At 36.2% G+C, this 144,179-nt stretch overlaps 1 protein-coding gene across 1 annotated transcript; it reads left to right on the forward strand.

The window, feature by feature from the left end:
- The first annotated feature begins 53,275 nt into the window (after nucleotides 1–53,275).
- Nucleotides 53,276–110,106, forward strand: ZPLD1 (zona pellucida like domain containing 1). The gene is made up of 11 exons (XM_036018032.1): nucleotides 53,276–53,788; nucleotides 62,881–62,997; nucleotides 82,597–82,817; nucleotides 85,938–86,119; nucleotides 87,715–87,787; nucleotides 92,923–93,020; nucleotides 94,378–94,458; nucleotides 99,306–99,477; nucleotides 100,727–100,835; nucleotides 106,684–106,713; nucleotides 107,352–110,106. The coding sequence occupies exons 1-11, from the start codon at nucleotides 53,713–53,715 to the stop codon at nucleotides 107,525–107,527; spliced, it is 1,335 nt and encodes a 444-aa protein (XP_035873925.1). The 5' UTR covers nucleotides 53,276–53,712; the 3' UTR covers nucleotides 107,528–110,106.
- Nucleotides 110,107–144,179: the final 34,073 nt, after the last annotated feature.

The raw sequence follows: 144,179 nt of genomic DNA on the forward strand, positions 1-144,179 counted from the left end.
TTTGCAGCTTTCCCAGGTTGGTCTGAGAGTGAACAAAGATGTCGTTGTGCAGGAGTCAAGCAGGGGCTCAGAACCAGTTTGTGAATGTTTTGCTTTTCCTGCCTTGTCTTGCTCATGTATTTTTTAGAGTTTGGGGGGGTGTGTGTTTGGGTGTGAGTTTCAGAGAGAGAGGGGAGAGAGAGGGAAAGAGAGAGAGGGAGAGAGAGAGAGAGGGAGAGAGGTGTTGGGAGGTGGAGACAATATGCTTATATCTACTCTAATAATACCAACCAGGTAAAACATCTGTCCTTACTTCTCTGATAGTAATTGCAATTGTGGAAAGAAAAATGGTGTCGTTTTGCAGTGCAGTAGAGACAGAATATGGGCTTTTTAGTAAAAACATCTATGCTTCAATTTCAGCTCTGGATTCACAGAGAATTAGCTTTAATTTCCTTTGCAAGTCCATTAAAACCATCTGAATCTGTTTTTGTATCTGTAAAATAGAAATAATAATACAAACCTCATAGGGTAATTTCAAGTATTATATAAAGTATGGAAATGGTATGAAAAATTATATACTTTCAATAAATGTGTGTTCTCTTCTGCTTCTTAGTATTCTATTGAGGTGGTTTACCATCAAACACAGAAATACACCCTGGCTGGCGTAGCTCAGTGGATTGAGCGCGGGCTGGGAACCAAAGTGTCCCGGGTTTGATTCCCAGCCAGGGTACATTCCTGGGTTGCAGGCCAGAACCCCCAACAACCGCACATTGATGTTTCTCCCTCCCTCTCTCTCTCTCTCTCCCTCCCTCCCTCCCTTCCCTCTCTAAAAATAAATAAATAAAATCTTAAAAAAAACACAGAAATACAATAATATCTGAAGCAGAACTTCATTCAATATTGTTCAGAATATTGTTCTGAATATCTGAACAATATTGTTTATCAAAATATTGTTCATCAAAATATGAACAATAAAAGAAGATATAATAATTAGGCTAAACAAATGGCCTGATGTTTATACTGCAACTAATTGTAGCACTTAGTTCTCAAGTTCTCTTTGTCTTGATGGATAAGGTGACAAGATAAACATAGTAGATGATATATTACCAGTATTTGAGAAAAGAAAATATGACTCACTAGCTTTTTCTGTACTGATGTTTCTAATATTAAATATTAAGTTCTTTTTATCAATTTCATTAAGAGTCTACTTAGAACTTAATTGCAAATCCAATGGAGAAGATGAAGCATTATCAAAGATTGAAATGACTGTTTCTCTGATGCTGGTTTGGCCATTTCTTTCCTCATGAACATGGGGGATGTTGTTAGAGCACTCTTTCCAGGTTGGAACTGGAAGTTCTTCTGTTTTAGAAATTATGGAAAAAAGAAAGCAGACTAAGTGAAGTACTAGGGAGATCAATGGCTGATAAAAATTTTTCCCTGAATTCAGAAGAAGAATTAGTATTTCCTTGCCTCAGTTTCTTCATTAGTGACTGCATCCAGTAGACATTTTCCTTCAGTCTCTCCCCACAACTGTTCACTTGTTTCCTCCTTGGCCCAATGCTAATGCTACCCACCCGCTGACACCACACACACACACTTCTTCACAAAGTCCATTGCTCTCACCAGTCAAAAAGGCTGCACTTTAAAGAAGTGTAAAGACTTGATTTTTGAAGCACTTACCCACAATTGGTACTACAATGATTAGGATAAAGGAAAGGTATAATATTTCCAAATTCACAACAGATACTAATGTTCGGGATTTGCTGATGAGTTTGTAATTCCTGGGGATTTGGGAATTTGAACAGATTATAAATGACCCTTAAAATATTTCCAACATTTTTCATAGTTCTTATGGATATCTAAAAATATTACAAATACAAATGAAAGATTTAAGTTAGTAGTATTTACAAAGAACTGTAACTGATAGTGCATACTCATACTCAAAAATACTTAAACACCAGCAAAGAATACTGGGTTATATGCAAGTAATGGAACATTCCGAATCTTAGCAAAGTTAACATCACTTACTATACAGTATCATGTACCAAAATTGCCAGTATAAGTACTTATTTTGTTTATTAAACTTGGTATTTCTTATGACATTGTTCATAGGATTTGTTTAAATTTATATAATACATGCATATACTTATTAATATTTATTTTATTTGTAAGCATGACTCATTGTTAGTAGCAAAGAAGGTTATAAGCACGTGCTTACATCATGACAATAGCCACACCCTATAGGAAACTTCTCTCTTCCTGCTCCCATTCAGTTTCCAGAACTCTGAGTCTCCCATCACTGTTTCCTGTTCCCACTTCCAGTTGACTAGTTGAATTTTTTGTACAAGTGCTCTCTCTACATTGTTTGGTATGTTTTAATTCTTACAGGAGAATTACACTTTTTTTCTGTTTTTGCTATTTCTCAACTGATTTTTCTCCAGGTTCCAAAGAAACCTATAATCACCCAGAAATGCTTGGAAGAGGTTCTTTGTTGAAACACTTAAAAGTAGCCCCATTTTTTAAGACTTTGATTCTCAACATTGGTGGCACTTTAAATTCACTTGGATGCTATTCTTGAAATAGCCATGCCTGGAAAGTTGACCCTAGGGAGTTGATTTAATGGGGTTAATTTTTTCAAATACAGGCAATTCCACTGTGTAGCCAGGTTTGAGAATTTTTCTCCAGAAACCACCAAAAGGGTTACTCACCACTCCATAATTCTATGAATACACTTTTAAGTATTTTTCATTCTTTCTTTGTGCATGAATTAATTTTTTCTCTGAAATTGTTTATAAAATTCTTGAGGAAAGATATACTTAAGTTGGAAGCTTATTTTTGATCAGCAATTTCAGAAACTAAGATGTTGTTTCCATCTTCCTTGCTATTTTAGAATAAATTGAATAAAACGATTTTAAAAAATAGCATATAGGTCTCATAGCCCCAAAGCTAGGCTTTACAAGTAAACAGGTTTATGAGAAATACATGGAAACCATAATAGTTAAAAGGTTAATATATTAAATATTAAACAGTACATTTGTTGTTACATTTTGGCAGTTGTAAATATTTAATCAAGCTAATGTTTTTTAGTTATCAAAGAAATATATATACTTGTTTAAAAATAAAGTAATACAGAATTATTTATGATAAAAACAAGACTTACCTACCCCATCTTCCTCTCCAGAAGTATACATTTTTAATTCTTTCAGCTGTTTGTCCTGTTTGTCATCTTAGCATTTCTAAATAATATCATTATGCTGTTGTCTCTTGATGAATTACTTTCTGACATCTACTTACTTTCTGCCATGATAACAAGGATTTAGCCATCTACTCTCCCCCAACATTTCCTCCATCCTTCTGTTCATTTACATTATTATTTTTGAATCATCTTTTGGCTATTTTTCTACTTTCAATTTATATACTTACATTATTTTTCTTACAGTTTATCTATGAGATGTATCTTCTGACTCCTCACTTTATATGACAAGAATATTAGCCCCCACACCCTTATCTCCCACCCTCCTGCATCTTCCAATGTCTGTCACTTTTACTTTTGCATTCAAGCTTGGTGAACACATACTCCATTTTATAACATGCATATTTTTCATATCTTGCCTGTAGCTGTTCTAAATGTTGATAGCTAATATACACTTTCACATTAATCTGACTCTATGAAGATAGTGAATTGAAAAGAAAATCAGGCTCTTGGGCATTGAAGAGCCTGCTACCATTTCTAAAGTATTTTGTATCTTGTCCTCATTAAAAAAAAAAAAAAACAGGTATTCTTTCTTCAACCCCTTTCTCTGAGACCACTAGCCTTAATCAGTAGATAGTTTTCTTGCTCTAATGATTGATGCGGGTTCTTGATTAATAGCTATAATCCTGGGATTTCCTTCTAGGTGAAGAATCATATTCTCTCCTATTTTGAAGGCATTATATACCATTTTCTATCATCCGGTATTGATGATGCCTTCTGTTGGTCTTTTCCTTCATTTGTATGTAAGTTTTTCAGCCCCTCCCTGAAGCATTTTGACATTTTTCTCTATCTTTGGCACTCCAAATTTTCACTATACAATGTCTGCATGTGGGTATTTTTCCATTCATTACGTTGAGCACTTATTCTGCTATTTCAATCTTGAGGTCATATTCTTCAGTTCTGAGTAATTCTCCCTCATTTTTCCTTTTATGATTTTTTTATCTTTGTCTACTGTGGTTTGATCACCAGAACTCTGGTTGGTTAGATGAAGCACATTCATGTGCTCACATATCTTTTGTATTTTCTCCCATTTTCTATTTTCTTTTTCTAGAATTTTTGTAATATTTTAAGTGTTTTGTTGCTCAATGATTTTAATTTACTTTTTTAAGCTATCATTTTTTTAATTTAAAGAGGTATTATTGGTTGTCCTCTACCACTGTCTGTTATCTATCATCTATCTATCTATCTCTCATCTATCTTTCTATCATCTATCTATCATCTATCTATCTATCTATCTATCTATCTATCTATCTATCTATCTATAATCTATCATTGATGATCTAGCATCTATCTACCTAACTACATATCATATTTATTTCCATATACACTAATTTATTTTTGAGGATGTTATTTTCATTATTTTCTTGTTGTCTTCTAAGCCCTGCATTATGTCCATTGCCTCTGGAATGCATTTTTTCTCTTTCCCATTAGGTTTTCTGTGTTGTAGGCTTGCCTCAAATATCTCATGCTTGCTGCTAGTTTATATTTAAAAACAAAACAATAACAAAGCACATCAAAGTTTAGTGCACAGTTGGGACTTTTGATAGGTTTACTTTAGAGCATTTGGGCACATATATTACTGTTATAAATGCTTAAAAATTTCAGAATTTGAGAAATTTTTTGGCATTTGGGGAATACTTTAGGAAGGAGACTTTTTAAATTTTTGATCCAAGCAATAGCTAACCTTAGTGTCAGATGATGATAAAGGAGGTGGGAGCTTGTCTTTTACTTAATGTTTCTACTTTTAACCCCAGGTCTTACCTTTGTCTCAGTGTTTAGAAATCCAAACCTCCAATTTTCAAGCTATATTTCCTAGGCAAATGCTTCATCTCCCCACAACATCATTTTCGTTGCACTACCTTCCCTTTTTGATTCTTTCATTGCTGTGGACATGGGCTGCACACTAAAGTGTCCATATGGATCAAGTAGGTTAGTGAAGTAAATGAAGAGGCTCAGTCCTTACAAAGTATGAATAGAGCTGCAATGCCTCGATAGGGGAGAGATTGCTGCTACTCAGTTTCAGTTGTTATGTTTTATTCCTTTACAATTAATTTAGTGAATTTTCCTGTCTCCCTCCACTGCCCTTTCCCTCTGGTAATCACCATACTGTTGTCAGTCTCTGAGGGTTTTTTTTCTTAATCCTTTTGCCTTTTTCACCCAGCCCCTTATGCCTCCTTTCTAACAGTTGTGTCTATTCTGTGTATCTAGGAGTCTGTTTCTACTTCATTAGTTATTTAATTCTTGATGGGGATGTTTAGGTCCTATTACTTTCCACTAGACTCTTCCAAGCTACCTAAATGAAGAAAGATTCTAGGTTGAACCATGTCTTTGTCATGCCCAAGCTACTTCAAGCCACATTAAAAAGGAAACATCGTATTTTCTATTTAACAGATTTCAATGTAGGGAGTTCTTAGTAATCTAAAAGGCATAATTCTAGCTTGACTTTATAGTACCCTGGCAGCACGTTTCATGTTTCTTTCTCATTTGGACTCCAGGTGTAACTTTAGGGCTGAATACTGAGACATAACTCAGGGAAAGTGATTCTGCATGGGTCTAGGTTAATGTGGCCCATTTGTATAGCTTTCTGGTTCTATAACTTGATACAAAGATAGGACCGATTTAATTTATAACCCAAGATTCAGATGGATGGCATATTCTTGGATGGTCACTTTTAATATCTTTTTTTTCCCAGCCAGGCCTTTGGATAGTGCAACAGAAAGTTAACGATTATATTCTTAGAGATCTTGAATGTCATGGTTTTCTGGTGCTGATTGAAAGAAGAATTATTTGCATTATGTGAAAATGGTAAGGTTGATAGCATATTGGATATTGAAAAAATGTAAATGTATTTTGGATTTGAGGAAGGCCTCTGAACAGTCCGTGTAAATGAGGCCTAATGGGACATACCCTCCTTGTTATATTTGCGGGTTTGTCAATTTGCGGAGTTAGTGCTGAAGGATGGCAGAACGTGCCAACTCAACACATGACTGTAGGAGTTCAGGATATGTCATTCCAAAATGTTCCACTTTTTTATATTGTCTTGAGCTGAAGGCAGTTGGAAAACAGCCAATGCAGAGAGTGGTTGTCTCTGAATTCCTCCGTGTCTACTTAAAGAGGGGAGCTCAGTCGGCACTGAACCCTCCAGGGGGACTCATGTTATTTGTGGGGGACTGACTCATTGCAGCGCAGGAGACTAGAAGTTGACAGCACACCCAGACAAACTTTGTCACAAACTACTATACCTCCCATCTATTTTTCCTAAAAATCATTTCCTGTACATTCAGAGACCTACATTACCCTTTGCCTTCCTCTGTTAAGATAGTGTTTGAGCCTGAATTCTAGGCCACCTTGCAGAGTTACTCATTTCCCCCCCAGAACCTCTTATGTATACATGAGTTATGCATGTTAATAAACTTGTTTGTTTTTTCTTTTGTTAATGGGGTTTTGCTATAGGAACCCCAGGGAGGCCTTAGAAGAGTAGTAGGAGAAGTACTTCTTTCCCCACAGTGACAAGGCACGACTTGTTGAAGGAGGGAATTAGGTCCCAGCAGTCTCCTGGAGACTTCTCTAAGCCACCCCAAATATACGATCTATGTCAAACTCATGTGCTTTTCCCACAAAGGTAATTTTAAGCCTGAGCAATAAACAGACAATATAATAACAGTGTGCTTTCTATTCTAAATGGCTTCAAAATGAGTTCTGAACTTCAAACCTCAACCTGATTCTCCTCGAAGTCTCTCCTATTTTTTTAAAAAATTGTTAACACTAGCATTTTATCAAAGGAAATATTATAACAGCATGTAACCACAATTCCTAATCATATCTGTACTAACAATCTGCTGAGAAACGGGGCATATGTGTTATAAAATCCATAAAGACATGTCTTGAAAGTTTTAATTCAGTTAAGTCTGGCGTGCTCAGATATTTGGATCAAACAACAGGTGTTTAAGTTGTGTGCATTACCCAAGCAATTTCTCACGATGCAGATGTCTCCATCAAGGCTGCCTGTCAGCTCCCTCCTTGAGCAGCAGAAAATCAAATCAAAGCTCAACAAACATGTAACACATGGCTTGCTGCTACGGGTCTTTATGATAGATATAGATCTCTACACAAGTGATGTAGTTGTGGTGTTCTGAATTGATTGCTGAGATGGGCAGTGGTGCACACCACAGGTTGTCTTTTCCTTGCCACACGCTGTTTAGCTCGTCACTCATAGCCACGTGTCTAGATCAATATCCCAACCTGTAAGAGCTTATTGGAATGTTGTGAAGTGAAGCAATTTAAAGGCAGGTTTAAGCTGCTAAAATTGAGAAGCATCTCAAACCATGAATCTGTGAGCCCAGTGATATTCTAGATTCTCAAATAAAAGTACTAGAAAGAAACCTCATGTCCTTTTTAAGTTACAGACTAAGTAAATTTTTGTTTCCTTGGGAAAACATCAAGAAAGAGAAATAATCCGTTTAACACATGCTTCTCTTTTGGTTTGCTGAAATTGTGACTTTCTTAACTCATTTATACAAGCTGAAGAGCTGACCTTCTGCTTGTGTGTGTGTGTGTGTGTGTGTGTATGTGTGTGTTTGAAAGAAGTATATGGAGTCTAGTTTCCACACTTAAATTCTGCAAATAAATTCATTAGACTTGCAGAAAGTTTTATAAAGTACTTCAAAGACCTCTAAGACTAGACTATAAGGTATATTTTATTGACTTAACTGTGCTTAAAACTGGCCCGCACTAGAAGCAAGGAGGGGAAATTTGATCAGCAGGTGCCAAGAGAAAAGCATAGCTTTTTGAAAAATTTGCTTGGGTACTATGAGAGTGCACATCTCAAAAAGGGCTACAGTGATATCTCCTATCTCACAGTCTATTCTCTGATGTTCTTCCCATCGAAGTGGGGTGTCTACATTCCATCTTCTGGACTCTGGGTGGACTTGTGACTACAGCAGAGGTGGTGTCGTGAAGCTAGTTGTGAAACATGATATAGCTCTGCTTAGCTCTCTTGGGACACTCAGTCTTAGAACAGTTGAGATGCTGGAGAAAACATAAGCAACTCCACAGAGACTCTCACTGGAAAAGAACCAATCAATTGAACATTCTCACCAGCCCTGAGTGAGCCACTGGGGACACCTATTCTGTCCATCAGTAGACGAGTGGATGAAAAGGCAGTGGTACTTTTACACAATGCGGTACTATTCAGCCATTGAAAAAAATTTACCTTTTATAGCAGCATGGAGGGATCTGGAGATTGCTATGCTAAGTGAAGGTCAAGTACCATGTAATTTTACTTATCTGTGGAATCTAACTAACTAACAAACAAAATAAATTAACAAACAAAAAGAAAACAGAATCGTAGATACAGAGAACAGACTGACAGCTGTCAGAGGATTGGGTGTTTGGAGGGCTGGGTGAAAAATTAAGGGATTAAGAAAAAAAAAGAACAATTTACTGACACAGAAAACAGTTAATTACCAGAAAAATGTTAATTACCAGAAAGAAGGTGGAGTGGGGGGAGGTAAGGAAGTAATAAATGGTAATAGGAGACTTGACTTGGGGTTGTGAACACACAATACAATATACAGATGATGTGTTATAGAATTGTACCCTTAAAAACTATAGTAAAATTATAATTTTATTAACCAATGTTACCTCAATAAATTAAATATATAAAAAATAAAAATTAATATAAAACATAAAAAGATACAATAAACCACAGTTCAAGAGGATAATTTCTATGTGTTGTATACCTCAGAATCATAAATTATTGAGCAGGAAAAACTTGGAAAACATTTGCTTGAGATCTGGGAAGAGACATACTAGCTTCTATTTTCTCTATTTAAACACACACACTTTTGGTGCATATATATTTTCTTATCAGACACTGAAGTAATCATGACTGAGGGGAAACACATTTGTACATATTTGTATTGTTTATTATAATTATAGATTAGAACTAAAGTTTTCTAAAATCAAAATTGGATGAGGACATGTGAACACTTAACACCAAAAATCCCAGTGTTTCTTTCCCAGATGACTAATTGATAAGTTGAGACGCCACAGCAGCCACTGCTGGCCCAGGATGGCCTCAAGCCACTGTGCTGTTCCACGGCCTTAGTGTTCAGGTAAAATCAGAGGGGTGTAGCCAAAAAGTCATTTCTCATAGTTGCTTTTGCATCAAACAGATATTTATATCAAATATCCACAGATCCAACAATTGCTGATATACAAACTGTTCTGAATATTCTACGAGGAATAAAAATATTCTAGTTTAATAGCATTTGGATTGAGACAGAAATTAGAAGTTAAGGGGTTGAATCCTGTTTACTCTTCTGTATTGCGTTGGGGTTTGTGGTGTGGGGAGCTGACTGAGGGCACACAGACACAGCAGAAATCTTCTTTACCTGACTTGTCAGCAGGTAAATTGATAGAAACATTGCTTCTGTCCTATGGAATTTTTCATCTTCTTTTTATAAAGCTACTTATTGTATTTGAAAGCTTGAGTTTTGAGTTTGTAAAGCTTTTAATTAGAAATATCTTTGAAATTTAAACTACTGTCACTTTGCCGTCTGCCACCAAAATGTGTCCATGGAAAATCATGAATATCAAGGGAATGATGTTTATGATTAGCATACCTTTAAGTACTGGCTCATTGACCTTTACCTGGGGTCTTGGCGAATTTTGGAGAGAACAACATAATGTAGCCCTTATAAGGCAACATTTAAAGAGCCTTTGATAGGTTGAAAATTGCTGTGGAGTTTTAATTTTTTCAAATATGTTTTCAATGCAAGGTAAAATCAATGTGATGACATAAAGAAGCATAACAAGTAACAACCTTTCAGAGATTCAACATAATTGTTACAAAGTGAAAAACCTTTTAGAACCCCACACATTTCAGCACGAATTGTGTTGTTTTCCATTATGGTTTTTATAGAGCTTCTATAATGTTGGTACATAAAATGTGTGTCTGCAGAAATTATCTACGGAAGTTGGAGGTAGAAACCTGCTAGGGCATCTATTTCATTTACAAGCCATCAATAACTAATGTAAGACACAACAATAATGCAACATTAAGGTTATACATTTAAACACAAAAGTCAGGAAATGCAAAAATTAAGGATCTCATAATAACATCAAATACCCACAGTGTACTGATAAAATATTTTTGATTGCTAATTATGCTGTTAAGTGTTATACCTTAAAATGAAGCACATGAAATATGAACAAGCTAATGTTCTCTTGAGATACTTAACTTGCATTTCCTGGCTTTTATGTTTAAATTGGAAACTTTAAATGTTTCATTGACATAGATTTTTGTTTTTCATTTCCTTCCTTTATTTTTGAAGAAAGTGATAAAAGTTGTCCATTGACCGCTGATGTTGTTAGAAGAATTAAGAGTAACCCTCAGACTCCACAGAGCTCCTGCAGTGGTTTCAATACAGGATTGGTGACATTAACTAGAACCAGAGCCCAGTCCTCAGGATGTGGTTATCCATGTCTCTGAGCATGAGCCTGGTGTTGTGGTTTGACCCTTTCATTTAAACATGGAGCTGCCTCCCCTAAAGATATTGGCTCCATGTCACATTTGTAGATTTCTAAGTTTTACGAAGTAGAATTTGAAAGGGAATAAGAGATAGTGATGTGTCCATATGTGGTAGATTTTGACTTGGGAAAAGCTTTTTAAGTGGGTAGTGTCTCACTTTCAAAAGACTACTCTTTATTATTATTATTATTATTGATTTTTTTTTTTTTTAGAAAAAGAGAGGCAGGGAGAGGGAGAGAGAGAGAGATATTGACCCATTGTTCCAGCTATCATGCACTCATTGGTTACGTGCTTCATGTGCCCCAACCAGAAATCAAACTCTCAACTTTAATACATGAGGATGGTGCTCCAATCAACTGAGCTACTGGTCAGGGCTTCAGAAGAGTACTTTTTTAAATCCGTGCCTGAGGACATTTTTTCATTGCTTTTTTAGAGAGAGAGAGAGAGAAGCAATGCAATAGAAAAGCAATGACTGGTTGCCTGATTGGGGATCAAACCTATAACCTAGGTATATGCTCTGACTGGGAATTGAACCCACAACCTCTCAGTTTATGGGATGATGCTCCAACCAACTGAGCCACACCTGCAGGGGAAAATACTATTCTTAACAAGGACAATGAAAAGGGAGAGAAGAAGATGAAGAACACAGCAGTAGAAAACATACCCAAGTTGTGAGATTAGAAACAAAATAAATTTAGATCAGAGGTAGATGTACCCAACCTGCAGCCCATGGCCCAATACAAAATCACACATTTACTTAAAACATTATGAAATTTTTTTGTGATTATGTGTTGTAATGTATTTAATGAGTGGCTCAAGACAACTCTTCTTCTTCCAGTGGGTCCCTGAAACACCAAAAAGTTTGGACCCCGCTGGTAGATGATAGCAAAGACTTCAGTGGGGTAAGGGAAAAAAGACTCATAAAGTAGATGGCAACCCTCATCGATGCTCTACCGTTTATGGTCTAAAGTCCAGATCTTTGACATGGTAAGCAAAGGTCTCAACAATTCACCTCCAGATTATCTTTTGCAGTAAGTAGAATCATGGACACCCAGAGATGTCCAGGTCCTAACCCCCAGATTCTGTGACTATTGTTACTTTACATAGCAAAAAAAGTATTTGCAGTTGTGATTAAATCAAGGGTTTTGAGATGGGGAGATTATGCTGGAATATCCAAAAGGGCCCAATGTAATCACATGGGTCCTTACAAGGGACAGAGGGAGGTAGAAAAGTCAGAGAAGGAGACACGATGATGGAAGCAGAGGTCAGACTTATGCTTTAGAAATGGGAAGTGCCCACAGGCCAAAGGATTCGGACAGCCTCTGGAAGCTGGAAAAGCAAGGAATGGATTCTCTCCTTGGGCCTCCAGAGGGACAGCAGCCCTGCTGACACTGAGTTTAGCCCCATAAAACCTATTTTGGACGTCTGACTTCCAGAACTATAAGATAATTAATTTGTGTTGGTTTAAGCCACTAATTTAGTGGTAATTTGTTACAACCACAATAAGGAAGCTAATACACTCCTACACACTAATAATGATAACATCATATTACTTTTTCTTGAAGATGCCATCTATTGTAAGACACAAAATTAATTTTGTAAAAGACTTGTATGTGACTACAAAATGCAAACATTTGTTTTATGAGCCAACAATAGGTTATCTTAATCAATATAAATACATTTTAATCTTTTTTAATACGACAATCAAACTTAAAACTCAAGGTTTCCTTATAGTCAGGATCTAATGATCCTTCTGATTCTCTTTGGGCTATTGAAAACTGTTTGATCTTGATCTGCTGCTTTTCATAACCCATGCTCACAATTTCCTCAAAGATAGACATTGTTATTTTGTGATGGTTTGTTTGCATTTGCTTCTTGTTAATTCATAGTTCCATTGTTTTCTTTAGTTGAATTACATGTTGTTGGAAATTTAATAGCTCCTCTTAGACACCTAGTAGATGCACTTGTCAGCAGGTTAGTGGCCAGTGGTAGTCCTTCATGATGCATGAATCAGCCATGCTATGAAGCCTTATGATTTATTTTGAAACACTGGTGATGCCTTCTGTCTCTAACTGCGCCTGGATGTGACAAGCAGTCTTCTGCATACTTAAGCCGTTTCATAGTCTAACCTTTTTAAAAGGCATTTAAGCAACAATTAGAGGCCCATATTTCAATGAAAATGAAGTTTCATGTGATGCTTCCAATGCCAAGAACTCAAAGGAGTTAATGAAAAAACTCCTTTAGGCAGACGGGTTTTCTCTTCTCAGGACAAAGGCAGCTGGGTAGGATCTTACTCCTCTGACTTTCAGATGAAAAGATTATTTTATATTGATTATATGAAATCTAGATTTTTGGAGACATCAAATATAAAACCTTTCCCTTTGGGATTCAAGAAATATGGTAGTAATATGAATAATCACTTCTATAACACAGAGCAGATAAAGAAACTGAGGCTGGGAGGAGATCCATAACTTCCCTAAGATCACAGTGTTAGCAGAGGTAGCATTCAGATGGAGTAATGATGGCTATCTCTCTAAAGGCTGTTTTTAAAAAAAATAACTTAAAATTTTTATTGTTGATACTATTACAAACATCCTTAACTTCCTTCCCCCCTTTGCTTACCTCCGCCCAGACCCCACCCTCCCCTTTCTCTGGCCCTCACCACACTGTTGTCAGTGTTCATGTGCTATGCATGTATGTTCTTTGGTTAATCTTTTTACCTTCTTTCATTCAGTCCTCCCCTTTTCCTCTCCCCTCTGAAGATCTTGTTCATTAGTTTATTTTGTTCATTAGATTCCACATATAAGTGAGATCATATGCTATTTGTCTTTGTTTGACTGGCTTATTTTGCTTAGTATAATAATCTTTAGGTCTATCCATGCTGTCACAAAAGATAAGATTTCCTCCTTTTTCATGGCCACATAGTATTCCATTGTATATGTACCACAGCTTTTTTTATCTACTCATCTACTGGTGGGCACTTTGGCTGTTTGTAGATCTTGGCTATTGTAAATAATAGGGCTGCTATGAACATAGGGGTGCATATATTGGTGTTGCATAGCCCTACCCCCTTTCCTGTCACCACAATCTATACTAAACTTCTCTGTGATTCATGGATATGCTGTTCTCTTTTCAGGCTCCGTGTGGTGAGCACATGGACTCCACTTCTTTATCTGGTGACTTTTCTAAGCATAGTGGCTAAAGGAGTATGCTCTGGACTCAAGTAACTAGAGTCATCACCCCACCACTGACCAACAAAGCTTCAGTGGCCTCATTTCTAAAACAGATTACTTTGTTCATGTCTCATAGGTTTGTTGTGAGGATTAAGTAAAATAATATAGGTATAATGTTTAGCAACAAAGACAGACACATAAGAAGTTATACTTAATGAGAAGGAGGAGAAAAGGGAGAAAATAAGAATGAAAGATTTCTTACTTCCTTTCCAAACACTTCTACCACTCCTCCCAGTTTTACTTTTCATACCCTTCTATTAAGTTACAGCCAACAAACCTCTTTTGACCATTGACCTTGTGCATGCCCAGTGCTAGTTTTACTCTCATCAGGGGAATTAATGGTGTTACACAAAATGTCAGGAGAGCTCCTGTCTAGAGTCAAAGAAAAACAGAGCCAGACACTAGTTAAAGGTGGTAAAGACAAAGTTTACTTCATATTAGCACAATGGGGGAAAAGAGACTTCAATGAGGAGCTGAATATACACCAAATAGAAGTAGAGATTTACAGTCAAGGAACAGAGTGAGAGAGTCAGTGGGCAGGAAATTACTAAGAGGACATATCAAGGGTAGAGGGATCCTTGCTAAACCAATTTAATAAGATTTTTGCTGATGGCAAGATGATCAAATATCAAAGTGGGAGTGGGAGGTGAAGAGCTTGGTCAGATATAACAGGTAATCAGATACTGAGGGTGCAGAGGTGATGCAGCAGAATTTTTGATAAAACTGGGTTTAGCGGGGATGGACATGGAAGGCCAAAGTCAAGACCTCATTGAGAAAAAGACTGGGAGGAGCCTAACTGAAGTTTGGTTGAAGGGAGAGTCTTTGTCCGTGGGAATCAATGGGAGAACTTAAGTAAGGCCCTTTTTTGTGAGTGACTGTTGTTTGAAGGAGACTTTCTGATCTATGTGTCCATCAGTCTTGCTCTGATACTCAAAAATAGACTAGTCCCTTTGTCAGTCATAACTTGGAAGTGAGGAGGATAATCCTAATAAGGTATTTTAAAGATTATAGTCACAAATTTTAAAAATCAGGGATATTTAGACTTTGTCATATAGGTCCCTTGTATTCTGTCCTGAAAGGTGCATCTCTAGGTCTGGTGCAGTGTAAATGCAGGAAGTTCATGGGAGTTACTACTCCTTACCTGTTCTGGATACTGCCTCGCTCACATTTCCCTTATTCGAATGTGCACTGAAGCTCTATGAAATTATAGTACTATTCTAAAGCATTTAAGTGACTGTGTTTTGTTTCCATAGGATAGCCTGTTCTCCTTGCTAATCACAGTGACCTTTAAATTGTCACATTATTGATCACAATATTTCCTCTTAGGTATTTGAAAAACCTTTACTTGTTCTAAAGGTATGGTAAACTAAAGGTCTCAGGGGAGACCTTGGTAAACTGCAGGCATCAGAGGATTAGAGAATTAGTGTACTTAGAGAAGGAAACGTGATTTTCCAGCCCAGTCTCATTTCTGCCCTTGATTTGCAGTTTGAGTTGAGATAAGTCATTCTCTTGGTTGTCAGTCAATGGTGAAAATGAGCTCTTTTCTTCCCCTTTCTAATATAGATGTTGTGAAGACTGCAGAAATGTAATAACTGGGCTTTCCTCTCTGTATATTACCTTCTAGGACTATCTAGGTAGTGCTACTTTCCTAAAACACTGCTTGGCACCTTACCCCACTTCTCATAAATCCCTAGATCTTTCCCCATGGTATGATATCCAAGGTCCTCCCCATGTTAATACCAAGCAATTGCTGCCCATCTTCAATATGCTAGACCAGGGGTGTCAAACTCATTTTCACCAGGGGCCACATCAGCTTCGAGGTTGCCTTCAAAGGGTCGAATGTAATTTTAGGACTCTATACATGTAACTACTCCTTAATTGTTAAACAAGAGCTTGGCACTGCTGCCAGGTAGAAATGAGGTGCCAACCTGGATAAAACAAGATGGAAGGCCAGATTCAGCCTACAGGCCTTGAGTTTGCCACATGCATGCTAGACATTGTAATGTGCACTTTTAGTATTAGCTCTATATTCATACCACCAAAAGGGTAGCTATTAATGCTCACACCCTGTTAAATATAAAGAAAATGAAATCTTTAAAAGCACAAGTTTGAAGGCAGGTCTATTGGGTTCTTGGCTTTTGCTTCTTCCATATGCATATTCATGCTGCTGCTACTGAGCTCCTGCCTTTATACATACACAGGCACACAGATACATGGACACACACGTTCTTTTACTGAAAACTTTGTATTTATGTTCTGCCTGCTTTCAAAGTTGAGACAATAGAATTCATATGCATAAGAACACCATTATGTTAGAAACCGTTTTAAAAAAATGTATGCGAAGGGAGAGAAAATAAGTATTTTCTCTCTAGAATGTTTCCCCAAACCAATTACTTCACAAACTTGCACTTCCACCACTCCAAGTCTTTTGCACAAACTTCTGCAATGGCCACCTACCTTCCATCCCCACCCCACTGTTAATCCTGCACAATTCAAGTTCCATACAGAAGGTAGAGTGACTATTTTAAAAAGTAAACCATGGCCTCTGCTTAAAATTGTCTTTTACTGCTTCCCATTATAAGGAGAATACAATGCCACTTTCCACCATCACCTTCGGGACTATATGTGATCTGTTTCAACCTCGCATCTCTGTCTTCATCTTCTCCCCTTCCTCATCCATCCCACTTAATTAACCCAACTATCACCTAAGCACCTCATGTAACCTCACATTAGTATTATTATTTTTGGTGTGAATGCTTAAGATATATTCTCTTGGCAAGTTTCAAGTATATAATATGTATTATATTAACTATAGTCACCATGTTGTACGCTACATCCCCAGAACTTATTTACCTTGTGAGCGAAAGTTTGTACCTTTGACTAACATCTCCACATTTCCCCTGCTCTTCAGCCATTGGTAACGACTCTCCTACTCAGAGAGCTTGATTTTAAAGCATAAATCACTGAAGGACATGTTAGAGACTCAGCTAAGTTGTCATGAATTATAGCTTTATAAAGTTCTAACTTGATCCAAGATAGAGCTTAAAAAGCCTTCAGGAGTGGAGGGCTTTAATGATTTTCCTTGATTTGCACTTTTCTCAGCAGGTTTTTAAATAGTAAATTTTTTTTTCTGACTGCAGCCTCCTGCATTTCCTTGAGAACTAAAGGATAAGCCACAGGCTTATGGGTACTGGAATAAAAACAAGACTTGACTTCCTGCTACGCACACTGAAAAGCCTGTGTTTTTGCCTGGGTGGAGGGTCTCAAGTTTCTCTGTGGGGGTGAGACTTTACTGAGTACCCACCCTCTGCCTTCTCCATGCTCAGAAGGGCTAGTGAAAGGGTTAGTCCCTGGAAGAGAGGCTCTTCCAGAAGTTTCCTCTGACTACACCAAAAATTGCAATCTTTCTTTTTTCTTCACTCCTTTCATGCTTGCTGGCTGCACTGTTTGTCCTAAAACTATGCTATAGTTCATCATTTATTATTTATCTCTTTCATAGTCTTCCTTCCCTCACTCAGGTTGTGTGGTGCTCAGGGGTAGAGATGTTGTTGCACCCCTCTTCTTATTTCCAAACCTAGTTCAGCAACTCACACATTCTAATATGAAAGGTAAGAATGATCATGTCACTGACTGTCCACTGTAGCCAATAGGATCTATAACTCTGACCACTCTTCAAACCATTGTCCCTTTGGCCTGTGGCATTCCAGATGATGATATCAGATGTACTTTCTTTCATATGGATTTCTTACCAATATGAGCCTGTGACCTTGACTTCATTAGCTATTTTCTAACCAACCAAACACATGAGTAAACATTTTTTTAGGGCAAAACTTCCATTACAACTCATTGTTAAGCTGACTCCAAGAAGAAAACAAACTATAGCCCTGGAGCAAAAAAGGCATCACAAAGTTGCCAGTGAGGAAATTGGGGTTATACGGTCAGTCTGCATGCCCTGTCAACTTCAGTATGCTTCCTCCATAATGAGAATATATATATACTGCTGAAATCAAATTTCTAGATGGTGTCATCATTGATGTTTGTATGTCCTGGATTAGTAATGTAGTAACATTTGACAGGCTTGCACAATTCTCTGTCTTTGCTACTGCAAAGCTAAGTGTCTTAACAGTCATTTACGAAGTGCATACAATGCAAGGAAGTTTCATTAAGAACTTTTCTGAATGTTTTGCATGTTATGGACACAGTCATTTGATTGACAGGTTGTCTTCACAATATGCTTTAACAGGCTGGGTACTTCTTTCTCCTGTTCATAGAAAAGAGAACATTGACTGTGTCTAGTGCTCTTTGAGATGAGAGACTGGGTACTACATAGGCACTAGGAGTCATAACAGAACCCCCAAACCAGCTGATTTTGCCTAAATTTTAATTTATTAAGGTCGGCCTTTGACACTGATAATTATTGGATTGCTGCACTTTATTACAAAGAGAAAACACTGTGTAGACTGCTCCGTGCAGATTTGGCATCGACCCTTGCTGGTGAGTGGTTAGGGGTATCTGAGCTCTCACGCTGTGGCTGCTAAAATATGTGGTACAGAAGCTATACTAAAGAGGAGGTAAAGAGTGAGGGATGGAGAAGAATAATTATCCAGGCAATGTAGGCTCCACAAAACTTTTTGTCTTATTTTAGGTTCCAAAATTTAGATCTTTTGAAACCAATTTAAATAAAAATCAAACTTAAACTAAGGTTATCCCCATAATAAAATGTGTTGTAGGCAAAAGCAAGCTTTTCCTAGAGATTTGACTACTTCTCTTAGCAGCTCTTAAACCAATATATCTTACTAGAAGTAAAGAACATTATATGCAATATTTTAAAGCCTCAATATATTGTGGCATTTCTTGGCCCACCATATTTCCATAAATGCTGTCTAATGATCTTAATTTTAAAATCTTTTCAAATGCTCTTTTTTATTGCTTAAGTATTTTACTGCTGTTCTTTATTTCTGTCTCTGAAGTTCATTATAAAATACTTTTGTTTATTTAAATGTCTCTTCTACATTGAAATGTGTTCAATATGCATTTATTGAACACTAACCCTTTCTCATTTGATATGAAAACATGCCACTTATAAAGCCATTTTATCTTTGTTCAGACAATTCCAATGTTTGAACATCAAGTAAACATTTTTAGAAAGACTTTTGTATCTACATATTGGTACTTTAAATGTGATACTGTATAATGGTAAAAAAAAACCCTGAGAATTTCTAATCTGAGAATGTTGGAAAGAGTAGAATAAATAAAGGCTAAGTCAACAGTGAAAGAACTTTAATAAATCTAGATGTCCTCAATCTATTTAAGGTATAAAGAAATACATAAAACACGGCAGACCAAGAAAACCCTAACTGTGCAAGGTGGTTCACTTGGTGCTCTTGACTTTCTAGGGCAATAGAATAATATTTGATGATTATGAGCAAGCTTATTTGGTGCCCCATATTTATTCAAGCAAAAAGCCAGAAATTTAAAAATATATTTCCTTCAGGTTGGGTTGAGTGATGGTGGTATCGTCAACCTGCATTATTACATATTAAACATATGGGTGGATTTTAATCATGATTTTCATATTGATATAAGTGTGGTTGTGGGTTGGTAATAAAATGGAAACAATTAGTATTTTTAATCTTTTATTATGGGAAACTTCAAACACATACAAGGTAAACAGAATAGTATAATGAACTCCTATGTGTTATCACCAGCTAAATATTATTAATATTCAGCTATTCTTGTCTTACCTTTGTTTCCACCCACTATGCACCCCTACTGATTATTGTTCATACTTATATATCTTTTTTGAGATAAAATTAAAGACACTGAAATGCACAAATCTTGGCTGTACGATTTTCACATGTTAGTATACTCCTGTAGCTTCATCTATATAACATGATCAGCAGTGGGATTTGTATTTATTATTGTTATGCTATAAATTTTATAGCATTCATATGGAAGAGAGGGAAATTCTCAATCCATCTATTCCTTGATGCTTAGGCTTGGTAGTTGGGTTTTATACAAAGGCTTAAAGGACATTAGATGGATGAGCTTTTGCTTCCAAGCTTTCTAATATTCTTTTAAATTGTTGACTCTGAAGTATTTTCTTTTTTGTTTCTTCAAGGTACAGAGAAGATGAAATAGCTATCATGAACTAGAGAAGGCAGAAGCAGAGGAAGAATCTCCAAGTTCCACATCAATTCTCAGGGTCTTTCTTTGGTTAGAAAATGATCAACAAAATAAACAAGCAAGCAAAATACAAACAGAGACATTGAAATAAAGGACAAACTGACAGTAACCAGAGAGGAGGAGGGAGAGGGATAATTAGAGATAAAGGGGGGGTGGGCATCAAGAAACATGTTTGAAGGACACAGGGACAAAGCCAAAGGGGGTGGGTTCAAGAGTGGGGATGGGTGGGGTGGAGGGCATGGTGGAGTGAAAATGGAAACAACTGTACTTGAACAACAATAAAAAAATAAAAGACTTCCAGCCAAGATGGAGGCATAGATAGATACACTGTACAACCAAAATAACGACAACAACAATTTAGATACAAAAAACAACCAGTATTGACAGAAAAATTGAACTGTATGGAAGTCCAACAACCAAGGAGATAAAGTAGACATATTCATCCAGATTGGTAGGAGGGGCAGAATCAGGTGGCCGGGCATAGAGGGGTCGCAGCAAAGCTGTGGCTGGTGGACCCAGTGAGGCAGCAGATTGTGGAGGGGCACAGTGCACGAGGTAGCTGGCGGATTGGGTAGTCCCACATTCACTTGGAGATAAACCAGGTGAAACTGGGGAGCAAGACAGACAGTGCAACCCAGGGTCCCAGCACAGGGAAATAAAACCTCAAAACACCATTTATAAATGCCTGTGGGGGTTGATGTTCTGGGAGAGACTCCCAGCCTCACAGGAGAGTTCATTGGAGAGACCCACAGGATCCTAGAATGTACACACACACCCACCACAGGAATCAGCATCAGAAGGGCCCAATTTGCTTGGGGGAAGTGACTGAAATCTGGTAGAGAGGGCAGCAAGTGCCATTGTTCCCTCTCATACCTCTGCCCCACATACAGCATCACAGCCCAGCGACATGGGTTGCTCCACCCTGGTGAACACCTAAGGCTCCGCCCCTCACTGTGTAACAGGCACATCAAGACAAAAAAAAATGGCCCAAATGGAAGAACAGATCAAAGCTCCAGAAAAAATACAACTAAGTGATGAAGAGATAGCCAACCTATCAGATGCACAGTTCAAAACACTGGTAATCTGCATGCTCACAGAATTGGTTGAATTTGGTCGCAAATTAGATGAAAAAATGAAGGCTATGCTAAGCGAAATGAAGGAAAATGTACAGGGAACCAATAGTGATGGGAAGGGAACTGGGACTCAAATCAATGGAGTGGACCAGAGGGAAGAAAGAAATATCTGATCAGAAAAGAATGAAGAAATAAGAATTCAAAAAATGAGGAGAGGCTTAGGGACCACCAGGACATCTTTAAACATTCTAACATCTGAGTTATAGGGGTGCCAGAAGGAGAAGAGAAAGAGCAACTAGTGGAAAAGTTATTTGAACAAACAATAAAGGAGAACTTCCCCATTCTGGCAAAGGAAATAGACTTATAGGAAGTCCAGGAAGCTCAGAGAGCCCCAAAGAAGTTGAACCCAAGGAGGAATACACCAAGGCACATCATAATTACATTACCCAAGATGAAAGATAAGAGAGAATCTTAGAAGCAGCAAGAGATAAGGAGATAGTTACCTACAAAGGAGTTCCCATCAGAATGTCAGCTGATTTCTCAAAAGAGACCTTACAGGCAAGAAGAGGCTGGAAAGAAGTATTCCAAGTCCTGAAAGGCAAGGACCTACATCCAAGATTGCTCTATCCAGCAAAGCTTTTATTTAGAATGGAAGGGTATGTGAAGTGCTTCTCAGATAATGTCAACTTAAAGGAATTCATCATCACCACGCTCTTATTTTATGAAGTGTTAAAGGGACTTATCTAAGAAAAAGAAGATAAAAAACATGTATAGTAAAATGACAGCAAACTTCCAATTATTAGCAACCATACCTAAAACAAAAACAAAAACAAACTAAGCAAACAACTAGTACAGGAATAGAACCACATAAATGAAGATTACATGGAGAATTATCAACAGAGCAATGGGAGGAGGATAAAGGGGGAAAAGGTATAGAGGATAAATAGCATAGATGATAGGTAGAAAATAGACAGGGGGAGGGTAAGAATAATATGGAAAATGTAGAAGCCAAAGAACTTATAAGTATGGCACATGGACATGAACTAAAGGTGAGGAGTGTTTGTGGGAAGGGGTATGCAGGGTGGAGGGGAGCAAAGGAGGGAAAATGGGACAACTGTAATAGCATAATCAGTAAAATATATTAAAAATAAAAATAAAAAATAAGCAGAGAACGCTCACTCAAATAAAATAGAATAGACATTGATAGTAAACTCAGAAAACAGAAAGAAAATGGTTGGAATTAAAGTCAGGTGATCTATCTGAGGCATATATGAGTACCTGAGTGGGAGCATAGTTGCTTCTTCTTTCGTCCTTAGTAACTTGTTTTTGAACTATAACTTAGTATCTTGATCTTACCCTTTGATTTCTAAAACATCTTAATGAATCAGGCTATTGATAAGATCTAGTTTATCCTGATATATCTTAGCTGTGATTATTGAAGTTGTATCACTGTGGCTGAGTGGAGGGTGGGACATGGACTTTCTGGGGCATATTGGAGGCTGTGAGGAGCAGACAGTGTGGCTTGAGAAGGTTCCACTCTGCCTATGTATCCTCCTTTTGGCTTTGCTCAGCCCAACCAATTCAAAAGAGAGATCACTACTGACGAATAAGCCCTAATTCTACATATCAAAGATATTCACAATATTTCTTTTTTCTGTTGGCATTGAAGATTACAAACCAACACAGGGATATTTTTTAAATGAAGTCAGGAATCTTCACTTGTCAAGATACTATTACTTATTCATAGTAATGGCTATTTGCAAGGCTGATCATTATAATTCTGCAGAAAGCTGCCTGTATCTCTGTGTCACTCTTGAGTAATCAAAACCCAGGATTTCAATAAGGGTGCTCCTCATTTACAAGGTTAATTCCTCCAGTAATGATGTCTACACCCTCACACACATTTTAGAGCTGAGGATTTATTGCACAGGGCAGACACTCATAGGATGCGCAGTGTAAATAACCTTATTCAGAATGCAGTGAGAGGATACACATTACTGTTCCACTGGGTCAGAAGGGCAAACAACAAGAAAATGAGGCATTTACCACTAGGAAATCTAACTGATTTATTTTCCCATATCTTTTTCATTTTGAGCCTGTGAGGCACAGACTGCCTGGGTACTCCGCCCTTACTGAGGCATTAATTAAAAAATTCTAAATTCTAGAGAGTGTAGGAACTGTCCCAGAGAACAACTCTGGGGACTGTGTGTTAGCGGAAATTAGAATTGAGGTAACGTTTCAGGTCAGGGTGGGCTGATGGTAAATCTGCTTTTGCTTTTGTGCTCTGGGTGTTTCTGTCAGGATTCAGTACAGCATATGAAGGAGAATTTCTCCCTGCCAGCATCAACAAAACTCTCTTGGTCTAGATCTAAGTAGTGGCATGGCTCTAAGTAGAGACCAGAACCAAGGTGAAGTGGGATACACTAACCCTTGAGCTATTTCCTATATGGTCTGTATTTCCAGTTCAACTCTAAATGCTTCACCAGAAGAAAGTTGCTGTTTACTTCTCTGCAAACAGAAAGCACCCACCCAGTACAGTGGTGTGCCAATGGGAAGAACTACATCAGCCAAGTGGTCTCCTAAAACATGTGGTTACATTTTATATAACAGAAAACCCCTTTACCCAACGGCCACCTAGCTTAGCAGTATATATTTTTCTTACTCTTTGAAACAACAAAAAGTTTTTAGGTGTTTTAGGAAAACAGCAGTGTCTTTCAAGCTAGTACCAACTGCTGTAATATTTCTTTACATGACAATAATGATTATAGATGATTATTTTCTGCATAATAAGTATTGTAAACTGGAGTGGACTCATAAGAAAAGCATTTGGTATTATGATGATCCCAAAATAGAAGTCATACTGAATGCATCTCTTAATCTGTATATTTCTCCAAATGAATGGAAAAGCATTTTTACTTACCCTATGAACAAGGGATCCATATTTTGACTTGGCACTAAGCCCTGACAATTATGTATCTAGCCCTTGTCTCAGGCCTTCAAAAATAAGTTTTACTTTACAAGGATTAGAAAGTAGCAAGAACATCACCCTTTAAATATTCCTTTGTATACTGTATAATATATAAAGTATGTGATGTATAATTATATGTATAATGTATAATGTACAATGTAGTGCTATTTATGTTATCACTATGGTACCAAATCTTATTTCTCAGTTTTGTAAGCTCAGAAACTTAATGTTTATCTTTCTCTGTAGTTATTAGCCTCTAGAAGATTGATTCTCATCTACCAATTTACAAGAATATCATGATTAATTAATTAATTATTTTTAAGGTTTTATTTATTTTTAGAGAGAGGGGAAGGGAAAGAGAAAGAGAGGGAGAAAAACATCAATGTGAGATAGAAACATCGGTGAGTTGCCTCTCATAAGCTCTCTGATCAGGGACTGAATCCACAACCAAGGCACATGCCCTGATAGAGAATCAAACTGGTGACCTTCTGCTTTGCAGAATGATACCCAACCAACCAAATCACACTGATCAGAGTTTGTGATTAATTTATTTTTAATTGATAAATGGTTGAAAACACTGATATTGAGGGACCAGCACCTTTTCTTCTCAGAAGACATATCTGGTAAATCAGATGATTTTTTAAAATCAAATGATTTTAAGAAAAATCAGACAAAAAGGATTTAAATGATCTTTAGAAAGAATGTTAGATGATTAACATGCACCCTTCTTCACTACAAGGATATAAATGCTGAGATAGGGAGAGGGTCATCTGTATGCCCTGTTCTATGGAGTGTGCTAAAGACACAACTACACAATAGTTCATTCTCAGCTCTTGCTTACCTAGAATTCACACTTCTGCAGGCATTAGATGTTGCTACCTTACAATGTCCAATGTGCAGTTTTTCTATCAGTTATATTTGGTGGGTATCCTCCCCATGAGATAAGTCTATATACCATTATCCACAGTTGCAACACATTTGTAAATAATCTTTTAGGATGGATACTGTTCTAAATGGCTGGTTAATATGTTGGTTATAATAAGCCTCACTTTCTGAAATTTATATTTTACTTGCTCAAATTCTAGGTAATTTTAACTAATTTTTTTATGATAGAATTTTAAAATGTCTTCCACATTTAGCAGTTCTTAAAGAATAGTTGATTTTTACTATAAGAAATAGTTTAAAATGTTAAAAGTTTAAAGAGGATGGCTACATAATTCTAGCCAACACCTAACCACAACCATAATTTAGAGCCTATTTTCTCTTTCAGTGAAATCCTTAAGAATTATATTTCCCAAATATTTATGGTGTCAATATATTTATTATATTTCTAGATGGTCAGCTTGAACAAATTGTGCAAATATGAGAAGTGCTCAATATCAACTCCACTAAGATATAAATGATCATTTTTTGAAGATATTTTTCAATAATCAGTAGATGACACTTAACAAATGTACTGTGCAGGCCCTGCAAAATGTATATTGGGAGTAAATAATCTCAAAATGCCATTAAGGTGTAGTTGTCCACAAATTTAAATTATTGTCAGTACTCATATAATAAATATTGAGAATTACTCAAGTATGTTCTTTTAAAGTTTTCCAGTTAATGTATGATGCAGAACTCTGAAGATTTAATTGTGTTCTTGTCCAGAACTTTTGGAGAGCTAAAACAGCTCGAGAGAAGCCTTGTTTCTGCCCAATTTAGTTGCTCTGCAGCTAGGCAGGAATACAGATAAATTATTCAACATTTACATAAAAATATAAATATCACTAACTATACAGTTGGTAGCTAAATCAAAGAAATCAGTTTATTAAAAAGACAAAATGTCTTCATTTCAAGCCTTTATAAAAACTTAATTTTCAAAGATATGCTACATACACTGTTTTTCAGAGGCCATCTGAAATAAACATTATATTTTTTAAAATTTAAAATTTCCCCTCTGCTATAAGCCAAATCAGTAGAAAGCTATACAATCCACTTCTCAAAAAATTGTCTTTTAGGAATTTATTCATTCATCTTCTGTACGCTCTTCCTGGCACTTGTTATAAACATAGCAATGACCCTGGACCTGCGGACCACCATAGAGTGACACACAACACACTGTATCTGATAATGACAAGAACTGTAAAAAATATGAAGAGGTGTTGAGTTTTTAATCTGCATTTATTGATGTTATTCTGAATGTCAACATGGGGATTCTAGAATGAGCACATTTATTACTATGTATTTATAGCAAATAATGTGCTGGTTTCCTTGTGCTACAATGTCCTCCTTCCGGGGCCATGCAAAGATAGCCAGAGGTTGCTCTACATGTACTATGGTGTCTGTATCATAGGTGAGTAATCTGACCCCACCCCAAAAAACCTAATCAATGAGTTGTGGAAAATCACTTACACACGGAGAGATGACGAAGCACAAACTTTATTACCCGGGGGACTCAGAGGGGAATCCCAAATTCTGAGCCGAAAAGGCTGGGTTAGGAGTCCTTTTTATATACCAGTTACACAGGCAGAAATGGAGGGGGAACTAGCTGCTGAAAGCAAGCATTCAGAAGCAGGAGCAAGGTCAGTGGCCTTGAGATAATGAGCCGTTGCCTTGGTGACGGCTCCTTACCTAATTGCAAGTGTTAAAGAGAGCAGGTTTTCTTCTCCTGTCATAAATGAATTTGGACATTTATTCAAGAAAGAGAACTGGCTGCTTTCCTTCACTTTTTGAAAGAGTTTCTTTTTAAAAGTAATGGGAAGGATCCTGGGTTCTCACCTTTCAGAATGTCTCCATGGTCCTTGGTCTCATCTCCTGTGGAAATATAAGCATATACATCTGCAGTTCACGTTGTGTATTTGGTCATAAGTTATCTTGTAAGGATTATGGTTTATCCCGGGTTTCAAGTTTCAGTAACCATTTCTCAGAAAGCCCTAACTACTCAGACACATAAATATTTTCTCTATGGCCCATGGGAGGGTTATGGAACGGAGTGCTTGATGAGGTTCTTTAGACTGAGGCCAGAAGGAGCCAGCCATGTGAAAATCTGTGGAAGTAGAACATCTGGCATAAAGATCTTAAGGTGAGAAACAACTTGAATATTTTAATAACTGAAAGCAAGCCAACGTAACTAGAGTGTAATGAAGAGAAGGGAAGGAGACATATTTAAGGAAGTAAAGAGTAGCCAGATCATGCTGAGCTTTACAGAAGAGTAAAAAGATTTGGGTTTTATTCCAAGTGTAAATGAGAAGATATGGAAAGATTTTTTAAAACTACTTTTTTCAATTACAGTTGACATACAATATTATATTAGTCATTAGTCAACATAAAGATTAGGCATTTATATATGTGATCACTTTCAAAATGATCCTTTGATAAGTATACTACCCATCTGGCACCATATGTAGTTATTACACTATTATTGACTGTATTCCCTATGCTGTACTCTACATCTCTGTGACTATTCTGTAACTACAAATTTGTACTTCTTCTTAATCCCTTTACCTTTTTAACCCATCTTCCCAAATCCCTTCCCATGTAGTAATAATCAAAATGTTCTCCATGTCTAGAAATTTGTTTCTGTTTTATTAATTTTTTAAGATTCCACGTATAAGTAAAATTATATGACACTTATCTTTCTCTGACACATTTCATTTAGGATAATACCTCTTAGGTTCATACATGTTGTTGCAGATGACAAGATTTCATTCATTTTATGGCTGCATTATATTCCATTGTATATATGTACCATCTTTTCTTTATCTACTTGTCAATTGAAGAACATTTAGGTTGCTTCCAATTGTAGTAATGCTATAATAAAAACAACACCCATACATCTGTTGCCTACAAGAGACCCATTTTAGATGGAACGATACCCAAAGATGGAAAAAGAACAAAATGGGGAACATAATAGGAATACAAGAAGAAGAAGAGCAAGGGATACAAAACCTATTTGAAAAAATAATGATGGAAAACTTCCCTAATTTGATGAGAGAAAAAGTCACACAAATCCAGGAAACACAGAGAGTCCCAATCAAGAGGAACCCAAAGAGGCCCACCTCAAGACACATCATAATTAAAATGGCAAAATTTCAAGACAAAGAGAGAATCTTAAAGGCAGCAAGGGAGAAAAAGGAAGCAACATACAAGGGAGCCCCAATAGGGCTAACAGCTGACTTCTCAATGGAAACACTCCAAGCCAGAAGAGAATGGCAAGAAATATCCAAGTAATGAGAACCAGAGGTTTGCAACCAAGGCTACTTTACTCAGCAAGGCTCTCAATCAAGATAGAAGGCCAAATAAGAAGCTTCCCAGACAAAAGAAATCTAAAAGAATACACCTCCATCAAACCAGCTCTGCAAGAGATTCTAAAGGGACTACTTTAAGGAAAGAAAGGAAAAGAGAGAGAGAGAGAGGAACACGTGTACATAAAAGGCAATGAATAAGCACTTATCAATAATAACCTTAAACATAAATGGAATAAATGCTCCAATCAAAAGACATAGAATAGCTGAATGGATAAGAAAACATGACCCACACATATGCTGCCTACAAGAGACCCACCTCAGGATAAAAGACCTACACAGGCTGAAAGTGAAGGGCTGGAAACAAATTTTCCAAGCAAATGGACTGGGAAAAAAAAAGCCAGGGTAGCAATACTCATATCAGACAAAATAGACTTCCAAAAAAGGCCTATAAAGAGAGACCTAGAAGGTCACTTCATAATACTCAAGAGGAGAATCCACCAAGAAGACATAAATATTGTAAATATATATGCACCCAACATAGGAGCACCCAAATATATAAAGAAAATCTTAGAGGACTTCAAGAAAGATATTAACAGCAACACAATCATAGTGGGAGATTTTAACACCCCACTATCAAACATGGACAGATCTTTCAAACAAAATATCAATAACAATATTGTGGCATTGAACAATACCCCTGATGAAATGGACTTAACTGATATATACAGAGCCCTCCAACCCCAAAAAGCTAAATACACATTCTTTTCAAATGTACGCAGAACATTTTCAAAGATAGAGCACATGATAGGACACAAAACCTCAATAATGTCAAGAAAATTGAAATTATACCATTCATTTTCTCGGATCCCAAGGGACTGAAGCTAGAAACCAACCTCAAGGAAAAAAATCCAAAACACTCAAAATCATGGAGATTAAATACCATGCTATTAAACAATGAATGGGTCAAGAATGATATTAGGGAAGAAATCAAAAGGTTTCTGGAAACAAATGAAAACAAACTCACAACATCCCAAAACTGATGAGACACAGCAAAGGTGGTCCTGAGAGGGAACTTCATAGCAATACAGGCCCACCTAAAAAAGTTAGAAACATTGAAAACAAACAACCTAACCTTATGTCTACAAACTCAAGGAACAACAACAAAGACAGCCCAGAACAAGCAGAAGGAAGGAAATACCAAGACCAGAGCAGAATTAAATGAAAAAGAGACTAAAAGCACCATTCCAAGGATCAATAAATCCAAGAGCTGGTTCTTTGAAAAGATAAACAAAATCAACAAGCCTTTAAGCAGACTCATCAAGAAAAAAAGAGAGAAGACCCAAATAAACACAATCAGAAATGAAAGAGGAGAGATTACAACAGATACCACAGAAATACAAAAGATTGTAAGAAATTACTATGAAGAACTGTATGCCAAGAAATTTGAAAACCTAGGTGAAATGGACAAATTTCTAGAAAAATATAATCTTTCAAAACTCAATAAAAAAGAAGCAGAAAGCCTGAACAAATCAATAACAGCAAAAGAGATTGAAACAGCAGTCAAAAAACTCCCAACACACAAAAGCCCTGGACCAGATGGTTTCACAGGAGAATTCTACAAAACATTTAAGGAAGAGCTAACCCCTATCCTTCACAGACTATTCCAAAAAATCCAAAAAGATGGAAGACTCCCCAACTCTTTTTATGAAAAAAGCCAACATCATCCTAATTCCAAACCTAGATAAAGACATAACAAAGAAAGAAAACTTCAGGCCAATATCACTGGTGAACATTGACACTAAAACCCTCAACAAAATACTGGCAAACTGCATCCAACAATACTTTAAAAAGATCATACACCATGACCAAGTGGGATTCATTCCAGGGATACAAGGATGGTACAATATTCCCAAATCAGTAAATGTAATACATCACATAAACAAAAGCAAAGACAAAAACCACAGGATCATATCAATAGATGCAGAAAAGGCATTTGATAAGGTACAGTGCCCATATATGATAAAAACACTCAGCAAAGTGGGAATAGAGGGAGCATTCCTCAACATAATAAAGGCCATATATGAGAGACCTACAGCCAACATCATACTCAATGGGCAAAAATTAAAATCTTTTCCACTAAGATCAGGAACAAGACAAGGCTGTCCATTTCCGCCACTTCTATTCAATATAGTACTGGAAGTTTTAGCCACAGAGATCAGACAAGAAAAAGAAATCAAAGGCATCCAAATCAGAAAGGAGGAAAGAAAACTGTCACTGTCTGCAGATGTCATGATAGTGTACATAGAAAATCCTATAGACTCCACCAAAAAACTGCTTGACCTAATAAATGAATTTGGCAAAACAGCGGGATACAAAGAAAATATCCAGAAATCAAAGGCATTTCTGTATACAAAAATGAAACATCAGAAGCAGAAATCAAGAAATAAATCCCATATGAAATGGCAAAAAAAAAAGAAAAAGAAAAAGAAAATACCTAGGAATAAACCTAGCCAAAGAGGTAAAAGACCTGTATTCAGAAAACTATGTAACACTCAGGAAAGAAATCAAGGAAGACACAAGCAAATGGAAACATATACCATTTTCACGGATTGGAAGAATTAATATCATCAAAATGTCCATACTACCCAAAGCAATTTACACATTCAATGCAATATCTATTAAAGTACCAATGGCTTATTTCACAGACATAGAACAAACACTTCAAAAATGTATATGGAACCATAAACGACCCCAAATAGCTGCTGCAACTTTGAGAAAGAAGGGTAAAGTAGGAGGGATCAGAATACCTGACACTAAACTATACTACAAAGCCACTGTAATCAAAACAACCTGGTACTGGCATAAAAACAGGCACATGGACCAGTGGAACAGAACAGAGAGCCCAGAAATAAACCCAAGTTTCTTCTGTCAATTAATATTTGACAAAGGAGGCATCAACATAAAAATGGAGTAAAGATAGCCTCTTCAACAAATGGTGCTGGGAGAACTGGACAGCTACATGCAAAAAAATGAAACTCGAGCACCAACTTACACCTTTATACAAAAATAAATTCAAGGTGGATAAAAGACTTAAATATAAACCGTGACACCATTAAAGTCTTGGAGAAGAATGTAGGTAGGAAAATCTCAGATATTTCACGCAGAAACTTTTTTTACTGACATGTCCCCTAGAGCAAGGGACATAAAGGAAAGAATAAACAAATGGGACCTCTTCAAAATTAAAAGCTTCTACACAGCTAAAGAAAACAGTATTAAAATAAAAAGAGAACCAACTGTATGGGAAAACATATTTGCCAATGCTACCTCAGACAAGGGTTTAATCTCCAAAATATATAAAGAACTTACATGACTCCACTCTAAGAAGACAAGCAACCCAATTAAAAAATGAGCAAAGGACTTGAACAGGCACTTCTCCGAGGACATACAGAAGATCCAAAGACACATGAAACAATGTTCAATATCGCTAGCTATCAGAGAGATGCAGATTAAAACCACAATGAGATACCACTTCACACCAGTCAGAATGGCCATCATAAACAAAGCAACAAACAAGTGTTGGAGAGGTTGTGGAGAAAAGGGGACACTAGTGCACTGTTGGTGGGACTGCAGACTGGTAGAAACACTATGGAAAGCAGAATGGACTTTCTCAGAAAACTAAAAATGGATCTGCCTTTTGACCCAGCAATTCCAGTGCTGGGACTATATTCTAAGAACAATGAAACACCAATACAAAAGAACCTTGCACCCTGATGTTCGTAGCAGCACAATTTATAAGAGCTAGGTGCTGGAAGCAACCTAGATGCCCATCAGTAAATGAATGGATCAAAAAACTATGGTACATTTACACAGTGGAATTCTATGCAGCAGAAAGAAAGAAGGAGCTCCTACCCTTTGCAACAGATTGCATGGACCTGGAAAGCATTATGCTGAGCGAAATAAGCCAGGAGGTGAAAGACAAATACCATATGATCTCACCCTTAACAGGAACCTAAACAACAAAACAAAGAAAGAAACAAAATATAACCAAAGACACTGAAATAGAGGACAGGCTGACAGTGACCAGAGGGGAGAGAAGAGGGAATTTCAGGGGAGAATGGGTAGGGTTTACAGGAACAAATTTAAAGGACACATGGTCAAAAACTAGGAGTTTGGTAATAGGAGGGAAGTGGGGTGAGGTGGGTGGGTGGACTGGAATGGGAGTAAAAGACAGAAAACTGTACTTGAACAATGATTAAAATAAAAAAAAGAGAGAGAGAGAAGGAAACAAATGTTTTGGGAACCTACTATGTACTATGTAGACATGGGCAACGTTCCAGGAAAATACTTGATTGAAAGATTGACATAATATCTCTATTCCTGAAGTTCATGATGTAGTGAGGGACAGAAGATGCTGTGTTTGGGGTGGGAGGAGGTGCAGTGCAAATCAGGAGGAGCACCTAAACCAAAGTGGAGGGGAGGCATGCAAAGGGAGTCTAAGTTACAGTTGTCTTCTGCTGTGTGTCACAGAAACTCAAAGTGTTAATTTAATTTAATTTAATTTTAATTTTAATTTTAATTTCTTATGTAACATAGAGTCTGGAGGCAGACAGTAGTCCAGAGTTGTTATGGTGACATGATGACATCAAGGTTGCACACTCCCCCTAATTTTCAGCATCATCATCCTTAGTGAAAGGGCATTCTCACGTTTACAACAAAAATTGATTGCCCTAATAGACATCACTATCAATTCTAAGAAGGAGGAAAGGGGAAAGGAAAAGGGAGAGATGAGATATAATTAGGAGGTTTGCCCAGGTTTTCAGGAAGACAATAACACTTGGTGAAGCCCAACCCTCAACTGTCCCTTATACCTCTTTGCCTGGAACTGGGTCACAGGGCGATCTTCAGATTCATGGGACTGTGGAAAGCTCAGTATTTTTAAACAGAAGCATTACCCACTAAACTAATTTGTGTTCCATCAGAAAGAGAAGTGGATGAATCAATATTAGAAGGGCAATTAAAAATAACTGGCACAGGGATGATTTCTGAAAAAAAGTAAGAGCGAAGACTTGAAAGAAAAATTCTCTGAAGACCATTGTGAGATTAAAAGAAAAGAAAAAAAAAGTCCTATCACTTAACCTTTTCTTTTCAACTTTTTTTACAGAGCACTGATAGAAAACAGTATATACAAAGAACATTGTTTGTGTTCTTCATTTTTTGTAAAGTTACTATTGAAGATACTATTCAATTTTAGTCAGTGCTCCTGTAGACCATTAAACTGAGTTTTTCTTTTATTATCCTTTAAATTTTTTTATGATAGCTTTATTATATCTATTTCTGTTACTTATAATATCCCTTAAATCAGTTTAGAAGTAGGTGGAAACCACCTAATTCAGCCATGACTGGAAAAGAAATAAACAAATCTAATGATACAGTGAGCTTGAGGGGAAAAAAGCATTTGATTTTTAAAATATTTTCTTATCCAGATATTTGGTACAGTGGCTCTTGAGCTGGCCTTCAGTAAACAGAATGCATGGCTGTTAACAAAAAGGGACCCGCATATATCACTGGCCAAAATATTACCCTTGTAATATAGGAATCATAAAAAATAAAATAAATTTAAAAACATACTAAACTATCAAAGATATTCACCTTATCCATTAATTTCAGATTTCATGGAGTATTTGTTTCCTGACCCATCTTAGTCTTTTTAGCTTGCATTTCTTTAAACTTGAAAAGAAGGAAACTGACTTAGGATATATATCAGTAAATAACTCTTGCCCATGGAATTTCCACATCTTGCTGAAGTAGTGATTATAAGCTGACTCTAACAACATTGGTTGTTCCAGCAATGCCCCTTCTTGATTTCAAGGTGAGGGCTCAACTGTGGGTCCAAGTTCAATACATGTTCACACATAATCTTGCATGATCACGCAGTTCAAATATGGATTGTCAGGCTCCAAGCTTCAGAGAGCACAAGCGTTGCTGGCAATGTTTAGGAAATCACTACAAAGGTGGTGCTAGTCAAGGATTACGCAAGCTTAACACCATTGGTGGGACTTTGTACAAATTATTCTTGGGAATTCCTTATATCTGTATAAAACTCATTTTCCAGATGACTGATTATATTCATAAAAACAATAGTTTTAGTGTTTCTCTCTCAGTCAATTTAATTTGGGGAGTCCTTCATTCAGTGTGAGTTTCCTTTCTTATCTTGACTATATGTTTATCTGATCAAACATAAATATGTGGAACCATTCACACAATCTGGCCTTTGACACTTATGGGTGGAATATTCACTGGTGCATTCTAACCATGAGGAGCTTTTACTCTTTATGTTCAGATAAGAAGTAAATATTTATTTAGTGTGGAGTTGAGCAAATACATGGGCAAATACATACAGGTATTTCTTTACCTTTGTCTTTATGTCACTTTATAGATTATTATTTAAATTACAATAACTTTCATTTCACATTCTTTCTTTAAACCTGAAATTTAGAACATCACAGAAGAATATTTTTCAAAAGACAAAGAGATACTCAAACATGTGTATGTGCCTTTAACATAACAAATTGCTAGCTACTCCAATATTTCATGCACATACACATACACACAAATCATTGCATCACTCACTCAGTTTCTAAAGTATGTTAGGCTCCTGATGGTACAAATGAAGTGAACTTTCAGCAACCTAACACTGGGCCTCAGAAATACTGAAATCGGGAAGCCACTTAGAGTTTAATCCCCTCTTTATTAAGAATTCTTTTGGAGAAACATAAGGGTTGCTGTTTGGCACCTAGAAGTGCATAGGAAACCTGTTGAATGGAAATTGGCCCAGGTTTCTGAGTCCTGAATGGATTCCTTGTTCCTGAAAGGCTTGCTACACACGACTGAGAGAAAGGGTAGAGGGGATGGAAAGGGTGGTCAGATAAGGATACCAATAGGTTTCTATGACATTTCGAAATTCAACAACATTCACCTTCCAAAATAGTTATTGGGCAAAATGAAAAGAATTATTTGACCTAATAATTGTTTATGTAAAAGTTAACACGTTTCAGGAAATAATTTTTAAAGGACATCAGATTTTCTGAAACAACTATATCTGTTTAAACAATACTCTTTCAGTGTCTTAATATACCCATTTATTTTGATTGTGGGGAAGAAATACATTGGGTTCAAATAACATGAGATGGCCACAAAAGTTTGTTTTACATAGACAAAGTAGTTACCTGTGGGATGAAGGGGGGAGCTTGAGGAAAAGTGGATTCTACTTCTCCAAAGCTGAGAGATGTAAAAGCCTTTGCCTAGCAGAATTAGCAGATGGTTGAAATCCCCTTGGGGTACAGAGTTCAATTCAATACTTGGAATTATTTGGAATTAGTCATCAAAAGATTTGGTCTCTCCTGAGAATTTAATAAGCTAAGCAAGAATAAACTGTGTCATTCAATTTGACCACTACAATCTGTCTAGTACAATTCAAATGTTATTAAGGTGGCTTTTTACTCTTGGGAAACACAACAACAACATCTAACATTCAACAATGGCTATGTCTGGTGTAGACCATTCTTATAGAAAGTCAAGTGACTTACATTGATCTGACTTCAAAAACTAAGCTGGTTGAAGCAAGGACGATTCTATCCTCTGTGTTTGAGATAAACCTGGGCAGACAGTGAATACATGGGAAAGCAGAATTAGGCCTCTAAAGAAACATTCAGCCAAGAATAATCAGCTGACTCTAATACAATAAAGTTTATTGTAAAAAAATACAAATTCCTTAATTTCAATTGCAGACAAATAAAAACTAAAAAGAAAAATATGTCGAGTATAAGGTAGTGGAGTTGGAGTTTAGCAGCAACATGTACAAAATTAGCTTGCTGTATTAATCAGGGTTCTCCAAAGAAACAGAATCAGTAGGATCACTCTCTCTCTCGTCTCTTTCTTTCTCATTGTTGAATTTAATGTTAGCTATGTGGTGAGGGTTAGAGGGTAAAAACATTTTTTTAATGATGATTGATAAAACTGATTAATATTGTTCCATTGAGGATGAAAGTATAGGGAGTAATTACTTTTTCATAATACTGCATTTTCAACCTTAACTGATACATTTTTATAGTTCAAAGCCATAGCATAAAAAAGATAGGAAACATTAGTTTTGTTCTTGATCTCCTATCCTCTGTTTTGTTAGGATAATGCCACCAAATACCTTCCTGAATGTGTCAAAAAGTAGCTATGATGGTATGATCAATCTTCTTTGAAATAATTATAGTAAAATTAATATCAAGATGGTACATTGAGATTTACCATTTTTCCTTCAAGATGCTGTACTGTTTAATAAGATAAAAATATATACATGAAACTCTGATGTTGGGGCTCATAGATGTTCACCATAATAAATGTGTAATTGGGCATAGGAAATTCACCCTGTGATTGGGGAAAATGCCACTACTGGACAGTTGGGCAGCACTGCCCTAAATGAACAAGATTTTAGCAGGCAACTATCTCATTAGTTTTTAGTAAGAAAATACTATTGACTTTTCAGACTTTTACAGAAGGTGGAAAATGTTTCTCAAAGATTTAATCAAGTCCAATATGTGTAAATGATTTAAAAACATAAAGCAGTATATAAAATTCAGGTGGTTGCAAATAAAAACCTTAATCTGATATTTTCTTAAAACATTGGAATTTCTGGCAATGTTGGGTTATGTATTTCAAAAATAATGTAGTCATTGCTGCATTTATGCAAGCTTGGCACTTAGTAATTGGCCATGGTTTCAGCTACTCACTCAATGTGCCCACGAGACCATTCACCAGTTGGCTCACATCACTTATTTACGTTACCTTCCAGCCCTCGTAGATCTTGAAGTTTGTTTCCTGTTCTAGAAAAGAGGTGACATTCAATTTAAATAAGGAATTTAGGATAAACTGCCACTGTTCTAGAATATGTATCGAAACCATTGTGGTAGCCTGAGTTTCTGGCTTAGAAATATCTTAGAATCCTTGTTTTTGTAAAAAAAAATAGGCATGTCTTATTATGACAATAGAGATATGATTAGAACAATTTTTCCTACCATTATCCAGTTTGTAGCTTTCAACAATGATTTGCTGGAAATACAAACCACAATTTCAGTGCTTTTATTGGTAGATAGGACTGTATCGGTGAACTGACACAATAATTGCACTTTTATAACCATCAATGCTCCAACTTACAATTATTTTAAATTTAATGCTTTTGACTAGGCATTTCCAGAAATCAGTGTGCTTAAGTAATCCAAGAAACAAGGAAATGCCTTATAAATCTAGGGATGGTTTAAAAGCTTTCTTAAAGTTATTCAATATCAGATACCTAGTGAAGCTACTTCCTGGAATTGATCATCTGTAAATTAATAACTACCAAGAAATTATGTACTATAAATACTATAATAGCTATGAATTCTTTATTGAAGTCATCTAGCATATATCAGTAAATCTTGTATGTGAGGGGGAAATCTCTAAAAATACCTGAAAAAACAAACAAAGGCTTAAATATCATGTGATATATAAGCAACAATACATCAGTATTTCCCCTGATGTCTGTAAAGTAATAAATTCAATGTTCCTTTAATAACATTTTCCCCTTTTGTGGTACAATAATACCTTCGATACAAGAAAGCGTTAGCTTTGTATCTGCTTGCTAACTTATCAACTAACAATTTATGCTGATCAAGAAGCGAGGCTAACTTATTCAGTTTTAGGCTCTTGAGATTAGAAATATTTGGCTAAATTATTTGTTGAGCTGGGAAATAAATTGTATGTATGTATAAAGCTTGTTTGGGTCCTGTTTTCAAGTGTGGCTGAATCTGTTTTTATAATTTGTCTACCGTGTTGTGTGGCCTGAAATCCTGTTAGGACATGGAATCAATTCATCTGTGTTTAAGAGTACGTGGGTTACAGTGGATTTTGTAAGGACCTGAAAATCCTGCAGCTCTTCCATGATGCAGCTCTGCAGCTAGAGAGCTGCTAGGCTGTACCCACAGTATGGCCACATGCTAATGAGCAAGTTGCAGAAGGAAGATTTATGAGGTCAAAATTGTTTTTTGGGCTGTTGGATTAATTGATTACACTGATCAAGATAAAAATCAATGTCTATATATTTTATGAATTTCTTTATATCATTGGGTTCAGATCCATTTTAAAACAAAAAGGAACCCTCTAAGTGAGGTTAAACATGTGGATGGTGCAAACTTCATCAATCCCAAAGTTTTAGAGATACATTTTCACATTTTTTATATTTTATAATACAAATTTTTAGTGTGAAGCTAAAACTTTGTTTATATAGAAAACTTTGCTAAAACTGGTCTCACCTGCTTTTTCCTTTAACTTTGAGAGAAATGTAGTCCACAGCTTTCAATGTGTAATAAAGAGTTACATCATCTTCTGCAATTCCTTACTATCTTTCTTCATTCATTTACTTAAATATTATTGAGTGCCTCATGTGTCAGGCATTCTTCTGAATACAAGGAAAGCATTAGGAAACAAGGAGAACCCATGGGAGGATTATTTTCAGGTATGTGTCAGGTGGGATAAGACCCATAAATAAATACATCATGTAGCACATGAGAAAATGGTAATCATCTTGGAAATAAGTCAGTGTCAGATTCTTAGTTTACAGGGAGATGACGAGAACAAAGACAGAACTCTGAGCTCCATCACTGAGCGGTCACATCATGAGGCTAGTGGAAATCAACCTTTTTTCCTTACTCATTGTACAAACTGCTAGTGAATGTCAATTTTATCATTCTAGGTTTAACTCTACTGAAAATAATCTTATCTTCATGTCCCTCATTGAAAAGTTATTTACGTTAAAAGCTAGAAAGGATGTACCTTCCCTGTAACAAGATCCTAAAGTACTGACTCATTAACTATGCTTTATTATGGCTCTATCTGACCATGAAGGCTTTTTACTTTCATTTTCTACCTGGGGCAATTCAGTCATTGAGGGATTAGTTATACAATTTCTAAAGGAAGTTCGGAGTGAACCATTTAGTTTGAGAAAACAGTTCTAGTCCAGGTGGCTTCCTAGTCTAAATTCAGGTTTCTTTGGGAACTAAAGGATATTGGTCACTTTTTCTCCTATTATGAAATACTAAGTCCTTTTCTGGACAAGATAATGGCTGAGATTTCCACTTCTGGTGGTATAAGATACTGATGAATATTTTATATAGCTAAAATTATTCCCTGATACAAGCATATGATGCATGTACCACTAATCAAATATTCAACCAAGTCACACAGCTTGTAAAACAAGAAATCCCCTAATAAATGACTCAGAGTTTTCAGAAAACTGGTAAAATTTTCTTTTGAAAGTTTGTGAAATGTACAACATTGCTGTTCACTACATTTTAAAAATTAAACAGTAACACAGTGACCAAGACTGTCAGTTACTTTATCTCAACTATCTTATCTTTTCCTTGCTGAAAGCCTCTAATGGAATTACTGTCTTTGTAGGTAACCAACTTGTAGAGTGTGTGGGTAGTGGTATTCAATATTTATGAAAGGTCCATTTTCTCATAGGATAGAAGCTACTGATTTTTTTCCTATAAATGAAAGAATATATTAATTGCTACTTGAACCCATTACATTTTCATTTTAATTTTAAAATTGTAGAAGATATGGTGGCCATGCTTTCAAAGTAAAACCTGGAACATTTCTTGAAAACATCTAGCTCAAAACCTTCATTATAAAGTGAAGCAACCTCTGGAGAATGAAGCAAAGCTGCAGTTTCTGTCAACAAAATTAAGAAGAGGCTTCCTAGAATTGTCTTTATGTTTTTTAATAAGAATGTTTAGCCACAAAAATACAAGGAAATTTTTACTAATGGTATTAAAAAATTGGTAGATTCATGTATCTTGTATTTGCTCATAAGTAGAATGGCATTGTGAGTATGCTTGTTTAGGGAGTTGACGTGTCCCTGAAAAACATGAATTTGGATTTGATGTAGAAAGCACCAAAATCTCTCAACACTAAACAGGAGATGAGAGGCAATGTGAATAGCCTCTGGCTATTATTTTTTTTGTAGTTACATTAGCCTTAAATTCACTTACTCCTTAGGGAAAGAATTTGGTTCAGAGGATTGACTAGAAATTTTGAAAGGCTGAAAACTCTTGTATTTTAATCTCCATTCATAGTAGCCATAGGCATCTTGCCTCTATCACACAAGCAATTGACAATGTAAATGTTCAAAGTATCTTGAGCTGAGTGAACAAAATAAAATTCAAGTTCTATTCCAGTGTTAATACTCATAAAGGAATGTGCTTTTTTCAGGATAACCATTCTTATTAAACAGTCAGTAAAGTAATATACACATACATATTGGACTTCAATCTTCCCACAGTTATCCCTAAGCCTGATAGTGCATAAAGTAGAGCTTTACTAGGGTCAGAGTATGATCCTAGTAAAAGCTTTTCCTGTGGCACCTGAATCCCAGCTTCCCACTTTTCTTCCCAATGAGAAATTAGAATAGCTATTGGAGTAGAATCCTTAGATGACATCCAAACTGGGTCCAAGGCTGCAAAGGCCAGTGGGGTCAGATTTTTGTGGAGGGCCCTAACAAAAGCAGAGCTTATGAAGTGGATTGGTGTTTATCTTCTACTTCACGATTGGGTCCTATTGGGCTTTTTGCATTGACAAGCCTCTTCGTCATTATTTTCTCAATCAAACCAGTTTTCATGACGATATTCCATATCCCATTTTCATCGCTACATGAAGTGTAGTATTGAAATGACCAGGCGTCTTTCACAAAGCACAGCAGGAATTGATAATCGTGCAGAGAAACCCTTGATCCAATCTCAGGCGCTGTTTCTTACTTTATGATTTTTTTTAGACCGTCAGGCTGATGATGGCTCACTTCACACATACCACTCAAGATTTCTGTACAGTATAAAATAGAAGATCAAAAACAGGTATGAAAAAAAGAGTAAGGGAATGAAATGAAAACCAAAAGAAATGTAGTTGGAAGGAAACAAAGGTCTATAAAAGATGAGCTCAAGTTTCACGTTGGTGATGAGTAGTCTTATAAAACCTTCTGAGACCAGTGGAAGCATTTGCCTGTCTAAAATCCAGTTTTTTCTTTCTTTTTTTTGAAAAAGGCTTCTCATAATGAGCAATTATTCTCTCATTTGAAGGGTTGAGTCTTTTCTGAAAAAGTTTGGTAAGGCCAGGCATTTGGACACTCAGTCACATGCAGCAGAGCCAGGCACATGGAGGACAGCTGACTCCTCAGAGCCAGGGACTTGGGTAAGTGCCCAGCACTGAAGCCACCTAAAGTGACTGCAAATGTTGTTTTTTTAGTGAGCACAGAAATCCCATTTTATTTTAATAATGTTTTTATAACAAGGCAACCTCCAGTAAAACTCCTCTGGTGATGTGGTTTCATTGATGGTAAGGGTTTGGCTGGGAAATACCTTAAATATAGCAGAAAGAAGAGGCAAGCAGTTTCCTATATTTCAGTCCAGAAAGGTCAAAACAATATTTTATTTTACAAACTGCACGACCATTCCAAATATTTTGATTAGGTTTGGAGGAAGGACTGACTCAGTAGCTTTTTCAATTTTGCAGTTAGAGCTTGAGGTCAAGAGTTGTGCAGGATTTGCCACATCACTGTGTTTCTGACTTAAGTCTCATCCACAGTCTGCCGCCAGCCAGCTACAGGCCACAGGTGCTCCATTAATGGAAGCAAACGGACAGCTCATATTTGAGATTTCTTATCAGGGTTCCACCATACCAGAGAAGCACCGTATCATCTCCAATTACAAAGATGATATGATCATTGAAAATAATGAAAATTATTTTAATGATTAACATAGTATTGTTAGAATTAACAAAGAATCTTATATAGCCTAGGAGAAGTCATCCATGAGTCAGAGCAAACATTTCAATTTCCATTTCCTGGGTGTTCTCTAAGGCCCCTTCCATTCAAGACTGCCTTTGGTAAAATCAGTGGCTTTGGCTATTAAAAAAGAGACCTTACTTCTTGGGTTCATGTATTTAAGATGATATTTTGATTCTCAAGAGTATGACTTATTTTGCTACTCTGAACTGGCCTCTTAAAATTCATTTTAGGGGACAAAAATTCTAACCTATCAGTTTATGTAAAATTGGCAGCAACAACAAAAGAATTGAATTTAGTTAGAGCCCAGTACTTCTTTTAGTACATAATAGGAAATATCTACTATTGTATTTTGCAGGCACTAGCTTCATATTATGAGACACATATCAGAACTATTATTTGAACCATTGCTTCGAGTTACATATTTTTAATGTCCTTAAATATTTTTTAGTTTTCTTTACTGACTATTACAATACTTAAATATAAAAATTACTACTTTCATTTTAGAGATTTTTAGAAATAGCCTCGAAATAAAATATAGTAATTGTTATTGTTAACAGCCACATAATAAACTTGAAAGATCATGTTAGAGATTATGGCAAATTCTACATTCTGTTCAAGACATTTAAAGACATTTAAAGTTTCTCCCACTCCTTTCAAGAAGGCCTATAATAATGATGCAAAGGTAATAAACAATTGAAATTTCTTTTAGGAAATCTTATTTTAAAGGTAACATTTGAAGCATGAGCAAATGCTCACAGTATAATCTATTTAATTATGGCATTATATAGTGAATTATGGAAGATTTATGTTTTGTAGCTTTCCTCAATAGTTTGGATGGCATTAAGTTCATTAAGAGAGAATAATAATCACTTGTACCACTTAAATACCTATTAGCAATATTTGCTTGCCAGGAATTCAATTTTTTGGTTAATTTACCAATTTTTTCCCTTTTTTCTGTATTAAAATTGGAATATAAACTGGATCAAAACTATTAATTGAGTTTGTTATTCTTTGCTGTGTTTTATCTTTATTACAAAGTGGTGCAGCTTAGGCGCCAGTCATATAACTGTACCAAGACATGGTAAAGGGAACAATAGGCCACTTTACAGATTCAGAGTTATTGCCAATGGTTGTTAGATGTCTAAGTTGATTTCAAGTGGGAATTATAGGAATCCTAAACTCTCAAGACTCCAATTATGAGGTGAAGAAACAAGTATAAATGACCCATGGATGTGGGCAACAAGGTGGGGATTGACTCTGGAAGCAGGATGGGGGTGGGTGGGGCAGAGGAGAGCAACAGGGAAAAATTGGGACAACCCTAACTGAACAACAACAAAAAAAGATTAAAGTATCTTATGAAAAAAAAGTAAATGATTAATTTGACCAGTATACTAATACTTTTCCAAATAGTAAATGAACATCATAGAAAGTATTTTATGTATAATCAATAAAATATACTTAAAATTTTAAAAAAGAAAGTATTTTATTGCTTCTGGTAAATGGCTTTTACCAAGGCTTACAGAAAAATATGTTGAGAAAATTAAAAAATTATATTGACTCAATGAAGTCCTCTTAGAGATATATCGTGTCCTGCCCCCCAGATGTATGTGTCGCACGTGCATATAACCATCCAGTAATTGTTTAAAGCAGGACTAGCACACTGTTTAAAAAGAGCCACCTAGTAAATATCTCAGTCTTTGCGGGTCTCTGTCATGGCTTCTCCAATCCGTTGCTGTGGCTCCAAAGCAGCCATAAGGAAAGTACACCCACAAGTGTGTGTAGCTGTGTTCCAGTACGATTTCATTTACAGACATTGAAATTTGAGTTTCATATAATTTTTGCCTTTCATTAAGTGTTATTCTTCTTTTGACTTTTAAAACCATTTAAAAATGTGAAAACTGCTTTTGCTAATACTTTATGCAAAAATAAGTGATGGGTAGGATTCAGCCTGCAGGGTTTACTAAACCCTGGCTTAAAGCATCAATTTTCTAGAACTCATAAGACATACTGATACTTCAAGAAATATGAAACAACAAAATTATTTACATGGATCTTTTGGATTTTTTTAAAAGCGACAACATGATTTAGAAAATATAGAGTTAAACTTTGGGAAAAAGCTGCTAAACTCCCAGAATAGCAAAGTTAAAGTCAGATTAATATGACCATTTTGTTATTTCTATTGCTATATATGTGAAAAATTCAAATGCTAAATATGAAACATATTTTTAGTTTGGTTAAAAGGTAATTGAGGCCAAATGAAAATTTGAATGGCTTTATTTATTTATAAAGTTAAGATTATTAAATGACATTAACTTGAAACTTTCAATAACATTATAGTTATCATATTCCCAATTGCTATGTATGGATACAAAAGATAGACAATGAAGAAGGCTGACAGGAAAAAATGGATTCATTTAACATATAGTGATGGAGTATTGGAGGAGGCTCTGTGATACGCTGGACTCCCAGAAAGAAGAATGAGTGGGCCCTGGGGCAAAATAAGCCTGAAATATTGCTAAATGACAAACCAAGCTGTTCCACTTTGGGCACATCATGGGAAATTGGGGGTTTTTGGAAAAGACAACGATGCTGGGAAAAATAGAAAGCAGTAGGAAAAGAGGAAGAAAATATGAGATGGGTGACTCCATAAAAGAAGCCATAGGTTTGAGATTACAGGAGCTGAGCAGAGCTCTTGAGGACAAGACACTGTGGATGTCATTCATTCACAGGGCTGTCAGGAGTCAGAGCTGCCTCAATGGCACACAACACACAATAGGAAATTGCACCTTTATAGCAGGAAAGAATGAGGACCACTTGCTGTAACATATTAGAATTTAAAGTACAATATTTGCTCAAGTATGCTTATCTAATAAGTAAGATATCTTATTTAAGATAAGATAAATATCTTACTTAAGAAAAGATAAGTATCTAAGAGTTCATATAACTACACTATCTCTCCCTTGAATAAACCACTGAATAAATCTTCTGTATATTACATGAATTGTACTTTCAAATTAAGCCATTTTTCTTTAAGTAAGATACATTATGGAATTAGAATTTGTGGTTATTTTTTCTTTCTATTTCAAATGTAATTTAATATAATTTGGACATAAGTTAAAATAATTGCATAATTTAAAAATACTAATATTTTAGAAATTTTAAATCATTGTCCATAGAATATACAGATTTCAAAACTTATGTGTATTGTGTATTATATGTATTTGTGCTCATGTATTTGACTTCTGGTATGGGAATTCTATTTAGTAACTTATTTTGAATAAGCATTTAAAATTAAAGTAATATATTTCTGGTTTCTAAAATTTCCTGCTTCATCAATTCTATCACAGAAATGTGTGCCATCAATGTTAGTGGAGTGAGAAAGATACTTAGCAACAAATGATTATATTGTTTAAATTTGATGCTTTTTAATTTATAAAAAATTAAAAAATATTATTTACAGGGCATAAAAATTACTCACTGAATATTTTTTAAACAATTAATTAAAGCTTCTAAGAGAATATAAAAGTACTAGTTGGACATTTTTTAAAAAACCCAAATAAACTGGCTAAAACAATTTTTAAAAATGTATAGCTTAGTTTTTCCCTTTTTTTTATTGTTATTCAAGTACAGGTCTCCTTTTTCCCCCCACCACTCTCCCCCTCCAAACCACCCCTAGTTCCCATCCTCAATCCTACCCCCTTTGGCTTTGTCCATGGGTCCTTTATACATGTTCCTTGAATCTTCCCTTTCTTTCCCCCATTATCTCCCTCCCTCCTCCCCTCTGGTTACAACTGCTGGGATTATACCCTAAAGTTAAGCAATTTTTAATCTAAGTTTTACATACATAGCTATAATTTTAAATCAAGTTCTAGACCCCAGATTTATTTTATTTTGTATAAAAACCATATGAAAATCTATGTAAATTATTTCTAATGATGGGTTAGTTAATTTGAGGATTTTAATTTATTTAAATGAAATAGGAAATTTTAATTTTGTTAATGATGTAATCTTTAAAAAGTAAAGCATTGTCCTGATCAGGATTAGATGTTGGTACATTTAATTTTCTGCACTGTGATAGTATGGTATGGTCCCTTTTGCATCATGATAATCATTAATTTAACAAATATCTTGAGAAGCTATAGTGAACCTATCACTCTGCTTGATTCTAAATACAAAGGTGAAGGTAATGTGTTTGCCCTCATGAAGCTTACAGGTTTATTAGGGGAGAACAAAGATGTACATCTTAGTCAACTGGGGTAATTTTGACCCCAGGAGACATTTAACAGTATGCAGAGAAGATAGTTTTGGGGGTCAGGACTTGAGAGAGAATGCTCCTGGCCTGTAGTGGGTAGAGACCAATGATGCTATTAAACATCCTACAATGGTGTTAAAACATCCTACAACAAAGAATTATCCAGTCTAAAATGTCAGTAGTGCTTGATATAAGTGTAACACATTTTTTTAAATGATGCACAAACTCTGATGGAACACAAGTGGTCATTTTGACAGTTCAACAAAACCAGAAGGGTTGTCTGCATAGAAGGGTAGTTTGAAAGAAAAGCTATGTCTGTCTCAGTTGATCCATGGAAGGCTGGATAGAGAGAAGTTTGTATAGAGGAGTAGAATGGGAAGGGGACCTTTCCAGACTGAGGCAGCGAAGTGAGCAAAGGCAAGCATGTGTAAAATGACTTCCTATCCTTGGAAACTCTAGTAAGTCTAAGGTGGGGAGTCAGGGTACGGGAGTATAAAGACCTGAGTTTGGGCAAATAATTAGGAATCTTGTCTTGGTAGCTTCTTCTTGCTATGTCATAGAGATGAGATTTTTCTTGAAGGTGTTGGAAATGATAAAGGATTTTGAGCAGGGACATATGATCAGGTAGTCTACTTACAGGATTCATTAAGTAGAAATGTGAAGTATCATGATTATTTAGGAAGGAAATGCAACATCCTACATTGTTTAATCAGAGAAGAGCCATAGGAGGAAAAAGTTTCCTGTGGAAGAGGAGAATCCCTACTTCTTTTTTCCATGAATGTTTTGCTTCTGATTCAATACTCTCACTTTGTCAAAACTACATCAAAGCAATAAAAACTTAACCTAATTATTTTTCTGTAGTTTCATAAATGCACTGTACTGACTGGCTGACTCTGGTGGACTTAAGCTGCTATGTTATAGCATCAGGTAGCATTGCCTTCCTTGTTTTCTTGTTCTCAAATCTGTTTTCTGATTCTTGTCATGAAGCCATGGTGAAGAAAAAAAAAGAATCTGCTTACCAATAAAAAAAGACAACTACAAATGGAATCTCAATTATAGCAAAACCTTGTTTCCCTGTCTCAGTGGTTCCCAAACCTGAATGCTCATTAGAATCACTGTGGGAAGAGTGATTTGAATATCTATTTATTTTTACCTTCTAGGTTAGCTCAGGGAACTCTGCTATAAATACAAAATATTCACCTCACATTTTTACTTGGTTTTGCAATGATTTCTATTTTAAAATTTTCACCAGTAACATACTGTCTTATTTCCATTAAAAGTTAATTGCCTTTTCCGTTTTCTGAGTATACACCAACTGCCAAATGGTGGCTTTCTGACAGCGATATAGAACAAGATGGAACTAGTGTTTGATTTGTAAATTTACAAGTTGAGTGAGTCTCACATAGGTAGCAGAGAAATAGTTAGAGATTGGAATATCACTGTTTTGAACAGTGATATTTATACTTTTAAAAGGTCTTATTTTGTATTGCCCAGCTCTGTGATTGGTTGGTTAATGTGGCTATTAAGCATGGTGAAATGAAGTAAAACCTGAGTCTGGTCTTCCTATAGCCCATTATCTATTCTTTAACTGTAGATCATACCCCTATCCTAGATAGCAGCTTTGAAAATGTGGTGTTTTCTTGTTAATGTGTCATAGGAGATTGTACTATGCTTCTGTGATTATATCAATACTAATTTACCCTTATAAAAAGTAAAATTACCAACCCTAACTTTTTGCTTATTCAACAGAAAATTATTATCTATTTCATGCAAGAGATATGACCTTTTGCCATCAATCATGAAACAGAAAGGAAAAGGAGTTTCAGTCTTCATTCTCGATGGGTTGTTTATGACATTGTACCAGTGAGCAAAAGAGAAAACACTATTGTTATAAATTGTCTTCTCCCAGCCTCTTAAATATCTTTCTTTGAATGTATTTTCTCTGCCTTCCTTCAGTGTTCCCATTATGAAAAAAAAAATCTTTCTTAATTTTCTCCTTCAATTCACAAACTTCCTTAAACAAGTATTTATTGCTTCACAAACAAAACTGTTCTTTATTCCATTACTTTGATTTGTGTTTAATAAAGAGAGTTAACTTATTTAGGTTGTCAAATATCATATATAGGAGAAAATGAGATTATTTTGTTTTCAAAAACCTAATTCTTACTCTTCTACAAGTACCGTCTCTCTCTATATTTTTTTCATGGATTCATCCATGAACGAACCAAACTAAACACCCAATGAAATTTGCTTAGCAGTTAATTGTGTATTGCTGGGTGACACCTTTAGTGTAAATCTTTGGGTCAGAGACACTTTTTTTCTCATGACAAGCCTTGGTTTCTATACTGTTCTTGATAGACTAGTTACCAAAATAAAGTGAAATAAATTATCTAGAAGAAGTAGAATCCCCGTGCAAGTAAAGATTCATGTTCAAATTTTCCAAAGGCCCTGATTTACTAGTTATAATACAGTGTTGTTGACATCTCATCCACAGTATGTCCTTCTGCTCACCTCCTTCTGCCCTTTGACTGAGATCTGCTGCAAGGACAGCTCACCTCACCTACCATGGCCCATAGCCATCTCTGGATCTTGCCTTGTGCTTTGGGTCCCAGAGACCATGTGGTTTATGAAACAGAAGCTGAAAAGTTGTGTCTAGAGTTATATTTTATACTTCTAACTCTGCTATTGCAGGGTTATGATTTTGTTAGAATTATATTCATCTTATCCAAGACATAAATTCTCATAAGCTATCTTCTAGTAGTGTCTTGAACTGTATAAATAAGCGAGGCTGATTTCTGACTTTTTCTTCCTAACTCTACTAGATAAAGGATTAAATGTCCTTTAAAAAAAGGTTCTACAACTAAGTTCTACCTCATAGTTATTTAGTCACTTAGATCATGTAGGTTCTTATTTTATAGATAACAACAGACACTTAGAGAGGCAAAGTGACTTATTTTAGGTACCACAGTTAGAATGTTACATACCGGTCACTTGATTTTGAGTTTTTTTAATGATAAATCTCAAATATATGAGACTAAAATAAAAAGATAATCTTTAATGTTTTGCCATATTTCCTGCATACACACTTTTTGATGGGTTATTTTAAAGCAGAAACACTGCTTCTATTTAAAAGTCAAAATTAACGTTTAACTATTTCCTTTAATTTATTGATTTTCTGAGTAAAGGATTTGATGTAATGATCACCTCCAGTAATATATGAACAGTTGTTTTAATTCATAAAATAGAAATAATTATTGTGGTGCTAATTGAAATGTTTGACTAAAAGTATTTAAATTTTAGATTCTCCCTGATTTGAACATCAGTTCTTAAGTAATGCATTTGCATACATGCTGCTTGTCCTGACTGGCTAAAACTTTTGTAAAACTAATTTCATTGTGCCCAAAAATATCGTATTTTGTGGATGAAATTTTGTTGTTAAGCAACAGCTAAGTAAGAGATATTGGAAATTATTATTTCAGGACCTGCTTTTAGTAATTCTTTTTAATATACTGTATATTCTTTTAAATATAATCTATAATAAGTTTTCACTACTTGAGAAAATATTTAGCTACTTGGAATCAATTCCCACATCTGAAAAACAAAGGCAGCTTTGTTTGCTTCAATGTATTTCTCAGAGTGATGTCATGAAGGTTAATATTACATCCCCCAAACAGCTCAACAAATAATAAAAAAGAATCATGCACATTAATGAGAACAGGGTTGAAAATGTATTTGAGGCAGAACAAAGTGCTGTTTTAAATTACCAGCAGCCTATTTTATTTTGTGATTATTGCTTCAAAGGCCTTTGAGACCTTTGAGAAACAAAAATGTAGATGCAAGGGGCGAAAAGCAAAAGTATAAAACTAATAGCAACTTATTTATGTTTATTTCATGTAATTTTAATTTTGCCATTTTTGTCTGTGGAAGGACAAAGTCATCTGAAAGTGGATGGCTTACAGCCTTCCTTTAACACCACTGAGATTAGGCTGTAAGACTGCTTACTGATTTTATTTCTTATACAATGACAAGAGATGGTTATGAGGGTATTCTAGCAGCACCATTTGCCACCTCATCGATTGTCAAGGATAGGGCAAGAGAATGGTAGAAGATCTCTAAAACCTCCTGATATAGTAAAACCTAAATTCTGATAAGGGAGATGATTTTAGAAAGAAGGCCTCAGGGAATTTATCACTATTTTCTCCTGCAGTTATTAAAATGTCATGGTTTCGTTGGCTCTTTATAGCTGGAAGTCATCTTAGTCATCTTTTGGTCCAACAGCTCATTTCACACATGAGGTGACTGGAGTCAGGCACATTGTGTGACTTCCCCAAGACCACACAGATAATTCATGATGGAATGAGAGCCAGAGCCCAAGCCTATGGTTTTATTTATTCAAGGATATCCTAGTTTACATTGCATAAATGTCATAGTATATGAATTAATAGACAACATGAAACAAAAATATCTCAGACAGCCTCTAAGAAGCTGTTGGGAGACCCAGCCTAAAGTTTATTATGATAAAGCAATATTTTTTCCTAAGAAATTATTTATTACCCCAAGGTCATAAAGATACTTTTCTAAATTAACTTCTAGAAGTTTTAATGTTGTTAATGGAGTTAAGCCTATGAAGCTAAAGTGTTTCCCTTTTGATTAAAAACTTTTTTAAAGGCAGAAACTCATCTTCAGAAATGCGTATTCTATGCATTTAGTGAAGTTACACCAAATTGGCATTTATCATCAACAAATTTAGCTACATAATCTTGGGGAAAAAAGAGAAATGCAATTAATTCAATGATATGTGTAACGTTCCTGTAATTCCAGGCAATGAATTTATTTATGACTCTATGTAAATATGAGATAAACAACATTAAACTGATATCCTTCAATTGACCTTAGTTCCTCCATAACTCTCTGGGTGCAAGCATCTCAACATATGATGGATGATTTCAGAGTTTACAGGTGAGAATTCTTAGTCTAACATGGCTTCTGAAGCATAACAACCACTTATTCTGTGATAAAGGTGAGGTTTTCTCGATGCTCTATATTAAATAATTGAAAACATATTCTAAAGTTTTAAGGATTAATATTTAATTAAAGCTATAAATAATGAAGCCTAGCTATTCTTAAGGATTTACATTGAAAAATCTGACTTTGTAGCTGTATGCCCAGTAAACTAGCAATTATTTGTAATAGATCGTTGAATAATATTTGATTTTATATGCAAAAGTAGTTCATGTAATTTTAATTTTGTACTGAAAAGAAAACCAAATACTCTAAATTTTATTAAAGGCACTTTAATATGTTTGAGTGAGTTTAATTATCTATTATAACAAGCATCTAAAGTATTTACTGCTGATCAATAAAATATAGATTTTAATTTTTTTCATCTATATTTTTGTAAGTATCACAATAGTATATATATATATAATCTTGGTAGCATGTCAATTTCACATAAAAAGTCTCGATTGTTTTCTTATTTACACATCTTAAATAGGAATAAAAAGACTAACCTGTCGGTCAAATTCTCTAACATACTTGAATTACTAAAAATACCAACATACATAGATCTTTTACTGCAAAAAAAAAGATTGCCTAATTTTTGATTATCTTACACACTTTTATATCTACATGTTCTTGAGCTAAAGACTTGCTAACATACTTGAAAAGCAGTTATCTTTTAAGCTAACTGCAATTGCTTATTAGCCAGAGATTTTGACTGGGATGATGGGTAGAATCTTATCTTTAACCATCAGGCAACATCACTTTATTTATTGCCTGTACAAGAACATGGTGAATTAGAGAAGAGGTGGGTTTTACTGTTGTTAAAACCCTCGTAGGTCATCCAGCCTGTGTAACCCACAGTTCTAACATTTGCATTCATGTTACACGTGACCCAATTCTCCTCTCTGTGACCCCAACCATGGAACTTTTAATATTTGATTAGATTTTGCATTTTGTTGGCTCTTAAGATATTTGAATAAATTTTATTCAGCCTTCAATGTTTTCTATTTTGACAGAATCTTATATTTTCTCACATTTTTTGGTCTGGTAGGACCATAGAGTGATCAGAGCAGTGGGGTTTTCCATATTATAAAAGAGTGAAGGGGTATACTGTATTTTTGGGACTATAAAATGCACCAGACCATAAGATGCACCTAGGTTTTAGAAGAGGAAAATAGGAAAAAAATGTTTGAAGCAAAAAATGTGGTAAAATATTTAATGACATAAATAACATAATATTTCACCAATGTAAATGTAAACTACATTTACTAGCCAGGTAAGCTATATTTGGACTGTAAGACACATCTCCATTTTCCTCCCAAATTTGGGGGAGGGGGGTGTGTGTCTTATAGTCCAAAAAATACAGTAACAATGTAAATGCATGAATAAATCTTTGCTTTTGGGTCCTGAATTGTGGAGAAGAAAAAAAAACAGGTATAATATATATTGTTTTGTGAATTGAGGAAATCTGAATATGCAAAAGATATTAAATGCTATTATTAGTTAATTATAATTTTATTGAATTTGGTAATAGTATTGTGGTTATGTGGCAAAAGTTTTTTATGAGATGTAGGCTAAAATATTAAGGGTCAAAATGTCTAAAACTTGATTCCAAATTATTTGAAAATCACTATCAGCGTAACATCAGATGGATGGATAGGGAAAGTAAGATAAAAATATGAGAAAAAAATGATATCTGATTGGAATCTCCTTATCTCCAGGCTGTGTTAGATGTTGTGGTGGCCTCAGCTTCTGAGAATATAATGCTGATAATATAGATCTCATCTCCAAAGACACTAATCTATTCAATTGTGAGAAGAAAAACTAGCTAAAAAGAGCTCACAGATCATGTGTTTTTTCTGTACAGGGTTTTGTACATAAAATTCATTTGTATCATGGATGCACCAAATGAAGTTTTTGTTATTTCTTGTTAAGTGAACTCAAATTATGCAAAAGACTGCTTTTGCCCATGACAGAAAACATCTAATCTTGCCATTTCAAGGTAATCCTGGTTTAGAAGGTAGTCACTGCTGGTTTGAAATTTAATTTCTTTGGGGTTCACTCTTCAGTCATAGCAAAAATTCACCTTATCCCCCTTCTTCTAATCTCATGTTTCACGTGTGGAAGGACAGGCAAGAAGATGGCACAGTGCAGATTGAAGACCACAGATCCTGGAGCCAGATTATCTGGGTTCAGATGTTATCTCGGCCGCTTAAAGGGGAGTGATCCAGAGTGTGACACTTAATTCTCTGTGCTTCAATCTCACCTGCAAAATAGGGGCAATTATAGTACCTATCTCATAAGGTTTCAGTGAAGTAAAAGGTAATATTCATATATATCATTTAATAATTAATAATTTTATAAATAATAAGCTATAAAATGTCTGTAAATAAAATAAATAGTACTAATTATGGTGTATATTAGCTACTTTAAGACATTGATTGTCCTGGCAGTGCTGAAGGTTTTGCTTCATTTTCCACCTTGTGGTTCTAATTGGGCTTCATGAATATTTCTTGTTGCTTTGGTCTTTAGGTATCACCACTGCCCTTGCTGTGTCCACCATGGCTGGCATAACTTGTGATCTCTTTTTCTCAAAACAGTGAAGACACAGGGGTTTGTTTATCCTATCTTTTATCAGTGACTAGGTCTCCTCCCTTATACCTGTAATCACTTAATGCTGCGGTGGAACTCAGAGTTTCTGACACATTCCCCAGCTGTCCCTGGCCTCGGGCCATCTGTCTTGCAGCTCTCTACCTCCAACTGGCTTCCCAGACAGGTACAACACATATTGATTTTTAATTATCTCCTCTATCTTGAAGGGCTCTGAAAGCTTTTTGAGGTATCTCCAAGCCAGTTGGGAGACTGTATGGGAAGCTATATCAAGCCTTCTTTTTGTCTAGATCTGTCCTATCATCATCGCCACTCAATTCTGACTTCCCAATGTTGGTGCAGGCACTTGAACAGACCCTTCCCACCACACTGCAGGCAAAAAGCCAGGCACGTGTTCCTTTTACTTATGGATTCCATGTATCTGCCTGAATATTTTTATCTAAAGTGGGGAGCCGAAAGTAAGACCCATATCAAAATCTCAACACTCTTACTTTTCCCACCCCTCTCCAAGCTCCTCCACATGTAGTGGAGCATTTCATTTATGACATATCCTATCTCACATCTTCTCTGTGGGTTTTAGTGTGAATGCAGAGCTCGGATCTCCAAACCTGACTCTTAAAGCCCAGATTCTGGAGAACCAAAATCTCCTTTGTGTAGGGCAGGCAAAATCCATGAATTCTTAGGGCTATTTCTAGTCTTCTCTTCCTCAAAGGGAAGAGCAAGAGAAATGATCAGGAGGAAATTAATTGAAAACATTATTTGATTACTTATGAATCTCACATAAAGATAGGAAATTTAAGAAATTTCAGGGGTCTATGAGGTAGCTTTTGATCCTAACTGCTCAATAAGATGCTATTCCTCCAACTGTGTTAGAAACATTTTCCTGGCAGTGCATCTTGCTTATATTTATATAAGACCCTCTGGGATAAGCAACAGAGGCTAACCCTTGCAACTTAAAGCAAGATTGCTATACTGCCTCCTACTATGTGTTTCATATTTTATAATATTTCAGTTTATTACAGAAAAATCAGGTCCCCAGGCATTTGGGCCTAATCCACTGATATCTTGGTCCCTTCTGCATCCTGCTCCCATTCCTATAAGTGCCTTCTCCAGAATTTTTTCCATCTCAGTATATGAACTGTGGTATACCCAGCTGGAAAAATTTGAGAGGATTCTTTGACTCCTTTCTCTTAGCCACACTGCACTTAGAATTCAACACCAACACCTGCTATTTTCTGTTAAAAATAACATTCTAAATTTGTTTGCTCATGCTATTATAATCCTAATTCTCAATTTAAAGGCTTTCAAATGCTTCCCATTGCATTTAGGAAGAACAGCGCACCATAGTCTCCTTGTCGATACCTCAGACTTTTCCCCAGGCCTTTCCTCATTGCTTTGCCTCATGGACCGTCTTTCAAGTTTCACACACACACAAATAAATGGTTTTTATATTTTGGGACCCATGGTTATGCCATGAGCTCTACCTGGAGCGCTAATCTTCAGACTTCATGTGACTAACTCAAATTAATCCTTTAATTCTTACTAACTGGGGTACTTCTCAGACAGCCTTTCTTGACACCTCCCATCTAAATTAGGTTTGGCCGTTATACTTTCTTGAAGTATACTTTTATTTCATAGCACTTACCAGGTATATTTTGTAAGCATATTTTGATCTATGCAATTACTAGCTTAAGGACTATTTCCCTCTCTCGTCTGTAAACTCTGTAAAGATCATGTTTGTTTTGCTCACCACTGGATGATCATGTTCATTTTGCTCACCACTGTTCCCAGTCCTCTGAGTCTGACACTTAGAAACTGTTCAGTAATAATTGTGGAATGAATAAATAATTGAATGAATTAACAGAAGAATATAAAATAGTAGAGTATTAATAGATAGGCACTCTTTTATTCTTAAACAAGAATCACCAGGATATTATTTTTTATTCTCATTATTGGTACTTATATAAATACCTTTGCTGTTTTGGAAAGGGTTGCTATTCACCCAGAATATATCAGCATGGCATCCCTTCTGATTGCCAATTCCTGTGCTGTGGCTGCTCATACATATTTTGTATATCATCTTTACTGAGAAAGAAACATTAAATAATCATAGCAATAGCTGATTGTTAAATTAATTAAAAGGAAATGAGCATTTAATATAAATACTTTAATTATTAATTTGTTATCATACTTCATAAAAGGAGGAAGTCAACATGTTAACCACTTCAAAGCTGCTTCAGAAGAATAAAATATACATGTATCTTGAAAATGAACCTGATGAATTCTTGTGAAAAAGCTTTTATAATGACTTGGTTCAATCTGTCAGTACCCCAAAAACTAAAGTGCTAGAATAAATGTTCTAAACTAAGGTGCTAGAACAAATGTTGTAAACTAAACACTGTAGATCATTTAAATGCTATAGATTACTAAAGAAAGCCCCGAACAGAAAGACAAATGAGAAAGGCAAGCAAAGGGAAATAAATGAACACTCACTTTGTGTCAGAGAAAATTAGAGTAGGTTTTTCTCTTACAAACAGTCTTGAGCATTCATATTCCCTTTTGGTGTACATCAGCATCTTTAGAGTTATAAAATTTCTGAATGTCTTCTTGATGACTCAATGTATTTCCTTCTTTGAGGCATTATTCTGAAAAGTACAAGTGTGTTTTATTATAGCAAGACAAGGACATGCTATGGTAAAGGATGTTTATGTATATAATAATGGATATTTCTGATGAAAGTTTTATGTTTTCATTTTCCTTTGAATATATATGTTGACTCGAATGTTCAAATGTACCACAGAAATAAAGAACATAGAACTACAGTGTAGACACTCCATCAGAAAACATGTTTCTTCATTAAATAGTCATGGCTTGCAGCATTTTAAACTGATGATTTTAGAAGGTGACCTAGAGGCAAGATTATGTAACACCTTGAGACTGAACTAAGCAAGACAGTTGCCTATCTGTATAATTTCAATGCCTTTAGCCCCAGATCTTACCTGGGTCCTGTTGGTTGCTTTGAAGGCTAGAGCAGGCCTTTATTCTTTTAACTTAAACTTCAATCTGTGTTAAAATACACACTTTTCTTTCCTTTCTCCTGGAAACTCTTAAAACTATTTTTAGTCATTTAAAGCCTAATGAACTGTTTCTGATTGTTTCTGAGGAGCAGGCTTCGGTGGGTGATACAGAAGCACCAGAAGTGAGGTTATGCCCCATTATAGGGATGAACTAGGCTGTGCCTATTAGCTGGCTGGTTGGTCAATGCAGGGAAAGACTGAGAATGAGGGGACTGGGCCATCGCCAGTGCCCAGGAGCCCATTCCATGCTCCTGTGAATCTGTATGGCCAAACAAACAGGTTTAGTTTAGCGGAAAATGCATAAATCTTAAATTGATAATTAGATATTTAGAGAAATGCTGTTTAGTTTAAGTTTTCTGTTTTTCTCCACAACCAGAACATTATGATACAGACTGGCCTATATGAAGGCAGTAAAATTAAAGAGACATGAAACTGTGATAAATTGTGGACCCCATTTGTTTTTGGAAAAGTTATTTCACAAGATTAGATAAAGGCACTTTTGAACATGTTCACTTTTCCCCTCAGGTCACAGGGTACTATTTAATAAATTATTTTTCTTGGGCATCTTTATTCATTGGAAAAGGTTAACATAGTTGTTCAAAGTGTCCAAGTTATTCCCAGAAGATAATTTATACACTAAAAATCTATTTTACTTGGGAAGTGTCTATATAGAAAAAAAGTTAAGTACAAATTAAAGACAAGTAGATCTGGCAGTTCATAACTAAAGTTTTTTCTCCCCCCCCTCCCTTGAGCTTCTTATCTGTGGATTGATTTGTATCCCCAGCCATCCAGTTCAACATTTCAATGCTCCCTTCCTTTACTCCAAAATTTCCTATCATTCCTTCACTTTATTCTTCTCCATAGTGCTTACCAGAAATATACTTTATATCTTTTTTTACAAATATATTTGTAAAGTCTGTTTTCTGACCTCCTTCACTAGAATGTAAGCTCTATGCAGATAAAAATTTCCTAAAGGCAGTCCCTAAGCTTCCCTGGACAGTACCAGGCACGTGTAAGCATTCACTAACAATTGATAAATAAATGTAGGAATAAACTGTTATTATTGAAATTTACCAAGTAATTGCCAAATTGCATGTGATTTCCTGTTCTAAGAATCATTTCCTGGAAGGCAGTGCCATTCAATAGTTGAGGTGGTTTCTGTAGTCACTGTGCACTGGATGTTGATTCTGACACTGGCTGGCTGTTCAACCTCGGGCAGGTTACATAACACCTCTGCACCTTAGTTTCCTCATCCCCAGGATAAAGTGAGTAATTTACCTATGTCATGTATAAAGTGCTTAACAAAACAATGAAAGTACATTCTGGTAAACTGTAAGCACTTAAAATTCACTGGTACTGTCATTAAACCGATTTGTGCAAAAAACATTATTCTTTGTGCACTCATTTTTTAAGCAAAGTAGAGGCATGGCAATTAGGTAGAAATTAAAAATATTTTGCCTCAATCATCGCAATCATTTAGTTCAAAGCACATTTTAAGCATACGTTATTAATATACTATACTTTCTGAAAATTAGCAGGGCATTAATTTTATTTATCTGACAATTCCAATGAAGTGAAATGGTAGTATAACAATTCCGAAGGTCAGGCTTGGCTTTGCAGGCTGCTCTGCCATTTTCTAGGGATGTGGGCCTTGGTGAGTCAATGAAAAACTGTGGGCTTCTGTTTCTACATTTGTAACATGAGTAAAAATTAAAACTGTGTTGATCATTAAATATTAAACACAGCCCAGTGCCTGGCACATAGCAAATCTCAATAAAAAGAAAGGTAAAAATATCAAAGATATAAAATCTACAGAATCTTATTGGTGATAGTACTATACCATTTTAAGTAAAATTGAGTAAGATTTCAAAGTGAAATTATATTTTTCTGACTCTGAGTTCTATCTTAATGAAATAAATTAGAAATTCATATTTTGGTAGAAGTTATTTTTAAAAATTTAATATGAGAAATATTGACATATTTGACAGCAAATTACTATTTCCTTTATATTACTAAGTATAAAATAGAGAGCCTATAAGTACCAGTTTAAGAGATCTGCATGTCTCTTTTAAAAATCAACATTTCTGAATTCCTTAAAATTCAAAGTGGTATATATAATCCGCCCTTTCCCCTGTCCTCATCCATTTAAATTTATGAAGGTACTAAGTTAAGAAATATGCACAAAAACTTTGTGCACACATATCTTCAAGGTGACTATTATGTAATGATCCATGATTAATGTTTATGCCTTGTCTATGCGGGGCAGTCCTATAAACCACTGTCAGCACTGAAGTGGGTGCTTGCTTCTGCACTTGGCTGCAGTGGAGAAGATGGGAAAGGCTTCTGCTCCGGTTCTCTAACCAGAGTTTTCGGGAAGCCCCAGTGGGACAACAGGCACCTCAGGTCACTGCACAGCGGACCACAGAAGTCAGATTCTACCTTGTGACACGCAGCTCCCCTGAGGTCTTTGAGCCAGATCAGGGCTGTGGTACTATGCCTAGCACTGCACCCACCCAGGAGCTGGGAATCCAAGCAAACAGGATACTGTGTTTTGTTGAGAGTTGAGTTTCAACACAGTTCCCAAATCTCAAGCAATCTTATTTCAGAAAAGAACTTTAGTAACTGTGGCAAAGTAGCACCCTCGAGTTTGTTCCTGTGAATGATACTCAGGTTTTTTATGTGCAGGGGAAATGATGGAAATAGGATTGGGAACAGGAAGTTTTCAAGCTAATAGTTCAACCTGTTGTTTTAACTTGTGGATGGGATATATATAAAGAGCCTCTCAAAGTCTTGAAAATACCACAAGCACTGCCAAAATTATAGGGACCAACATGTGGATACTGCCTATACAAGACATGTGGGTGTCTTTTAAAAATGCTCTGCTTGGTGTATCTTAATGCTAAAATGCAAGCCAGTACAAATAACATCATAAATACAGTAATGTGATTTAACTAATCAGGACTGCCACTTATCCATGGGACACCTTTGTATCAAGCAGTCTAGCTCCAGAGCATGTGGCCTGGCCAAAGGAGCACAGGCCTTGTCACCAGCTCTTTCCTTCAGATGTTCTCGTGCAGGGCCTGAACTGCACATCGCTGTGTGCTGGCCCTGAAACTAATGTTATGATACCTTCTGTACGTCCAGACTATGCTGTGTTCTAATCACCATCTTGATTTTCAAATGACAAATCTAGAGAATGACTGAGGGGGGATTTGTATTCATATCTGCTGATATAACAATCAATATATTTTCCATTAAAGCAAGCTGCTTTCTATTTCTACTTTCTTTTCATTAAAAATATTTATTAAGGGTTTAGTGTCCATGGCAGTGCTGGACGTCTTGTTCATAGTGTGAAGAGCAGAGGCATACCTCTTTTGGACAACCTCAAATCAGATCTAAAGTGGAAAAGCTAAGACTTGCTATTGCTGTCAGTAGGCTATTTCTAATGGTGTGAGTGTCTTGTCCATTTTTGCTAAACACATATGTATCCAGTTTAGTCTTTAATAATGATTCTCTCTTTTCAGAATGAAGGCTTTCTTTCCCTTTAAAAAAATAACTTTCTCCTTCTTATACCCATATTACAACATGCATCTATTAAGCATATTACATAAGAATTTGTTCATTTTTATTTGAAACATCTGTTAAAGAGTCCATTATTTAAAAATCTAAAGAAAATAACTGGTGATAAATAGCATCCAAAAGAAATAACCACTGAATTCATTTAGTAACAGATATTTAGGTAGTTTATGTAGCAAACTCTGTCATCAGAAAGACTTGAAGTTGAATTCTAGTTCCTTTATTTGTTTTCCATGTCACTTAAACTTCCTGAGATTTATTTTTCTTTCTCTGTACCTGGAGTGATAATTCCAATATCATCAAGTTAAGGAACATGAATGAGAGGCTATAGATAAATGTCCTGGCACATGGAGCCTTCCATGTGTTCAGTGTGCACTCAATAAATATTACTTTTCTCTTATCAGAGAATATAAAACCTATAAAGCATTGTAGAATAACAAAATAACTCCCCATTGAAAATTCCTGAGCTGATGAACCACTAGGGGTGGGAGACATCTCTAGAGTGAAAGCAACCATGTGGGGCTAGACTCTGGGAATGCAGGGCACCCATCATGAGAAGGGAGTGGTAGGGCTGAGACAGGTGTGTGGAGAATGGAATGTGCCTTTCAGAAACAAGCTGCTGTTTTTCCTAGTAGTCTTCCAAAGTCTCCAGTGGGGCAGGGATGACAATCTATCTGACAGGTCTTGAGGAGCTAGACAGTGAAGGTACAGGTGTGGCCAAGCCAGCCCAGGGCCCAGGTGGGCCGTTTGTGTAAGCCTTTTGTTTAGGGACTGCCCTGGGGGAGCAGAACTAACCAGACATGTGGCTCTTCTCCCAAAAGTCATTAGGTTTGTGCCTGAGTGGTATGTTATAATGCTGAAGGAAGGAAGCTCCTGTTCGTTAATACCTTTGCAGTCTATTTTTGAGCATCAAATCATGCCTTCCTTTCCCACATCCTCACCCAAGTGACTTTGCTCACCATAAACTTGTTATATTAAAATGATAATTCAAAAGGAAGATTTATTTCCTTCCTTTTGCTGAAGACTTGATTAATCATCCAAGGGCAGATCTTTAAGAACATCTAAAACATAATTTTCTTCCTCAAACCTCAAGCTTTTAAAGTACATTAAATTATTTGAACAAACCACTTACAATTTTATTTTATTTTTGCTTTTTATGCATAAACCTAAACCACCAACCAAAAAGATTTTTTTTTTAATGAACAGACTATAAGAATACATTGGGCATGCCTGGAAGATGTTTTAAAAACTTTAACAGGCCAATAAAGAGGCCTTGAAGAGAAAAAAAAGATTAAACACTAGACTGGTGTTTCAGTATTAAAGTCAATTTATATTTGTTTATTCAACACACATTGACAACTTAAAAAATCACCTTGTTTTACTTTTTTCCTAAGAATTCAAGGTTTTCATGTATTTACAGCAATCCTCCACACCCACCACTGAACAGCCATGGGTGGAACCACAGTGTCATTCCTCACACAGGGCTGGTCTGTTGTCCCTTTCGCTTTATTCCTGTGTGTCCTGACGACACGCAAACCGTCAGTCTGGAGAAGTAGCAGTAGTCTGGAATTCCTTTGTTGAAGGGAAATTTTTCCTGCTATTTTTTGGTCATTAAAAGTATTAGAATACTCTGAGAACCAAGTTTTTCAGTGATAAATTCCTCTGCGTTTATACATATTGGTATTTTGAAATGCAGAGTTGCCTCCAAATTGTTCGGTCTGCCTAACTATGCTGTTCTAATCTGCCAAGTACTTGGTTTGAGTTCTTCCTATTTATAATAAACATTTTTTTTCTTTTATAAAGTTGATGACTTATACCTAGCTCTTCTTTATATAAGCCTGGCTTTGTCACCCTTAGCAAACTGAAACCAGCCAAAATCTCTGCCTCATTATTAATAATTATTTCTTATAAGTGTTAGGCCTTTAATGTGCTCCGACTGCATAAATATAGTCTGCTTACCTCTCCATCAGTGAGTTGAGAACAGCCCTGGTCTTTCCGGCATGTAAAAGTGAAGGTGGGTGATGTCCACATATGTAACTCTTTTCTAGGTTTTGCAATGGAACAGATATGGTTGCTGTTGCTTCTAACAATTAGAGTGCTTCCGGGGTCTGCTCAGTTCAATGGCTACAACTGTGATGCCAACCTCCACAGTAGATTTCCTGGTAAGTCTGAGTCTAATCTTGTCTGTAATTGTATCTGAAAAGAGTTATTATATTTGAAAAGTAAATCATTTAAATACATCTGAAAAATGGGGTGGGTATACTAAGTGGAAAATAACAAATGGCAAATAACAAAAGACATTTTCCTGGAATTGTAAATTACATCCACATTAACATACAAAGTGTTCATCATTGTTGATATCATTATAATGGCTGCTCACAGATGTGGGAAATATTGGCTAGTAGCAGAGGTTAAATTCATTCAAAGTTTGCCTAATTTATACCTTTTTTTCATAAGTTATTTAAGACTCAAAACCGCTCATATACACTAACAGACTTATTTAGGAATAATAGTTAAGAAAATGATTGTGAAATATTATGCAATGTTCAAAAGATACTATTTCAATAAAATGTTGGTCACCATTAAAGTCCAAGGCCAGCTTTAGAGTGCATTTCACAGCTACCCATTAATATGGTAACATATATGAGATTTTGTCCATTTTGATAGACACGTCTCTCGGGTTCCTAAAATCTGCACTCAATGAGAGGTAATTGAATAATTCATTCAACTATTGGTTATCTCATATCAGATAAAATTATAAAATCACAGATCCACATTTCAAAATCAAAGTTAGTCCATCTGAAGCTACTTTTTCAAGTCTACCATGCAAACTGAAATCCCTTCTGCACTGTTTCAAATTCTCCAAACTTGCTAGTACTTCTATGTGTGGAGCATGCCAGGGCAGCAACACACTTGCACAGAGCCCTTGGTAGGTTGTTACAGAGCTGATGTGACCCACAAGCCCAGACCTAGACTGCAAGTGCTTGGCATGTTAAGTAAAATATGGAGGTCAGGATAGGAATGTCTAAAGGTAAGTTCAGAAAGGTATGCTAAAGCAGGGTTACTGATCATTTTGAATACTGGAAATGATGGTGTTTCTTGTTTGTTTTTGTTTTATATTTTTTTATATTTTGGAAAGTTTCAAACATGCAAAGATAGAAATTAATAGAAAGTCTACTTTATTGATTATGGAAATCAATAATGTACTTTATCAATTATTAAAATTTATGAATTTTATATTATCTTTCTGTCCTTCTTACCACCACCATCTCTGGAACATGTTAAGATAAATTTGTATGCATGCATATATATAATGCATGTGAAATAAAAAGAATTTAAAAATCATTACACTTCATGTGTATAATCAATAAACCTAACAATAATTCTTTAATATCTTCTAATACTCAGCCATTTTACTTCTAAAACTGCACATTTGTTAATAAGTGTGTTAAATCTATTTTATTTATGACAGTTACTCTCTTTCCTTTGCTTTTCTAAAATGCTATCTATCCCTTTAAGTAATTCGGTCATTGGTTTTGTAGAGCTCTGACACTCAGGATCTAGTTAACTGTGATTCTGACAGGTCATGTAACTTGCTCCTCCTTTCCTGTGTATCCTGTAAACTAATTAGAGCTGGAGGTTTGAGTCAAGTCAGGTTCAGTTGTTCTAATAGGATTACTTGGTTTGTTATTTCTGTAATAAAAGTGTTTTTACTTTATAGGCTATAAAGAGCCAGTGAGTCTTTTTAAACATGTCCGTTTAAGGGTTTGACAAGAACACATTTTGTTTGAGAAAGCTGACATTGGGAAAAGTATAGAATAATATCTAGGGAGATTGAAGGCAGAGAGAAGTACCATGGAGGCAGTGGCAGTGGGAGCAGCAGAAGGGGAGAGTAAGAGACACTTCGTGGTGGGCTCACCAGCACTTGAGGACTAATTCAATCTGGGAGGTGTGAGGAAGGGAAAACTAGAGGAACTTTTGAATTTGAATGACTGGAAGTTGCTACTGTTAACTGAAAACAAAAGTATAGGGCACTTGCATATTTTGGAAAGTCTGGGTTTGGATAAAATAAATTGGGGTGCTTTTAAAACTTGAGGTGGCAGCCTTCATCGAGTAGTAGGAAATAATCAACTTGGTTCTGAGGAGAGAACTTGAAACTGAAAATAGTTGTGTGAGAGTGGAATCCCTGTGCAGTAAGTGAACAAGAAGTGGGGGAATAGTGAAATGAAAGGTATGTAAATAGACTACTAGCTAAATAACTTTGGTATTGAAGGAAAAGGTGTAACCTGACTCAGCTATTTAGATGAGAAGAAAGGATCAGAGGACTAGAGACAGCTGAGTATATACATCAGTAAAGGGAAAATATTCAAAGATTTGGAATACTAGTGAAATAACTGAGGTAATGAGAAAATAAAACATGGAACAGTTTTAAGGTACATATGGAGGAATTAATCTTGAAAAAGTGGTAGCTGTTTCCTTGGTTTAGGAGAGAAGGAGGAATAAAAGGTACAGTCAGAGAACTTGAGAGGTGCTAATTGTCTTCTTTTTTTAAATTGTTGTTCAATTACAGTTGTCCCATTTTCCCCCAATGCTCTTCCCTGCCCCGCCCCCACTCCCTCAGTCAATCTCCACCCTGTTGTCCACATCCATGGGTCCTTTATACATGTTCTTTGACTAGTCCCTTCCCCTACTTTATCCCATTACCCTCCTCCCTCTCCCCTCCGGTTACTGTTAGTCTGTTCTTAATTTCCATGTCTCTGGTTCTATTTTGCTCACTTGTTTGTTTTGTTCATTGGATTCCTGTTATAGCTGAGATCATATGGTATCTGTCTTTCACTGCCTGGTTTATTTCACTTTCCATAACACTCTCCAGTTCCATCCATGCTATCACAAAGGGTGGAAGCTCCTTCTTTCTTTCTGCTGTGTAGTATTCCATTGTGTAAATCTATCATAGTTTTTTAATACATTCATTTACTGATGGGCACTTAGGTTGCTTCCAGCATTTGGCTATTGTGAATAGCTCTGTTATGAACATTGGGGTGCATAGGTTCTTTTGGATTGCTGGTGTTTCAGGATCCTTAGGGTATAGTCACAGCAGTGGAATTGCCAGGTCAAAAGGCAGATTCATCTTTAGCTTTTTGAGGAAACTCCGTACTGTTTTCCACAGTGGCTGCCCCAGTCTGCATTCCCACCAACAGTGTACTAGGTTTCCCTTTTCTCCACAACCTCACCAGCACTTGTTGTTCACTGACTTGTGTATGATGGTCATTCTGATAGGTATGAAGTGATATCTCATTGTGGTTCTAATTTCCATCTTTCAGATGGCTAGTGATGCTGAGTATCCTTTCATATGTCTCTGGGCCCTCTGTATGTCCTCCTTGAAGAATTGTCTGTTTAGGCCCTTTGCTCATTTTTTAATTGAACTGTTTGTCTTCCTGGTGATGAGTTGTATGAGCTCTTTATATATTTTGGATATAAACTCTTTTCCTAGGTATAATTGGCAAATATGTTTTCTCATACAGTTGATTCCCTTTTCATTTTGCTGATATTTTCTTTAGCTGTGCAGAAGGTTTTTACTGTGATGTAGTTCCATTTGTTTATTATTTCCTTTACATCCATTGCTCTAGGAGATATATCAGCAAAGATATTACTGCATGGAATATCTGACATTTTACTGCCTGTTTTCCTCTAGGGGTTTTATGGTGTCATGACTTATATTTAAGTCTTTTATCCATCTTGAGTTTATTTTGGTGTACAGTATAAGTTGGTGGTCTAGTTTCATTGTTTTGTATGTACCTGTCCACTTATCCCAACAGCATTTATTGAAGAGGCTATTTTTGCTCCATTTTATGCTCCTATCGCCTTTGTCAAATATTAATTGACCATAGAGACATGAGTTTATTTCTGGGCTCTCTGTTCTGTTCCATTGGTCTATGTGTCTGTTCTTATGCTAGTATTAGACTGTTTTAATTAAGTGGCCTTGTAATGTAATTTGATATCAGATATTGTGATTCCTCCTACATCAGTCTTCTTTCTCAAAATTGCTGAGGCTATTTGGAGTCATTTAGGGTTCCACATAAATTTTTGAAATACTTATTCTATATTTGTAAAATATGTCATTGATATTTTGGTAGGGATTGCACTGAATCTATAGATTGCTTTGATCTCCATATTGAAGTGGGATGCAAAGGCTCACATGAAGAATGATGGGCAAGAGACTTGGCCAGGGTCTGGGATGGGTGGCCAAGCCTCATTCTATTATGGATGAAAAAAAAGCCAAAATGTAAAAAGATTGCTGAGCAGAGAGGATTAGCTGATGCTGTTGTTATGTACTTGTAAAAATAAATAAAACATGTAAATGAGTCATGGAGTGACTAGGACAGTACAAGGAAAAATTTTTTCGTATGGTAAATTTTTAAAATTATGTTAAACCATCCATTTACAGCAGTACCCACTGAACACCTGCATCAGAATCACCCGGGCTAATTGTTAAAACTGTGTACTCCAACACTTCACCTCAAATATTTTATGGCAGAATCTCTTAGTATGGGCTGGGAATCTATATTTTAAACCCTACACATGCCCTGGCCAGATGGTTCTGTTGGTTGGAGCATTGTCCCCAGCATGCCAAGTTTGCGTGTTTGATCCCCAGTCAGGACACATCTGGGAATCAGCAAATGAGTGCATGGATAAGTGGAACAATAAATTCTCTGTCTCTCCCTCTCTTCCTCTCTCTCTTAAAATCAATTTAAAATAAAAAAATTAAACCTTATAGATGAGTCAAATATACAGTTATGGTTAAGAACAACTGACAGTATTATTTTCTTGAGTCCATTATTCCAATTAATAGCTCAGTCATGTATTGGGGAAACATAATTAAAAACAAAATCTCTCATGCCCTGGCTGGCGTAGCTCAGTGGATTGAGCACTGGCTGCGAACCAAAGCATCACAAGTTCGATTCCCAGTCAGGGCACATGCCTGGATTGCAGGCCAAGGCCCCCAGCAACCGCACATTGATGTTTCTCTCTCTCTCCCTTTCTCCCTCCCTTCCCTCTCTAAAAATAAATAAATAAATTTTTTTTAAAAAAATCTCTCAATCCAGAGATGCTCTCCACAAAGACAGTGGATGAAAACACTTTTATCATTGAATAAGCGTTAAACCAGAATGTGGTACTTTATTAGAGGCTGCATAAGAGGCTGTAATGACAGAAGGAAATCTCACTCTTTCATACAGCCAAGTGATGCAACCCATTACGGATATGTTTTCAAGATAAACAATAACGAGTCCTGAAGTAAGAGGACTTGACAGCACCATTTGTCACATAGTTTATCATAAAATTACTTGGTAATAATGTTAGCATATTGGCTTTACCCAGAGGAAAAATAAAATTCTCATCTCTTTACAAAAAGAGATACTTTTGCTATTTGGAGGAAGTATCTCCCTGAAGTTAGGCGCCCAAGCTCCCACTGGGCTGCTTTTTTCTTTAATGCTTACATTTTCAAAAGATGCTTCCCAAGTCCTCAAAAAAGACATTTCTAGGTCATAAAGCTGACAAAAGTGCTGTCTAATTTTCCACAGGATTTATATATATTTCAAAGACAGGAGAAAGTACTTACAATGACAAGTCTTTTTTATTATTTTTTAGCATTATTCTACTACAGTTGTCCCAATTTTTCCCCCTTTGCCCTCCCCCGCCCTCCCACCCCTGCTCCCACAGTCCATCCCCACACTGTTGTCTATGTCTGTGGGTCTTTCATGTATGTTCTTTGACTAGTCCCTTCCCCTTCTTTCCACCATTATCCAGTCTTCTGATGCAGAGGATCTAAGGAAGGAAAGGAGGAGAAGTCTTTTCCTTTATTTTTAACAGGGATAATTAACCCTCTTTTTATTTGTATTTGACCTCATATATCTTGGCACTTTTTGTACTGTCTGGTTTAGACAACAAATATCCAAACTTTCTAAACCTACACAGACACGCATACACAGTTACAATTTAAAATTTATATTTATAAAAATATGAAGTCCAGATTAATCAGAAGCTCCAGGAGAAGCTTTAAGTTTATATGGGCATTATTATAAATTAAGTCCCCTTTTGCAGGTCATTAGCAAAAGAAGTCCAGCGTGAACAAATAAAGCCTAACAGTTCATTGTGCACACCGCCTTGACTCTACTCTTCCATATCAGGACCACCCTTATGTCATCAGGAGCCTCACAGGCTGCTCAGATGCTAAGAAGTGGGCTAGAATGAGAACAAGTCTGGTCAAAAAGAGGAGCTATCTAAATGCAAAGTAATGTTAATAACGACGAAAATGATCATCTTGTCCTATCTGACCTTTGCGTTTCATGACATTGGAAGTATTTTCCTTAATTTCCATGGCATTTATCCTTGAGCCAAAGGAAACACCATGGTCTAATTCTTTTCAGATTTAATGGGATACCATTTAATTTTAAGGTAGTTAACTCTTGGCTTTCCAAGCTAATAGCAGGGAATAGCCATATGCCCCACTAACACTGTAGTTGTGCTAGTTCCAGAATAAAACTCAAACCACAGTTGACTTTTAGGGTACAAGGAATTATTTGGCCAGAGTGAAATGTACAGATGAAATGCATTTGACCTCTGTGGGTACCTTCTGGAACTAGGCCCTTTTTGGGGGAAGATGATAGTTTATAAGGGTTAGCCTAAACTTTCAGATCTGTAAAGAAGTCTTTAATGATAAAGGCACAATCAAGGAGAACTTATGCTTATGACACCAACACCTTTGTGGCCCAATGCTGTTTTACTGTACGTTGACCAGTCATGGGAAACTAAGTGGAAGTCAATGTTTCCTGACTTAACCATTTTGTATTCTGTTTAAAATATCATCAGCGAGGATGAAAATAACAGGTTCCACATATTGCATGCTAGTCACATCACATAATTCTTTTATTTCTTATAACAAACATACAACACTATTTTTTAAGAATTTTTGTTGGAGTTTATGTTTGAGCTGAACTAATGACATATGCCATGGAGCAAGATCTGAAATGCTCCAGAGAGCAAAAGTTTTGCAGGGTTTTTAAAATGCATTTGAAATTATGGAGGGAATGTCAGGAAGACAAAATCATTTTTTAATCTTTATTTTATGATGAGAAAATTGAAGAACAGAATTTGCCTAATGCTGCAAAGTTAGCAATTGACAAAGATAAATAAAAACAAAACAAAACACCAACAACTAGGATTTTGTCTATCAAGATATGGTGCCTAAAAGTAAGTAAACTTTGGATACTAAGTTTAAACAATGATGTATACAAACAACCAAATAATCAATCTAAAATGGGCCATATACCTGAATAAATATTTTTGTCCAAAGAATACATATAGACAGTGAACAGGTATATAAAAACATGTTTAACATTGCTAATCATCAGGGAAATGCAAGTCAAAACCATGATGAGATATCATTTTATACCTGTCAGAATGACTATCAACAAAAAGAGGAGAGCCAGCAAATGTGGACAGGGATATAGAGAAAAAAAGAACCTCTTTGCATGCCTAGTAGAAAACAGTATGGGAAACAGTATGGAGGTTCCTCAAAAAATTAAAAATAAAACCACTATATTATGCAGCAATTCTACTTCAGGTATATATTTGAAAGAAACAAAATCACTATGTCAAAAATATAACTGCACCTCAATGATTATTGCAGCATTATTTAAAATAACCAACACATAGAAACACCCTTACTGTGCATCAACAGAAGAATGGGCAAAGAAGTTGTGATATAGAAATGCATACAATATAATGCTATTCAGCTATTAAAAAGAAGAAAATCCTGCAATTTTTGAGAACTGGGGTGAACCTTGAGGGCATTATGCTAAGTGAAATAAGCCAGACAGAGAAAAGTAAACAGACAAATGCTATATGGTCTCACTTATGTGTGGAATCTTAAAAACAAACAAGCAAGCAAAAAGAGAAAAAAAAACCACAACTCATAGAAAAAGAGACCAGATTTGTGGTTACTAGAGATGGGAGTGGAGGGTGAGAGAATTGAATGAGAGTGCACAAACTTCCAGTTATACAATACATAAGTCCCAGAGATGTAATGTACAACATGGTGACGATAGCTGACCCTGCTGTATGGCATATTTGAAAATTGTTAAGAAAGTAAATCCTAAAAGTTCTCACCACAAGGGGGAAAAAACATTTAAGTGAACACAAGTGTTCCACAGGAAATAAAATAGAAAACTACCCATTTAATCAATATAATTCATGAGTGGGTACAGCAAAATGAAATGTCTAATTTTGTGTTAGGCATTGCTTAACCATTGCATTGTTCTGTGCCCAAAGACAAAGTTTGAGCAGACAATGGAATAATTGTCCTAGGGGATATGGTCTGGCCCTCTGCCTAGATAAGAAAGGCCGATTCTCCTGACTTCTCTGTAGTCGTGTTTTGGTCTTTGAAGCTGTGAAGGGGAGGCCTGCTTCCCACTTTGCACTTACAGCAATTTGACTGCAATTAGAGGACCAGATGAGGCAGAAGAACTGACCTGGGCAGTGCCTGCTGATCACATCCTGATTAATCCGCACTGATAACGTGCAGTGGAGAGAAGAGCAATTAGTCAGCAAGTTCAATGACTGAATAATTCAGAGCCCTGATCCTTCTTTACTTTAATAACAAAGTTCTTATTGCACGAATTTTTCACTTCCTTTGCTTGTAGAAGTAAAACCCACATGCTTTTTTCTTCCTGAAAAAGATGACCAAACTCAGCTTGGAGCAGCCAGTGTGAATACAAGTGTGCAGAGTTTGCCTCAGACTGCCTATGAAGTTCCTACAGCACTGAAAACAACAGCTTGCCTTTGCTAACCAGAAACAGATGTGAAAAATGAAGGTGGCAAGAAACCTGTTCAATGTAGAGAGGAAAGAAATTTCTAACCAACTGAATTCTTTATCAGCTGCAGCCATTTCGTCTAACAACAAAACCTCAATATTGTATAAAAACTTGAGGAAAGTAACTTTAAAAAATGAGCTGAAGAAGCATGTATAGCATCTGTTCTCTAAGCACTTCTGCTTATGTAGTGCCAAATATTACTGCTCTCATTCCACAAGATAGAAATAGAAACGATGTATAAATTACTCTCATAATCTGATTAGATGGTATGTATTAGTTTTGGAATATCTATCAGGAAGTAAATTATTTACAGGTGAGGTTTCTACAGCACTACAAAGAAATGCACCTTAGGCCTACAAAAGGGCTCCTCCTAGTGAAGAGATTTTGATTCATATTGTCAAGTTTGAACCAATGCTACTTTTAAGATATAAACCATGGATACAGGTGCAATCATATTCATGGGAATACCTGCACCTGAACCTCAACAGAGCCTTCATCTGTTCACAATAGACTCACCCATCCTCTCCCCATGCCTCCTCCCACAGTTTCAGAGAGTGCCCTGGGCACAGCTGCTGTGGGAGGCTGACTATCTTGTTCCTTCAGTTATTAAACTGCTGTGGTTTGCGGAATGGAGTAGGGGTGGGGATAGAAGATGAATCTTATTTCCAGTTTCTTTCCACATATCCACCTGAGCACTAGAATAGACTTATTTGGGCTCAGTCTCACTAAGCTCTTCATAAAATATTTTTCATTGAGATTCAACAGCAGTTAATTCCTCAGAAAAGGAAGAAAGGTGACACATGTCCACCTCCTTCATGATGATTTCTTTCTCTCTCTTACTCTCTTCTGTCCCTGATTTCTCCCTCTTGTAAGATGTGAATCATACAAAAAGACATTTGCTGGGAGTGCTTAATCTTACCAGATGGGATCCACCTAAGGGTTGGCTTCTGCCCAGTCAAAACATACGTATTTGTGATTAAGGAACTTAGCTGGTTAAATAAGAGATTTACCTTTGGTATCACCTGGAAGCCTGTGAAGAATGCACAAACCAGGCCGCACACAGACCTACTGAATCAGAATATATATTTTAGTAAGACTCTGGTAATACATATGCACAGTCAAGTATAAGTGCTGGTTAGACATGCTACTCAGGATGTTTTGCTAGCTCTGTGTCACTACATACCCACTGTGCATATGCAAACCTCCGAGGCTGTCGTGCACTTGCTTCCTATTAATGACAATAGGGATCAGCGAATCTATCACTGTTAAGGGGAAAAAAAAATAAAAAATATTAATAATGAGGGAAGATAATTATCTCTAAGACTAATGCATTAAAAATATTAGGTACCTGAAGAACTAATAAATACTTATTATGTCATATTATTTAATGGGTTGAATTTTCTTAATTAGAAGTCAGAAAATATCTGACATTAAGGATTTGTTTTTTTGTCTAAAACTCTGAAAACAAGAATCATCTCAGGCAGTTGGCAGAGTACAGATAGGAAATATGAGTTCTGGATGAACAGTCCAGACAAATCCCTGTTAATTGTGTACATAGTTTTTTGTTGCCTGTGAATCTTGGAACTTAATATTAAAAAGTTAGAAACCATGCATGCTGTTTGTGAAAGAACCTAATCAAGTATATGTTAATAAACATTCCTGAGTATTTCTTAGGCACTCTGGGAAAACCCAGAGCTTTCAGTGAGTTCATAATGTAGTGAGAAAGTAAATATCCATTCCTAGATACGATGCAAGCAATATAGTAGACTCACAACTGACACTGATGTGAGAAAGAGCACAGGAGGAAGATTGTGGTCCATCAGGGAAATGAGGGAACATCTCATTAAAGGACAAGGTAGATATTATATTTTTGTTCTCAGCCTATTTCTCTTCTTATTTGAATGTTCTCATAGGTAGTTCATTTATTATTTTGTTGTGTATTATTGATATGTTCAGTATTTGTTGATACTCAAATTTATATTTTTGTTTTTTCTATCATCTAAATATTAGACTTGTGTTTCCAACTGCCTGCTATACTTTTCTGCTTGACTGTCCCACATGCACCCCAGCCTCTCAAAACAAGAGCTTATCTTTCTCCTTCCTGATAATCCATTCAGTCACTGAAGCTAGAAACCTGAGTATCGGTTTAACATCCCTTTCTCTTCATGACAGAATTTATTCAATTTCCTACAAAATTTAGCCAGTTGGAACTATTTCATTTCCTCCCAACAATCATTTCCAAACATCTCTGCCCTATCAAGTCATGGTTGTATATAATGCAGTATACAAACCTCCATTATGTCATTATCAGGCTGCATTATAATCATGGGGTTTTCTTCTGTCTCCTCTACTCAACCATAAGCTCCTTGAAATAAAGGAGTCTTGTTAATGTCTTTATCTTCAGTCTAGCACAGACACAGCTACATAATATGTATACAATAAATACTTGGATTGAATTTATTGTTGACATGAAGTAGCATACAGTTTAGATCTTGAAATAAATAGAACCAATAGCCTTTGGCTTGTATAAAACCGATGGCACTGATTTTGTGTTTTCAATTCCTGTTCCTGTGCATCTCATTCTTTTTGTGCATTATACACTGACCTCCTGAATTTTTATCATACAGGTTTTCACTTTTTTATGTCATTGGTGAGGCAACATTCTGAGTGACTGCACTGCAATGCCAGGCACACGCAGACAGCCCAATATAGGGTGTTACTGTGTTTGTTTTATTGTAGAATATGTGTGTGCAAGTTATGTGAATAATTGCATTAATTGGTGCCCTTATTATTCCTGGTGATAATAAAAAATGTTGATATAAATATTCTGATACGAGTAAAAGCAAATGTTCTCAAACTTAACAGTATTGACATGAGATGAAAATTATTCAGTCTATCACAAGCTAGGCATACTTAGATGCTATTCATTTAGATGCTATTAGTTCTAAGCAGTGCAGAACATTTCTTTATTTTAACCTGAATTCAATTGAATAGTGTGTTTTTAAAATTTCTACAAAAAGGTTGCCTTGGTTAAAATATCTAGGGAAAAAATGCCATTTTGGCAACATAATAGCACATAAACTCTGTAAGCATGCTTGCCATCTTAAACATATTTGGTGTACACACATAGTATTTTAAAACACAAAACACAGAAAAATTAAACATCTAAAGGCATTTATTCATTGATTTTTTTGTTGGCTTATATTCACTGGGCTGTTTTGTACCTGAGTATTGTCCCAGGGGATGTCACAATTCAGTCCAGGGACTGAATAATAAGAATGCTCGACAAATTTAGTTATTGAGAGCAACTGATAAGTCAGTATCTCTAAAAAAATTATCTACTTTCAGCATAAATTGCCCATTGGCAACTTGAAGTAACATTTTTACCTCTCAGAGCCACACAAATGGAAACACTGTGCTGAATGGATTCCTTTAGCGACTCCAACCAGGAAAAAATGTGTTCCTCGGAAGGGGCAGTGAAAAGTCTTTAGAAAACTGGGTTAGGATGGATTTGAACAGATCTCTTTTCTTACACTGCAAAAAGCCTTTAGTTTGTTGTCATATCTCCAAGCGGGATCAGCTTGTAGCAAATTCAGTTCCATTGCGGGGGTTACAAGACTTCACTGACAAAGCAGAAAAGAGAAGAGAGCTCCACATCTAGACAAAATAATTGCTGCCATTTGTAAAGCTGTTGTAAGCATCAACTGATTGCTCTCAAATAAAGGTAAAGAAGCTAAAGCCTTCAGTTGGTTTAAGTTAATGATATTTTCATAACATGTAATGTTATGTATTCACTTTGAAACATTTATGATATGCCAAATAACACAATACTACTTGTTCTCTATTTCACTGAACATAGAGAGTTCTTAGTGAACTGTGTAGTGGCTAAGAGCTTGATGGGACATTGGGTAGACATTTCATTACCTTACAGAGACCATTTTATACAGAAGGCTTCCTGCAATCTGGCCTGTGTCCCTGTCAGTTGCTTTCATTCCTGCCATTTCTTCATTTGAATTTCAAATCCTAATGAAAACTGAACTGTCCAGCTCTCAACCAGCCTGAGCATATTCACACTTGTGTCATTATTTACACTGTCCCCTCTGTGGGGGACATGATTTTCAGCCTGTGTAGCTAACTCCTATTGATATCTCAAAATTCAGCTCAATGCCGTCTTCTCTAGGAGCTGATCTTAACCAGTTAGTTTGGGTGAGGTCCACTTTCTAACTATCCCATTGCTTTCTGCCCAATCCTTCTGATGATGTGGGACACATCTGTCTCTTCTGATGCACTGCAAACTACTTGACAACAAGGACCACTACTTTGTAAATCCTCAGTGGAGCCTGTTGCTTCAGTACAGTATGTGGTTAATTAATTACTTGACAAACATCATAGTTGCCTGCTTTAATGAGAAGCCTAGTGAAAAGGCAAATATAAAAAATACATATATGATTCCAGGGAGAAATAACAGCTTACAACACAATGGCATGATTTAGATTGGAAACCATGGAAGTCTTTGGGAAAAGGACTATTAAATATGAAACCTGAAGGAAGAGTCAGAGTTACTCAGACAAATATGGGGTATAGGAGGAGAATCCCAAGCAGAGGAAAGAGCACTGGTTGGAGACCTTTTGTGCAAAATTTATATTAGGTTTTTAAATTTTTCCACCATAGTTTATTGAGGAATACTTCACATACAATAAGATGCAACAATTTTCATGGTATATCTTGAAGTTTTAATATACACTCTTGTAACCTCTACCCAGATCATGTTAGAAAACATTTTTATCACACCTTAAAATGTCCTTTTTTCTTCTGTTCTAGAGGGTTCTACCCTAGGAGGTGACCACTATTCTGGCCTCTACCACTCAGTGTGATGCTTTTAAAGAACTTGAAAATGTTCAGTGAAACAAATGTAGGAAGCAAGGGGGACAGTAAAGAGAAATGAGAATGCAGAGGCAGGCAGGTAGCAGATCACAGAGAGGCTTGAGGATCTGGTTCAAGATTTGGATTTTTGACTCAAGTGAGTAGCTATTGATGATCTATGCAAAGGGGTGACATGATTGGATTCATGTATTAACAGCTGTACTAATGACAGGGGTTAAGAGTAGGAATAAGGAAACCAGTTAGGAAGTTAATATAATATTTGAGGGGAAAAGATAATGGCATGGACCAAGGAATAGCATGAAGATGGAGAAAAATCAATGGATTTAAAATGCATTAAAAAAGATACATTTTGAAGTTGGTAGATACTCAATAAACCTTTGTTAAAATGAACTCTATTCTTTTAGTAAAGAAAATTATTTAGAAGTCATGATTGCCTTAAAAATTTAAAAGTGGAACTGTCTATGACCCAGCAATTCCAGTTCTGGGAATATATCCAAAGAAACCTGAAACACTAATTCGAAAGAATATATATACCTCTGTCCTATGTTCATTGCAGCATTATTTACAATTGCCAAGATTTGGAAGCAGGCTGAGTGCCCATCAGTAGATGAGTGGATAAAAAATGCCATGGTACACTTACACAATGGAATGGGACTCAGCCATAAAAAAGGAAACTTTACCCTTTGTGACAGCATGGATGGGCCTGAAGAGTATTATGCTAAGTGAAATAAGCCAGTCAGAGAAAGACAAATAACACACAATTTCACTTATATGTAGAATCTAATGAACAAAATAAACTAACAAAGTGGAGGCAGACCCATGGGTATGGAGAACAGACTGACAGCTGTGGGCTGGGTGATAAGGATAAAAGGATTAATCAAAGGGAAAAAAAGAAATACTCGTGGACACAGACAACAGTATGGTGGTTGCCAAAGGGAAACTCCTCTGTGGGGAGGTAGGAGAGGATAAAGGGAGGATGAATGATGATGGAAGGAGACTTGACTTGGGGAAGTAAACACACAATACAATATACAGATAATGTATTGTAGAATTTCATACCTGAAACCTATAGAATTTTATTAACTAATGTCTCCCCAAAAATTCAATAAAAAAAAATCATGGGTTGGTCCAATTCTGGTCAAGATGGTGGCATAGATAAACATGGCTTGCCTCCTCATGCAACTACATTAAAATTATAACTAAAATATAGAACCATAACTTAGAACCATCAGAAATTCACTTGAGTAGAAGTCTCACAACTATAGAATTGAAGAAACCACATCCATCCAGCCTGGTAGGAGGGATGCAGATGTGGAACAGGCTGGCCCCACAACCATGTGTGGTGAATAGAAATTCAGGAGAGATATCTTGGGAGACTCCAAGACCAGGGTTCCAACGCCAGGAAGATAAGCCCCCATAACTTCTGGCTGCAAAATCCAGCAGGGATTAGATAGGTAGAAGAATCTTCTGGAGTCCCAAGCAGTTCCTCTTAAAAAATTCACACAGGGACTAACTCAGACTCATCTCCTCTGAGCTCCAGCACTGGGGTAGCAGCTTGAAAGGCACTGGAGGCATACTGGAAGAAACTGAAGTGTCTGGCATCATGGCAAGAGCTGGGGGGCAGCTTTTTCCCAGATAGAAAGGCATACAGAGGCCATTGTCTCTTTTTTGAACCATTCCCCCCACAAAGCCAGCAGGCTGGTGTCGTATCTAACATTCTATTAACCTGGTTAACACTGTTTGACCCACTTTGGAGATCCCCAGATACTCTGCCTCACCCAACCTACAGGCCCATTCAAGCTGCTTTTTGATATGAATGGCTGGTCTTAGTTCATGCTTCACAACATCTTAAATTCTCTCCAACAAACAACAGCTAGCCTCAGGAAGCCTCCATCCCCCATACCTCTGGCTAAAGGGGTCCCAGGTCCAGCACTAGCATCAACCAGCCTAGATCACAGCTTGACTTTGCCTAGTATTCTCTAAGTCCAGCACAAGTAGCAGCCATCTCAGATTGCTCAGGCAGGGTGGCCCTGGGCAAAAAAAACAGGTGGGAGTGATCTTTACTTGAACCACCTGGGAAGCCCCAGAGCCTGAGCACCCAGTGGACAGCTACATAACACATAAGAGAATCACCTCCCTGCCCCCACACAGCTGATATTCCTCAGAGGGTGGATGTTGGTGATCAGCGGTCACAGCTAGTCCTTGCAAATGACTAGCCTGGATAAATCCCTTCCATTGACTTGCCAACAGAAATCAAGGCACAACTACAAGAAGAGAGAGTGCTTAACCCACACAAAGGGCACACCTCAAGTACCCAGTTTGGGTAATAGGGCAGGCTGTGCCACTAGACCATACAGGACACCTACTACCTCAGGCTAGGTTATCAAGATAGGAAGTCACAGCAGCTCTATGTAACACATAGAAACAAACACAGGAAGGCTGTCAAATTGAGGAGACAAAGAAACATAATGCAAATGAAAGAACAGCTCAAACCTCCAGAAAAAGATTTAAGAAAAATGGGGATAAGCAATTTATCAGATGAAGAGCTCAAAACACTGGTTATAAGGATGCTCAAAGAACTTAGCAAGGACCTCAATAACATAAAAAAGATCCAGTTAGAAGTGATGGATACACTAATTAAAATAAATAACAATATATAGAGAAATAACAGTAGAGTAGATGAAGCTGAGAATCAAATCAATGATTGGGAACATAAGGAAGCAAAAGACAACCAATCAGAACAACAAGAACAAAAAAGAATTAAAACAAATGAAGATAGTGTAGACAGCTTCTGGAACAAGTTCAAGCATTCTAACTTTCGCATCACAGAGGTGCTAGACAGAGAAGAGAAAGAGCAAGAAACTGGAAATCTATTTGAAAAAATAATTAAAGAAAACTTCCCTGATTTGGTGAAGGAAATAAATATGCAAGTCCAGGAAGCACAGAAAGTTCCAAACAAGATGGATGCAAAGAGGCCCTCTGCAAGACACATCATGATTAAAATGCCAAAGGTTAAAGATAAAGGGAGAACCTTAAAAGCAGCCAGAGAAAAGCAGTTAGTTACCTAGAGGGGAATTTCCATAAGACTTTCAGCTGATTTCTCAAAAGAAACTTTGCATGTTAGAAGGGATTTCCAATAAATAGTCAAAGTCATGAAAAGCAGAGACCAACAGCAAAAATTGTTCTACCCAACAAAGCTATCATTTAGAATTGAAGGGGAGATAAAGAACTTCCTAGACAAGAAAAACTAGAGGAGTTCATCATCACCATACTGTTATTGTATGAAATGTTAGAGAGTTTTTTGACAAAAAGAAGATCAAAACTATGAACAATAAAAGTCAATAAATACATATCTATCAAAAATTGAATCTAAAAAACAAACTCAGTAAACAAAAAGAACAGAGACAGAATCATGGATCCAGAGAGCATTTTGATGGTTGCCACATGGGAGGTGTCTATAGAAGAATGGGTGAAGAGTTGAGGGGATTATGAAGCACAAATAGGTATTTATAGAATAGCTATGGGGATGTTTAGTACAGTGTAGGAAATGGAGTAGCCAAAGAACCTATCCATGATCCATAGACTTGAAAAATGGTGTGGGGAATTGCCTGAGGATGTGGGGGATCCTGGGTGCAAAGGAGGGGGTGGGGAAAATTGGGACAACATAATAGCATAATCAATAAAATATAATAAAAATAGTCATGATTTCACTTAAACATTAATTTTGTTAAAGGCTAATATACTCTCCCAACTGAGATCATGTTTATTATTTTCTATGTTAGTAGAGTGTACTATATAGTGAATTCATTTTATTTTTCTACTTGGAAGGGAAGGGGAATATTTCTTGGAGTTTTCTATGATAATTAGCTTACCATAGCCTTTTAGCCATAAAAAAGATTTTCTTTATTTTGTAATAAGTTTAAAATCATGAGCTAACATAGAAGTCTCCATATCGGCATACTCAGGTCCTCAAAATATGATTCACTTTGCCAGAAAAAAAAAACAGTGTAGAGGACAAACATTCCAAAGAAATGTGCCATTGAAAATTCCTACTCTTACCTTAAATTAGAACTGAAGTATTTAAAAAATTAATTCTATGCCAAAATGCTTTAAATGGCATTTACATTTACTTAGGTGAACATCCTAACATCCTATCATTTACCAGAAGTAACTTTTAATGTACTTGTTTTTCTTCTTCTTTTTTTTTTGAACAATCAAGTATGTTTTTCCAAATAGTCTACTCAGATTTTTTTTATGTCCACAGTCTGGAACTCTAATGCACATATCAGATTCTTTATTGAAGTGGTAAAACAGAGTGGTACAAGTGGCAAGGTCGCCTGGGCCAGGTAGCTCAGTTGGTTGGCGCATCATCCTGATATGCTGTCATTGTGGGTTTGATTCCTGGCCCGGACATGTGCAGGATTCAACCAAAGAATGCATGAATAACTGGAATAAATCCATCTCTCTCTCTCCCTCTCCCTCTCTCGCTCATCTATCTCTCTATCTCTATCTCTATCTATCTCTATCATCTCTATCTCTATCTCTCTCTGCTTCTTTCTCTCCTTTCTTTCTCACTTTCCCTAGAATTAATAAATTAAAAACAATTAAAAGTCTACTTTAAAAAAGTGGCAAGGTTATTGCATTAACTTTCTAGGACTTCCATAATGAAGTACCACAAGCAGGATAATTTAAAATGTTGGAAAGGTCTTGTCTTACAATTCTGGAAGTCAGAAGTTCAAAATTAAAGTGTCAACAGAGGTATGCTCTGCTTCCTCTGAGACTCTGGATAGAATTCTTCTTTGGCTCTTCCTAGTTTCTGGTGATGGTTTGCTGGCCACCTTCGCTACTCCTTGGCTTACAGATACATCACTCCAATTCTCTGTATCCACATGGCATGTTCTCCGTGTTTCTGTCTCATTACATGGAATTCCTTAGGACACCAGTCATATTGGATTAGAGGCCCACCCCACTCTAGTGTGACCTTAGTTAAATTAATTACACCTGAATAACCCTATTTCCACATGAGGTCACAATCTGAGGTACTGGAAGTTAGGATGTTATTGTATCTTTTTTTTTCCTGGGGGGAGAAGCACAATTCAACTTTTAACAGTTATAAAACCAATAAAAGTAAAAACTTCTGCTTCTGGTTACTTACTTAGCAGGCAACATCTTCATTTTCTACATATATTTTCTTCATTACATGTAGAAAAATAACTAAACAGAGAGGTATGAAAAGCAAGTGTGTGTGTGTGCGTGTGCGTGCACGCTTACCTCTTCAGACCTAAAATGGGAAAATGGGTCTCATCACTGATAAGCCAGGGTCACGGAAAACAGTGCCAATTGCGTTTTACATTTTCATACCTAGTTCCTTTTATTGAGGCATGATGATTGGCAAATTTTTCTTAGAGTAGGCTATGCATTTTTGTTTGTGGTATCAGCACACTGTTTTTCTTTTCCTTCCTCTAGTGTGGTTAATATAGGTAAAATGGAATTCTGATGGGTGGCTTTTGTTTCTACACCCTGAGTGAGATAGGCTACAAAATAGCAAAGTGCTCAACAATTCTGGCTTAGGAGGGATTTTAACTCTTGCTTCCTTATACCAGGAACACGTGTCACTGCTGTGAGCCTTGCTGCTCTAGATAGGAGACCTGAATAACTCTGTTACTTTAATTTTGAATTACCTCAGTAACCTGACTTTTTCCACTCAGTTCTCTAATCATTTGGTGATACTCAACCCACATTTCGTGCGTATCTACTATATAGGAAAACAGAGATGAACTATATATAATCTTATACATAAAGACCACTTCCTAAATAACTAAATTAAATACTATTCATCCTAGTTACTTTTCTTAATGCCTTTCACTTTGGATCAGGGTGTATTCAAATACAGGAATAAGTTGAAAAGATTGAAGGGGTAAACAAATATATCAGGGATGTTAAAGTTATTCTTGTACCTTCTACTATGAATTTGTGACTTATATTTTTTATGTATTTTTATTTCAGCTGAAAGAGACATCAGTGTCTACTGTGGGGTGCAGACCATTACAATGAAGATTAATTTTTGCACAGTACTTTTCTCCGGTTACTCAGAAACAGATCTGGCCCTGAACGGAAGGCATGGGGATTCCCACTGCAGGGGTTTCATCAATAACAACACCTTTCCTGCAGTGGTTATTTTCATCATCAATCTCAGCACCTTGGAGGGCTGTGGCAATAACTTAGTGGTAAGATTCGTGTGACATAGTGTGTTAGGTTGGGGTCATAACTAAAAATAAAACAAAACAATAAACAGCTCCCCATTTCATGAAATAATCAGAAGTTCAATCTATCTTTCAAGAAAAAATTCCAATAAAACTGAAGAAATCATTTTCCTTTGCCTGCTTGAGGCTTCTGCTCCCAAACATATAGTTTTATTTTCCAAAAAATGGTTTTCTTTATTGTAGCTGGGCAGTTGAGGAGCCTGAGATGGGCTGTGCTACTCAAAGCAACTTTATTTTGTGTGAGTGACATTGTTGAATATTTCTCTCTAGTTTGTCATTAGCTATGTTCTTCATGCTTTTTGTGAAAGTATCTTATCGTACAAAAATTGTTTGTGCCAGTGAGTTTGGCAATGAATCACTTGTACTATTATTTCTTAGTGACCTCATTCAGAAAGACAAATGAAATATAGAATGGCAAACTTAGAATTATCTGGGTTTTATATTTAACATGGAATAATTCACGCCAGTGTTTTGTAAAAATAAAGGGTGGGGTGTGTCAGCATATTTGGTGTGAAATTCTTCATTGTATGGGACTCTCCTTTGAATTCCAAAATGTTTATCATTCTCAGTCTTACCCATGAAATCCCAGTAGCACCCTCTCTGTCATCGAGAATATGAAAACATCACTTCAAATATTTCCATCCCGAATGAGGACTGCTGGCCTGTGCTATTCATTTATTTATTCATGCATTGAACACCAAAAATAGAATTGAATAAGTCATTAATTCTCTTGAGAATTAAAATTAATTGAAGTAAAAATGTTATGATTTGGGAGTGTTACACTGAAATTCATTTAGTATTATTTTTCACTTTGCCTATTCAAATATAATTTTATTGATAAGTCCTAGCAAAGACAAAAAGGAGCTACAACAGCATAACCACTTAGTCTAGAGAAGAAAGAGAAATTGGCCTTTCCTCTTCATAAATTATTGTTTAGGATTAAGGGGGAAGGCTCGCTTATTCTAGGGGCAGAGTTTTTAAGACTTGGTGAGAGAGGGGTGACAGGAAAAAGAGATTTCTTTATTTTTTCCCAGAGGTCAGCTAGAATATTGTACCCATGACCATCCTAAGCCTGCAGCATGAGTATTGTTGACTCTTTATTAAAAACATTTACTCATCTCTCTGAGTTGTGTGCAAAGAGGTTATGAAGTGGGCCTAAGGAGCACTCGTGCGGGTTGATTATTACTTGTCTGTGTTTCCTTGTGGAGAGAGGGAACCCATGTGGCGAGCAGTGGCGTTTTTTCTCCTCCCACCACAGCTAAAGTCCTTTTTCTCACCAAGACTTAGTCTTGCCCTGCTGCCCACAAGAGAATTCACATGGATGCCAGGAAAAGTGTGTGTGTGTGTGTGTGTGTGTGCCTTTTATTTTCTATAGAGTGCAATAACTCTGCTATAAAAATTGTCCTATGTGTGTGTATATATTTCACAGACAGATTGTTATTTTCAGTCAGGTATGTGGTGAGAGGAGAGGAAGATCTGCTTCTTTTCTTTTTTAACTTTTTTATTGTTGTTCAAATATAGTTGTCTCCATTTTCCCCCCACAGCTACTCCCCCACACCCCAGCCATCCCCACTTCCACCCTTGATCCTACTTCTCGTTGGTTTTGTCCATGTGTCCTTTATAGTTGTTCCTGAAAACCCTGCCCCCTTTTCCCACCATTATCCTCTCCCACCTCCCCTCTGATTACTGTCAGTTTGTTCTTAATTTTACTGTCTCTGGTTCTATTCTGCTTGCTTGTTTGTTTTGTTGATTAGGTTTCACTTATAGGTGAGATAATACGATATTTATCTTTTTCACTGCCTGGCTTATTTCACTTAGCATAATGCTCTCTGGATCTGCTTATTTTCTATTTTTGTCTTAGATGTCACCAGCTTTGGATTCTGTTCCAAGGACAATCCTACATGGGAAAAATTAAGTAGACTACTAAATCACTAAGTTAGAATAAAAGTGTTTTCATTCATAAGGATTCTGGCTCTGTTCATGAATTAGCTAGGTAATTGCCTCAGCTTTGCCCATCTGCTCCTAGGTTCATGCATATCATTTATTCTACTGTTAAAAATTAAGTATTATAGGTCTCCATAATATGTGCTAAAGTATTTATTGAGTTTCATGGGTATTTGACATAGTGAAAGAAGCTGTATTCCATTATGGTTTATGTAGGTCAAGAATATTATTGATTATTCCTAAAATAGTAGTTCTTAAATTTTAGTGGCATCAGAGGATAGAATGAAAGCTCATCAGTCCCAGGAAAATACACACATGGACAACACTATTTTATGACTTTGGGGAGTTCGCAATCCCCCTGAAACCCATGCATGAACTATTGCCCAGGAAGAAGATGGGACTCTCCATGGGCCACAGAGAAAAAACAGCTGTGAAGATCGACTTAGAAAATTTATGAGCTTAAATCATGTCTTCACGATTTACTTTGGGGACCCAAGATACTGGCCTCACTGCGCTGTGTTGAAAATGCAAGGGTGACCAAGGAGGCCTGATGATGGCTGGGGGACTGCCTGGTTAGGGGACTGCTCGTGTACTGTGACACTGCTATGATGGGGCCAGACACTGCCTGGAGGAGGTAGAAGTTTCCTAGGAAAGGTGAGACCCAGGGGAGCAGTAGACTATGTCATGGTGAAGTGGGGGAAAGAGGAGGCAGAAGGAGTCTGCCCAAAGGTCAGGGACATGAGACTTTGGGGTTGGGACATTATTAACAAAAGTGGGATCCTGGAGAAATGAAGCTGAAGTAGAAAGCAAGATCAGATTAATCAGGGTCTTTGATACCATGCCACAGAATTGGGAATTATCATCAATACTCACAAATTATTTGTTATAGTACTCTGAACATACAATCTCCCTCCTTTTTTATTTATAAACTGCTATTGGAAATTATAAATTTTCATTTTGTTAGGACACATATAATCACTTAAGTATAACGTTATGTTTGTGTAATTTCCAAATCATGATATGTTATATTTGAAAGACAGCCTATAAATGATCTAGTCTAATGTTTTATTGTGCATGTGAAATGCTTATATTTATATATATATATATTTAAACATTGAACTTGATCTACCATTCTAACAGGTATCCACAGTTCCTGGAGTCAGTGCTTATGGAAACACAACTTCAGTACAAATAGGAAATATTTCAGGATATATTGATACTCCAGATCCACCAACAATCATCAGCTATCTACCTGGGCTTCTTTATAAATTTAGTTGTAGTTATCCATTGGAATACCTGGTTAATAATACCCAGCTTGCTTCGTAAGTTTACATTTTATTCTTGCTGCCCTCATACTGTCTTTATGTTTGAACCATTTCTTATCCTTAAGGGACTTATAAAGATTGATAAATACTTATTCAGAAGGATTTATTGAAAGTATTCAAACTAATGCAATGGGAACTGTATCAAGTCTTTTTCTTTCTTTCTATCTATCTATCTATCTATCTATCTATCTATCTATCTATCTATCATCTATCTAAATTGCTATGACCCACATCAACAGCTCAAGACATAATATATACATAATATATTTTATATATTTATTATACATATTTTCCCCCAAAGTAAACCTGGTTCAAACTTCTCAGGTATCTGCCTTGGGTTCTCCTCACATGCTTCAGAACTGCCCAAGAACCTAAGAACTCTGGGTGCTTAAGCAGCACAGAAGGCCTGTCATGTTCCAAGTGTGCAGAACATTCAGTTGCTACATTATTGGGTCCTGCTTGGCTTTAGTCTCTGCCATATGCTCTCATTGTTGTATTCTGTTGTCTCAGAATCTGGGGTCTCAATTCGTTCTGCTGAGGTGTCACCTGCACAGGAGCCGATGATTCCCAAAGAAAGGTGGCATCACCCAAAGCCAAAGAGTTCCAGATACACACTGAGGTCATAGCCTTTGTTTACAGTTATGTGTTCATTCTTTATTGCCAAAGCATGTACTACAGGATAGAGTTATATCCACATTACAACAGAATTATCTAGATTTGTTAAATATTTTTAATAAAATGGGGTAATTGAGTGAAACGTTCCCTCTCCAATTCTAAAGTTTGCTATTACAAATTTGTAATTATTGTTTAGTCTCAGTTACAAGGGAATGTGAAGAACACATTTTGCTTCAGATAAAAAAGTACTCATAGCTGGTTTTAATGGCATGATGATTATAACCACATTGGTCAAGCATAAGTTTTTAATGTGGAAAAGAAGAAAAGAAAGGCCTTGGGTCTAAAGGATACAGGTATAGAGGAAAGTAGGTCCTTATGGTGTCTCAGTCTCTTACTCTGACCAGCCTCCTGCCCTGCTAAACTTGTACCTGAGCTTCGCTGTGCACAATCCTTCATTCAATTAATTTTAAAAAGATTTTATTTATTTGATTTTAGAGAGAGGGGAAGCGAGGGAGAAAGAAGGAGAGAAACATCAATATGTGGCTGCCTCTTTCATGTGCCCTGATTGGGAATTGAATGAGTGGCCCTTTGGCTCACAGGCAAGCACTCAGTCCACTGACCCAAACCAGCCAGGGAAACTTCTATATCAGTGGAATTCATGAAAATGTATTCACATCTATTCTTTTAGAATGATGTTTTTCTGCAAAAAAGTCTCATATAAGTAACACAAAATAGAAATAAGATGCCTTTATAAATAAAAGTATGCCTTTAAAGGAACAGTTTGCCTTTACTGGGCCACACTTTCTTTTTGATTATCTATCTGTAGTTATTTAAGCCACATGCCCACTTCAAGCCTACTTAAAAGTATGTCAGGTTTACTCAAGGGTTTTAGTGCCTGAAATGCAACAGTAAGGGATAGCTGAAACTTTTAATTTAAAATCTCTTCAAAGCTTTCTTTTTTCCTAACCTTGTTTCAGATCCTCAGCTGCCATTTCTGTGAGAGAGAACAATGGTACATTTGTCAGCACTTTGAACTTGCTCCTTTATAACGTAAGTTGATGGGTGAGAGATGTTACTTCCTCTCTTACCATTCTAAGGAACTATTTATGTGAATGTGTTTTACATAAAAATCTACCAAAAGCCATGTTAACCTCATTACACCTTGCTAACCTTTATCTATCTTTCTTGCCATATTAATATTTTTAGTGATAAAGATATAACAGAAACTTCATTATTTCCTAAAGGTTGATAAGTGATTTGAATTCATTTCATACTTGTGATTCTGATTCTGCACAGTTATATCAAGTGCCTGTCTGCTTTTAAGTGTATATATTTATTTGTGTGTGTGTGTGTGTGTGTGTGTGTGTGTGGCCATAACCAGGGTCAAGGTTTTGGGGAATAATAGTTTTATAATAAAATATAGGAAAAGTCCAAATAATACTTTTGGAGGCAAGCTTGGTGATGGATGTGTTAAATATTTTTATTATGGCTTTTGATTAATATCAATTCTATCCCATTTGAAATCATTTGGACTATGTAGTATTGTCTAAACTTTTGTCATGTAAATATCAACAGTGGCAGCAAAATGTGAAAAATACATGGATTTCTATTTATAACTAACATTAATTCTCTAAATGATATTTTCATGTTGATTAAAATTTTTATTCATACATTTTAAATGTCTGATTTAAATATCAATTTTTCAATCTATCAACCAACATTTGTATAAATTATGAATCTGAATTTTATAGTATTATTCATGTCATCATGGAACTGAGTTATAATTCATGCAACTGATTGAAAAGCCAGTACATTATACTTTGAATATAATGAGCTATAAATACTGTAGTAGGACATTTTCCAAAAGCATTTAAAAAATCATGTTTATCAGTTTGTAGTCAGACACCACAGAGCTCTGAATAACAAATTAAAATGTGTTGGAATGAAAACTGCTTTTGCTGTTATGATTTTCTGTCACTTCTAAACTTTCTTCTGTAAGAAGCTGCCAAGTCTGTTGGTTTTACAATCTCAGCAAATACAGGGGCTTGCAAAAGTAGGTTTAAACAGTTGTTCATGTGGAGAATGATACAATAACTAATAACTAATAATACAAGGATAAACTGTGTTTTGCATGCTCACTACTGTAAACCTACTTTTGTTTACTCCCGTATGTGTCAATATGTATTCCCAAGATGGCCAGATAATTGTTGTCGTGAACAATATTTTTAAATGAACTAAGAGGAGGTGTGGGATGTTGGAGGGTTGGGGATGCAGAGTGGAGGGGGGATAAAGGGAAGAAAAAGATTGGAAAAACTGTAATAGTATAATAATAAAATATACTTAAAATAAATTTTAAAAAGGAAGTAAGAAAAAATATATTGAAAGTTTCTATTTGTTCATTTATATGCTGCATAAGCTCCCTGAGTTGAGGTGAATGGTGTGAGTTTAATATGATTTGTTATAATTGAGTGAAACAAGAATGACAATTCCTGATCTTTAAAAAAAGTGAAAAATATACCCACAGAACATTTAATGATAATATTATTTTCTGTGAAATTAAACTATTCTTTCACTGGAAAAGGAGAAAATCAAAAATTTAAAGTGTGAATTTGAGGAGAACTTTACTGTTAAGGTTTTTTCTTTATCATTAGAAATAATATAATTGTCCCATTCCTAACTAGACAAGAAAATAATCCCATTCACATTTGCATCCAAAAGAATAAAATATGTAAGAATAAACCTGACCAAGTACATAAAGACCTATACTTGGAAAATTATAAAACATTGAAGAAATAGAAGAAGATATAAATAAATGGAAGCATATATCATGTTCACAGATAGGAAGAATTAACATCATTAAAATGTCCATACTACAAAAAGCAATCTATAGATTTAATGCAATTCCTATAAAGATTCCAATGATGCATTTCACAAAACTACAACAAATATTCCAAAAATTTATATGGTACCATAAAAGGTCCCTATAACAACAGTGATCCTGAGAAAGAAGAACAAAGTTGGAGGAATCATGCTACCTGACATGAAATTATACTATAAGGCCATAGTAATCAAAACAGCATGGTACTGGCATAAAAACAGACACATAGATCAATGGAATGGAATAGAGAGCCCAGAAATACACCCACACAGTTATAGTCAACTAATATTCTACAGAGGAAGCAAGCACATACAATGAGCTAAAGATAATTTATTCAATGTGGCATTTGGAAAATTGGACAGATACTTGCAAAAAAATGAAATTAAACCACCTTCTCACCTCACACACAAGAATAAATTCAAAATGGATTAAAGACTTAAATATTATACCCCAAGCCATAAAAATCATAGAAGAAAACATTGGCAGCAAAATCTTGGACATTGCTTGTAGCAATATTTTATCTGGTATATCTTCCTAGGCAAGGGAAATAGAAAAAAAGACAAACAAATGGGACTACATCAAACTAAAAAGTTTTTATTTATTTTTATCTATTTATTTTTATTTTGATTGTTGTCCAAGTACAAACTAAAAAGTTTTTACACAGGAAAGGAAAACATAGACACGATTCTTCCAAGAGTTCCTAGAATCCTAATGCTAAACAAAAGCCCATAATTTAATGATAACTTTAAGATTTTAATTCTACAGTAAAAGGTAAATTGTTGGATATCAGACTCTCAATGAAATCCGTAATGCCAACATACATCTTGTCTTTAATCAATTTGCAATACCAGTATTACTAATGGTTGAATAAAAATTAAATTGAATTTTAAAAGTAATTTACTAACCAGTTGTTCAATAGAATTCAACCATTTCCCCACAATTTTTTAACTGACTTTACTTTTCAGAGAAGTTTTAGGTTTACAGAAAAACTGATCTGAAAGTACAGACCTCCTCTGCCTGAGCCCAATTTCCTCTATTATTATGGGGTATACTTTTTACAGTCATTAAACCAATATTGATATATTATTAACTGAAGTCCATCATTTACATTTGGGTTCACTCATAGTGTTGTATATTCTGTGGGTTTTGACAAATGTCTATGATATGTGTCCATTATTACAGAAAAGTTTCACTGCCCCAAATTACTTTTTTTAAACATGGTACCATCATCGCATTTTGCCATGTTATAGGACATTAAAAAGCCAGTAATTTATAATAGAAAGATTTTAGTATATTTTCACTAACTGGCCCCAAATCATGCTTATTATTTGTTTCATCACTAGCATTAACTGCCCAAATGTAATTTTATTATAGCATTTCAAATTAAATATTCCTTTTTAATCATGAGGTGCTATGTTCTCCTATTTCACATGTGTTTCTTATTTCTGACCTTTGGGAATGATGAAAAGTTGCATCACATACCTATTGTTCCTATTCTCTGGTTATTCATTTAGAAAGGAAAGTTGTACCTACCTAATTTGGATTTAGTGCAATTGTTGGTTTGTATGTGTTCTTAGATTCAGTAAATGTACTTAGGAAAATTTATTTAAAAAAGTAAGGATTGTATTGATTATGCAATTTCCATATATGTGGCCTGCTTCAAGTTGAACTGTGGCTTTATTTCTGAGAAATATAAATATATCAGTTTTCTCCTTTCCTGAAATGGAAAGTGAGCATGACCTTGTGAATTTGAATTGTATCTAAATAGTAGTATCATCTGAATAGATACAAAAATGGTAAATTTGATATAAAGTTATGCTAATTATGAATGTTTTTGAAAGTTGAAGAAAAAATCTAAAATAAATATAATTTATTTTAGGGACAATATTGTACTAACAAGAATAAAGGCAACAATCCAAAATAAAGTCAGCAAATTACCTTTTAGAAATAGCTGTAGGAGAAAAAAATGATACTTCATGGTTAAACCTCAGCTGAACCACATCATTTGCAAGTGACTTAACAGTATAACACCTATAAAGAAGCAAGTTTCCTGGACAGTATCAATGCACATACAAGTGGAAAGTGCTGTATAGTTAACGAAGAGTGGATACTTGAAGAATTTGGAAAAGAGAGCCAGGAAAATAATTAAGTAAAAATATCTATAAGAAATGGCTCGAGAAGCTAGTATTATTTATCACAGAAATATAGAAAGTATATTTCTATAAGTACAGCATATATTTCATAAGTACAGCATATAATCCCTCATTTATCTGGCTTTTTTTGGGAATAAAATATTTCACATGAATGCAACTTTTTCAAAAGTGAAGCATAAAACCTAACTATAAGTGATTCAATTTTAAAAATTCAAAATCTGTTGCTTTCTTTTCTGCCTTTGGAAGTATGCTCTGTGTTTTGCTTTGCTTGATGACCTTGAGATTTCATAGTGAATGTCAAATATATCCCTTTGCTGCAAAATAGCAATATCTTCAGAGTTACTGAATTTGGGGACACAATTTGCACCCAGACTAAATGATTTGACAGCTTATATTTCTAGGAGATTTTTTTTTTTGTATTCCACATTTTTCCCTCCTTTCTCTTTATTAACAAATTGAAAGGGTCACTTCTCAATTTCTAATTTGCTACTTTAATCTATTGTACATTGAGGAGTGACATAAATAAGTTCTCTAGAATTAATGTCAAATACAGATAAAAAGGTAGAATGACATCCTAAGGTATCTATCCTATTAAGCAACCACCAAGAAATTTGGTTCAGGAACTCTATGGAATGCATTTTGGCAATTTGGAGAACATGTTGGTCTCGTTTTTTGGTTTTCCATTAAACCTGGTAACTTCAAATTGCCAGATAAGTGATTTTGGGTAAATGTTATCATGTGTACAAAGATATACAGCTCCAGTGGAGAGAGCTTAAACTAAAGCAGATATACTTTGAATACACTTTTTAAATAAATGGGATTTTAAATTAAGTAAACTGAATATTGATAGTTGGATATTAAAAAAAGAAAATATTAACCACTGACTATTAACAATTGTGTATGTTTAAATATTCTGAACATTTACTATCATATATGGTAAACTGGGAAAAAGGATTTATGCATGGAAATGAACTTGTTATTTGGGTATGGGTTGGGACAGCTTTGACAAGAACTAGAAGATTATCTAGGTCCTTTACGGAGTTGGTTTGGTAAATTTATGTTGATTTGCCAGTCTTTTTATGACATTATGGTGTTAAGCGGTAAATATGCTGTTGTTAAAAAGGCAGTGATGGATTGTTTATTTTCATCTTTAGGATTCAACCTACAGCCAGCAGTTAATTATCCCGAGTATAGGATTACCTTTAAAAACCAAAGTATTTGCAGCTGTGCAAGCCACTAATCTGGATGGCAGGTACTTTCAAACTCATCTTTTGTTGGTTAAAACATCTGGCTGCCTAAAACCTCATGAATCAGAAAGTTAGCTCATTCATTTTTCATTTCAAAGATACTGTCATTGCCACATCATCTAGGCATACTAATGAACAGAAGTAACAAATTACAAAGATTGAGGGTGACGCTCATTTTATGTCATTAATTGGAAAATAACTTTTCCCATAATGAAGGAGGGGTAGTGACTGGAAGAGGGTATAAGAGATCTTCTGGGATGCCAGAATGTTCTAATTTTTTTCATCTGAAAATTGATGAATCAGATGTAGTCATTTTATGGACACTTATGATTTGTGCACTTTTCTATCTCTATGTTACTATTCAATAAACTTTTATTAAAAAGTCAAAGAACTCCCTCTGTAGGAATCTGGGCCAAATTTATATAAAATAATTCCCAGCAACAACTCTGCAAAAAAAATTCGATCTTCATGGTACTTAGAAAATTCAGAATGATTAATTGAAAGGGAATTTAGAAGCTAAAGATCCAATTCTACCCTACAAAAATATGCAGTATGATACGACTTATTTTGGGTTTCTCATATATTATTACTTAAACTTTGTATCCTGAAGAGGTTAGTATACTCTGGAAATTTGGTTTTACTTTAACTTCTTCTCTGTCTTCTTGGTATTTTTATTCTTGGATATATGTGATTTTTAAAATAGTCTTACTAAATGTAGCATTCTTTTTTCTTTTTACTGGCATTCAGTTCCCATGGACTAGTAATTCTTATAACACCAGAGTTGGAATGGAGTAATACACAAATATAGGCACAACTGGGCTTCATGGAGGAAGGCTGTGTCTTTGCCTTCTGGCTTTCCTCTACATACCTAACATGGTGTCTGTATGGACTCCCACCCCTACTGGTTCTGGCTTAAGTTAGAGTGTATAATTTATGCTCTAAACTCCTATACAGTTAGAGTGTATAATGTGGTATTATAATATACTTTGTCATCTGTTAGAGAGAGTAACTTCTGGAATCAGAAGGCCATTGTTCACAGTTAACTTAGAAGCATCTATACAGTTCACTTTTGGGTTTGTTTCCTCAGGCTTTTACCATCATTTTGTCTTGTACACAATTTGTGTGTGTGTTTGTGTGGTACTGTATTTATTAGGCTTAACCTCATTTGAAGTAGGATATCACTTACTGCAGATTTTAAAATATATTTGAGTTTAGAATAATGTTTTAATAGCTAAGAATCCTCTGCAAATAACTAATAATATTCCACTGGGTAAGACGTCTGTCAACATTTTCTTGCCTTAGATTAGTAAATAATATTCAAAAGGAGTTCTGACTCTAGATTATGCTTGCCTCTTCCTGCAGATGGAATGTCCTAATGGATTATTGCTACACAACCCCATCAGGGAACCCAAATGATGATATTCGGTATGACCTCTTCCTTAGGTAGGTGTCTGAGTCTTTCATTAATAGCAAAGACCCAACTGTAGATAATTCAAGTGGAAAATGCAGGTGAGACAAACAAATTATAGGGTACTTTTATAGTTTCTAAGTTTAAAGTTTTACATTTTGAAATTTTAGTCCTTATAAAGCTGGAAGTACAAAAGTTGAGAACAGTTTTCAACACAAAATGCTGATAAGGCTACTGTTGAATGAGAGTTGCAAGTAAGTCAGGTTTAGCAAAGATGTTTTATTCATGGTGAGGTCATGTGGGAATATTTCACTGTATTAGAAAAAGCATGGCTAGGCTATTACTGGCAATAAGAGAATGGCATTGGGAGGGTACTATTTATCCACAGCTAGACTGTCAAACTGCATGTCAAAAGGAGAGTAAAATTAAAGTAATGGTCTAGATAATTTAGACCCCAAAATGCTTCTTTTCATTTCTCAGTATTTAATACGAAAGTATGAAATAGCCTACCACTCCTTTTTTATCAGAGCCAATAAGTTCAACTTCATTCCCCATAGACAGTGACAGAGTGGATGTAATCTACATTTGGGGAAAGGGAGCATGGATCGTAAAAACATTCAATCATCTCAGTTCCCTTTCAGCATTTTTATCTGACAGTAGAACAGACTTGAGAGTCAAGCAATGGCTTCTAATCATGCTCATAAAATGCAGTTGGCTCAGATCACCGCTGCTTATTGACACATGATGGGAGTAATATGATGGGAAACCAAAAGAATATGTTTTATTGGCTAGTCACTGCTTAGATGATGTTCAGAGGGTATGGTCAGACTGATTTTCACATCATATAGCTGGAAGTGTTAACTTGGCAAAATTTGGGGGAAATCTATGAAAAGCCTTTAAAAATTTCATATTCTGTGTTTACAAATTGGAAAGTATGTTCTAAAATATTTATAATGTTCTGGTCTACCAGTGCTATTTAAATAGTAGAACATGGGAACATACTGGATGTTCAGCAATAATGAAATGACAGGTGAATTGTGGAGAATCATTAAAGTGAGAGCTCACACAGGCACTGTGATCATGTAATTATTTATAAAATATTTAGAAAAAATGTTGATTCTCTTTTATTTCTTTCATTTCTGTCTTCTCAATGTTTCTATCCTTGGAAATATATAATTCTTAAAATTTAAATCTATTAAATGTTAAGTGAAAAAATTAGCATTTAATTGCATGTATAATCAACATCATTTGTATCGTTACATATATGATAGAAAAGACTGTAAAGAGATACGTTAAAAGGTTCACACTGGCTATTTATGCATGTTGAAATTGTGGATAATTTTGTTTTGAAAACTTTCTTTTCCCAAAATGTCTATGTTAGTCACAAATTCGTAAGGTAAATTACAATGATCAGATTCATACCTTGGTGTGGCTATGGCTTTAGCTTAGGCTTCAGTCTTCAGGTTTCTTGTGGAAACTAAAGAAGAGTGAACTTCACAGCTAAAAGAAGTCCCCCAAATGACATTTTTGGTAAAACTAGGAGGAAAGAAAGCCCATAGAAGTTTCAAGATATGTGTTAATGTTGATAAAAGCAGTTAAGATCAGGAGAGGATGGTGGAATGGGCTCAAGGGTAAACCTGAGAAACAAGGGGCTGATACCCTCATGAGTATCTTTAGGTCAGAGTGGCAGAGAAAACTCAGTTGCCCAATTACATCATTTTCAAAGAAAATTTGCCTGTCACTGTAAAACAGGAGAGAGCCCTTGAATTGGGGAAACCCTTGAGGAAGGTCATTAATGTTCCACATTGCCCTAGGAGTTTCTGAAAAAACAAACAAACAAACAAACAGGTCTGGAAATTCCAACTCTTTCAGATATGAATGGTAGACAAATAAGGGCATTTCTGGCAGCGTTCCTTCATACTACAAGAAAAATGTAAAAATGTCAGAAAAAAATTTAAAGACGAATTAAACTCACTGGGAAAATATTGCCATGGAACAGATAGATTTGTAATTGAACATTCCAACAATAATTTTGTTTTGCAATTTAAAAAGTAATTATAGTATAAAGATACATTATAAGAACTCAGGTAAGAAATAACAGGTCAGTAAAAGGTAAGGCAATGAGAATGTGAAAAGGGAATTGGAAGAATTTTAGATGAAATGGGAAAAACAAATGTAATATAGAATGGAATAATTAAATAGTATGCAGGGGAGAATAGACACAGCAGAAAGACACAGTGTGGGACAGAGAAGATAAAAATAAGAAATGCAGTAAAAAAGAAACACATGTAAAAGAATAGATTAAAAAGGATTAGAGTAGAAGCAGTAGAAATAAAAGGTGGCAAAAGGAATCCAATATCTGTATAATACGCATAATCAGTTTCCCCCAAAAGAGATCAAAATAACAGACAGAGCAAATATTGAAAAATATGATCCAGAAACATTTTCCTAAGTTAACAGAAATTTATATGAACATAGTGAAAGGATGCCTTGGATAATACTGAAGCCTTCATGAAGTGGAAACTCGGGGAAATATAAAAAGACATAGTCAGAAATATAATAAAAATGTGACACTAATTATCCTCTCTCAGGAAACTTAGCTCTGGTGGCCAATGATTAAGTAAGGATATACAAGATCTAAATGACATAATAAATAAGCTATATATTGAAAGCTAGCAATTTGAAACAATATCAGAAAACAGAAAATCACCACCACTTGAAAGTTTAAAACTCTTAAATAACAATTGGGTCAGAAATGGAAATATGACTCAACATTTTGCAAAACATAAAGAACAGGTTAAGTTCTTTGAAAAAACGTAAAAGAATCACAAGCTACTCTATCAAGAAAAAAGTGATAAAGGACAAATCTATATAAAAACAACAATAAAACATGAAATGAGGAAGGTATGAGTCTACCAGATACTATAGTAATAAATTCTAAAATTATTTTTTAATGTGATACTTTGCAGGAGTAGACACATGGACAAAAATTTGGAATAGTAAGCTGAGAAATAGATCCAAAACCTGTGGGAATTTCCCGTATGGTAGACTGCGATAGCACAAACCAGTGGGATAAACAGATTTTTAAAATAGTGCTGGGCAATGGATACTATAAAAAATAGCACTGGACTTATACTTCACTCTAATAATACACCATAATTAACTTTACACAGATTATTAATTTAAGTGTAAAAGCTACAACTTTAAATGTGGTTGGAGAAAATATTCATATTAACATAGGAAATATTTTTAAAACTTTGGAGTAAGGAAAATCTGTTTTCAGCCCAAATACTAGATGCCATAAAATAAAATGATGAAAACATAAAAATCAACTGTGTGTGTGCCCATGTGTGGGCACACACGCACAGTGTGAGGAATGTCCAAAGCCAAACAACAAAATAAAACAATATGTGACTTACATAACGAGCAAGGATTCCACTCTCCTGAATGTATAAACAACATGTAAGAATCAGAAAGAAAAGGCCAACAGTAGAAATCTGAGCAAAGGACATAAACAGTGTTCAGATTTAGAAACACCAAGTGTCCATAGCCAGTGTGGCTCAGCTGGGTGTTGTCCCACAAAGCAAAAGGCCTCCAGTTCGTTTCTAGTCAGGGCTCATGCCTGGGTTGTGGGTTCAGTGAATATGAGAAGCAACTGATGGATGTTTCTCTGCTTCTCTTTCTTCCTCCCTTCCCCTGTCTCTAAAAGAAAGTAAAAAGGAAAGACATACCAAGTGGCTTTAATGTATATGAAAAGATGAACATATTCACTTCTACTAAGAAAAACGTAAATTGAGCCCTGGCTGGCGTAGCTCAGTGGATTGAGCGCGGGCTGGGAACCAAAGTGTCCCAGGTTCGATTCCCAGCCAGGGTACATTCCTGGGTTGCAGGCCATAACCCCCAGCAACCGTACATTGATGTTTCTTTCTCTCTCTCTCTCTCTCTCTCCCCCCCTTCCTTCCGTCCCTAAAAATAAATAAATAAAATCTAAAAAAAATAATAATAATAAAATAAAATAAAATAATTAAAAAAAATGTAAATTGAAATTATATAGTGATAGTTTATTTTTCCTATCAAACAGGGAACAATCCAAACTTTTCCCATAGGCTTTGCTGATGTAGCTCTGGGATTTTTCATACATTACTGAGGAAGTGTAACAATATTTATAGAGGGTAATGTGGCAAGCACAGATATATTGTACAGATATCCTGGACATCTACAAAATGCTATATTATAAAGCTGCTTATTATTTACTTTGTAAAAAGCAAACTCTTCAAGGGTACATAAATAGGGAACTAAATAAACCCACACATATGCACAATGGAATACTGTACAACTGTGGATAAACAATGAGGAGGTTTGCTAAGTATTGATATGGAAAAACTTCTTATGATGCATTGCTAAATTTTAAAAAAAGGAAAGACATAAAAAATATATAGACTGTGCTATAGTTTGTTTAAAAGGGAAGGAACAATGAAAGTATATTGCCTGTGCTTCTATTTGCACATATCCTGGGAGGATGCAATGCAAATGAGATCACCTCTGGCAGGTTTGTAAATGGATGTGAATGGTTTGGACCAGACCAAAGATGGGATGAAACTTTTCACTATATGTATTTAGAATTTTTGAATTTTTACCATGTGAAATTACCTTTAAAGTTTAACAGTAATATTATAATCAGAAACTGATCTATTTATGTTTTATGATGTAGGTCATGTCTGCTGAGTTAGTTTATTCTCTTAATAAGTGTCTATAACATGGCATGATTTTGTTAGCTGTTAATATAGTGGGGTACTCTTAATACTGCAGAAGTTTTTTTACAAGTCCAAGTGGGCTGGTAATTTCTAGTAATATCCTGTTTTCACATTTCCCTAAAATGTAGCTGTGACAAAGATCCTCAGACCACCGTTATTGAAAATGGCAGAAGCCAGCAAGGCCGATTTTCCTTTGAAGTGTTCCGCTTTGTGAAACACAAGAATCAGAAAATGTCCACCGTCTTCCTGCACTGCGTTACCAAGCTCTGCAGAGCTGATGACTGCCCTTTCCTTATGCCAGTATGTTTCTGAGCAACTTTATTCTAAATTGTCAAATTGGTCTAAGTTGAAAGGTTATCAAGTGCTAGGCACTAATTTTATTGACAGTAGAAATGCATCAGGTCAAACTGTTTGAAGTAGGATTTATTCATTCATCCAGCAAAGATCTATTGAATGCCTACTTTGTACCAAGCATTATACTGGGAATATAGAGATGCATGCATGAATTCTGAATTCAATTAACTTGTCATTTAGGAGCAGGAAATAGTCATGAAATGATACAAGACAAAAATGTTATGGCACAAAGGCAGACATAGACACCGGCTGTAGGAAGATGCAGTGCTCACTATTGTCAGAGAGATGAAGCAAGAGATATTGGGAGGGTTGGTTGGAAGAGATGAACCTTGGGTGGTACCTGAAGATGGATGAACGCCAAAGGCACAAAATCAAGAGTGTGAGAGACGTGAGAGACACTCCATGCCAAATAATAATCAAAGTCACAAATGCATAAAACAGAGTAACCAGGGAACTTCCAGTTCTTCAGTAAGGCTATGGAACAGATTGGAAGATAATGGGCAATCTGAGGTCAGGACATGGCCAATGATAGAAAGGGAGATTGAGGCCAGATGACCTGGGAATCCCCTTGATTAAAAATTAAAAGCTATGAAAAGTGTGGATGTGAAGTGCTCAAAACCATCACATAAAATATAGATCCATTTACTAGTGAATAAAAAAGTATGTTCTGACAAACCTTCTATGCTCACACCAATATTAACTTAAGAAAAATGCAGGCATGTTTTTTAATTTGAACCAGCTTTAGTATGTTTATATTTATGTTCAAATTCATGCATTTCTTTATAGTTATTGATTAGTTTGGTCCTAACTAGCTATGTCAGATGGGGTTAAAAGGAGGGTCTACATTACCTTGGCTCTGTGCTGACCAACATTTCAGGAAAGATTTATCAAAGCCTTGAGAGAAATAAAAGTGGGAAAGTTTGATAAACACAGCTCTTTTTACAGGAGAGCCACTGAGCTATGTAAATTAATGAGGCAATGAACTGTTATAACTGGGGGAAACAAGAAATGTGAACCAAGCCAGGATAAGTAACACTGTAGCAGTTATATGTAAAGTAATTAAATAGATGCACAAAAGTAAGTGAATAAAATTAAACATGTGGTATCTCTTCCAAAAGAATCTGCTTTCCAAATGGCCATAAAGAAACAATTTTGTGTTAGCGTGGAATTGCATTTGTTTTCATTAACTCCTCAGACTTGCAGCCACAGAGAAAGGAGGGATGCCGGGAGGAGGACCACTTGGAGACCCCAGAGCACTTCTGGAAATGCCATCCTCTCTGCGGGGCCCATCATTACGCGGAGTGGTAAGAGTGCCCCTGATTTTGTGTGCCATAATAGACAGTTCCAAAAGGGCTTGTTACTTGGCTTCTAAGGGGAACTCAAAGTGGTTCCTAAAGAGCTCTAATTAACTGTGAGACAAGATAAACTGCCAAACAATGTTAATTTCACAGTATTTTCCTGTTTACTCAACTTAGACAAAGGGCAATATCATCTATACCACATTTCCCTTTTTACACACACACACACACACACACACACACACACACACGTATTCTATCCTGGACATTTTCATTTGCCTCTCCCAATCTAGTCTACAATACTTTTCTTTGACCTACTCCAGAAGATTGTCTCTGAACTTGGTCCATGGGTGACCTTCCCATCTAGTTTTTGGTTGAGTTTGGCCAATAGGTGGCGCTGTCAGAGAATGGGAGTGTAGTTCCACAGAGCTGATCTCAGTTCTGTATATTCACCCTTCACCCATAGCTGGGGTCACTTCACTTCCTCTTGTGAATTCCCTGCATCTCTATTAATAGTCCTATTACGCTCTTCCTAAATTGCCCAGTGTGAGCACCATTTGTTTCCTTCCAGGATCCTGAATATTACATAACCCCATCTAGTGTTCTCATCATACTCATGAATCTGATAGACATGTGTTTACACACATATATGAGTATCCTCAATGATACTCCTATCATTGACATGACAATGAGACATGTATATAAATATTTGTGTATGCATGTATTCTCTCTCTCTCCCCCCGCAAAGTGATATTGCTCTACCTCAGCATGAACCCATGCTGACATCCAAAATAAGACAGACATGCAGTGTAAACAATATAAATTAAATGTCTAGAAAACTGGATGGTTCCAGCTTTTGTCTTAATAAATTTTGTGACTTGGGATTTTACTTTACTTCTCTGGGCAATATTTCTTGATTTTTTTGAATAAAGTTTTTGAAAAAAAATAACCTTAAAGATTCTTTCTAACTCTATAGTTCTAAATTTATAAAACAAAACAAAACAAAACAAAATGGAATTCTGGTTTGGATTATATTCTAATATTTTTTCTTATTTTATATTAGCTATAAGCCTATTATATTTCAATTAGATTATCTTAACCTTTTCTTTTATGTTTCCTACTCCACAGTGAAAAGGAAATTTTGCCTGAAATAGGTAATTAAGCAAAAAAGTGGTTTGGGCCTGAAAAATCAAGATAATTAATTGCTTTAATTATTTACTCCTTTGTGTTTGTATAGACATAGCACTACTTAGACTCAAACTAATAGGCCTTTTAAATAATGCAGAAATTTATTAAATATCAAACTTCAAACTTAGTTCACATTCCTTGAGGGTGTGGTAGTGTTTTGAATGGTTTGAAAGTGATTGGTTTGTGGTCTGTGAAAGGCCCAAATCTTATCTCTGTCCTGCTGTGTGATATAGCTTATAGAATCACACTGCATGAGAACTCAGCTCTGTGGTCAGTTATTAGGAATGCTTCGGGGTAGGCACAGTAAAGATATTTTGACTCCTATGGAGCGTGTCTAGAGTCAGTTTGCAGTAAGAAAAGAACCATGAAAGTGACATCTCTCTATTCATGTTGGGTAGATGGCTTTTCCTTCTCATTAACCTCTTTGCCTCCTTCTTACCTGGACCAAATTGAATATATTTATTATTTTTTATTTTTCAAATTTAAATATTACACATTTTAAATAATTTGCTAGTGTAACATAATTTTTAAAGGGACCAAAATTACTAAGACCCCCAAGTTCCAGTAAAAATTACCAAGTAGAAGTTTCTAATTCTGTGATAGCTAGCCAGCTCTCCAAGTTTGGAGATTTCACTCACATCATATCTAGTCACCTAAAATATCTATGTAAAACACTCAAGGAGCTAATGCTTCAATCACAAGGCCCCTGACGTCATGCCTTGATTTCTTCCTTTACAGTTTTAACATGTTTCTACCTTAGAAGGATGGCATTTGTTCCCCAACACACTAAGGTGGTCTCTTCGTCATCTCAGTCTCTCCATGGTCAAGTCCTACAAAGAACCATCCTTAAATCTTGCAGATTCCCTTCATTCCTTTCTCACTCTCTGTGGTTTCATTTTCATAAGTAGATAAATAGCAGTAGGGTGGATGTTCCTCATTTTTTTGGTGATCATGGTGACCTCACTGTGTAGAGAGCCATACATGATGATATTTACGTTAATACTATGACACCCACACAAAAATAATATTTTGAATTCCATATAAAAACAGAACTCAGAAGTCCAGCTGTACCCATCCACAGACAAACCCAATATAAACTTAATGTCCTGCTTGATGACCAAGGCTACCTTCTTTCCTTGGTTTCACTCTGATTTTACCTTAGGTCAGCTGGATTTATTTCTCCAGGTCTCATGGCTGATTTTCTATAAAGAAGTCCAATTTCAGGCTTGATTTGCTCTCTTCAAACCTCTCTGATACTTGGGATTTTTGCTTTGTTAATTCATTGAACCACTCCTTTCACCTAGACATCTGGCTTAGATCAAGATTAATAAGATGTTAAACCTCAAAACTCCTGTTTTTTGTTTTATTTATCATTTTTTAAAAGATTTTATTTACTTATTTTTAGACAGAGGGGAAGGGAAGGAGGAAGAGAAGGAGAGAAACATCAATGTGTGGTTGTCTTCATGTGTCTCCTACTGAGGACCTGGCCTGAAACCCAAGCATGTGCTCTGACCGGGAATTGAACAAGCAACCCTTTGGTTCACAGGCCAGTGTTCAATCCACCAAGCCACACAATCCTGGGCCAAAATTTTGTTTTGTTTTGTGTTTTAATGAGATCAAACCCATTCTAGACATTTTTACCCAACATTAGTAAATCATTTTGTTAGTTGATTTAGGATAAATTCACATCCCTAAAATTAAAAATCCACAAAATTCCTGAAGTGTTCTTCTTTTAAGCTCCCAAATACTAAATCTATTTGGTAAGGAAATGCTTATCATGAGGCACAATTATGAATATTTAAATGTACCACTGGAAAACAGTGGTAACTAGTCATTTTTTTACATAAATTCCAATAAAGAAGTTCAAGACAAACTGTTGTTCAACTAGTATCATTGAGTTTTAGGTGTGGTTAATTCATCGAAGCATATTTATTTAGCCCCTACATGGGACAGGCACTCTGGTAGGAACTTGGAATTCAGTAGGGAACAGGCCTCAGGCTCAGTGTTCAAAGACAGGGATAGACTGTGAACAAACACAGCAGGGGGAAAAGTAAAAAGTTTAGAGCACAGGTGGCAAACACAAGTCCTGAGGGCTGGATTCGGCCCTCCACCTTGTTTCATCCAGCCGAGCACCTTGTTTCTACCCAGCAGCAGTGTGGAACTCTCACTTAACTCTTTAGGAGCAGTTACATTTATACAGTCCAAAAATTACATTCGGCTCTTTGAGGGCCAAATTATGAGGCTGATGGGGCTCCCCGGTGAAAATAAGTTTGACACCCCTGGTAGAGGGTCTAAATTTGAAATATGTGGTCCATTTACAACATAGGTAATTGAAAATTTGTAAAAAATAGCTTGTGCTAAGAAAGATAAAAACATTCATTTTGCATATATCTTTGTACTGATGTTCATTTTTTCCCCGGCTTATTTCAACTACTCCTGTGAGGGAAGAGCAGAGGATGACAGTTTATCTGCCACTTCTGGCTCTCGGACAGCTGTGCTGTTGCCGCTACCACTTTTCTCCTCTGGTCCTCAGATAACTGTGTTTTTTTGAAGAATCTACCAGGTTTAGTATTCTAATCTGATCTAATTCCAGAAGGTTACTTTTGGCATGTATATCTATGTTAAGAACAAGTGGATGTGAGAAAAAAACAGAACTGCCTGGTGCCAAAAATCTCCTGGAAAATGTCCACCTCCCATTTATGGGCTTAACAAGCTTTGATTTTTTTTTATTGCAATGATACTGATATTGCAGGACACCAGAAAAAGCAACCATACAATGTTATTCCCTCCACCTTTATCCACTATCAAATACAATTTCCAACAATGTTCTAGTATTACATGCTTTGCTTTGATTTTGGCCACCTGTTAAAGGTAGGATGACTGTCCTGGAACCTGGAGCTGGTTGGGCTTATTTGGTATTTTTGTCCCCACACAGAGATTTTATTCACAGCCAAGTTCTTGTGGGTGACACCTGGGATATTGTCCTTACAGAAGTGTCACTGATAATGTGGGAGAAGAGGGGAGATTCTGACTTTTCTTCACCTCTGGAGGCAGAGAGAACAGTAGGGGCACTTTTGCCTATTTTGGGACACATAGAAGAAGGGGCTTTTTTATTCCTTAATAGAAACATGTTTTAGAGCAAATATGTGTGATTTATAAATGAAAAATAATTGTTAGAAAAGAATTTTAGAGTGTTATAGATTCTCCTCTGTGTTCCAGTGAGGCAGCCTGGCTTAGGAAAAGGCCACAAGGACCTTTTGGAGGAATTAATCCGAGTCCCTTCATCCCATCTCTTTCCATGAGAAGAAAGTGTCTATAAAACGGTGTTGGCTGGAGGCTAGGATTTTCCTGAGGGTGCCTTACAAGGAAAATTGGAACTGTTTTTCTTTCAGCCCTGTAACAATGCACTGTGCCATTTTAAGTTTCCTGCGAGCGTGCTCCATTGATTTCAGGCATCACACTTTGGGGACAAAACGTGAGGACCGCTGTTTCTGCCAGGGTGCACGTCTCTAAACAGAAACGGCGTCAGATGTTTTATAAATATCTCACCAAGTTCTACCATCAATGGTTTCAAATATCAATCCTAGAGTTTTGTAGCTAGAGATATTCATCTCTACGACTAAAAATATTTTTTCCGACGGGTAGTTTATGTTATTTTAGACAAAAGGTGCAGAAACGGAGCTTTTATTTAAACATGTGTTTACCTTGTCGTGGAGGCTGTGACAGATGGAAGTTTCTTCATCTGTAAAATGGGGGCAGTAATCATATCTAAACCATATGACTATTATGAGGATTAAATGTGACAACATATGAAAATGTACTTTGCAAACTGTATGGCACTATACACATATTAATTGTCATAATATTTATACTCCAAAATCAATCCACTGCACACACTTTATTGTTCAAATAACCAACAGTCACAGTTGCATACACATGTGTTCAATACAAATATGAAGATGACTCGTCGTCCAAGCTCAAGGGTTAATTGTTATATGATTACAGGAAGGGTAACAAAAATGGTGAAGCAAAGCGGATGTGTTCATTGCATCTATTATCATATTTGCCAGGAAAGAAGTGAAAAAATCAACAGCTTCAATATTTTACTTCCCAGATGCAAATAAAACAACTCAAGCTCAGACATCACGTTTTCCTTTCATTTAGTTATTAAGTGTGAATTTATCTTCTTGGAACTTAAAATGAAGTTTTTGTAGATTACAATGGGCAAATTGGAAACACTTAAAATAGAGTGGCACTAAATAATGAATATTTCTGTATAACAAAGTAACAAATGGCAGGGTATAGGGCCATAAAAAATGTAATAACTGTTAACAATTACTGCCCCCACTAACGCGAGTAAAGAGATAATGATGAAGCACAGCTGGCAGAAAAGAATACAGCACAGTATATTTCACTATTATATTTGTATGCCCAGGGCAGTGGCAGGGTGTGGGCTTGGGGAATAGATAGATGATGAAATCTCACACATGTAGAAAAGAAAATGGGGAAGCAGAATAGTTTAGGAGAATTTTTATTATTGCCTTCTCCCAGGAGCCTATGGGTGAAGGTGAGGAGACAAGTTAGTAAAAGTAATTATATAATTATACTAAACATAGGTAAATATTTGGAGACACAATGTTGCTTTTCTTTTTTCCCCTCCTTCCAGATGAGACTCCAACCAACAATTCACAGCTTGGTAAGATAATTAACATATATGGAAACCAAAAGTATGGTGTTCTAAAGCTTTTATTTATTTTGTTTCTAGAGAGAGGGGAAGGGAGGGAGGTAGAGAGGGAGAGAAACATCAATGTGCCATTGTGTTTCGTGCATCCCCCACCAGGGACCTGGCCCACATCCCAGGCATGTGCCCTGAATGGCAATTGAACCAGCTGCCCTTTGGTTCACAGGCCTGCGCTCAATCCACTGATTATACCAGCCAGGGCTAAAAGTATGATTATTTTAAATTTTAAGTTTTTTGTGATCAGTTACAGACCTGTAATCAACTAAACACATTGAACTCTGCTTTCACAAGTTTGTTATTTTTTTAATAACAGGTCATTTAAAATTTCTGAGCTCATATGTGACCTGTTGGCCAATTTTTATAGAATTTTATAGATGACTATTTTGGGGGTGTCCAGGGGATGCCAGGCTTCTAAACCATACAATGCTTCGGTTATTAGATTGAAATATAGTCAAATAGATTATTGCATGATCCAGTGTCATGCTGATATTCTATAAGATACTGATGACAGATGTTTTGCATGTATATACTGGGATATGGTAAGATGAATCTGATACTTGACCTTTCCTCCGTGTTTGTTTTATTACTTGCAGGTACTCCTAATGAACCTCCTTTCCAGCTGAATGCCATCACCAGCGCACTAATATCAGGAATGGTCATTCTGGGAGCCATGAGCTTTTCCCTTCTCCTGTGCTCACTGGTCCTTCTACGCAGGAAGGCACCCACTAGTTTGGTGTTGAATGGCATACGGAACCCAGTCTTTGACTGACTGTCACAGGCCCTTGCAGAGAGAAGGCTCACTAACTATACCATGTGTGACTGCAGTCAGTGTTCCATTGGAACTGAACACCAGCCAGCACTTGACATTTGTAGGTTTGGTAGGTTTCGAGTGTAGCTCTTCAGCATGATGCTAGTGAAAAATTGTTGATGATATTGCTGTTGTCACTTATGGATGCGGTCAGCCATATTTGTATGGCACCAATGACTATACTGATGATAATAAGCACATGATATTCAGGACTTAGATCTTACAGGATGTCATATTTTATTTTATTTCAATTTTCTTTTGATTACTGCTTATAGAGGTAAAAAATAGGCAGAGAGAAAATGAAATTTGTTAACATTTTTTCCTATAAGCATTACAATCCAATGCAATGGCATTTAGAGTTGCCGTACTAAAATTAACATTGCTTTTCGTTTTGTTCCAGATAATTTCAGCTTGGGGATATGCTTTAATTGGATTGGCCATTTAGACATCTGAGATTTAACTACTCATTCTATGACCTCCTGTATTGCATGCCTGACAACATTCATTTAAAAAAAACCTCTTGGGAAATATATCTTTTTTAAAAATATTGAATTTGTTGGGGTGACATAAGTTAATAAAATTACATGTGTTTCAGGGGTATAATAAATTATCTGTATATTGTATTGTGTATTCAACACTCCAATTCAAGTCTCTTCCCATCACCATTTGTCCCCCATTTACCCTCTTTTACCTACCCTCACCCTCCTTTCCCTCTGGTAACCTCCATACTGTTGTCTGTGTCTATGAGGTTTTTTTTTCTCTTTGATTAATCCCTTCCCATTTTTCACCCAGCTGGGTGGAAATGTACTGGAGCATCCATTTCTGAACAAATGGTAAAAATAGTTGTTAACCTTGGAAAGATACTAAGTGACCCTAGATCATTATTTACTTGGCTGTGATCAGTTTCCCCTTCTGGGTCTGATCAGCATGTGTTGGCTCTCCTGCAGCAGCTGTGCTTCCAGCCCTGAGACAACTGCAAAGATTATCCTTAATTCAAGAACCATTACATGGGAAAGCAACCTGCAGCTGTGGGAAGAGAACATTGTCCCCAAATATGAGCATAGAGTCCTTATGTAGGTTTTTAACAATCTCAGTTTGCTATTTTTCTTCCTAGAACAAAGAGGAAAGAGGTTGTGTTTTTCAGAACTTTATTGTAGTCTCCAGGGGAAGAAATGTTCCTTTCCCTACAAATTTTGATGCTGGTTAAAACAAACAGCATGAAAAAGTCTTTCTTTTATAGTTTTTTGGTTGAAGGTATCATAATTGCCATAGAATATACAGTATTTTCCTCTCATAATAAGCTGCAAGAAGCATTTGATTCTTTATCAATTTTGCAAATTTTTTTAAAAAGCCAAGTTGTAAGTAGACTCTGTTCTTCCAAAAAAAGTCAACCTTTCTTTTCTTCAGGCTATCCACACAATTGAACAAATAAAAGAGTTCAATTACAAACACCAAATCTTAGAATTGCTGTTACTTTTAAAAATTGCTGTAGAAACTAACTTCTATTCAACATTTGTGACCTATTATTCAGATCATTATGTAATTTTAGATTTGTTTCAAAAGAAGTATATATACTCTCAAGTTAATACATAATTAAACCAATCATCAAATCAAAAAGTGTCTTTTCTCCAATTTGCCTAAATAATTCAAAAGAAAGTGTTTATGTTACAATATTTAGCTATACAAGGTATGTCCAGAAGATATGTAGCCATGCAGTATGAAAATTAGAGGTGTTTATTGAAGAAGATACAAGAAACACTGTACACAGGACAATGATGCCTCAGTTCCTTCAAAGTAGGCACCTTAGGACCTCACAGATTTCTCCCAAAAGACATCACCTGCCCTGTTGTATTTTTCTGAATCTCACCAATGGTCTGAAATCTCTTTCCTTTCAAAGATAATTTTAATTTTGGGAAAAGCCAATAGTTGCGGGACACCAGATTTGGACCATAGCGGGGCTGAGTCACCTGGGTGATTTGATGTTTCCACCAAAAAATGGCATGAGATGTGAGGCATAAGCAGGTGTGTTGTCATGATGAAGCTGCCAATTATCTGCAAGTGGCCTTCTGAATCATCAGAATAGTTTCTATGGAGGAATGTTCAAGCTTAAGGCAAAATTTGATGCAGATTCTTTGTTCTACTCACTCAGTCATTTTCAATGTGATAACCACACAATACACATGCTCACTGAATGTACTACCACCCCCCTACTGACTAGTACAGTGAAGTTGTCATTGTTCATGCATGTGCATTCCAGTCCACTCTCCTTGACTTCTAGTTTACATCAATGTCACACAAGCTGTTCTTGTTGTATTCACAATGGCTGGGCTTCTTCCAGACAGTCCTTGCATAATTTCCTCAACTTTCTTTTTCAGGGTGTAGACACAGTCAAAATGATATGGGATCTGGAAAATCTCTGGATAACTTCAACATAAAAAGGTCTACCACTAAAAAAGTAAATCTCTGTGTCACTCCAAAATAACTTTGATGTGGCCATTCTGAACTTTATCTGTGACAACAAATGTATTTTATAATGTAGGGGGGAATTTTAGAAGAAAGAAAAATATATACTATGCTACTTATGTGACCCCAAATGTATGTAGATTATTAAAATATTCTAAAAAATTATATCATTGAAACTAGTTTATCACTTTGATTTTTGTTCTTTTGGAATGGCCACTGTTTCCATTATCAGCATTTTAAATTATATTTATCATATTATAAAACTGAATAACAGACAGATCAAGGGCAAGCAACTTATTATTTTTTGCCACCCCTTCAGCATAAGTGGGAGAATTAGAGCTACAATAAGAGAAACCTGATTTTTTCCTATAGTTTCCTTCTTGTAAACTTGCAGTTTGCATGTAGTATTTAGTTATATTAAATATTTTGGTTACTATAGTGGGAAAAACCTTACAAAAATGGTTCTTCAGTTTTAATACCTCAGACTGTTTTTTGCACTTCAGGGGTAAGGTGTGATGACATGTAAAAGATGATTGTTTAATAAAATAATTGTAAATGAATATCATTAAAATGGTGTCTTTTTAAATCTAATTGTTATTGTATTTTTTCCATTACTATTTAATCCCCTTATACCTCCTTCCTCAGCAATCACCACACTGTTGTCCATGTCCCTGAGTCCTTTATCGTTTTTGCTCGATCCCTACATTCTTTCACCTTCCTGCCCAAATAGTGACTTTTTAAAAAACATATTTGTCATTCCTACTCTTCCACAAATATTTAAGGGAGATTAAATTTAGAATAAGCTGGCTAATGCAACAGGGAAGGGCAGTGATCTTGGAATGAAGCTGGGTGAAGATCATCCCCTCCATATTGAGCTTGCTGGTTGGGACACATATCTGTGAGATCAGCTTAGGGTAGAGAAAATAGTACCCTTTACCTTAAGTTTGTGCTGTGACTAGAACTGAGACTACTTTTTAAAACTTTGAGAGGAAGGTCAATACTGAACAGACAAGGAGCTCAGCTTCTTCCTGGAGCTGCATTTCTTATGACAGTTTCATCAGGGTTGGACTGTCATCCCTTGTTTGGGATATGACACAGAGTTGAGGAGAAATCCTTTTTCTCACTCAGGGAGAATGAAGTCTTCCAGAAGTGAATACTTCTCTGGGTCCTCAAAAGTGGGCAATTAGCATTGGAACATCGTAGACATGATGGTTCATGAAGGGGCATTGTGAGCTGTGGAAAATGTAAGGCAGTAAACTTTTAGAAGTGAGAAATGAGCACTTGTTTGTGGAAACATATGAGGCATAGTTTGAGGGATTCCCAGAGCATCTGGCAGGAGAGAATTGGAACAAGATGGAGAGCCTTCTGTCATGACATTAAGGGCTATTAGGCCAAGACACATATGCTTCCATTCCATATTTATGAGAAAAAAAGGCAAGCTGATCATAGATAAATTGGTGTTGAGAATAAGATTCCTTAATTATTTACTAGTGAAAAGACATTTAATATAAAATAATCCAAATCTGTAGTTTAGAGAAAATTATACTTGGGTAGTAGTCAAAACAAATACCAAAGTCAGCTGGTGTATTAGTCAGAATTTTCCAGAGAGAAAGAACCAAGAGGATATATCTAAAGAGATTTATGTTAAGGGCTTGGCTTATGTGATGATGCAGGCTGACAAGTGTCACATTCTACAGTCAACAGGACCCAGGAGAGCTGGTGGTTTACAAGAATTCCCGTCAGAAAGCCATCAGGCTCAAGACCCCAAATGAGCTATTGTTTATATTTGAATCCAACATAGGAATGCTTATTGTGTCCTGGCCTAAAATACAGTCAGGCAGCAGGAATTTCTTCTTGGTCATGGGAGGGTCAGGCTTTTTGTTCTATTCAGGTTTTCAACTGATTAAATGGGGTCCACCCACATTAGGGAGAGCAATCTGCTTTACTCACTTATTCAAATTTTAGTCTCATCTGGAAAAACCTTACAGACACACCCAGAATAATGTCTGACCAAATGTCTGGGCAACACATGGCACAGTCACATTGACACAAAATGAATCATCACAGCTGGCAAACTTGTAACCTCGCCATTAATATGTATCGTTCTGCTGAGAACCAAGTCTTAGTCAACCTAGTAATAATAAGGGAACAGATAAGTTAAAATGTTACAAAATTTGACAGCCTACAATTAAAATGATTTTGAAATATTTAATATCTGGAGGTAGGGGTTGATGAGCAGAGGTCCTCTTTTACATTAGCTAATGATGTACTGTAACTTGCCATGCATAATGTGCATGTTTTTGCCCAAGTTTTTGAGAGAAAAATAAGGATGTGTATTATACATGGGTAGTGACTGAAATACCTTGTACCTGTCCTTGTGTTTTGTAATTATTTGTTATATAAAATTTCTTGTACCAAAAATGTTCAAAAACAAATGTTAAAATTCCTTTATAATGCAAAAACCAAATATCTAAATTTAAATAAATAAAAATGAAATTAAAAAATTAAAATGAAAGAACTTTTTCCCTGAAAGTATGGGCCAAAAACATGGGTGCACATTATACATGACAAAATATGGTAGGTTGAAATAGAGAAAAGACAGGGGCATAAGTGGGTGTGCAGTGATGAGCTCCGAAGTCACACCAAGGTATCATCACATGTCCTCAGGGGAAACAAGGCTGAAGGAAGCCTGGCGTCAGAGTGCTGATGGCCCCACATCCTGCAGGGTAGTCACTGGAGCAGAGCAAAGGATGACATCAGCGATGACAGCAGGCTGGAAGTAGTAAACAACAGAAAACAGCAAAGCAGGGGTAACAGGGTCCAACGCAAAAAGGAAAGTGCTGGACACTGGGAGGAGAAACACCTTCCTAGTGGGAACAAGTTCACCAGTAGGAGACAAAAGCAGAATCTTTGGTAGCTGTTGCCTGTCTTTTTCACGATGGTGGTCTATCTCTTCCAGAGGTTCAAAAGAAGTGTAAACTGAATAAACATAAGTTGTATTTTCATGTTTGTGAGAATATCTTGCCTGCTTATTGTTAAACAGCCTTGGTCACTGCAAACTTGAATAATACAGGAGAACTATTAATTAAAAAAGCCTTGATTATTTTCCAATGATACCTCAGACAAGGGTTTAATCTCCAAAATATATAAAGAACTCACATGAGTCCACTCCAGGAAGCCAAACAACCCAATTAAAAAGTGGGCAAAAGACTTGAACAGACACTTCTGCAAGGACATAGAGAGGGTCCAGAGACACATGAAAAGATGCTCAGTATTGCTAGCCATCAGAGAGATGCAAATTAAAGCCACAATGAGATGCCACTTCACACCAGTCAGAATGGCCATCATAAACAAAGCAACAAACAACAAGTGTTGGAGAGGTTGTGGAGAAAAGAGAAACCTAGTGCACTGTTGGTGAGAATGCAGACTGGGGCAGCCACTGTGGAAAGCAGTATGGAATTTCCTCAGAAAACTAAAAATGGATCTGCCTTTTGACCCAGCAATTCCACTGCTAGGATTATATCCTAAGAACCGTGAAACACCAATCCAAAAGAACCTATGCACCCCAATGTGCATAGCAGCACAATTTACAATAGCCAAGTGCTGGAAGCAACCTAAGTGCCCATCAGTAAATGAATGGATCAAAAAACTATGGTACATTTACACGATGGAATACTATGCAGCAGAGAGAAAGAGGGAGCTTCTACCCATTGTGACAGCATGGATGGAACTGGAGAGCATTATGCTAAATGAAATAAGCCAGGCAGTGAAAGACAAATACCATATGATCTCACCTTTAATAGGAACCTAATCAACAAAACAAACAAGCAAGCACAGTATAGCCAAAGACATTGAAACTGAGAGCAGGCCAACAGTGACCAGTAGGGAGAGGGGAGGGGGTAATGGGGAAAAAGAGTGAAGGGTTTTCAGGAACAATTATAAAGGACACATGGACAATAACAAGGGGGAGGGGCTGGAAATGGGAGGGAGGTGGGGAAGGCTGGGATGGTGGGTAGGGGCTGGGAAAAAGGCAGAAAACTGTTCTTGAACAATAAAAAAATGTTTTATAAAAGCCTTGATTAGTGCCACATGTTACTGAGATAGCAAGAAGGGAATTGGTTTGAGGGTTTTCTACTTAGGGCACTAGACATAATATTTGGAAATCTCTGCTCAGTAAACTATACTTGAAAAAATGCTTTGTATCCTTGAAAAAGTGAAATTGAGAGCTCAGATTGTTATCTGCATATTTAAAACTGCAATTCCTTTTTGCCTCAGTATCTGGATATTCCTTATTTTACTAAAATTGCCATTATAATTACCTTAATTTTTTCTTTCATTTTCTGTTGAAAAGAGAAGTGCCGTCATTATATGGAAGTTTAGTCAAAGGCAATGTGGCTTAAATTTTGAGGTTCATTCTCATCTGAAGCATAGCTGTGTTAGCATTGCCCAGAGCTGAATCCATCACTGAATAACCTTGTCAACTGGAGGATCCTGGGAGAGCTGTGGTTTGACAATTCACACAACTCTGCTTCAGAGTCGTATAGGTCCTGAAGCTATTTCTCCTCTTGTATGTAGTTTGTAACTTTTTTTATGGTAGTGAACAATTGACTAAAGTGAAAAATTACCCTAGAGGAAACACAGTAGTTTTTGAAAATTATTTACTACTTGGGAATTGGACTGATTTGTTTTTTTAGAAACTATTGTTTTGTAACAAATATTCCGTTGTTGCTAAAATTAGATGGCAGAGAATGATGCCCATGGAAAGAGAAATTGAACCCAGTAATCTTTCTTAAATCCTATAAAGATAAATCATTGTTTATTTTTGCATAGCCCTCTCTCTCAAAATACAAATTACACAGAGGTGATACATTATCTATCATTAAAAGTTGTATTAAAGGTTAATGCTTTTTTTTCCAGTTTGTCAATAGACACACAATGATAATTAATCTTATTTCATACTCTACAATTCCTGGACTGAAGGCTTATGGTCCAAAATAGTGTAAGTTCCAAAAATAGAGGCAGAGGGCAGGTATCAATAGTCTAAGGAACCTTGCTGGAAGCTGCTACAGGACACTTTGTCTCATATCCCAACTGGCAAAACCTTAGTCACATGGTCAGGCTACCAGCAGCAGTGTCTGGGAAATACCACTGTTACTCTGCGTGACAATGTGGCCAGTGAGCATCAGAGGATATCTCCTACACCTATGTGACCCAGTAGTGTCATTGTTTACTTATAGCTTTAAAGTGTTAGATAATTGTGTTTTGTACAAGGATGTTTATTGTTGTAGTATTTTCCATAACATATATTAGATGCCACATAATGTTCCTAAATGCAGAATCCTTATATGCATTATGGTAATCTTCTGTCATATAAGAATATATAGACACTGAAAGTCAGTTATAGACATTTTTACTAAATGAGAAAATGTTTATGCTGCAATCTGGAAGGAAAAAGGCAGGATAAAGAACCGTATATATAAAATGAGCTCACACAGAAATAAGCCAGGAGGGAAATTGATAGAAATGATAGCTTTGGTCAGTAAGGAAAAATAGTTGCTTTTATTATTAGTCTTTTTATAATACTGTCTAGCATTTCCTTTTTAAAGAAAATATCCAGGTAATTTAAATCAGAAAGCAATTTTGGTTGTCTGGCAATTTAGAAGTTGAAGAAAGTGTTTTATCTGTATTATTGAGATAATTGCATCAATCCTCAACTTTGTGTAATTTCATCTACTGAAAAAATTTCTTTATACCTAATCTAATAAGCATATATACAAAGAAAATGAAAATCCAAACTTTTCTGAGATGTAGTGAAAATGCAACTGCTTTGTTTATTCCTAAACAATTCTAATATTATACTCAACATGCAAATGGTCTGCAATGCACTTCAGATTATACAATGGGCAGATAGATACTAAGCAGAGTTTTGGAAACTCTGGCTTCTATTGGTGGCAATGAATGAGCTATCTGACTCATTGTTTTTCATTTGTGCATTTGTGTTTCTTACATACTGGCATTTGTTATTGTCACACAGCCAAGCTCACACTGAAAATGAGTTTATGCTCTGGGAAATGGTTAAAAAGCACCATCATCTTCATTATGTTGACAATGAACATTATGTTCGCCCATGCTCTCTGGAGTTGATGGCTGGAAAACAATATCCAGGCATTTTCCTTCTCACCCCAAGGAAAAAAGAAATATCATGCCAGTGTTACTTTTTTATTTCACAAATAATCTGTTTTTCTATTGTCCTTCAGAGCTCAGCAAAGCTGCATATAACTAATGTTATTTGTCCATACAGGCAATTTCCAGAGTGAGTCTAATGCCACTACCTGTCAATTCTTGAGAAAAATGGCTTGTAAAAGAGACATACAGATATTTTCCAGATTACCCCCTTTTACTCCACCACTACCCATGTTTTGAAGTAAACAAGTAACTATTTTCTATGCATTTTTACCTTATCACATCTCCCCCGTCAGAACAGATAATGGCTTTGTGGACTCTTTATGTTTCTGCCCTTACCTTAGAATAGGCAGTCAGGACACCATTGTAAATGAAACTCCAACATGCAAATTCCTGCAGGTCAGGAATCAAGATCCAGCACCTTTCCTCCATTAACTCATTAACTTCTTGAGTTAATTTTTCTTCAAAAATGGATCTTTTCTCAAAATGGAAACCGGTGAAAGTAACTTTACACATACCCAGAGGGTTTGAAATAATGCTTTGAAAGTTGTATGTCTTTTTCTAAATTATTAACTGTATAGTTCAAAAAGAATCACATTTTGCCTTGGCTTAAAATCAACGTTTTTCTTTCTTCATATAGGATTAAGGAAATAACAGAGCCAAAGATAGCACATTAATGTGTATCTTTTGCTCTTCAGCTTAAATGACTTCTCCCAATATCTAAACTCCATGCTTACTCTAAATGGAAGTCAAGAAGCAAAGAATAATGTGCTGTTTTAAATGTAGATGGAAGATAAGATGTTGAGACTAAATTTTAAAAACCACACCAAGATATATTCGTTCTATTCTCACATTTAAATAATGCTCGCATTAAATAATTGTTCCAAAGGAACTGTCAAAATGAAACAGTCAGTCATAACTTTCTCCAGCTGAGCTCTGACAACTATAAAACTCTAAGGCTTCCAGTGAAGCTATGAGAATTAGTTTTTAAAAAATAATTTGCAAAACATGAGCAAAACCTTAGAACTATCTGATTATTGGATGAAAAATGAAGAAGTCCTACATTATTGATTAAATGAAACTTTCTGGGTTACATTGATTATGCAGGGTTACCCTGAGGAATCTAAACCACATAGGACAAAACGGAGTTTTGAGGACCTATGCATAAGTCGCAAAGGTATAAGCATGGTTGTTTTTAACTTTCATCTCAGTTTTCATCTATGTCTGTGCTTTCCATGCTCAGGGAAAATGGGGAACTCATTACAAAATGCATCAACTCTGCAAATCAGTACTTAGAACTTCCTGGGATCTTACTTGAAGTCAAGGAATTGAACACTTTGCTTGTAAATCAGATTGCTCATTCCAGAGAGCTGGAATCATATTAGATTCCAACATTATTAGGCCAGCATTAGTCTGGAGTAAAGAGAAAAGAAATTAGAAACTTACAATAACTCTAGAACCACAGTTCTCAAAGTACAGGTCACCTGACCAGCACCACCAGTCTTACTTGGGAATTTGTTAGAAACATAATTTCTCAGAAGCCAATCCGGACCTACTCAATTAGAAATGCAGGGCAGGGAATCCCATATTTTCTATTAACCAAGCCCTGTGGTTGATTCTGCTATATGTTGACATTTGAGAACCACTGATCTGGAACAAGATTTGAGACAATTTCAGGAAGCTGAAAAGAGATCACCATCATTATCTCTGTATCACAAAACAGAAAGAAAGAGCCAGACTACCACTCGCCATGCACTTCCATTAGGACATCTGTCTATGGAGTGTTTTAACCTGGTTGATTACACTTTCACTTATTGATCACCAGAGCTGATTCAGCAGACTTGCCTGTACAGGTACACACTTTCCTCATCCAGGCTCCATATTTGTTCTCTGCAGGCAGCACTTTATATGCTTCGTTAAAGGGAATGACGTTTTAGATGGAGACTGTTCTTTGGCCAAGACATATGCATACCAGGATCCTCTGCTCTTCTGTGCTACATGCCTTAGGGAGTAAGACTGAGACTGCACATGGAAAATTCCTCTTTTCTAGATTGTATAGAAGTGGTTTTTGCAATTTTGTATAACAGAAAAACAATATGTGCTTTGTAATCAGACAAATCTGATTTGAATCACAGTTCTGCCCTTTGTTAGCTGCATGACCTGAGGGAAGTCACTGAACTTCCTTATCTATGAAGTGAAGATTCTGATAACAACTTTTCAGGTTAATTGAAAGACTAAGACAATCTATGTAAAGGTCTGGCACTCAGCAGTTATTAGATCTTCTAGCTTGCTTGATTTTCCTTTACTGTCACACCTGCTCTTTGCCATTATTATGACTTCTCGATTGTTAATTTGTTTTTATTGACTAGATAGGCTGGTAGGAGATTAAGAGTATGGGCTGTGGTGTCAGCCTATCTGGCTTTGAATCCCAGCACAACCTTGTGGTTTCCTTGGGTGAACAATGAGGAATTGAGGACAGATCCTGTCTGAAGGATCTGAAGCACTGATTTGCATTTACCACTTAGTACTTCTCCAAGTTAGTTTCCTAATATAGAACAAGAATAATAATTCCTTATGCATTTATGTTAGAATTTTTAAAATAACAACATAAATGAAATTCCAAAAACTGAAATGAAAAGCTTAAGACCACATATACATAATCAAACCATAAACACCACCCCAGATAGCATAGCCTTGAGGTAGCGGTATAGCTACCGCTCCTCTTTTCCAAACACATCCCCAGCCCCCTATTTGTATTTTTCTTGGCAGCCTCAATGCTCTTAGAAGAATGAGATGAGTGAGAAAAACAAATGGTTTAAGAAGTAAGAAATAAATAAGCAAACCAAATTCACAAGGCTTATTCCTTTTGCAAAAGCTTAACCTAAAACTCTAGAAACCACTTTAAATGTGTTGTGCATTTTCAAGGTTATTTGTTGGAAAGAAAGCTTATCTACCACTAAGACTAAACTCTAGAAACAAGAACTTGGTTTTTGAGCTGAAAAATGTCACTGAATGATATTTGAGCACGTGTGTGTTAGGGTCACTGAATGACACTTGTGTGTCTGTATGTTGGGGGAAGTGCTGGTCCCTGCCTGCTCCAGGCCTCTGAAGTGCAGGTTACTGAGGTCCGGTTTGGAAGAACAACAGACAAACCCGGCAGTGTTAGGAGTCCCTTCTCCATAAGGGGTGAAGCTGGGTCTTAACTTTGTCTTGTTACTTCTAAGACCCATTGTCCCTGGGTCTCTGGGAATTCTCTGGACATCTGTGTGTCCATTAAATTACACTCGTGCCTGTTATTTGTCAAATCTCATTATTGGACTTTAGTTTTAATTCCTGACTGATTCTCTCCTTTTCTGACAGCCTGCATAGCTCCTTTCTCCCCTCTATTTCTATCAGTGACTACCCAGGTCCTCTTGTACTGTAAACTAGAATCATGAGCTGCTGCTTGAAGATTCCTCCTTCAGGCCTCTTCTCTCTCTTTTCCCCCATGGAGTGTTATACCAGTGCAAATCATGTCTAAGTCTGTCTCACGTTTCACTTCGAATTTTAGATGGTTGACCCCCACCCCTGGGGCCCCAGTGCTCGTGGGTTCTTATCCATGCTTATTCTCAGTTTGCACCTCTCATGCTGTCTTCTGCTGGCTGGTCTCAACATCTTACAGCTAGGATCATTAAGTTAAGATATAATCTCTCCAAGAGAAAAGGAGTTATTTCAAACTTCCCTAGATAGAGATTTGAGACCTAAGACATTTAAATCACAAAATTTCTAAGAAGGCAAGTAAAAACATCATTAATTAAATGTTTAATTTTTATTATAGCTAGCATATTTACTTTAAATACTTTTAACTTATAGTGTGGCACAACTTTATTCATGTGTAGCATGTGGACTTTAGAGCACAGAGTGCCCTCTTGTATAATCAATGTGTACAGAATATTTACACTCATTTTATTGGACTCCAAGCATAATTTTACTGGTAAATATATGAAAAAAAAACTGTGATTGTTTTTATGGCACCATTGACTTCATCTAGGTTTATTTTTATGCTAAGTCTCTTGTTAAGGACACGGCTTTCAATTTCTATGGGAAATACTGTTTTTATGGGAAAATACATAAATGCACTATTTTTTCATGAATGTTTGTCTATGATTTCAATAAAACTAATTGAGAGAAAATTAGATTTGTTTTTAATTTCTATTAGAACTTTTTTTCTGACTGTTTCCATTCTAAAATAATGACTTCCCTAGAGGTTACATGGTTATATTATTTGGTGGTAGAGTCTTTTATTGTAAGTGAAGCACAAGCAGCTACAGTTCTTAAAAAGTGCATCTATATTTGTGGAGTGGGGAAGATTGTATGTAAAAACATATGACAACCAAAAAAATCCTTAATTAGAAAAAAATTTTAATTTGAAAGAATGCTATTCAAATAGAGAATAAAAATTGGTTTTATCCATATCTGTCTTTTATTAGTAGTATTTTATTCTTTCAGTGCATTACGATTCACAGCCTTGTTCAGAGCTCTAGATTTTATTTGCCAGTGAGGCCTGATAATCCTCTTCCTGGTCATCTGGAACAGGATGCAGTGTGACAGATGCAGAGGTGGTACATCAACAGCACAGGACAGCTGGTGATTGGCAATAAAACTAAGTTGAACCCTCGGCCTTAGGTAACTTCCAAAGGAGTGGGAGTTACTGATCTCGAGGAAGAATGCGGGGCAAAAATTTCAATTAGGTGACTTATAATCTCTCTAAATTTCCATTAGATTCCTTATTATTATACTTTTTAAATTTCCTGTAAGAAATGGAAAGCATTTCTTCCACTTTTTCTGTCAAACTACTTTAATCTATTAATATTTTAATAAAAATGATATAATTACATATGAAAACATGCATTATAACTCTAAGTTGTTCTCATTTGAAAGGAGTAACTGTTCAGCCTGACCATGCAGCCTTAGGTTAAGTCAGCAATAAATGTAATTTGATAATTTAAAACTCCCATCCTCATACTTTGTATAATAATCTATACATGCAAGAATAAGATTACATAAACAGCAAATACCTAATCATAATTTGTTTGTTATTGAAAGCTTTTAATTTTATGCCAGTTGTTCTTTGTCATTACATATTATAAGATACATCCTTACAACAATCTTTTTATACAAATGAAAAGTCATATAAATTTAGAAACTATTTCATTTCATTCATGCAATGTTCATTTCAATTTAGAGTAAGTAAATATTTCACATGCACACAGTGAATCTCTTATAGTCCCATTTTAAGGTTGTCAAGTATTCAGATTTCAATCCTATTTGACCAATTTAAATTGCAATTTAAATGGTTAGATTCTACCATTAGATTTTAATTACCTTCAATTCTATCAGAGCGGGTTCCAAGCCTTTGTAGCAAATTCATTTCTTGCTTAACCACAGAGACAATACTCTTTAAATAGGCTTCCCCCCACTGCTTGTACTTTATCTGGAAAGAATTAGTTTTGATACAGACTGCTGTTTGTTTCCTCTCTTACTCCACAACAAATTTATGAATAAAATGAGTAACACACCAATACAAGTAAAAGATGAGATAAGGATCATAGTAATATCTACTTGTGAAAAAAGACGCTCATTATTTTTTAATATTTGTGACTGAGCAATTTTATCATTTTAACTAGGAGCCCTAAATGCTTGTAATAGTATGACTCTGCAGCTTTAAACTTTTTTTTGTATAGATAATTTCAAATACAAACTTTCTCTACAGAATAGAATTGTGTAATTAATGAAGTACAAGCAGTCCATCAATTTTTTCTGTAAAATAAAAGACATATTTTTCATTTTCACCAATAACTTTATTGATTTGGATATTTTGTGTTCTGTCAGCTATTTCCTGTGTGGTAGAACATTGATTATTCTCAATTAATGTCTCAATTTGTTTGCTATAAACTTCAACTGGTCTACCTGACCATGGAGCACCATCCAGTGAGAAGTCTCCACAAACCACTTTTGACACATTCAATCAGTCACAGCACCTTCTCCATACACTGTACAAATAATTTTTTGTGTTTCAATTACATTTTTACCTTTCCTGAAATAATAAATCATACTGTGACAAAAATGTATATTTTTTCCATCTTCAATATTACAATAACTACATAAAAATTCACCAATTTTGATAAGTTTTTTAAATGCACAGTTGTCATAATACTATCTAACAAAATTATTTTGAATGAAGTTAAAGACAACTAAGCACTACCAGAGCCACCTTACAGAAAAAAACAAATGAACTTTTTGGCCAACCCAATACATAAAGAAAACCTCACTAGGTGGCCTGTGATTTCAAGCACAGCATCTGTAAAATTTATAAAGAATCCATCAGAAGTATATACATTTAGACATATAAAAATATGTTGTACAAGATTTAGCATTAGAAAATCCCAATCTTATTCTTGATTTAAGCTATTGAGAGGCATTTCTGGACAAATCATTAATTGCTACATGTCACCAGGGCCCCCTTAGTGCACTGAAGCAATAACTTTCTAAGTGGTCCCACTGGACAGAAGGATTTCAGTTAGGCTCCAGAAGGAACTCACAATAGTTTATGTAGGTGTGTTGAATGTTAGGCATGTTGAAAATGACTTTGTGACTGCATATGACTACTTTGGGAATAGACATACTATCATATGTGACTAGGTAGTAAAAGAAAAATAAGTTTTTTTCACTTGGGGACTGAGGGTTTTTGATGGAACCGGCATCTAAGAGTGAAGGTGACTCTATCATGATGATGCAGTATGTTGGCAGAAAAACTTCCCATTATTTGTGCACCATTTTAATCAAATTCTTGGAGGCAAGAGATTGCCAAGTTTCTTTAAAAGGGATCTGTTGCCATTATAATCAAACCTGACAGGCTCCTGGCTAATACTTTAAAAGAAAGTATTGTTTACCCTTGAATCAAATAATGAATAACCTAAAAAAGCCAAATTAATTTTTTATAAGATTTGCATATCTTACATAAAACATACAGATATAAACAAAGGATTTGCTTCTATTCCTGGTGGACAGCTTCAGATTCAAACAAGTTTTGGGCTCTGTCACTTGAGCTTGATGACCTTGAACAAATTACTTAATAGCTGCATAGCCTCAGTTTTCTCATCTATAAAATGGAATGATTACATATAGTTGTGGAGAAGATTAAATAAGACCATCTAATGTAAATTCTCAGCACAGGGCTTATCATTTAGCCTGTCTTCAAAATATGGGTGATGTCGATGATGATGTATACCTCTCAACTCAGATCGAAGTCCTTTGACAGTTTGCTCATTGTCCATATTCAAGCAGTAGTCAAATCCTTCAACATCTAAAATATCTCTAAAATATCGCACATCTGTACTTTATTTTATTGCTGCTTTTCTGCATTTATAAGAAGCAGCATTCAAATGTGAAAATCTGTGAAAGAACTTTGTAAATTCTAACACATTATGGAATTGTTATTTTTGACATTTTACTGAAAATTAGCAGAACTATACAGCTTAGCTTGTATCCACTGATACTGGTTAGACACCGAACATTCCCATCATTGCCAACAGTGCTACCAGAGGTGACTTTTATGGCAGGTCTTTTAGTCTGATCCTGTCTTCCATAACTTTCCATGGCCCCTCAGCATGATGGATAGTACTATACCAAGGTGGGTTTTTGTCTCTCTTTATAACATTAACTTCCAATATTTGCTCTCACATCCCACCAACACTCTGCTCTCAACATTTCAGAAAGATGCTCTCCTCTAAATTTGTTCTAAGTTTGCTTTATATTGTATAAATAGTTAACACTTTAACTGGGTAAATAACATTTTTTCATATGCCTTCTCTTTGTACCAGGTGGTCTATTTCTCTTTCTATTTTCAAATTCTATCTTCTAAGGTTCTGCTTAATTTTTTTCTATTTAGCCTTCTTGAATCTTTCATGTGAGAACCAACTTTTCCTGCACCTGTTCTCCATGCTAAAGACCAAAGCCCCCTTCTACCTTAGTTTGTCATTTACATTATAATCTGAGAGGTCTGGAGGGTAAGGATGTGATCGCGATTTTCCTTCTGCCCTCCATGATGTCTAGTGGAACATCTTTGACAAGGTAGGTGTTAAATCAGGAGAAGAAATGCCAAGTCCTTTTCTTAATGGGTGTATTTTCTATTGCTGAGCTATAGCAAAGAAACAAAAGAACAAAAGATAGAGCTGGATGAAAAAATACTCTCAAGCCTAGAGGGGACAGAGTTCAGTTTCAATCTTCCCTTTTCTTCCTCATGTACTCCTGTCAGGCTGTACCTTCTTTTGATATTTATATTAACCAGAATTCACTAAAATAAAAATGTTAAGTGATGGTCATAGATAAAAGATGGAGGGAGAAACAAAATTTCTCCCCAAACCAAAAGTGCCACTATAGACTCATGTCTTTGTTCTGTTTTATTAAGACCTATAACAAACCCCCATTCTCATATAGCAACAACAAAAAAGCACATCAAGGACTCTGATTCTTCCCCATTTGATAGCAGATTTTCTTAGCTTGACCCAGTTAGTTTGGTGTTCAGAGTCAGGTGAAAATTTATCACAGAAAAAAATGGCATTTTATCAATGGCCATTCTCTGTATTTTCTGCATCCTATCTCTATCCCAATATTTTATGGTTCTCTTTAGCACTAAATTGCCTTTCTTGGTGAGATGTTGAAGATTAAAAGAGAGAGTTAGAAAATACTTCCTTGGCCTTCAACACCACCGAGGTGCAGGATTACCAATGTTCACAGATCTATCAATCAGGTAACATTATGAGCATCACCTCATGCTTCTCAGATCTTTCATCCTCCTGTAAATCACAGGACACTGTGAACCATGGGGAAGATGTAATAGAAAGGGTCATTTGGGAACAGAGCACTGATGGTCGTGGCCAAGATACTGTTATAAGGTTTTGCCACAACTTTGGTGGTTTAATTAAATAGGTAAATAGCATTGACCCTTGACAGATTTTAAAATCCATCCAGAGCCATCCATCTTTCCAAATATGTAAGTAGAATTGGTCAGCAGCTACAGGTATCTTGCTCAGACTTATAGACATGGAAAACTGCTCATCTTTTACTCTGAGGAAAGCATGATCTTAATCCCTCCTGCTTTGAATCCCAGTACAAGCATAAGAATAAATGGACTGAAGGAAAAATAAAAATATATTCATCCTCAGATTAGCAATTATACTGGGCAAAACAAATACATTTGTTGTTTGGCTGACTGCCTGACTGACAAACTATAATAAATCAGAGCGGAGAAAATGTTTCCCTTTTTCCCATGCGTCAAATATTGTTCTGGGCTCCTTGGTTCCTGAAAGAGCCCTTCAGATGATGGCTTGCATTCTCCTGATAGCTCATGAGTTTTACTTTGAATTGGATCAGGGTGAGGAATAGATTGAATGCTTTTGTTTCTGTGATCAACCCCTCTCCTTTCATTTAAAGGTGCATTAAACATGGTTTACAAGAATATTCAAATCACACAGGTTTTCCTTTTAAAGTTTTCCACTTGATAGAACAGAGCAACCATATCATAGCTGCATTGCTATTTGTACTGAATCCACTGTTTCAGAAAGATATTGCCTTCAAAACTGCTGCTAGCTATAAAGTGAATAAAATATTGATGCTGATCTACAAGGTACACACCAGCTGTGACCATGCTTTTCTGGAAACTATGCCCACCAACAGGAGCTAGTGAGAAATTGGTCCTGAGCTTTTTCAGCCTCGTAAACAGGACTCTAATTAACATGCTGATAAATACTTCAACAATCAGACAGAGTAAGCATTCTGTAGTCTAATGCATACAGTTCTTCTGACATTCTCTGGTATGAAATGATAAACTGTACTGCTGATACCAGGGATTCATGAAAGTAATAGCATTAACTCTTTGACATGGACAACAGGGTGGGAATTGACTGTGGGAGTAGGGAGTGGGATGGGCAGAAGAGAGCAAAGGAGGAAAATTGGGACAACTGTCATAGAATAACAATAAAAAATCTTAAAAAATAATCTTATTATACCTCAATCTTGAAAATTCCTGCAAATAATGAACAGGGATAGCATGGATAAATGCCATTTGTAGATATTCATCTCATAAAATTTTAGTTTTGGTTTTAGATTCCTTGATCTCTTAACCACCGTTTACTAAAACTCTACTAAAACCTTAATATAGACTGATGAACTTTAGTATACTTCTTAGTATAGAACTTTACCATTGCTTCCTTCTGCCTGCCTACACTTGCTGAGATGCACTAGGCTTTTGCATATTCAGGACCAGGACAATAAAACTGTTTCGGACCAGATACAACAGGTCAATTTTATTGAAGCTCACCTATGTCAAGTTCTTTCAGGTTGCAAAAACAGAATGGTTTCTTTATATGATATGAATTTGTGGTGGGATTCACCAAGGATTCAGTAAGCATTGAACAAAGTCTCAGCAGATACATGGCAGGACCTCATGAAGAACTAGAAATCAGTAAGAATTCAAGCTCCTTTAGTGGTCTAACAATTCTAGTGATGAATTATTTTCCCAACTCAGTGTTGTACTCTCTCTGCAATACTTTCTCTACTTTTTTAAGTAATTAATTTTATTGAGGTAACGTTGGTTAATAGTATTACATAAATTTCAGGTGTACAACATTATAATTCAATATCAGCATACTCTACTATGTGCTTACCACTGAAAGTCTAGTTTCCATCTGTCACCATGCATTTGACACCCTTTACCCATTTCACCCTTGCCCGACCCTATTTTCCTATGGTAACCATGATTCTGTAGTCTGTATCTATGGACTTGCTTTCTCTACTTCTGTTTCTGTTGTTGACTGGGATCAGGCTGCCTTCTGGCTTTCATTTCCTCATGGTTACTCCTGTCTAATGGCCTCTGTTTAGTGTAAACTCTCCATGCGTGTTTTCTTCTTTCTACTATATCTTCTGAGCCTCTCTGTTCTTTGTGTTCAAGTTTCTCAGGAAAAAGGATCTAATCGGGACAGACAATCATAGTCTTCCACAGAGCACCTACAACAAATAAATGTTTAACTCTACAATACATCACAGACTGTGTAAGTCATTGCAGGGTAGTGTGCCTTGTGTTCAGGGATTCTTCAGCTATAACAAAGGTGTTGGGGTGACTTGGTCCAAAGCATGGTGAGACATGCATTGGAATTGAGAATCTTTGGTTATCGAGAAGCCACTTATTTCATTTACGAGAACTGAATTCTGTGTAGACAATTCTAGGAGACTGATGAGGAGCGATATGGAAGAAATATAATGACTAAAGGGAGGAGGAGGAGAAGATGGCTAGAGAAAAGTATATAAAACTGATGTTTGTCACACTGTTTACATTTCATTGGAAACTAAAAATAAAAATGTGTAACTTTCTAAGAAGAGCACTTTTTATCTCTTGGAGAAATTTAGATGAATGTTAAAGAAATTGTCAACCAAATTGTCCACTGAAAATACAACATGCAATTGTTAAAATTGAAACTCTGCTTGCATGAGATTGACAATAAACTTCAGCTCATTTAGATGTCCTGATATTCCTGAGGTAGTCAGGTATTTAATATAAGTACCCCAGAATCTCATAATTTAATTTTGTAAGGGGCTATAAGATCATCTTACCCAAATCTCTTATTTTCCAGTTGAAGAATTAGGCTGAATGAATGGTCCAATATCTCACAGCTAATTAGTGTCCAGGTGCTGTACCACATTATGAAGGACACGTTTAATGGTGTAGGAAAGCATTTTCCCCTAGATTCTGTGTTCCAGTGGAACACTTTGAACAGTGCTTCTGTGTGCCTCTGGGGGAATCCTACCAGTATCAGGTGAGACATCCATCACTGAAAACCTCCAACCAACAGACCAAAGAATGGCTGCAGAATTTATTTGAGTTACTGACAAATGGCTGAAATAGCCATTTCCCTCCAGATTTGAATACTCAAATTCATTTATTCCTCCATGTTGTTTATGTAACACTAAAGAAAATGTTAATGCCATTTTACATTTTTAAAAGGATGTGATCTTAGTGTTAGTCACAGCATCAAAACAATTCATGATTATTTTTTTGTGTCTGATCTATATCATGGGCCACATTTGAAGCTTGGCAAAGACACAAAATGCAAGGCTTTAGGCTAAGAATCAGCAACATTGCCTGAGGATTTCACATCTTCTGATTACCCTTTGTTACATTGTTATTTAAGTATCCCAAATACAATCTTGTAATTTTACCTTCCATAGGTAGTATGTCACACTAAGCAAACTATTTGTAGCACAAGGATTTAAATCAAGCTGAAAAATTCTGGAGTCTAAATTATGTCCATTTAGGCACATCCAGCTTAAGAGATAGATGTCTTAGGTTCACCCTTTGCTCATCTCAATGGCAGCTCAGCTTTCTGTTTGCTGGTAGGTCCTTGGGAAAACACAGCTTGCCTTTCTGCCTCACCTGGAGAGGGTGCGCACAATACTAAACATAAAATCGCCCTGGCTGGTATGGCTTAGTAGATTGAATGCTGGCCTGTGAACCAAAGGATTGCCTATTCAATTCCCAGGCAGGTCACATGCCTGGGATGCAGGCCAGGTCCCTGGTAGGGGGTGAATGGGAGAAAACCACACCTTGATGTTTCTCTCCCTCTCTTTCTCCCTCCCTTCCTCTCTCTAAAAATAAATAAATAAAATATTTTAAAAACCCATAAAAACATTTTCAAAATTACTTCCTAACACCTAGGGTAGACAGAGAAGAGCAGGGTTTTAAGGATAGAAAAGGAATAGTTGAATCTGGTTGTGAAGGAAAGAAAAAAGATAAACCTGTTGGAGGATAAAAAAAAAAACTTTTCATCCATCAAATGACTACTCCAGCCAGCAATAGAGTTTAAAGTGAGTCATAGAGCTATACCAAGTTAGTAACAGTAAATTACTAGATTCAAATATACTGCTGGTATTCAGAGTCTCAGTTTTGCTCTACTTATGCTCATATTTTTAGTAAGTTATGGCCAACAATCACCTAACATGTTTTGACTATCAAACTTTTATGCAATTGGTAATGATCCTTCCAAAATGGTTTCTGTGGCCAATGAAGCTTTCACCCATAAACCATAGATGCAGGAAGAAAACGGGATTTAACCAAGGCATTTTGTGTTTGCATTTGTATTATTTGCTTACAGATGCATAATTCCTAATGGTGCATCCTTTCATCCTCTAAATGTCACTCTTAAGTGCCATAGCACTGCATATGGTTCTTAATAATAGCAAGGATTTGAAAATACAACTCTTCTCCTTGTCATATCTTGGAATATGATTATATCAACTGTAGCCAGTTAAGAACAAAGACATGTAATTAAAAGTCCCAAACCTAGGGACTCCCCGTACCCGTACTCTTAATGATCTGCTAAGAAGATTGTAATATTCAACATATGCAGCTCTATTCATCAGTGGAGAATTTAGTAAAGCAGTTCTTCATCAGAAAAATCAAAGATGTGACAATGGTAGCAGATCCTAATTATGCGGACTCTGGAAGGCAGGAAGAAGGATTCAGCATGACTTATTTAGATTATCAGGTAAGAAGGCATTCCTTACAAACCAGGGTTCAGGAACAGAAATCCAGCCTCAGGAAGATGGGTCTTAGCTGGAAGGACTGTTCGAAGTAAATGGGGGCAGAAGTGAGTGGACTGTGGTAGTGGCTGCAATAGTAACACCAGCAAGAGAGCTGGCATGTTTAAAGCTCTTACTATGCATAAGGTGCTTTGTAAAACACAGTTCCATGAACTAGCTCATTTAATTATTATAGTAATTGTGTAGCTATTGTTATTCCTATTCTAAATAAATAAATTGAATTTTAGTAAAGGGACTTGACCAAATTACTGATGCTTGTTTGCATTTTTCTCTGCAGTTTCAGACATCCTCTATTTGCCCTGGGGATCCTTCTCCTCCTTGATCTCTGCCCTAAGGGGCTGGGGGGAAGTGATTAGAGGGAGGTTAGGAAGGGAGAAGAGGAAAAGTGAGGTCTAAGTATGTATTCCCCCAGGTCCCTCCCTTATGTCAAGCTGCCTGTGTCCCTTGTCTCGCTGAGTATCTGGAGGACTTTTTGGAGCCAGTCTTGTGGAAATCTGAGATGCCCACCTGTCTTACTCTTGCAAGAGCTCTGACACAGAGAGAGAGAGAGCTGAAACAATAAGGGGCACAGAAACCCAGCCTGTGGGGCGAGAACCTAGACTGCCTGATCACAGAGGAAAGCGTGCCTGGTCTGCCTGCAGGCGGAGTCATTTGTCTCACCTGCGAGACCAGGTGATCGCCACGGGGTCAGGCAAGGCTCTTTAGCAATTACGCTTTTCTTGGCAATGTAGGAGTTTGACTTGCTATTCAATAAAGGCCACTGAAAATCACTTTTTATCGTTCTGATTGTTCTTTTTAGCTAATTCTTGTCATGACATCATGGTACAGTGGGGCTTCCCCTAGGAACTTTGAGTGAGGTAAGCCTAATTGCTTTCCATGCCCTAAGAGTAAAATTTTAATGTCAGTAGAGGTGAGAAAGCTCAAAACTGCCAGAGGCAGACTAGCTACCAGGCTGTAAGACTTGGTGGTAAGCCAGTGAAATACATTAACACAGATTTTAAAAAACAAATGAATCTATCAAAGGAGAGCACTAACAGCTTTCAGGACAAAGGTAGAAAAGAGTGGAGGAGGTAGTAGGGACTACAATCCTTACTGACACAGTCTGGTGAGTGAAAAAGACATCTGGCCGATGAATTTGACTATTTCTACCACTTTCAGCAAGAACTCCTTGTGATAAGATGGTGGTTTTTTATGAATATCCAAGTTTTCTATTGCATTCACATTCAAGAACATTTGACAACATTTGGACTTTCCATATATTTTGTCTTCCGGGAGATATGTGCCAGCTAGATTTGAGAAACTGAATCAAGTCAATTTTACACTAAAATAAATCAGTTGTCCCTCTGACTTTATTGGTTTTGCGAGTTAAGTTAATGTGAGTCAGCATCTGAAAGACAAATCACTCTATGAGTGCTGACAAATAAGGCTTCATCCTCTTCCAGATGAAGGGCAGATGCTGTACCATGGGAAATTATTAAACTAATCTTGTTCTGCACAGCATTTTGAGAGGAGAACAAAATATATGGACACAGGCGGCCTCTTCTGCTGCTGTAATCTGGGTTTTGATTGTTTATTTTTGGAAAGGTATTAAGTATGCTTAAAGTGTCAGGCACTTCGCTTTGTACTGGTGATATACTGATAATCAAGACACTGTCCCAGCCCCCAAAGACTAGTATAGTGAGGTCGCAAGCAAGTGATGTCTCTTCTGTCTCAACTTCTGCTTGACTGAGATTGCAAACATTGAGGGGAATTTAGATGCACGGAACAGTCTAGAACCCTTTTCAGATAACTTGCTAAGACAAGAAGAACTTTTCTTGGTTCCAAAAAAAAGCTTGGTTGGCAAGCTTCTGTTATGAGTAAGAGTATACACAGTTTTGTAGAACCCAGGATTCCTCCCTGCCTGCTCCCTTAGACTTGAATTGTCAGAACTTGCCAGGTTTCCCGGACTACCCTCACTTGAGGCTGGGACTGAGCTCCCATCTTGCTCTTTGCCACAGCTAGGCATTAGCCCTGCCTTCTCCTATACTCAGGCCAGAGTAGATCCTCCTATATACGTTTTCCTGGAGGGGAGGCCAGGAAATATTCTAAACATATCATCAACTATTATAACTGTTGTTATGTAAAAATGAAAAAAATAATTCTTTCCTTTAGTTAATGATTCCATTAATTAGTTCATCCATTTGTTCAATCTGTATTCTTAGAATAAGTGCTATGTGCACAGTCAGCCAGTCCTTTACTGCTTCATTCTACAAAAAGAGATAACCCACATATCAGAATTGTATGCAGATTCCTTGTGGGAACCTTAGGGCATTGGGGACTTTGTGGAGCAGATGGCATTGAGTCAGACCTTGAAAAATGAAATATGCCTTTACTGGCAGAAACAGCAAGGACTCAGGAAAAGGTAATTGTAGTAATGGGGGTGAAGAAAGAATGCTGTTTTTGAGTCTACTTGACCTCCAATCCCAGCTCTGCCAATTACCATGTATTTGACCTTGAAAAAGTCAATTTACCTCTTTCAAGTTTCCATTTTCCTCATGAACAAAATGGGATAAAAATATCCACCTTCACATAATTGTGGGGATTATGTACAATAATATACATTAAAGTTTCCTGTAACCTTTAAGTGCTATGTACTAGGGGGGTTTTGTTTACACATAGCAAAAGGAAAACTCAGAGGAGTTATGACATGTGTTCTAGAAGTTGCAGGTGTTTTGGTCGTGAATTCTGTTTAGGTATTTATGCTCTTTCTCATTTGAGTGACCTTGGAAAAGTGACTTACTCTTTTTTTTTCCAATTACTTAGATGGAAAATAGGAAGCCAATTTTCTACCTGCCGGTGCTATAGAGACTATGATTACTAAAATTAGATTATATTATAAAATGCAATGAGCATTTGGAAGTGAGAGCTAAAGTAAATAAGCTCAATGAGCACATGTTTGAGCAAAGAAATAACATCGTAAAGAGGAATCTTTTAATGTGCTACCATTCTACTTTTACTGGGAAAATGGGAAATGTTTGACAAAGCTCTTGCAATGGTGGCAGGCTAAGCAAATGCATCAGATTTGATCTATATAAAGCAACTGTCACCTTTAAAAATTGTTAGCTTGGGTTTTAAAGTATCCCAGTCCTTGATTTTGGGTAATTACCATTAGAGCCATTTGGGAATTTGGGTATGAGTTTCATATTAATAAACAACATTGGCCTAATTTGGGAGTGACTTTCATTTCAAAACTGAATTCCCAATGTAAATGTCTAAAAGAAGCCTCTATAAAATCCAACAGCATACACAGGAGTTATGTCTTCATAATATAAACAGCTTAAAGTCACAATAAAGATATATAAACACAAGGTCTTGGGGCCACTGTGGAATTCCTAATGCTTCAGCCCTTTATTTTCCAAATGATACCTTTAAACTCTGCTTAATCTGTTCCTCTGACAGTTGGGGGTGGGTGTGATGTGATACCTACAGAAGTATTTTCTTCAGTATTGCCTTTATGTGCAATATCTTAGTGTATAACAGTGCCACGAGCAATGCTAACTCAAATGTCTCTGAGACAACATCAACATTGCTGACACCATGACATTATGTATACCAAACCTAATCTCTCCAGTAATATGATGCCTCAGTAAACCTGTGAACATTACCATGCAATCGCATCAACTTAGCACTGCCTCCTGTTGTAGTATGTTGACACAGAAACACGCTAGTTTAGGAGCAGAACAGATGAAGCATAAATACATACAATGTATTTATAATTTATTTATGATTTTTAATGTGCCTGTCTATAAGTCATAAACTTTGCTAATACGATAGTCCTCTTTTTCATTCTCCCTATATCTAAGATTGTGTAAATAAAAATGTTATTTCAAAACCAGAGGTGTCCATTTGGAAAGAAGTGGTTTTCTTTTTACGACATTGAGACATATACACTCACTTTAAAAAATATTATCTTCAAATCTATAAAACAAACTAACAAGGTGATACTTATTTCCTTTCCAGGATAATTATTTTCATGGAAGATAAAATACCTGAAGTACTCAAAGTTTCTTTGGAGACATATATAAAATAAAATTTATCAGGATTGTTCAGAAAAATAGAACCATTTACACCAGCAATCTTCCAACCCATCTAATGTCAATAAATGGATATAATATACCCATCTAGAATTCATACATATTTAAAATAACTCATCTTTCCTGCTTTGCTCAAGCTGTCAATGGGTGAAAACACACACACACGTACTAGTATAATAGATAATTACAATAAAACACAAGAAAACTACATCACAACTATGGTGCTGACAAAGAATTTGTTGGTAATATTCTGGTTCTTGGATCAAAAGAGTAATAAAATAAAAACAAAATGATAGTAACCAGAGGGGAGGTTGGAGGGGATAATGGGCGGAAAAGAAGAAGGGTTTTCAGGAACATGTATGAAGGGCACATGGACAAAACCAAAGGGAGGTGGGATCAAGTGTGGGAAGTGGGGATGGCTGGGGTGGGGGGGAGTGGTGGGAGGAAAATGGAGACAACTATAGTTGAATAACAAAAAAAATGTGAAAAAAATAAAACAAAGTGAGTACATGTTGACTTCTGGCCAAGATGGAGGCATAGGTAAATACACTATGCCTCTTCACACAACCAAAAGAAGGTCATCAACAAATTTAAAAACAAAAAACAACCACAGTTGACAGAAAATCGAACTGTATGGAAATCTAACAACCAAAGAGTTAAAGAAGAATCATTCATTTAGACTAGTGGTGGGGCAGAGCCGGGCAGCCAGGCAGAGGACTCTTGGCAAGGTGGTGGCTGGAGGACCGTGGTGGGAAAGGCTGTGGTTGGTGGACAGGGCGAGGTGGTGGACGCCCAGGTGAGCTGCAATGTTTCCTCTCTGGCACCACCCCCACAGGCAGCACTGAAGTGCAGCAAGGGGGTTTGCCCTGCCAGGGTGCATTCTGAAGGCCCCACCCCTTACAACTTATCAGGGGCCCTGAACAAAGAAATAGGGCCAAAATGAAAGAACAGTGCAAAACCTCAGAAACAGAGCTAAGTGAAGAGGATATAGCCAACATATCTGATAGAGAATTTAAAGCTCTAGTAGTCAAAATGCTCACAGAACTGATTGAGCTTGGTCAAAAAATGAAAGAACAAATGAAAGACACCCAAAGTGAAATATAGCAAAATATTTAGGGAACCAACAGTGACAGAAAGGAAACCAGGACTAAAATCAATGATTTGGAACCAGAAGGATGAAATAAACAGCCAACCAGATCAGAATAAAGAAACATAATCCATAAAAATGAACGGAGGCTGAGGAATCTCTGGGACAACCTGAAATGTTCCAATATCCAAATTGTAGGGGTGCCAGAAAAAGAAGAACAACAGCAAGAAATTAAAAACTTGTTTGAACAAATAATGAAGGAAAACTTCCCTAATCTGGCAAAGGAAATAGACTTTCAGAAAGTCCAGGAAGCCACAGAGTCCCAGAGAAGTTGGATCCAAAGAGGAATACACCAAGGCACATCCATCATTAAGTCACCCAAGATTAAAGACAAAGAGACAATCTTAAAAGCAGCAAAAGGGAAGGAAAGAATTACCTACAAAGAAGTGCCCATCAAGCTATCAGGTGATTTCTCAAAAGAAACCTTGCAAGCAAGAAGGGGCTGGAAAGAAGTACTTGAAGTTATGAAAGGCAAGGACCTACATCCAAGGTTACTCTCTCCAGCAAAGTTATCATTTAAAATGGAAGGGCAGATAAAGTGCTTCCCAGATAAAGTCAAGTTAAAGGAGTTCATCATCACCAAACCCTTATTATATTAATTGTTAAAAGAACTTATCTAAAGCCCTGGCTGGCGTAGCTCAGTGGATTGAGCGCGGGCTGCAAACCAAAGTGTCGCAGGTTCGATTCCCAGTCAGGGCGCATGCCTGGGTTGCAGGTCACAGCTCCCAGCAACCGCACATTGAAGTGTCTCTCTCTCTCCCTTTCTCGCTCCCTTCCCTTTCTAAAATAAATAAATAAATAAATAAATAAATCTTAAAAAAGGACTTATTCCAAAAAAGGAAGATCAAAAATATGAACTTTAAAATGACAACAAACTCACAATTATCAACAAATGAACCTAAAAAAATAAAAGAAAGAAAAACAATGGAAACAAAAACTAAGCAAACAACTAGAACAGGAACAGAATCAGAGAAGTGGACATCCCATGGAGGGTTTTCAGTTGGGGGAGGGAGGGGGACAATAGGGGGAAAAGGTACAGGGAAGAAGAAGCATAATGGTAAAGAAGAGCCATAAAATAGATGGGGAGAGGCCAAAAATGTATAGGAAACAGAGAACTCAAAACACTTATATGTACAACCCATGGACATGAACTAAGTGGGGGGATGCTAGAGGGTTGGGGGGTGCAGGGTGAAGGGGGGTAAAGGGGGAAATTGGGAAAACCATGATAGCATAATCAATAAAATATAATTAAAAATAAAGAAAAAATAAAAAATGGAAAGAGTGAGCGCAATTTGATCCTTATAAAATTAAATTGCTCAAAGTAGAAAATAAAGATGAAAATGTTTAAGGCTTTTGCTTACATATTCGGTGAAATAATGTAAATAGCACACAAAATTCCTGTCTGTTCAAAGGAATGTGAGTCCTATTGGAGGATTTACAATTGTCTCTTGAAATTTGTTTGTGGCTAGTTAATATAGTTCAGACTGAAGCATCCACCTTTAACTCTCATGGACAATAAATGCTAAATGATCCAAGATCCAAATTGGCTTTTTCCACAATCTGAATTCACTGATATATTCAATTACCAATGCTTAACTTTGAGTTGGCAGGAGAAAGGAGAGGAAGATGAAGCTCTTCAGAACGAAAATCCATCTGCCACCAATAACGACCTTTGTATTTAAAAAGCATTCAGTGATAACATATGACTTTCCTCCTCTGTGCTGTTTTTATATTTTAGCTCTTTGGAAGGAACAGCATTTAAAAAGTGACACACTATCAAAAATGATGCAGTGAAAACTAAACTGCATGAACTTTGTGAGGAGATAAAGGGAAAAATGTACTAATATGTAGGGCCTCCCAACCTTGACCACATCCTGTGTGTCAAATAGGAATGAATGAATTTTAGTGATACTTAGCTTTGCAGTAATAATGACTAGAAATGTTAACATTAGTAACTTATTTCTTCATAAGCCACACTTTTAAAAAAGTCTTTTTGAGACAGTATTACTTTAGCCATTATTCAAATGAACAGCAACAAATGAGGCATTTATGCAGTTATTTTTTTTTCTTACTCAAATCAAGTTAAATCTCATTAAGAAATGAGATTCCATCAAAGTGAGTTTCAGCAATTAAAAATAACATATTGGAGATAATCTGTTTGACAAAAAGTATATGATCTATTGCACTTATTTATCATGCAAAACAAAAGTCGATTTTTTGTTAAGGGTCCTTCAGTTATAACTGAAACAACTTAAATATAATTAGCGGAAATATTTTTTCTGACAAGAAGTTCTATCATTAAATAAGAAAGTAGGTTAGTAAAACCTAAATCTATGTCATTGAAAAAAATTGAATTTCCTTCTCTATTTATGTCACTCATCCCCAATAGGTATTTTTATTTATTATTTATTTTTTAAAATATTTTATTTATTTATTTTTAGAGAGGGAAGGGAGGGTAATAGAGAGAGAGAGAGAAACATCAATGTGCGGTTGCTGGGGATCATGGCCTGCAACCCAGGCATGTACCCTGGCTGGGAATCAAACCTGGGACACTTTGGTTCCCAGCCCGCGCTCAATCCACTGAGCTACGCCAGCCAGGGCGGTATTTTTAAAAAATATAATTACAACTTAATTGTCCATTACCTACAAGTCAATTAGAAAAAAATTAATATGCTACTTTAAATCAAATACAGATAGCATGACTCAATGGATTAAATCAAGTACAGAAAGCTGAGAAATTGTAGTACTTATTTTAGTTTTGCCAAGTTTTCTGTGGCCTCTTAGCAGTCACATTGATCCTTATGGCAGAATTCGTGTCAGTGAGAGGGGTTTCTCTGCCTCCCATCTCCAGCTGCTGCTACTTGGAAAATGATGAATATTTTTACCCAATAATATCTTAATTGTATTAAATTGTGTTGGCATCTGTATTGAAATAGATGTATACGTGTAGATCTATTTTGGGGCTCTGTCCTCATTTTCTTTGATCTGCAGGCTTATCTTTATGCTAATAACAGCGTCTTGATTACTGCAGCTTTAGAGTAAGTCTCATAAGTCATCCAACTTTGTTGTTTTTCAAAATTATTTTGCTTTTGCATTTTTTCTTTTTTATCCTCATTATTGAGACATAATTTACATATAATACATTACTCACACTATATGTTTACAGTTGATGTATAGCCCATCTAACCACTAGCCAAGCAGAAATAGATTATTTTCATCACCACAAAGATTTCTGCCATGTCCTTTGCAGTCAGACCTCCCTGCCCCTCAAATTCCTGCATCAGGTGACCACTAATCTGGTTTCCATCACTGGAGCTTATTTTGCTGATTTTAGGAATAGAATAATATTTTAGAATTAGAATAGAATTTGCAGAACAAATTTTGCCAGAACACATTTCATACCAAGATCTTGCATTAAAATCTTGGACACAGTAGTTTTTGGAATCCCCACATCAACTTCTGGTTCTTACACTGTCAGTCGCCGATCTTTGTTGATTGCAGCCTGTACATATTCCAACATTCTCAGGTGTTTTGCTTGTTGCAGAATGTGGATCACTTTCAACAGATTCTTGACCATCTTGGAAGCATTTGTGCCACATTTTTATTTGTGCTGAACTCATTGCATTGTCCATGAAAACCTCTGAATCATCCAAATGGTTTCTGTGAAGGAATGTTCAAGTTTAACACAAACTTTGATGCAGATTTGTTGCTCTACTCACTCAGTCATTTTTAATGTGATGGCCACACAGTACACATGCCCACTCAAGGGCATCTACCATCCCCACTGACTACTACAGTGAAGTTGTCATTGTTCACACATGTGCATTCGAGTCCACTCCGCTAGGCTGCAAGGTTACATCAATGTTGTTCAAACTGTTCCCATTATGTTAACAATGGCTGGACTTTCCAGACAGAATAAATAAATATATATATTTATATTTATGTATACATATATATTTTTATATATATATCATTTTCTTCTATCATTCAACAGGTCAGTATTGCCCTTTAACATTGCCGTTGTTTTCAGATTGCATAGTTTCTTTTGTTCTATCATCAAGTTTTCTAAGACAATTTTCACTAATTTCCCATCTGCTGATATACTCTTTAAGTATTGTTTCCCTTTTCAATTACTTTTTAATTTACAATTTTTATTTCATCTTTTGATTATTTAAAATTATTTTTTCTCCTATGGACCCTCCCCCTTTCAGTTAACTCCTTAATACCATATTTTTTGTTTAATTCTTCTCATACCTTTTCTTTGAATTCTCAGAATATGTTTATAATAGTTCCTTTTGTATTTTTGTTTGCTAATGTCAACATTAAGACCACCACAATGCTGGTTTCTATTGTCTGCTTTCTTGTGTGACTAGGGACCACATTTGTTCTGTTTGTTATCTTATAATTTATTATTTTAAAGTAGATATTTTGGATAATATGTTATAGAAAATACAGATTCTGTTATTTTCTAAGTGTTGCGCGTGGGTCACCGGCCAGCAGTGACCACTGAACGCTTCGGATGGCTCGCCGAAAAACACGCGAGAAAAAACACATGCACAGAGACAAACTAGTTTCTGTGGGGAAGTAGGGATGAAATGGCCACCACCCCCTAGTGGGGAGAGCCCTGACTTACCATCCATACCTGCTTTTATTGGGCTCATTTTGCATAATAATTCAGGTAAAGTACAGTACTTATCAGGGGGAAGTAAGGAACTATAGAAAACAAGGAACTCTGCCAGTCTTTTTTGAGTCGGGGTCAAAGAGCTGTAAGACTTTGAGGAACATAACTTCCTCCTTGGACCCCTCTCATTCAACTGAGAGCATTCTAAACAAAGAAGGTTTCACAGTAATTTACACGTTCTTTCTTAGGCCTGATCACCCAGGGAATCTGCCCTTTTCAGCACAGAGCTGCACCACCCTGTCATTGTTTCAGGCTTAGCACAGGAACTAAGGCAACCAAGAGGTTTTCTCCCAGACGATGAGAACTCAGGCTATGTCAAAGCCGAGGAGCGAGGGTCCATCACCCCCTTTTGCTGCAGCCCCCAAAGTCCTTCTTTTGAGGGGTCTCCCAAAGTGATCGTGCCTGGCTTAGGTCGTTCCCCCCGTGGGCAATCTTACCCGCCGTCTTTGGCTAACCGACCAAGCTTTTGGGGGTTCAGTTATGAATAAAGCAGCAGAAGCAGCATTCCTGCCAGGGAGATAAGCTTTTGTCATCTTGCTGGCTTACGGTTCCAAGGGCGTTCCCTTAGCCTTAGCCTAGGCGGGGGTTTCAGCTTCTGATACCAGTCAGGGCGGCTCCCAACATCTAAGTGTATTGATTTTTGTTCTAGTAACAAATTTAATTATTAATTAAATACCTTGAACATGCATAAGCTTGGTTTTTACTTGGTTAATGCATATCTGACAAAGCATAAAGTATTTTCCAATACACTCCAACTTGCATGAATTCAGATTCTTCCAAACTGCATATTCCCTAAGGTTTTTTAAGGGGTTGGTATTTTATTGTATTGGGCAGGTCTAGAATAGTGTGCACTAAACCTTGTGATGTCTCAACTAGATTCCCAGGTACTCTCAGTGTTTAAAAGGTCTGCACTCTGTCTAGACCAAACTTCCACTTTCTAGCTCTGTTAAACTCTAATGTTGAGCTTTGAACCCTACACCAGCTGTTTTCTGATGAGTCTGATAAAGTCTCCTGGCCCAAGTGCAGCCCAGTTCTTAATGAAGGACTTGTCTGGACCCACTAACCAGACCTATATGTTCACCACATGTACAGCTTCTTCCTATGTGATACCCTGGCCCTCAGATGACACTCACTTTAGTTAGCTTCCCTACACTATGATTTCCACTCCTCAAGTCAGTAAAACCTTCTTATTCTCTCTGAATTATAGCTTACTTTGCCAAAGTTGGGAAATTGTTTCCAGGCTGAAAAGTGGGTGATCATAGTGTTCATTCCATGGTCTTTCCTTTTACTCAATGTTTGTAGTATTTCACTACCTGTCACCCAATGCCTATCATACATGTCCAGTTTTATAATTATTCATGTCAGAAGGAGCTGGTTAGTATTAGCTACTGGGAAGCCAAAAAATCCTCTATGTATTTATTTTAAAAGGTTGCAGTATTCTTCCATAAGCTTCCAAGAAAATATTTTATAATCCTGTTTTTCTTGCTCTATAGAGTACGCTTATCTCAAATACAAGATATCTTTTTTCTGAAAATTTTCCTCTTACGTGGCATTGCTATTTCTGAAATGTATGCTGATTCTTGATTGCATGTTCACATCAGTCAAGGTTACAACTGGAAACCTATAGCAGTGTTGAAATAGGATAATCAGAAGACAGTTAATTTAGCAAGGTGTGGGCATACAGTAATCTTAGGATTTTTCAGTCCTGAAGAGAACAAAGCAGTCTATATAATGGTAGTTATAAGATATTTAAGCATGGGAATTGTTGGTACGTACATTTTCTGCCATGTATAGTAAAGAAAAATTGAGTGGCATTCACAGACATGGAGGGAGAAAGAGAGAGAGAAAGACATTATTGTGTTCAACAATATGATTTTAACTGTTCTCACATCTATATATTTTCTTGTGGATTGTTGGTTTAGAAAAATTGCTGGTATTGACCAATAAATTCTCCTATTTCCCCTTGACTTAATTTAACCTGGGCCTGTCACTGGCTACAAGAAGAGTCCTAAATGATGCTGACAATAAAGGGTTGAGGGAAATGAAAATGGATTCAAGAGAATTTATTCAGTGTGAATGGGGCAATCTGAGTTTTGCTAGTTAGACTGATTTTCTCTTTTTAAAATATTTAGGCCCTGTTTTATTTTTTAAATCTTTTATTCTCTCCCACATCCACTAACAGGAGAATGATATCTGAGATAGGGCTCACTTTTTCATTTTTGTGTACTTAACTTGTGTTCTTGTGTAATTTCTCAGCTTTTTGTCAATCAACTAAATATGAATAGAATGTATCATTAAGTATTCTGGCTCACCAGTTAAGATTTCATTAGATATTTCATATCTTGTACACTATGGACCAGGGCTTGATTAAAGTCTTGCTTGATTAAAATCTTTAAACATTCTAAATATTTTAAATGATTATCCTAAAAGTGATTTCACTCATAAAAAAAATGTCAGAGGCAAATGTCTATGTCTCAGCTCTTTAAAGAATACCACTTTTATCACTACTTATGGGACAAGGAGTTAAGGTGGTTTAATGGTTGCCAAACACATCACTATTAATGGAACAAAGGACTTATTATTTCCAGTTCAGGTGTTGAAGGTGGTTAATTATTACATTACCAAACTTCATGTAGAATAATTAAAACTTGAGATGGAATATACCAATAAACTGTTTAACTGCTTGTACAGAGTTTTAAAAGGAATTGTGTTTGTTAACATAAAAAGACATACCATACTCAAGTTTAATACTTGTTAATTAGCTATGTTTAAATAAAAACTTATACAAGTTGAAGCCATAAATGTACTGCTCCCTCTTTTTAAATTTTTATTTATACTGTTTATATGAACAGGATATGGTAATGAGATGAGGGGATGCATTAAACAAGACAGAGCCAAATTTTATAGCTTGGTTAGGGGAAGGAAAACACTAGGGCTTTTAAAATAAGACTTACAATAAATGTTTATGGAACTAGATTCAGGCCAGGCTGTTAAGTAACTGAATGCCTTTAACTCACCAAAGGGAAATAAATAATTTTATATATCATGGTGAAAAACTAGCAGATCCAAATGTATATTCAAATCATTTATTACTTGTGACTTTAAGCAGAAAATTTGTATATATTGTGTATTCTGGCATCTAATTTATGTCTTAGTTTGGTGGGTATGCAGGGAATTGGCAACTACGTCAGTTGGAAAACAAGTCTGGTGTCTTTCAAGGTTTGGGAATTGTGTACAATGTGCGATTGATCACCCACATTTCCTAGCACGATGTCCTTGCCCTGTAAGCTACTTTTATCTCTTCCTATTTTCCCTGCATTATTGAACAATGAGAACAAAAATATCTGTGATATGTATTTTTTTTTTCAGGAAAGTTTACATAAAGCAAGTTCATCCAAGCATAGTGTGTTATTTGCTACCAAGACATTTTTTCTACTTTGTTTTGATTATCTGCCTTGACTTGATGTCAGCTGCAGGGCTAGATTTTTGGTGGTCTTCTGCAAACCTTGGTTTGTGTACCTGTGTGCGTGCATGTGTGTGCATGCTGGGTTATGGGGGAGTGCCAAGCTGAAGAGAAGAGTGATTACAGGATAATAAATCACTTTTAACTGAGGAGCTACGTAATGTTGAATCCTAGACTAGTTTCATAAATACTCACTCCAATGGTGTCATAACTAACCAAACCCCGAAAACTGGCCTCCTGTGATCCTCTTGTCTCATACTCAAATAAGCCTAAACTGTGCCACTATTCATACATAGTCACTGGTGCCTAGACCCCATCAGCCCTTACTTGGGCGTGGGTGGACTAGGGCTACAAATCTTCCTTTTATTGTTGCCCTATTTGGAGAACACCCTCGGGGATAGGCTTCAGATTTTAACTGGGGATCTGCACAGTGTGAATCAGATATAGGCAGGTTCTTCATCTCCAGCCTTCCTCCCTTGTCAGATTTTGGCTTCCATAGTCTTCTATTGTAAATCTCAGAGGGCTCTGAGAAATTCTGCTCTTTAGGAATGGTGGAACTTTGTTTGAATTTTTTTGTAGTTTTTCTAGAAATGACTACTAGATAGATTTCTACCCTGATCAGATGTTGAAATGAGTGAACTATGCATTAAAGGGCCCGAAAAGACATTGGTTCTGAGTTCAAATGGTTGGACTATTACTCTTGCCAAAAAGATGGGGTGGACACCATGTTAGGCCAAAAGTTAAAGCTGTAAAGAATGATGTCCTATCAAGAGTGGAAGGGGTCCTGACAGAGGAAGTGTTCCAAGGGTTTAAGCCGCAATAGAGGCCTCCACAGTCTTTGTAACCCTTTACTAAGGGGCATCTTAGTAAAACCTAATTATCTATTTTTCTTCCTTTGTTTTTTCCTTCTCTGCCTTCCAACAATCAAGCCATGGTCACTCTTATTTTATTATATTCATGATGTTTAT

The sequence above is a fragment of the Phyllostomus discolor genome, chromosome 2 (assembly GCF_004126475.2).
Source record: "Phyllostomus discolor isolate MPI-MPIP mPhyDis1 chromosome 2, mPhyDis1.pri.v3, whole genome shotgun sequence".
In the NCBI taxonomy this organism is placed as follows: Eukaryota; Metazoa; Chordata; class Mammalia; order Chiroptera; family Phyllostomidae; genus Phyllostomus; species Phyllostomus discolor.

Excerpts from the sequence above, each read along its gene's own strand:
- ZPLD1 (XM_036018032.1), top strand. The coding sequence starts at position 53,713 with ATGGCACAGTGCAGATTGAAGACCACAGATCCTGGAGCCAGATTATCT. Across the intron at positions 82,818-85,937 it reads GCTGTGGCAATAACTTAGTG|GTATCCACAGTTCCTGGAGT; the intron begins GTAAGATTCGTG and ends CCATTCTAACAG. Across the intron at positions 93,021-94,377 it reads GCCACTAATCTGGATGGCAG|ATGGAATGTCCTAATGGATT; the intron begins GTACTTTCAAAC and ends CTCTTCCTGCAG.